The sequence below is a fragment of the Homalodisca vitripennis genome, chromosome 3 (assembly GCF_021130785.1).
Source record: "Homalodisca vitripennis isolate AUS2020 chromosome 3, UT_GWSS_2.1, whole genome shotgun sequence".
Classification (NCBI taxonomy): domain Eukaryota; kingdom Metazoa; phylum Arthropoda; class Insecta; order Hemiptera; family Cicadellidae; genus Homalodisca; species Homalodisca vitripennis.
The window spans coordinates 106,617,527-106,761,705 of record NC_060209.1 but is presented as its reverse complement, the minus strand read 5'-3'; the positions used below and the strand labels follow the sequence as shown (position 1 = coordinate 106,761,705).

The 144,179-nt window shown below is 32.6% G+C and overlaps 4 protein-coding genes across 7 annotated transcripts; 3 read left to right on the top strand and 1 right to left on the bottom strand.

Annotated features, from left to right (window-relative positions):
• Positions 1 to 17,320: 17,320 nt before the first annotated feature.
• LOC124357282 (pancreatic triacylglycerol lipase-like) lies at positions 17,321 to 31,185 on the top strand. Its single transcript, XM_046808927.1, has 7 exons — positions 17,321 to 17,452; positions 17,985 to 18,162; positions 22,685 to 22,830; positions 23,383 to 23,634; positions 24,694 to 24,885; positions 25,019 to 25,166; positions 30,920 to 31,185. Exons 1-7 carry the CDS (start codon positions 17,380 to 17,382, stop codon positions 30,975 to 30,977), a joined length of 1,047 nt encoding a protein of 348 aa, XP_046664883.1. The 5' UTR covers positions 17,321 to 17,379; the 3' UTR covers positions 30,978 to 31,185.
• Positions 31,186 to 40,656: 9,471 nt separating this feature from the next.
• LOC124357281 (transportin-3) lies at positions 40,657 to 70,232 on the top strand. The gene is made up of 17 exons (XM_046808926.1): positions 40,657 to 40,957; positions 49,293 to 49,496; positions 49,961 to 50,185; positions 51,083 to 51,238; positions 54,696 to 54,859; positions 56,366 to 56,510; positions 57,284 to 57,430; positions 58,186 to 58,385; positions 60,252 to 60,391; positions 60,944 to 61,236; positions 62,226 to 62,360; positions 63,119 to 63,259; positions 64,896 to 65,107; positions 65,802 to 65,958; positions 69,263 to 69,430; positions 69,548 to 69,660; positions 70,100 to 70,232. The coding sequence occupies exons 1-17, from the start codon at positions 40,841 to 40,843 to the stop codon at positions 70,158 to 70,160; spliced, it is 2,778 nt and encodes a 925-aa protein (XP_046664882.1). The 5' UTR covers positions 40,657 to 40,840; the 3' UTR covers positions 70,161 to 70,232.
• Positions 70,233 to 89,562: 19,330 nt separating this feature from the next.
• Positions 89,563 to 108,745, top strand: LOC124357280 (lipase 1-like). Its single transcript, XM_046808924.1, has 8 exons — positions 89,563 to 89,684; positions 94,112 to 94,301; positions 97,259 to 97,367; positions 99,880 to 100,123; positions 102,351 to 102,509; positions 102,609 to 102,693; positions 103,787 to 103,929; positions 108,546 to 108,745. Exons 1-8 carry the CDS (start codon positions 89,577 to 89,579, stop codon positions 108,690 to 108,692), a joined length of 1,185 nt encoding a protein of 394 aa, XP_046664880.1. The 5' UTR covers positions 89,563 to 89,576; the 3' UTR covers positions 108,693 to 108,745.
• Positions 108,746 to 113,352: 4,607 nt separating this feature from the next.
• LOC124357279 (protein-L-isoaspartate(D-aspartate) O-methyltransferase) lies at positions 113,353 to 141,834 on the bottom strand. Of its 4 annotated transcripts, none has more exons than XM_046808921.1 (7): positions 141,712 to 141,834; positions 135,663 to 135,808; positions 126,636 to 126,772; positions 125,415 to 125,640; positions 122,231 to 122,316; positions 118,170 to 118,342; positions 113,353 to 113,659 (listed from the first exon to the last, which is right to left on the bottom strand). In XM_046808921.1, exons 2-7 carry the CDS (start codon positions 135,796 to 135,798, stop codon positions 113,647 to 113,649), a joined length of 771 nt encoding a protein of 256 aa, XP_046664877.1. In that variant the 5' UTR covers positions 135,799 to 135,808; positions 141,712 to 141,834; the 3' UTR covers positions 113,353 to 113,646. The 4 variants fall into 4 exon arrangements, with proteins under 4 accessions (XP_046664877.1, XP_046664876.1, XP_046664879.1 ...); XM_046808920.1 differs by having other exon boundaries at positions 118,174 to 118,342; XM_046808923.1 differs by lacking the exon at positions 141,712 to 141,834 and adding an exon at positions 128,421 to 128,588 and having other exon boundaries at positions 118,174 to 118,342; positions 135,663 to 135,801.
• Positions 141,835 to 144,179: the final 2,345 nt, after the last annotated feature.

Genomic DNA, 144,179 nt, shown 5'->3' with positions numbered 1-144,179 from the left:
TTTAGAACTGTCTCGTATTTTTATTTTAGACAAACCAGATAATATTTAATAGTTAACCAATTCAGTGATAAATTATACTGAATATTCACTAGGAGCTTACTAATCAAAACATATTTTATATCGTCTTGGATGTCTCATTGATAATTTAAATATTTAAATATACTCTGGAATATTATACAATCCAAGTCGTTATACTTTCTAAAATTAAATATTTTTGCTTAATTTCATGTTTTTGATGGTTATAGCATTGTTCGGTATTTGTATGTAATAAAGAACTTTTACTATTGATTTAGATTTCTTATGTGATACATTTCTAAAAACTGAATAACAAACCCGTCAGAATATAATGACCATTTTTACTTCAACACCTTTGTTTTTACATTGTTATTTTCAAATTGTATTTTTTTAATTAGCTTTATTGGATTTCTTGGTCAAATAAATAAACTGATCTTTCAGAAGGTATTACATACACTTAATATTAATGAATCTGTATTTAAATTATTTTAAATTTTAATTTTAATTTTCTCTTTTATCCAATATACAAGTTTAAAAATTGAAATCATCTCAAGCAAAGCACACTAGATATTAATTAGACTTTAAGCTGCCTCAGAACTTCCTAGATTAGTTGAAGGAAGCGATTGTAATGAGATCTGAAGACGGTTGGGCCGACTTACTTCTGATTGATTTAAACAATTGTTACTTAGAAGACCAACCCTGTTCAGAGTTCCTCAGTCTACATTTTTCCTAAAACATTTTCCCTAAACTTTTTAATCTTCTGTCTCTGAAACCTAAGAGAGTGAGAAGTGTCATAATTCTTCTAACACAACAGTAACAGTGTAGCCTTCTTTTGAAATTACCTTAAGATAAGTTCGTTTGACAAGAGCTACCTGTAAATTTATCAAAACAACATTTAATGCGCTAAATATTTTCAATAACCAGTGCAACAACTATTTGAAACCGATTAACCTCCAGGAGATGGAGATGGTACAATCATTTTATAGTCTAAAATAGGATCTTGCAGGGATCCCGATGTGATACAGTGGATTCATAATCGCTTTTATAAGTCTAGTTACAAGTGGACAGATGGTTACATACACGTTTTACAACTGTTTCGTTTTTTAAGATGTTAAGTAAAGTTATGTTATTTTAGGTAAATTTAATAGTCTTAATAAGTTTTGTATTAATTTATTGTTCATTTATTGACTACTCTGTAATAACTTACACATAAAACTTGATGTTCAAATCTATATATATAAAAGAAAGTCGTGTTAGTTACACTATTTATAAGTCAAGAACGCCTGATCCGATTTGGCTGAAAATTGGTAGGGAGGTAGCTAAGAACTGGGATAAGAACATAGGATACTTTTTATCCCGTTCCCGATTCAGGATTCCGCCCCACTGGTCTCTAAAAGTTACAGAAATACCCGTAAGAAATGCATTGCAGCAAACATATGTTATTAAGTGAAAGAGCCTTTTCAAATTTAATCAGCTGTTCTTTGTAAACATGTATAATGCGACAAAAGAAACATATGTTTATATCATTTAATTACTATTTTACATTTCTTTACACTTATAGTTTGAAAGCATAGAGTAAGCTTAAGAGAAACAGCAAATTTTGTTTCAACTGTTTCTGCAATCACTGTTAAACATAGACTTTACTATCCAGATAATACAATTCAAATTTTAATTTTTTACAATTGAAAGCAATTATCTCTGCATCTCCAAGTCAGATTACATTATTTGCTATCATCATTTCGACATGCTTTCCATCGAACCCATCTAACCTATGGCACAAATACAAGGATAATATGGCAGAAGATATTTTACATCAAATTCGTGTCAATTCAAGAAATCCCAATCTTGAAATGAATTAGGAGATACATAATAGGGCCTTGATTTTGATTGAAGACATGTGCTATCTCATATGCGGTAGTTTATTAGTCAGGTTAGGAATGCCAGTGCCAAATTGTGAAATGAATGACGCATTTAATCGAGAATTGGAACGGAAACGTAAATATGATCACCAGGAATTAGATTTAGAAGTTCAAACGAATGTACCCCTGATGAATCCCCAACAAATGGAAGTTTATGATACATTAATGAAGGCAACTGATGATGGAAATGGTGGTTTCTATTTCCTGGATGCCCCTGGTGGAACTGGTAAGACATTCCTCATGTCAGTAATTTTAGCCACTGTTCGTGCAAGATCCAACACTGCGGTTGCAGTTGCTTCTTCTGGAATAGCAGCCACATTACTAAAAGGATGTCGTACGACACATTCTGCATTAAAATTACCGTTAAATCTGGAATATATTGAAAAACCAACATGCAATATGGCACTCCGCTATGGCCAAAGTTTTATCAGAATCGAAGATCATCATCTGGGACGAATGCACAATCGCGCATAAACGAGCATTGGAAGCACTCTACCGAACATTGCAAGATCTACGTAATGACTCGAGATGTTTTGGAGGCTCAATGATTTTACTGCCTGGCGATTTCCGCCAAACATTGCCAGTAATTCCCAGATCGACTGCTGCCGACGAGATAAACGCTTGCCTCAAATCATCGAATCTATGTTAAGAAACTTCAGCTGACAACAAACATGAGAGTTGCATTGTTGAACGATACATCTGCTGAAGATTTCTCTGAGCAATTGCTGACTATCGGTAATCGTCGAGTACCTGTCGACGAATCGAGCGGATTGATTTCATTTCCTCCGAATTTCTATAACTGTCTCATCGAAAGACGAACTCATTAACAAAGTATTCCCAAACATCATTACTAACCTCAAAAATAATGAATGGTTGAGTGAGCGAGCAATTTTGGTAGCTAAGAATAAAGATGTAGATGACTTAAACTACATAATTCAGAATGAGATCATTGGTACACTGCATTCTATCAAATCTATTGACTGTGTAGCAAATGAAGGTGATGCCATCCAATTGAATTTTTAAACTCCTTGGATGTACCTGGCTTACCACAGCACAATTTACAACTAAAGTTTGGTTGTTGTAATCATGCTTAAAAACTTAAACCAGCCAAAACTGTGCAACGGAACACATTTGGTGGTAAGTAAATTGATGAACAATTTTATTTACGCCACAATACTCAAAGGAAAATTCAAAGGTGAGGAAGTTGTCATTCCGAGTATCCCGATGATCCCAACCGACATGCCATTTCAATTTAAACGACTTCAATTTCTGATCCGTCTTGCATTCGCCATGACTGTAAATAAGTCACAAGGCCAATCGTTAAAAGTTTGTGGTCTTAATCTCGAACATCCATGTTTTTCCCATGGTCCATTATATGTGGCATGTTCACAGGTCGGAAGACCTTCCGCGTTATTTTTTTCGCGCCTAATAAAAAAAAAACAAAAAATGGTTTATCACAAGATGCTACAATAAATGGCAAATAAAGAATCATTGAATAATTATATTTTTTTATTTACAATTATCCTAATTTAAAAAGTACAAAATGTGATCATGTGATATTGCCTTTAAGGCGGAACAAAGTTCGCTGGGTCAGCTAGTGTGTAAATAAATTAAGATAACTTCAATTTAATTCAATGTATAATGTGTTTGAAGTATAGCATAAAACCCCATAGTAAAAGGGATTTGATATTTTTGCTGTCTCGAAAGTTTTGTTTTCCAGATATTATTATAATATTGTGTGTTTTATACTATTTTTATGTAATCCTTAAGAGAAATTAAATTTAAATTTTCATAGGCCATAATATGATTAAACTAAAAATATTCAAAATCGGCCAATAATTAAAGTAGACTAATAGCTTTGTTCATAATTTTATACAAATTTTAAACTATTCAAAATTCATGGATTTGAGAGTACTGATACAAAGAAATATCTTAAACATGGGACCGAAATAATCGGCCAATGAAATCAAATGAGATTAATAATTTAAAAAATAACTTCAACAGACAGATTTTAGCGAGTAAAATGAGACAATAGAAAGACTAGACATTAAATGGCAGCCGTGTCTCTTGAACCGGTAAACTAAAAGTGTTAAAAACTTTCAGCAAAAGAACACTGTTGAGTCTCACACAAATACCACGCCGCGCCGCCCTCCGCCCGCCTTGCCGCCCGACCCTCACAATCCCTGGCTTACAGGGTTCTAAAGTTACTGCCATGGCTCTGAATTCATTCCACAAACCTGGACTACTTTTCTGCAAAATATTTTCCTCTTTACAGTTACGTTCTCAAATCGTGATTTTGCTGGTTTGAATAACATTGTGAGTTTTTGTACTTGTTTACGTGTGTGTGTGAGAGAGAGAGAATTTCGAGTGAAATCTTCGACAACTTTATCATACATTTTGATACTTTGTTAACCTATAAAGTCCTTTGTTTAAAGTTTATTATTGACGATGGAAGGTTTGAAAGGATTTTGGACATTTGCCTTAATGACATCTATCCTCTTCGTCAGGTGAGTGCGGTATACATACAGAAATAATGAACAGAACGAAGTAAAGAAGGGAAAGAAAAGGGTTCAAACATACCAAAAGGCTGCTTGAAGTCGAGTCTAGGCGTCATTGCACAGCATGCAAGTCCCGAGCAGCAGTGGCAACGCCTGGACTGGACTTGCTCGCTTGTTATTGTAGAGGACGGATTTGTACTTCTACACTTGTATAAACAAGCTAAAGATGTAAATAAAACATGGAAAACAAATGGGACATACATACGCTTGAGACACGAGGTAGAGAATTACTACGAACTGCAAGGCACAGAACAGTGGTTTTTGAACACCTGCCCTCACAGGCAGGTGTTAATTTTATTAACAGACTGCCAAATTCAATAAAGAATTCCCTAACGCCCAAGGCGTTCAAAAGGCGCCTTAAACACCTCTTGGTGTCACAAGCATTTTATAATGCAGGGGAGTTTTTAGCATTTAACTGGGAGACCGCCCAATTACACGACTGATTCTGCTGTTTAAAGTAGGATATATTGGCGAAGGATGAAAGTGTAAAATTGTATGTGTGAATGAGAATTTTGTGGCACGAATGTAAGAAATTTTAGATTAAAATTTGTGACGTTTGCTATACATTGTAATATTGTCGCTGCAATGAAGCTGATTTGATTTGATTTGAAAATATAACATAGAAAAAAATTATTTTAAAACCTAAAATTGTATTCAAGGATCAAACCTTTACCAGCAACGGTAATTTTCTGCAGTCATTTTACTAACTATAAGAGTACAATTAATTATTAATTATCCCATGCGTAATTTCAGTTAATATCAATTAATGTTATAATAAGCCGAATAAGTTACAATTTGTTTTATGAAACTATAAATGTACTCCCCGAGAGCTGCATGATGCCAACCAACATAGAGAGACTCTCGATTCATTCAAAGTGTGAATGGCACATATTTTATTAAATTTTGTTCTTTATTTAATACATAGATTTTCTCGAGTTTAATTGTATTCTCTGGTTTTAAAATAAACTTAAACCTCATGACTATTGTGTAGGTTTGTTATCTATTTTATTTTTATTTGTTTTAACATTAATTATATAGCTACCAGCGGGCTCACACTCAATTTCGCACGTTTTGCATCTGTATCAGCCCTTCTGGTCGAGAAAATTATAATTTTCGACGACAATGTTGAGTTTGCTTTTCTTGCCAAGATCAAGAAAGTGTGTTAAAATTGTATATGTGTGACCACGGTAATTGCTCATTTACTTCTAAGTATTTTTTTGCTCCATATTTCTTTGTTGATTTTGCCTTTCTCCCGATCAAGGAAGAAAAAAACAATATATATATATATATATATATATATATATATATATATATATATACATAAACAACTCTGAGAATTCTACTTCTGTCAAAAGACAACTAAGATAGGTTTCATAACAGTCTTTAAATGTATAGTAAAAGTTAAATACTTTGTGTTTTTTATCCAATACATAATTTAATACATATTTGCTAAAAATGTACAGTTAAAATTATAATAACAATGACACTACGTTTCTCCTTCTTTATAAACTGAAAATATTTTTTTATTGTAGAATATTTAGAGCTGGAATTGGAACACTAGTTCAAAGGCATAGTCCAGCAAACTTTCATCTAGCATAAGTTCTTGGTAACTGCTTCAATTGGAGTCTTCGGAGTCAAATTCTGACCATCTTATGCTTTAGGATATTTTTAGGGAGATGAGTACTTACCTAATAGCAGAAATCAAAAATAGCCGGAAAACTAATGGTTACTCATAATAGAATTTTCACACTATGTAAACAAATTGTGTAAACAAAATAGTAGTTAAAGTACTGTGCTGCATTAAACAATGTTTACACCAAACAGTTGATTATATTTAACAAGCTCTTTCAGTTAATATTCACAACTTTAGATACGAAGATAGAATCTTTCGCTAATTTTCAGACCAGTGGGACGTAGCCCAGAGGAATTTCCGAAATAATAATAGGCCTATATTCATCCTAGGAACCATAAGAACGTCCATGCATAATTTCAGCTCAATCGGTTGAATAGTTTACGCTTGAAAGCAAAACAAACAAATAAAGGCACTTTGGCATTTATAATATTACCAGCAAATGTTCCCTGTTTCACCCGCAATTGCAACACTCCATATATTTGATTAATTAGCTCCCATGATTTCAGTAAATCCTTGAACTATTTTTTACCAGTCTAGAGGAATTCCAAATTCTAAGTTCGTAGCTTTCTTAGTGAAAACATTTGTGGTGTAATACGATAGGGTCCTATGATATTTAGAAAATGGAATTAGTCATATATCATGCATCAGGTAGTTATCTATTTTTCAGTTTTCGTCATTAAGTTAAGCAATAATGCGAGTATTTGTTATTTCAGGTTTTCACTGAATAGTTTACGCGTGAAAGCACAACAAACAAACAAAGGTACTTTCGCATATACAGTATAATATAATTAGGATTGGGATAAACGTTTGTATTTACGAAATGTGAAAACTCTTTTTCATAACGTGATGGTAGCCGTTCTGTAAAATATTTCACTTTGCTACATTTTTAACACAAATCCAGTGCTGGTAGAACTGAATAATTAGTAAACCTAATGGATGAGATTAACAAGTAAATTATTAGCAACTTCAAATGAGCCAAGTTGAAAACTGAGAATTAAGTGAATAGATAGTGACCACGTTTTGTATTCTAAAACCCTTATCTCTTCTTTTCACTTCATGATAACATTTGTAAGATTCAGAGTCCAATTTATAAAATATAAACTATTATTTCATACAAACAACTGCTTCTTAAGAACTATTCATTTTGTTATTTAAGAAGAGTACTCATGCAAATAAAATATTACAATTTGTTTTATGAATATATCAAGACTTTTTTATAAGAATTTTTATAGTTACTCTTTTGTTCATCTCCAAATAAGTGTTCAATAGCGAACCAAGAAGACCTAAAATATATACGAGATTTGGATCTTGTACGAAATTCGTAATGATTAAGCGAAGGCCTCAGTAAGTAAAACCATAGAAAATATTGATTAATTTATATATCTTTCTATATAAGCGTAGAATTTCAAACAAACTCGCATCAACACAGACAACGTTTAAAGCGTGTCTCTAATATACCGTATCATACTTACTGGTAATGTCACCAACTTAACGTTATCTGGTTTAGATTTGATTATTAACTTTAAATATTCATATTTATAACCAACTTTGTATTTCAAATTCGTTTTTTATAGTAATGTATAACGATAGAAAACTTCCATTATATCACATACGGTTGAAGTGATAAGATGGTCCAAATCACTTTAAATTTCAATCCGTAGTGTTAACTGTTCTATTCGTTTAATGTAACCTAATTGGAGATTAACGTATCTACTTAGTTATTGAGCCATGTGGCCTAAAAAGAAATGTATAAAAACAAATTGCATATGACTTATTGTTAGTAGCGGCAGTGTGCTTCACTCTACATCCATAATTCATTTGAAAATGGCGTATTCACAGCTAAAATCATTTTGCATCTTATGCTTTGCGAATTTAGAGTTTTTAATGGCTACCATTCATTGTGACTTTCATCAACGATATTTTGTTTAGCCTTCCTTCACTCAAACCAATAGATACAGATTACTAGAATTAAAAACTAAAAATAAAGTTTATTTGTATAAAAGAAAATCTCCCCCTGTATCAGTATCAACGGGAAACCCATCCAGTTGCGTATGCATCTGTTAATATCCCGTCTCTTGTTCCAGTGTGTCGGAGAATCTATGCCTAGAGTAGGTTCTACTGGGATTAGAATGGATAAATCAATGGCATTCTCTAATTTGTCTCAACCTAAACCTGATACTATTAATACAATGGCTTGTCTACAGTATGTGTTGGTGTATGGTTGGTGACAATGTGATTTCTTACGTTATTTAATGTATCAATTAATTTATGCAACTATCTTGAACATTTGTTCTTCGTTCTGCCTATTACGTGATTCATAGACTATATATGTAGTGTATTATGTTTGTCCTGGTGATTGGTACAGATCCAATTACTGGAGGCAGATGACAAATATTGAAGTGTGGAACAGTTTTATTTAGTCCTTGACTGATCGGTACAAGATGATTACAATAATAATTTCAAATGATGGCTTTAGCAATAAATGTAATACGTTTATTAGAGATATGCTTCAAAAATTCTCTTTTTCAATAATGAGAAGCTGAGAGGTATGAAGCTAGGGTAAAAAAATAATTGGAATTTTTTATTTGATTACGGTGTGTGTTTTATTGACAACATTGCTTTTTATTAATTGGTACGCAAAAACCTAAAGTGCATAAGGTGCGATGAATCAAATATTTCTAAAAGCTTAAGACAGATAGTTTACTAACTCTTACTCAATACTGTACCTAACTTCTCGATATAGATATGCGCTACTGGTTTCACAACACACTTTCGCATGCTCGAAAATAAGCGTTTATCTCAATTCTAGATATATTCAGATAACTGTATTTTCCAACTCGAAGGGGAACTACCAAACTGAAGAATGGAAACAGAGGGGATTATAATATTCATATTTACTAACGATAGATCAACCTCATATAACCATAATCTAGTTTTTGCATGTGTAGGCTCCAACGTCACAGAATCTCACAATGTGTGATTTCCTCATTTCGGTTTTTAGAAGATGTGTAGCCATGTTACAGTTTTCACAGATATGTAACCGCTAAGAATGTAACATGTTTAATCAACTCGGTCTTAAAAATAGACAAATGTCCAACAGTAGAATAATTAGCACTTTACAAAAAAGTTTAATGTCCAAGCTTATTGTATAAAAATAGTTGTAAGTACTTCTCAAATTATAAATGAACTTTATAACATAATAAGATTTTTTAAACCATATTTGAAGATTCGGAAGTATTAAAACGGATGGGTTATAATACGTAGTTGTTACAACGAGTGGTAAATATCAAAAAGTTTTAAAACCAAAATGAGTCGTATCTAATAAATTGAAAGATGATTTAATTTACGAGAGTGAAATATATTAATCTGAGGATGGAGCATCCAAAGAACGAAGTGAGAAAATTTATGTTATCTTACTTAGTTGCTGAAACTGTTGGAGTTACGTCTTCAATAAGATGAGAGGAATGATATTTCTGTTGGAAACGAAACAATATTATACTAATTAAGTCACTTAAATATTCATGAAGGAGGAACGAAGCCGGTTTAACATTGTTAATACTTTAACATTCAACAAACTGAATACAATGAGCCGTTTGCAAAAGCTGCATATTGGATTACGACTTTGTCATCTCATTATTCAAATTAAACTTGACTTTTATTCCCATTTGCATGACTTAAGTTTAATTTTATATTCTATCTTGTTTCAAAATTATTAAAAACTTCATCTAGAGTACAGTTTAAATTGTATTAAATTCTATTAATGTCCTTATACGTATGTAATGAGAGAGGAAATGGGGCAGTGACATAAATATAAAGATAGAAGTTATGTTTCAATTTAAACTACGCAATTATTTTGTATATATTTCAAATAATAAAAATTCTACACTATATATATATAAAACTGTTTCTTTTCCAATAAAATATAAATGAGGCGCATTACCTCTCAGTGTGTTACCGTTGACAATAAAATTAATTATTAGTAGTTTTTACAAATATTTAGTATTTTTCAATTTTCAAACAACTTCTGACAGAACACGCTATATTTTTTTGGTTCTTCGTTTATTGCAAATTTTAAGACTTTTCTTACAATTTAGACAATGAGATATTATTTTCAATGAGTTAAATTTTTTTATGAGTTAAATTCTTGTATTTCTAAAATACTTGTCGTGCCAGTTCAATAAGACAAGATAGGAGTATTCTACACCTCGTGTCGCGTTTCCTGAGGTTGCTTGAAAAAAATTCAAGTCTATAGTTCATTTTATTCTCGAGATGTCCTGCAGACAGATATCCTACAACAATGTTCACATCACCCCGGTAGACAAAAGAGAAACCGTGTTACACTGCTGAGTGATACGCTTAAATAATAGTCAGCCAATGTTGGACAAGCATCATCATCATATAACTCATTATTTTCTCTGCAGAAATGAAATTTCATTCATAATTTAAAGTTGAAATATCTTTCTAATCGACACATTCAAGTTCTTATTCATTTAATTAGGTATCATAGCAGTGTTTAAATAATACAAACTCTGGTGAGGTCGTGAGGGTACTGCATAGTACACTAAAATAAAATATCGTCACTGAATTTTAACATTAAATTTCTAATCTATTGGGTTTTCTTTCTTTTTGCTGTACGAATAGCTACATGTTTAAATATGCTTTTAAAATAATTAGCAAGTTACAATAGATTTGTATGATATCCATCTATGTCATTCACAATGAAATAAATTTATAAAAAACCAAGTAAGCACAGAACTGGCTTCGCTGAGGTTTCATAACAGTTTTCGAGTAATAACAGTTCCGGTATTGAAATCTCTTACGAGTGTAATGAGTTTGTTTGTAAATTTATTTATTTATTGTACAATTTACTCGTTCCTATCATGGTTACCGATAACAGTACTGATAGTACCAATGTAAAAATATTTGTTAACGCTGAGCCAAATCCAATGGAGTGCTATGCACAATAATCGAACTCGGTGTTGCCTAAATAAAAATATACCTTTATTTATTATTTAAAGTCTATGGCTCATTTCGTTTTTGAGATATCATGGGTACAATCAGACGATGGAAAGACAGACAGAAATGGCATTTTTCTAGCCCCTGGAAGTGATGGAGTGATGTTTCACTAGCACTCACACAACTACAAATCATATGCAACTAAACATTTGAATATAGCCGCAATTTTCCAATATGGCTGCCAACTTTAACATTTTTATGAGAACCTAATTTTTTAAGTAGTCTATTTATACTATTTTGAAGGTAGAAGGTAAATAAACTTAATTTCTTAAATAAATAAATGGACTTATAATACGGAAACTGGTAAATATATGTAGTTAATTGAGTCAGCTACAATTATGTGTCTGCTAGTAATTAATTAATAGTCATATTATAAAGCCATAAATTATTTAATGAGACTTTTCAAGTCATGATATCCATATAGGATCTTTTTATCTTTAAATTAATTATTAACTCTGATTCAATGAAAGTTTAAATCACAGCACGTTAAACAATTCATTAAATAGTAAAATTCAGTCCTATAATCCCATTTTATTATGTTTCAATTATTTAAACTACAATAATACTGACGACTGTCATAATAATTTAATAGTACGATTAGTATTTAACTAATTAATTATTTATTTCCAGTATTGTCGAATTGACTTAGATACAATTCATTTAATTAACGACTCTCTAATATAAAATAATCTCCTTTAACATTGAAGCTGCCTCACTTAGCCAAATTCATTTCATTTTTGTCAGAATTTTAAGTTTACGATCGATTTTGTGTCAGAATAATTTGTTGTATTTTACTGTCATTTACCTTTCAAAAGACGTTTCTGGAAGTAAACGATAGGACAAGTTTTTTATTGCTTCACTAAGTACTACTAGCATTTAATATAAGTAGTTTAGGTATTATTTTACCTGATCCAAAAAAACTGTTGTAGAAAACTGTTTATTTACAGTACAGTATATAATCTACATTAGAAATACCTTCAGAAAACGATATATTTGATTATGGTTTATGACTGAAGCGTATTAAAACTTTAAAGGAGCATAATTTAAGAAGATTATAATTTTTATAAAAAAATATATAAGTGCATAATTATATAATTTATAAATGAATAATTGTCATTTCCACCAGCAGTTTATAAACACACAGTAAAACATGATTATCCCTATTTGCAACCTTTTTTGTGAGTATAACTATAAAATCCTTATAAACTCAGCTTTCAATATCTACATCTCCTCGTACAATAGTCAAAAAAATTATTTATCTTTCCTGTCCTCAGAAAAAGATTTTTTTTTTACTGTGATAAAAAATGTTTTTGAAAATAAATATTCCATCCGGCTTAGTCGGAGAAAAGGTAGATTGCACACGTAGCCGTTATCTAGAAATGTGAAACTAAAATGCGTTATTACAGCTGGTTGATTCGTGTAACACTGATGGACAGTAACCCACAACATTAGCATGTTAATATAATTATAACACTTTCAAACATTTGTTTGTGTGTTATAATCTTGTTGTCCATAATCTTGAAACCTTAAAAGACAAAATCGTTCACAACCATATAAGTTTCTTTGTAAAAACGTGAACTTAATTTAGTTAAAATTAATCAAAGATTACGACTGTAAATATATTCACTTATAACGGTTGAATTGTATACTTCTATAAGTAAAACTCACCTATCTAATAACGTCGTAGAGACCAAATTCCTATCAATAAACATGTAGTTTGGCTGACCAAAAATTCTAGTAATTTAAATCATCTTATGAACTTAACCCAGTGGTAAAAAATTTTTAATGACACAATGGTAGATAAGAGTGAAGAATATTAATTTGCAAAAGTTCCTTCTTAACTATCTCATATCGAATAAAAATATTTATTAGTTACACTACTTGTTTTTAACGTTTATGACTCTTAATGACGTCCTGGCTTGTTAAGGTGGTATTCGAGATACTTTCCTTGTATAAGCAGTACCTTACAAAATTTGTAATCACTCAGATATTATTGTATACACGAGGGCACAAAAAGCATACAGACAATGATTTGTCGATCAATAACAACAACAACAAGTTTAACAAGTTCGTTGGAAAACATGCAGTATTTATGAATCAACTACTTTTTACCACGTAAATAGCCAAAATAATTAAAATATTAAAACGGGAGAAGAATACACAATGATTCTATCCTTAACGTTATTGTGTAACTAGTTTCGTCAAACTCCGCAACAAGCAGCATCTTCCAATGATCTGAGACACTACTAATAAAGTATGTAGACCACTAAAATCACTCACCAGAATTCTTTATAATCAGTCAGAACTATTTCAATTAATAATAAATGTAGTATTCTATGTCATTCTTTAGGTATCGTAACATTTTAATTTTTTTTTCATTTAATTTAATATTTTTCTTCTAGTAAGATGTTTTTAACACAGCTGTAGACAAGTACTAATGTCAGATATCGCTTAAATATTTATTTTGTGATCTGCGCCGCAGATTTCTATCTGTAACCAGTGATTTAAAAGGCTTGATTGCTTAACGTTAGCAACCGTTTTATTCTTATACAACATTTATACATGCTTCCATTTAAATATTTCACTCTGGTAAATACAAGTTAAATGAGCATCAATTAGGAAGCAAGTTTGAACAGATAAAATGTATAACTATGTTATTGCCATTAAATTGCCATTTTTATCACACAGGTTTCGTCGGCAAATTTATTTGTAAAAATAATGAGAGTATTGGAAATCTCCAGGCTTGGACGGATACTACACGTGGACGGCTCGTATTACTTTAATATCTAAATTTATTGCTTACTTGTGTATTTAAAATAATAAACAAACAAGACAGACTTTTTCACAAGGTTGATATTTTCTAACTCAGGGTATCACAATATGTGTTTTTTGGTACGAGCACGCAATACTATATAAATATGAAATTATTTAAAAGTCTCATACAAAAGATTAATGAAAACAGCGGAAAAATTAAAACAATTATGGCAGCGTAAAGGTCATATAAAACAACAATAACACACAAAACCTAAGTAAGTGTGTTATTTTATATATATATATATATATATATATATATATATATATATATATATACTACATATACGCTCATATATATACTAGCGAGCTATACTCGTAGTTGTTGAGAAAATTTCCAATGACGACTTAAGGCTGCCGACGAAGTCTATATTCCAAACACAACATAAGATTGTTGATATTGTACCGTATAACGATAACACATGGGGGTGGTGATTTCTGAGGTCGAAGTAATAAATACTCGAACTGCAAAGTTTACTTATAAGTACATTTTAATTTGTGAAACTTACAAGCACCACTTTTGGATGGTAAATTAAATATATGCCTTGCCACGTTGCTGCCATTTAGAATACAAGAACTAAAAAAGTATATTTTCTAGGTGGGCCTAAAATATCCAATGTTCTATGGAATTATGCCTACGATGTTTTACTTTATAAAACAATAAGACTTCACTTCCCTTCGCAATATGTAGACTCACAACCCGGGTGTCGGCGTCTTGGCACGAGACATTGAAGCTGTAGTCTAAGAACGGTTATTTCTAGAAGAGGAGTAGAGTTGGGAAAGTTGTAGCCATCTACTCAAACAACACGTGAGATACATCAGCTACGTGAACTCGCCTAAAACAAATTCGCGACGGTATTAGCCATTTAATAATATAAATTACTATTATAACAACGTGTTCGGCATAAGGATGACGCCACAACTTTTATCTATCTCAATCAAACAAATAAAAGATCTTCAAGGGTAAGTTACTTTACTATTTACAACTTTACTTTACGTTACATTCATTTTTATATGTTTGGGCATCAAAGGGCTAATTTAATAATACGAAAAGATAAATTTTACTTACGGACAAAGCGCGTGAGGTCTGATCGGTCACGTAGTTGGGCTGCTACAAAGGGTTAGAAGAAAATATTCATCCGCGTGCCAATTAGGTAGTTACTCCGCCGATAATGTAGTTCCGGAACATTGGATAAAAATAATATTAAATTATACTGGCTGACTAGGTTGCGAAATTTACATTATATGAAATTTTATTAACTAATTTACGGTACAATATAATCTCAATTTTTTGCTTGCCTGGTAATATGTGTATTTTTGATTTTGCCTTGATGATCGAATGAAACGGTTGGTGATGGAAAATGTTGTGTATCCTGTGCTTACTGTACGGGAAGATAGGGTGGGTTGCGAATAAATCGGGTACCACGTTGAAGCTTGTCCGTAGGGATGACGGATATACGAGTATCACCGATAGTGTTTTGAGACTCGTATCGTTTCCAATGGCTGCAACGAATCTCAGTGACTCTATGAAACTGAAGATGTAAGGTTGCAGGTGAAGCTGATTTAGTTCAATTTAGTATGAAACTGGTTTGAGAGTAGCTTCTTAAGCTGGTAATTCCTTCAATACTATCATGAAAAATCTGGACTTTTGTAGCATAAATGGTCAAAATGTGTTAAAGAATAATTTATGGTATTTCATAATATATGGGATAAAATATGTGACGTTATATAAGTACTACTTAGTCTCCACTATAATATTCAAAAGGGAATTGTGAATAAGTGAACACTTCAGTCGTAATCATAATGGAAAATTTTAAAATCTTTTAAAAAATTCCGAACAAAGATATTGGATATTTTATATCATTTCAAATGTATTTGGAAATATACACGATCCAAAATTGATCAGTTACCTGAACAGACATAAAATGAAACTTGAGAATGCTGACTTAACGGTAATATCAAAAGGCCTACTTCTATTAAATGTTTTCATAATCACACGTCAGTATAATTTTACATCTTTAGGTGTTGCTTGTTGCATTGTTAATTTAGATATCCACTTTAAAAAAAAAAGTGGACTTGTTTTGATTTGTTTTCTGCACTTTGGAATATTAATTTTAATAAAGCTCAATGTTGCCACTCAAAAAAGTTGACTTAAACATTTTATATTTGCAACTGGCTTGATATGGCACTGTCAGGATTGGCTTGCATATATTATAGGAACTGTGCGGATTCTACAATTAATTGTGTTCATATCACAGATTAAGTAGTAAACAATCATAAATGTATTCATAACTGATATAACATATATGTAATACAAACATTATATATTGGACGGAACAGAAAATTATAGTCTATTCCTTTATAGTTTTTAACGTCATTCCGCAGGAGCTCGAGACAAATGTGAACGGTACGTTATAAATATAGAATATTGTTTTAGACTTGTCCTTTTTTTGTTAATATAGTTGTTAGCTTGTGCAGCAAAATATCGTTACGCAACTTGGTACTGTAAATTTTTGTGAATTGTGCCTGATCCCTAAGCAAGTGGTGCAATGAAGAAGAAAATAAGTATTCCTAATTATGCGCCAAATATAAGCCACAGTTAATTTGACCACTGATGAATATTAAGACGCAGCCCACCCCATCTTAGTTGCCCGTAGAATTGGAAACTACGAGTACAAAAATATCGTGATCTGCACCCATTTCCCGGACAACATTTGCACCTGTGAATTGAGTCGGGTCACTTGACCAATACAATATGTGTAAATTTTCATAAATATTGTTGGTCGGTTACACTTACTTCATTATTCCGCCCGTAGAAAATGGCGTGCTAAACTTTCTTACCTGCTGTAATTTCTTACTAATAATAATTATTATTAATATTAGAACATTTAATTCGACCATAAAACGTAAATACAAACACGTAACAGAGCTTTATAGATAATACCCCACTCCACTTTAAGTCTTTTAAGACCCTACTATTCTATTAATGGCTACTCATAAAAACATCACCTATAACTTAGTGGTATCCGATTGTTGACATCGAAATCAGACGAACTTGCTAGTTCTCTCAAAACATTAAATGAAAACAAAACTTAAAACTCAGACGTTCTTGACGAGGCTCAACTGAAAGATAAGACTTTTACAAACTGACAAGTCATGTCAAGGGGTATTGTACTTTTATTCGTTCTCTTTGATAAACAAATCCTGTGTAATCACCTGCCAATGACATCGCTGTGCGGGAGATTGTCGCATTTTTAGCCCAGAGCTATAACAGATCCCAATGTCAAAACAAAGTATTAACTGCCTAAATCCCTCAGGAGGTTATTTGAAATAGCTCTGACACTTAATTGTCTGCGATAAGATTGCTTCCGTTTTATAATCGAGTGTATAAAGCCAGCGTAATTGACCGCTTTCCATTAGTCTCAAAATGATTTCCAAGGCGATCTTTATAGTTTACTGTTCATTTCCTGTTGTCTGGGGAGCGGTGCTACCTATTATAGGTATGATCGATAGCTATGTTAACTAATATTGGTGTTTTTTGTAATAAATTGCTGTATGTCTATATATACTCCTATATTAGAAGTATTTTTGTTCCGCGCAAGACGTTTTACAAGCAGTCACTCCATTATTTATAGTTCTGCAATGTTTAATAATATTTTCTTTTGCAGATGTGTATTTCTACAAGCATTTGTCATGTTAGAATGTATATTCTTTAGTTGATTTTCGCAACATATATTACAGTTTCTTCTACTAAATGTATACCTCCAAGATACTAAATAAAATTAGTATCTGAAGTATTAAATTTGTGCTTTGTGAGAAATTAGATATACAAATCAAATTGAAAAGCATTTGTATTACTATGCAAATAAAATGTATCAGTTATATTTTAATACTAATTGTTTATTAAATCAAAAGGTGCTTCTGCAAAGGTTATTAGTAGAATTGTACTGCTTCATATAAACACACCGTGGCAAAATATAACGATACCGAGCTGTGTTTTAGCTGACTCAATAATGTGAGCTGGGTTTACAGATGAGACCCAGGCACCTGCAGTACGAGGTCAGCTCCAATACCACCCTAACATGACATCCATGTGGATGGTTGACGATTATGGTAGAACAGTCCAGGTGTACCTGACTGGCAGACCTCCGCAGAATTTTAGAAATTTTGCAGATGTAAAAGATAATGTCTTCTATTTCCTGTACACTCGGTAAGTACATGCAATTCCATCCTTTTGTTTTTACAAGTAATGTGTCATTTAATTTTACTTGTGTGTTAGTAAATGTGTATACATTTTCATCTGTTCTGATTTGTTTGTTGAAGGACACAAGTTTGTGTGTTACTATTAATTTATGAACCGTTTATAATCTAATAGTTTTAACAGTTTCAAAAATAAAGTACTTTGGGAAATGTGTATCAAATTAATGGATTGTTGCAATAGAAATCACAATTTTCATTGATTTTAGAATTGTTTTATTGAATAACTCGGTACAAATTTATATTTAGTCAACTAAATGTACGGAGAAAATACTATGACACAGACAATGGAAATAAATAACAAATTATACAATCGTAACGCATTAAGGGCTGTAACATATAAACAATTAAGTTAGTTTATCTTTACGATAAGTAACTTAATTATTTTAAAAAACCTATGAAGAAAGCTTATGCTTTCTTAATATAAATCCCGAAATCCCGACTTCTTTTCTTTCTTCAGTCTAAATAAAAAAAACCAACTTATCAGATGTAAACAACAAATTTAACCGTTTGGCGAAAACCCCTTTATGAATTCATTACGAGGTAAAAATATGGTAGAACTATCAGAAAACGTATACGAATTGTTGTTAAGCTTAGTCAGTGTTGGAATTAGGGCAAGCCGCGGATAAATCTATTAAATGAATTATTGCATTAACTAGGACTAATATTGTGATTGATATGTATTCACTATTACAACTTACAATAGATTAATATATACATTTTATGCACAATAACATGATTTTTTTACATAAATGACCTCCCAATACCACAGCTCACTGTAGTGGACTGTTGTAACACTCCCAATGTTAGGTATCATCTAAAATGCTAAGAACGATCTAAGTTATTAGTTCTTAAAACCAGTTTTGACACTATAAAAATAGTATTTTTATTAGTATATATATATATATATATATATATATATACACACACACATATAATACATGAGATATGGATGGTTTTAAAAATACTACATTACTACAAAAGTAGATTTGCATTTAACAATCAATGTAATTTATTGTACAGAGTGAGACAGCCCACCCGTGCGGTATGTATAGCTCTCGCACAAACTAGCCTGGGCACTTTTCCTTTAATTATTCCCTTATTTTATTACGCAGAATACAATTTAATCATTTTAATTTTTAAATGCTCCAATGGCACGATTAGGGGTAGGAGTGCATTGTGGGGGAATTTTTTAATATAAGCATGTGTCGTGCGATACAGTTATTTAAAGGTATATTTATCGTACATTAGAAGCACCAAACTTTTCCCCAAGCTCATTCATTGAGCTATTCTTAAATAACATTGTGGAAAGGGAACTTTAATTGTGTTTTTCAAGAATACTAAAAAGCTTAAAAGTCAAAAGATTCTTCAATAGCAACGTGCAAATAAATTGTATATCAATTATTTAAAAATTAAAATTTGTTGTATTTAAACTTTTTTATCTTTTTCTGTTTCAAAATTACAGCCGAAAAACGTAAATACATATGCCGGTTACTGCATATATTAGAATATTAATATATTCTATTAATATATGTAGCAAAGTATATCAATACATTCAATCATCTGCGAGGAAATTTTGCGAGATGTAGATAACGGATTACAACTTGAGCACTTCTAAACTAGTAAAACCAGTAAAAGTTTAGGTTATTAGCTACACCTATTAAACTAAATAACCGTGTAACTAAATACTTTGATTTAATTCAATTCAAAATTAATTTGTACATTTTTGCGAATAGTCATGCGTAATTATGTTTTTCAGCTGCCATTTTTTTTAATTTTAATTTATACAAGAATAGATCCTGCATCCGTATGAAGATTGTGTGGCAGAAATTTTATGCGAAGTGCTCACCGATTTGTATATAACCAACTATGCTAAATCTTTTGCCTAGAGTTATAATCTTATTAAATCTTATAGTACGATTAAAAAAGTTATAGTACATTGTATGAATACTTAAAGGCCATTCTATCTTCATTCTGACATGTTTTATAATGTTCTGTAATAAATTTATAATCTTAGTTTCTGTCGTTACTGCTGTGCGTACATAGCGCGCATCCACAACATTCCAAGTGGCAACAGATTTTAGCATTGGATGACACAATATTATCTTCTCTCGTATACTGCTACTATATCAAAACCACTATGTAATGCCTGAACGTTAGCGAAGCTTATCACTCGTGGTACCGGGAAAATTTCATTTCGTCTGCCAAACTGTATGTCTGCCCGCACGAAATTTCGAAAACGAAGTAAATTTCAAAATAAATACATTTTTAAACAAACTCAGTAGATGAAATTTTAATATCGGTGCTGTTATTACTCGAAAACTGTTATGGAACCTCAGCGAAACCTGTAACACGTGGTGTGACTTACTTCTACCTTGTTATAAAAATGTAATTGCGTCCTGAATTTCAAGGAATTTCAATGTATAAACTTTATAATTGATTCTTTTGTAATTTGCTAATTATTTACAAAAATCTTGTTATTTGTATTAGCTGTGCGATAGCAAAGCCTATAACACCAGAAGCTGGAAACATCTCATTTCTGTCTTTCTGTTTGTCGGCACGATATAACGAAATAACGTATAGACTTATAATTTTACATGAAGCTTTATTTCTATAAAAGCAACACTGAGCTCGATTATGGTAAATGTCACTCCGTGATATTTAGTTGAGCGTTAGCGAATTTTCTACATTGGTCTTATGGGTAACTATTGTAGCATCGAGAATATATCAGAATAAATACATTTGTAAACAAACTCAATACTCGCATAAGAGATTCAAATATGTGACATATTAACATATGTAGCCTAACTACCCCAACATATACATTATTTATTATTTAAACACTGATATGAAACAAAATTTAATGGACCAAAATTTGAAAGTATTACATGGCAAGATATATCTAGATAGATTTCATACGTAAACTTTAAACTTATATTTTGGCTGAGTGTTAGCAAATATGTTTACATTGGTCTTTGGATATCATTGGAGTAACGAGAAAATAGCAGAAAAATAAACTTATAAACAAACTGCGTATAACCATACAACTTTAATAAGTGACATATTAACACGTGGATGTAGACTATTCATAGAGTAAAATAAAATATGGTGGAGTGGCAAGTCAGTGTTAAAATTCGGTAACAAGTTTTGATTTCAGTGCACTCTTGCTTTGTAATATCCTTCCTAACTCATCGGCACTTCCATTATTTAAACACTGCAATGGAACATAAACTAATGGATAAGCACTGTACTGTATTATGTGCCAAGATATCTAGAGTAAGGTTTTATTTATTGACTTTACATTTTGCATGAAAATTCATTTAGGCATACACAAGAAAACGTTCTACGATGGTGCATTTCCTACCAAGGAATTTCGCTATGCGTGACTGAAGTCTATCACTCACAAAACACACAGTTTCTCTTTGCTGATTCAAATGGATGTAAATATGTTTTCCTGTACAGTTGTCTGTCTGTCCGCATAACATCTTTAGAATAGAATTGGAAATAGACTTGAAATTTTGCATGCAATCTCAGCGAAGCCTGTTATGTGACACGTGGTGTGGCGTATTCCTATCTTTTTGAATGAAAAAATACTATAAATCAATCATATATTTACTTTATGCTGAAGTAACCAATAAATTATCACACGGAACGGCTAAATTGTATGCAAAGGAGGAATTTTGGCCGCAGATTTGTACGCATTTTATATTTGTATGTTCATCACTGTAAGAGGAAACGTTTCTGGAATCTATCAAATAAAACGAAAGAGTACAAATAAGAACGCGTTTGGATTTAAAACAGGCTAATTCATAAAGTGGTCGAATGAAAATTTTCGGAAAATTAATGGGAATATTATAGTGACTTCTAGTTGATTAAAATAAAATTTAGATTGTTAAAAATAAAACGTATATAGGCGAAGGCTATTACGTAGACTTTTCTACTTTAGCAGTCTATCCTAGTAATAATAATTCAGACTTATTGTGTTTAACAAACACAAATGTTTAGGAGCTTCCGTATTGAAAACATTGAACTTTGATGGGTGGGAAATTTGTTATTCACGTGATATGTTAATTTCTTTAGAGTATGCAAAACCTTTATCAATAGAACCAAACATAATACAAATATACCAAGTATTTTTATTTAGCTTAAATGGTTATATATTTGAGTTACAATATAGTTTAGCTAGTCTTAGATAATGTACGAGTATATGTTTACTTACAAGAACAGCTGGCATTTTAAAATATTAGGTTAAACACTACCTTTATTCAAATCGATTTTTTTACAGATATTACCTTTAACGTTATTAAACATTGTCAGACACATTTCAGTCATGTTTAGACTCTAATATTTATATAACATACAACTATAATATATAAGTAAAATTAAAGCTGTTGGCACATTTTTCTATATTAAATAATCTGTTTGTTTTGTTTTACGAGATAATTTTCAAGATAACTGTTGCTTAAATGTTTCAGGGAATATAACAGTGCATACCAGTTGACAATAAACGATATGAAGAAATTAAACTCATCAACCTTCAAACCAAATCGGCCCACCAAAATCTTAATTCATGGATTCTGGACCAACTTCCGGTCGGATTCAGTGCAAATTATGCGAGAAGGTGATTAAACATCTTAAATAAATAAAACAAATAAATATATTTAAACTGTTATCAGTTTTATTGGGCTTATACTGCCCAGGTACATATTAGTACATTAATTAGTTTATTTTGTATATTAAAAATAACTAGAACCATATTCTTAAACTATTTATAAACCTAAAACGTCGAGTAATACCGAATAATAGTGCACAAATTTTTTGTTCTGCAAAAGTTCTTTACGAAAAATGACATTACCGTAGGAAAATAACCCTAATTACAACCTATTAATTTCAAGAGATCACAATACTTAATTTTAATAAATTGTAAAGATACTCTAAGAAGTACGGTCAGATAAATTCAAAGCATACACCAACCTGTAAGTTTTCTTATAATTGTTTTACAAGAACTTAATTGACTATGGAAACAACATTCACCTTGCTTTCTCCAAATCACGTCAAACCTAGACAACAAAATATCCTGGACGTGTTTCATCACACAAGTTTGAATTGAGATATTCTTCTGAAAAATACATCAAATACTAGACTCTGTAGGACCTTATCTGACCTGTTTTAGCTTATCTGAACCACTACGATGTGAACGTATTGGCGGTGGACTGGGGTGCGCTGGCGGAGGGTCCCTGGTACGTGGAAGCGGTCCAACACACACAGCCGTGGGGCCAGCTGGTGGGTCAGCTGGTGGACTGGCTGGTGATATCTTCAGGTGCTGCACTAAAGGACTTCCACCTGGTCGGTCACAGCCTTGGAGCTCACGTCGCGGCATTCGCAAGCAACAGCGTCTCCTCCGGCGTCATCCAACGTATCACAGGTCAGCTGATTTTGGCACAAATGTCACCATTAATACATCTGATATCTGAGTCAGTGTTGGGCAAAACTCATTGAAACAGTTATAGCTATACTGTATGCATATACATATTATTATATCATAATCCAATGTGCGCGACCTGTATATTTAACAGTAGTATTAAGGTGGTATGATTGGGTTTTGAATATTTTCAAAGTATTAGTCTTTCTCTGAAGCCAGAAAATACTGTATTTCAGTACAGGAGGAGTTGTGATATTATAAACATTTAAAGCAGAAAATTTGAGTAATTTTTTAATCAAGGCCACCTAATAAAAATTACAACAAATAAAAATTTTGAATTTTTACAGAATTAACATAAATTTTGATTTCAGGGTGTGACATGTTTTGTAACGATTCATGACTAAAAAATTGACATGTTTTTAGTCAAATATTATTTAAGAAAATATCTTGATTTTCACTAAAATATAGCTTATAGCTATTAGGTTTTTAAAAATAAAAGTATAAGATCATTCCTTCTAACCATTTTTCGTATACGTACTCTAAATGTTCTTATCCTTATTTTCAGTGTTTATGCCTCTTATTATAATAATCCCTTAGTATTAATGTAAATACTTATAATAACTGGAATAGTATAATTGAATGGAGTGATAAAAATTATATATTTTCCAGATGTTGGCAAATGCATTTTGACAGGCTGTGACTATTTTTTTTTTTTAATTATCAGACTAACTCAACCAAATACGAAATACATCAATTAATACTTTAATATCGAAAATTATACAGTTATCACTATAATTGTTTGTCTACACAACCTAACAAATCATTATTAGTTTAATTTTCTGATATAATGGAGTTCTGTTGAAGGTAATATAATATAATACAATGGGATGTAGTTGAATATAACAAAACATAACTTATTCATGTTGAAACAAATTTAATTGTCCTCCGATGAAAAAAAAACTTAACAGAGAAATTAACAAGTTTTCAAATGGATTTTGCAATCATGTTTTACATTTTCATGGCTTTAAGGTTTTACGAGACCTCCCTTTCTCATTGCTCTAGGTTTGGATCCGGCCCTTCCATTGTTTTCGAACCGTGAGCCCTCAAGACGGCTTGACCCTTCGGACGCTGCCCTAGTAGACTGCATTCACACTTGCGGAGGCTATCTTGGCTTCTACCAGCCTCTCTGTTCTTTCGACTTCTACCCCAATGGTGGCACTGCTTCTCAACCTGGATGTCACTGGGACTTTACCGGTAAGCTCTAGTCAATTTTCTTACAAGACTATACTCACGCTTAAATTTGAGACAGTCTCACATAATTTAGAAATACAAGTATGCGATGATAATATTAATAATATGAAACCCGTTTCTATTCTCTGGTACCTAGGAGCTTGTAGTCATGGGCGGTCTTACCGTTACTTCTCCGCTTCGTTGACCAACAACTTCACGGCCCGCTCCTGTGCTTCCATCGATGACATGAGGCGCCGCCGATGCTCTGGCCAAACAGGACTCATGGGAGACCGTGCGAAATACTCGTAAGTTTGTTTTTTTAACAGTTTTATATTCAAATTCCGGATGTAAATCGCATGGGTACATTTGCTGAATTACCAATTATATTGTGTTCAAAAAGTTGAAACACCAACTTTTTCACCGTTTATTTATCTCGAATAAAACAAATCAGGCTGGGAGGTTTCACGTTTGCATCATAGATAACATGGTAAAAATGAATCTATCATATTGTTTAGTGGTTTTCACAAATTTTTGCATTGGATGTAAGTGGGTCGGTTCCTTTGTTTTATTTTAAATAATATGAACTATTCTTAGTTGTATTTTTTATAACATCTAACTTTCATTAGAGTTGTTTTATTTGTAAATTATTAGTGAAATAGATGTTAAGAAATGTAGATATTTCCTATACTGTATATGTGTCCTGGCTTGTCATATGCGTTGCAGTCCAGGTTTTCTTGTACATTACGACATATGCTAAATATATATATTCTACCAAATACAGATAATTATCTTTCCATAATAAAAACATATATTTATTAAAACAATAGACAATATTTTTGGTGATGGAAATTAATGTACAAGATACATGGAGGTTTTATAAATGCATAGAACGATAAAAAGATAAATCTTTGTGTAAGTTTTTATATCGTCGAGAGAGGGTCTTGCTCTTTTTGTCTTCGTTAGAATTACTACTTAGACTCTTTCATATTAAATTTTTCGCTCGAAAAACCATAAGTCATTCTGTGTAACATTGGAAGACACATTTTCTTCATGAAAAATATCAACACCCATAGACTAGATGTCCATTGCTACATGTGTTTCTTTCTCTACGGATTTGTAGAACGAAATACTAAGTTGTACCAGTTCACTTGTATTTTCTCATTCTAATTCAAAATTTAAGACTTCACTTTATGTTTTCAACGCTTTTGTTCCAAAAAAGATATGTTGTGATGCGTGATTTCTTTATTTTCCACTGTACGCATGGATATAGGCCTATCCTCATTACCATTAAACTGCAATGTATTTGAAAAATACGGACATTGTTTGTAAATAAAAATCAAACTCTATATTTAAAGTTTTAATATTATAGTTACCAAATTCTAGAAATAAACTAGACGTTGTTGCAACTACTTATTAGTCAATACCTAAGGTATATCATATATATCTACTAATTTCTATCTGTTTCCTAGTTAATATCGCACAGTGTAAAGTAAAGCAAGTTTGTGTGTGTGTGTGTGTGTGTGTGTGTGTGTGTGTGTGTGTGTGTGTGTGTGTGTGTGTGTGTGTGTGTGTGTGTGTGTGTGTGTGTGTGTGCGTGCGTGTGTGTGCGCGCATGTATATTCGTTAAATTGTATAAATGGCAATAGTCTTATTTAATTTCAATAAACGTTGAATCATAAAAAGTACTTGCTCCGCCGGGAGTCGAACCCGGATCTCTCACTTGCCGGGTGAATGTGCTACCATTACACCACAGAGCGCTTACTTTTTCCGATTCAATTATTTTGTATTTGGCCGTATCTGTCACATATGCGTTTGAAATAAGCAAACTAACATATGATCGGAAGACCAAATACCTGTCAAACGACTTTTATTTTACATTAAATTGTATAAATGGCCTTATTTAATTTGAATAAACATTGAATCACAAAAAGTACTTGCTCCGCCGGGAGTCGAACCCGGATCTCTCACTTGCCGGGTTATTATGAGGCATTATTAGAATTATTATTAGATATTTTAATTATTAAGATATATATATATTTATATAAGATATATTAGGTATTATAGATATATTTATTATTATAAAGATATGTATATAATATATATATATATATATATATATATATATATATATATATATTGAGTTTGATATGCATTAGTTTAAGGGCATTCTATAACAATGAAAATCAGTTAGTACTAGTATAGCCTATTTATTTATATATTTTAAAAAAGTAATTGTACACACGTTGAATAACTGCCACAAAGATGTATTTTATTTTGGGTATGCATTTAGGGTGCAATACGAGTTTTTAAGATATATATCCATATGTATCCTATGTATGTATGCTATGTATAGATATATATATATCTTAAAAACTCGTATTGCACCCTAAATGCGTACCCAAAATAAAATACATCTTTGTGACAGTTATTCAACGTGTGTACAATTACTTTTTTTAAAATATATAAATAAATAGGCTATACTAGTACTAACTGATTTTCATTGTTATAGAATGCCCTTAAACTAATGCATATCAAACTTTCCGTAGATATTTTACAATAAATAAAGTGTTTTTCTAAAACCTCAGTTTTTGCTTTACTTTACACTGTGCAATATTAACTACGAAATGGACAGAAATTAGTAGTATAATTACTCTCAAAACTTTACTTACAAACAAATTCTATAGCAAATCTCGATATTTAAATGATCTATGTCCATTTATTTATTTTTTTTTTTCAAAGAAAACCTCAGTCCACAAGAGCCTGCCATGAAGCTTAAGTTGCCAAACTCGAATGCTCATACAAATTTTCAATCTTGTAGCTGATCCAATCAATCGGTCCAACCATTATTGTGTGGGCACAAGAGCAAACAAACAAATCAAATTTTCCGCTCAATCACCGGGAGAGTATTGTCTTACGCTTATCAAAAAAAATAAGAAATAGTTCTATTAAAAAGTTTTGTTACATTTTTATATATTCTTTCAGCACGTCCAAAAGGTCTTCCATACTATTGTTAAAAAGATTTTGATACTATAGCTAATTTATATATGTTTTTCAGAGCTTTTTTAAAATATGTAAATCATCTCTCTCACAGAACATGGATAGGTAGATCTTAGAAATAATTAACTATATAATAATATCAAAATGTTTTGTTTGACATTATACTGTTAAATACTTTATTAAATGAAAATTTTCACGTAATTTTAATAAAAATAAAACACAATAAATACATAGAGACAAGTGCTTACACTACCATAATCTATTCTCGACAAAATCTCTTTGACTACCCTTCCTGTTGCGTGCTGAGGATTATCCCTTTTCAACATCAAGTAATCCACTATTATGATTACGGTCCACCTTTCTTGATATCTTCGTTCAATTTCCTTAATACCTTGATGCTCCTCACTGATAGCACCAAGATTTTATGAAAATTACTAAAATTGTGAGTGGAGAAAATGAGCTTTAAGCTCATGTACACAAAAATCTTTGAGGCTTTTCATTATCACTGTTACTATGGACTTTTATTTTTAATCATATTTGTTTCCAAAACAGGATACGACAAGCATAAATTGTGTCCAATGTTTTTTGGTTGGCAACTTTTTCATCGGTTGGCAATTAATTGATGTATTGATCTCCTTAGTGGATTGAGAATAATAACTGGCTGAGCAACATGTGTATATTAGTAATCAGCTGTTTTTAACTAAACAAATTGTCACACTGTCACAAGATAAACATTGGAATTCTGGTAGCTCTTAAGATATAGTCAGATTATTTTAAATACACAACATTTACACGTAGAGATTTCAAGATACTTCGATTGATACCTTATATGTGGATAAAATAATAGTTTTAGATACGTAAAATCACCGAACAAAAATTAAGAATTAATTATTTTAATAAGGTAGATGTCAACGCGTGAAGGTTTCTCAATTGGCAGTTCTGTTAGACTTTAAATATTTCATATTTTTACATTGGGCACATAACTTAAAATAACTTCGAATAATAATAATAACTTAATAATTTCGAAATTATTTTTTTCTAGACTTTAGTTCCACATTCATATTTCATGTTAACCTTACCTGTACTCTGTGTTGAAATAGCTCTACAATATATCTGGTTAAGACCGAAAATATCGTTGGCCGATGGAAACTTAGGTGTGAAGTACAAATTCAAATCATAATTTCATATCAAATTAAATTAAATTGTAATTAATACAATGGAACTTGCCATCACGTACATATATAACAATAAACACTTACTCAAACTTAGTGATAGGAACATGTTAAGTCTGAGTAATCTATTAGATCTTCAAGAGGTGATTATAAGACTTTTTCAATCAAGAGAAGAGAGAAATGAGCGCTTCAGAATCACATTAGCGCTGTCTCTAAGTAGATTTTATAATTTCATTTGTAAAACAGTCTCTCCCCATAATGTTTCATACGGAGATCTCAAAGACTACGAGAGAAATAAATCGTAACAAGTTAATCCATATTAAAGCAATCGGTAAATGTGAGCCGCCGAAATGGCAGAAGAATGATTTCGCGTTATTAACCTATTGCTATCGTCCTCCTGAAGAAAGCGATATAAGGTTTAAAGGTGTGCAAATACAAATAACAAAGTAATAAAGCAATCAAAGTGGAACCAATTTTTTCGTACTGAATAATATTATATTGTTCTATGGGCGTAATGTGGTCTTCTTACGCGATCGCAAGTCAACCTCGTATTGGCTGTTGCTGACGTAAGGCGTTACGCCAACTTTGAGTATGTAAAATAGCAATAATGCTTAAATCAGGAGAATTTGACCGAAATAAAAGGCGTTTTTTACAATTTATACCTCATAACAATAACAGTTCATATCAGAATGGCCTCCGGCCATCAGAGCGAGGCAGTACGGAAGGTGGCATACCAAAAACATCCCTTGAGGTAGTCCCTATCACTAAAAGATCAAATTCTAGATGATATGATCACGAATGTGTCCGGCCATTACTGCTAGCTTGGAAACGTAACTTGACAAAACAAACAAATATTATAAACTTACATAACCATAACTTCAACTATCTTGCACAAATCATTATTTGTTTTGTTTCACTTTTTTTATCATTATTTGTAATTTCATACCCTAAAACTTTGTTGCTTTGTTCAGAAGAAAGATTGCAATAAGTTAATAATGCGAATCTTGTTATCGGTGTGAGTAAAAATTAAATTTGAAAATAATGCAAACAATTCGATCCAAACTCTATACAAACGAACAAATAGTATAACAACATACATAAGTTTAATAAATAAGAAAAACTAACGAACCCACAACTCCCTAATTTTGTATGTATGCACTAGCTACTTAAATATCAAGCGGTAACTTCAGATCACATAGAAATATATTTTGTCGATTTAAAAACAGCACACGATTCCACGATGAACTCATACTCTCACCCTGAAAAAACACGATGACCAATTAAAAAGGAATATATTAATTTCTTAATATTTTAATTGCTTACGTAATCCACAATCAAACACTGAATAACTTTTAATACTAATTGACAGTATTAAAGTCAACGCTGTGCAATCGAGTAATGGACGCGATGGTTGTACACGAGGCAGTAAAAGCTAGTGCACGGGACGGTTTTGGTGCTTTACTAAGCTGTTCTGACCACAGAACTCTCAGATAAGCTATCGGGAGCAGATAACGCTGAAAATCATGGATAGCAAGAAGCACGGCACACAAATATAACCACAAATTTACACTTATATTTCAATTATTAACAAAAACTTATTTGTGATTTAAGCCCCTTAAAACCATGTATAATTTTGTTCAGGAGGACGAGCAGAATACATTAATAATGTTTAACAACTCCGGCCGCTAACCTCGCTGATACTAAGTAAACAAACAGTTAGCAACTAACTAATTAATACAACTTATACTTAAAATAACTCGAAAATACTGATTGTTTCTGTGGTTGTTAGATTGTGTATGTGTATAGACTTTCGATAATCCCAATCTCATCACTCTCAGCTGTGCCACTGCCAGAATCTGATATTAATGTAATATGTCTGATCTTTACAGACTGCCAGGACTGTACTACTTGGAGACAAACAGCAACTTCCCTTATGTCAAGACTTGAACAGTTCCGGTTCTTCTGAAAGAACTAAAAGAGCAGTTGGTCGGTGACTCATCACGTCAATTTGTTTCTTTTGACTTGTGGATCACAATCCTCCTTCACTTGAGCATTGAACACAGAGGGTATAACCGATATTATAATTATTTTCATATATTTTAATGCTTTGAATTGTAAAGTACATAATGAATGATTAATAAAGTTGTTATGTGTATTTATCTTCTATATCGTATTAACCATGTTAAGAGAACAGATACGTGGACTTGTAAGGGAATAATTGATTTTGTACAGTTTATAAAACAAGTCTTAACATTCTAACTCAAAAATAGCGTTATATAAGTTTTTTTTAATTAAATGTTACATCTCTACTTCAACGTGAATAGTCTTCCAAAAGTAACTTCCAAAACGGAGTTAATAACTTATCATAATTAATTTTTCCTCTTACATTTTGTATCTCTTATTTTAGATCCTTTTGGGAAATATTAGTATCGTGTAGGCTAATTTATCTGGTAAGTTAATGTTGAACCACATATTATTAATTTAAATGAAGTAATTACAATATTATTAAAACAAACTCAGACAAGAGTTTTCTCAGTTGAGTTTCCTTCATACTTTATATACTTTAACTAACATCGTAAGCTGATTACGTAGAGAATTTCAGTCATTACCTATGTTGACCAGAGCATGAATGGACTAACAAGTGTCAACATTGCAGTATAGTATGACCGGTTTGCTTGCGTTGATCAATATTGTTACCCTGGTGAATTGTGAGATAATGTTTTTTATGGTTTATACTCTTGTCACCTAAAGAAACTGACAGTAAAGTAGCCCTAATCCTTGTCCATTTACCTAATCCAATATCTCATAAAACCATTTTGGTGGGTATCTCGAGGGGTTCTAGTTGCAATTAGCTCAAGCAGCAACTACAATTAGTGATTGTTACCCATAAAAATCTAAAAATACAATATTTATCGTATTATAATTAGAACTAAATCTAATAAATCGTTAAGCAAAGGCAGTTGTATTTTTATTAATTTTATATTACAATTACCATGATACAAAAAGTGTTGATAGCTATATAACTTCAATTCTAACATATGCCATTTTTAAATAGTTACTATAAATGTCTCAAAGGAATCCTGCCATTTCATTTTTATTACTTTAAACAACAAACAAACTTTATTAATGTCACTATACCACTTGACCAAACTCTAAAAGTTAGCAAATTTGTAATTTTCAGGTTTTAACAATAAATAAATATTATGGCTTTGAATTATGTAAATTATGGCTAATACAATTAAAGTTATAACTAACATGCTCATGAAGTAAATATTTTACCATCTATATAAAATTAAATTAAAAATGTCATTAATCATTATGGAAAGTATAGATAATTAAGTGGTTTTGCAATTATTTCAGAATTTAGGAAAAGATCAATCATACACAATCTCTTCTAATATTTCATAAACTATTTCTTATGCTTAGGTTTTATTTTTTCACACTAAAAGTGATACCAGTAGGAAACAATCACTAATTTTAGCTGCTGCCTCAGTTAATTGCCACTAGAACTCCTCAAGGTAGCCTTTAAAGTGTTTTTTCGTGAACAGAGAGAAGTAACATTCTTTATGTCAAGATTTGAACCGTTTTCGTTCTTCTGAAAGAACTAATGAGCAGTTCGTTCAAGACTCATTCATAGTATCGTAATGTCAACCGGTCTTACGAGTAAGTGTTGTAGGTGTGAATAAACCGATACAACGGACTATCAAAGGACTCGACAGAAGGTAACAAAAGAGCTAATACACAGACGGACAGAACAGAAGGTCTGTGCTTTGACCTTCAGACCTCAAAATTAATAGTTCCTGTTTTGGCCCAAGGAGAACCCATGCACCAAGTTTCAAGACTCTAGGGCCTGTTTATCAATAGTTATAGTACAGACGGATGGACGTATGGACAACGACACTATTTCAAGAAGGCCCTGTCGAGTTCCTAATAATAAGTCCTTATTACAACCACGCACATGTTATGTGTATCTCTAGGAAAGTCTCAGTAACGTGTGTATACGATGTCGAACTATATATGCTCATATTTACCTAGTTTTTGAAACTGCAATAGCCTTACAAGACAATTTCTCTTATACTAAGTGATCTATGGCAAACTATTTTTTTAATACACGTTAATGAATCTGCGATATATCTTTTGCCTCAATTTAGAACACAGTGATAAACATCTGGTTAAGTTAACTCCTGCTGTGCAAATGACACTATATCTTAGTTTCTTGATTAAAAATTCTTTTGGTAAGTTCTTATCTCGGGAACTGATTGACCTGTGGAAATGAAATTGTTGCACGTTATTAATTATTCTTAAGATAACTATGACATAATCGTATCAAAAACAATTAAGGAAAAAAAGATTATTACTTCTTTTAAAAGCTCGCCCAGATTCCTCATCGAATGCTCGGACTTAACCTGTTCCCGAAATACGCTTATCCTCGAATTTGCTAACACCCCACTTAGGGGCCTGGGAGCGTAGCCCCCAGCGAGCCGAAGGCGAGTTGTTTTATACTTTTCCAACTGTTCCCATTTTTATTCCTCCTTTGTCCATTCCCTTTAATAACAATGAGTTCAGCCTTCAGTTATTGTTGATGTTTTAAAAATACAATAGATTGCACTTGATTGCCTTTATTGATCCAACAAACAGTATAGATTATGAACTCCTACGCAACTGTGGGTTTTCGCCCGGGACGGAGAGGCGGTTTGCCGTTGCCATGGCTATAACCTGCCACGAGGTTTATCTGTTGGGACTCCACAAATAGATCTGCCAGGGGCGGCATACTATTGATTTTCATAGGCATCGTATATTGAGTCATATAGTTTCTCTATACCCGTCGATACACGTAGTGTTCTTGCACCATCATACAAAAGGTTGAGCTGGGTGGTGTGAGGGTTAAGTGTAGTACTGTTTTCTTTCTTTATCGCGGTAATTATCATTAATGGCAATGATGGGCTTAACAGAAGAATATGCCGTACTTGACTTACAGGTTTGCATCTCAACAAGTGTTACAAAGCATGATGACTGAGATTCTGTTATTCTAGTCAATCAGCGCAATCAGCAAATGAACTTTCAATCATTCAGAGCCCGACTAAATGTTCCTTTGTAGGTCCCGTCGTACTCCGTAACAGTTAATAATGTCGTATTTAGATAATACAAAATATTATATGGAAACTCTAATTATATACAGTGGTGTTTGTGAAATTAATTAAATTCTTGACAAACTTAAATATTATAAAACTCGTCAGTTAAAATCTTTTTGAAATTCCTTTAACAGTTTAAGAAAACATATCGACGATAGCAATTGTGCAATAGTTTAGCACTATACATTTTACGTGATAAAATCATTGCATTTATGGATTTACATTATTATTGGTAAGTTTTGGTAACAAGTTTCTGAATAGGTTCAAGATACTTACAGTGAACAAGAGGAGCCGAGCTACTTCTCATTAGCCTCATAACGTCATGTAATATAATCCAAAGGCATGTAACCATTAGCTTTTCGTTAGTTGAGAGCGACTCGTTTCATTTGTTGTTTAGTAGTTTTTATGTTACTGAGATTGTAATGGGAATCGATTCCTCTTAGTGTTGCCTTCATGAAAATCATAGAGTGAAGTGAAAAAACATTAAGCTCAAGGACATCCATTTATTTCGTTTATGTGTTGTTTCCTTTACTTTTGAAGCTTACCAATATTCACAATACTGTATTATAAGTGTACATTATATTTTGGATCATGTATAATCCACAGCAGTCCCGTCTTCTTACAAAATTAATTATTACTAGGAAGTTGTCAACATATAGCCAGTTTAAAGTAATATAAACTTGGTTTCAATACATTTTTATTTCACAAGAAGTTTGTTATTACATTTGTTATTGTTTTATTGACAATACTTATTTAATTTTTTAAGTAGGTATATAATGTTTGCGCAGTTAATGTAATCTGCTTGTTCCATCTAGAAAAATTCCATACAGGGTAGCTGCCTCGAAGAATACTACTATTTCCCCACTACCGTAATTGTATCTTGTAATCTGGTATAACCAACCTACGCACCAAGTGGCCATACCAAGTTCACGACAAATAGGCGATATTGGTACCATCATCATAGTACTTTAGAGATAGCTCCTCAACAACCGTTTATCGCCATACTGTTGTAGATACACAAACGCAGGAAACCATCTCCCACCTATTGTAGAATGGAATGATGAGATTATGTATTATAATTGTTTATCAAATATATCTCTTTGTCTCATTTTAGTGATGCACAAGAACTGAAAAAGGAAATTGTTCGTGCATAGACAGACTGTATTTCCAATGTCGCATTCCTTCACCGGTCATGGAAGACCTAAAATTTTATTTAGATGATAATCACAAATATAAATTACGTGCAGTTTTGGTGTGAACTTAATATTGAACCAGAAATATCCGTATTCTGTGGAGTTGCATTAAACCACCACTAATACAAGTAAATACGTTTGATTGAATTTTCTCATTGCCACTGAATTTAAACAAAGAATGAGATATCCTAAGTATAATACTCAAGAACTGATTCGGTAATTCAAAACAAGAATTAATGTCTTAGATTTAAGTGTTTTTACACACAAAATTAACCTGGAAAAGGGTACTGATTGCTGTACGCTTCATTCTGGTGCAAGCTCCATTGATACATTGGTAATTCATTCTGAATTGTATATTCATTTAAAGCATTTTTTTTATAAACTGCAAGTTTAATATAAATATTGCAATTCACTCGCCATGTACACCACAGGATTTCTGGTCAAGAATAAAGGCAATGGATGCAATAGATACATATTCATATACCAAAATTAACTCGCCGCTACTTGGATTCTGACGTTTATGTAAGAAGCTGTGCACATGAAAGTCCTTTAAATCCACCACTTCATAGTGTAAGTGATGTTAGTAGTCGTTAACAACAAAAAAAAACATTGTGTGCAAATATTGAACTTGTTGCCAACCTTGAACAATTTTGTAATAACTGTGTAATGATTTAGTCTTATCTAGTCCTATTAGATATCGATAATGAAATTATGGTTCGTGAGTAATTTGGTGTTGAGTTAATCAACTTCGGACGGATTTTAAATGTATTGAATATTTTTGCTAAAAACTTACGATAATTAAATCTTCGGGATTCTGAGCTCATGAACCTCGTGATTTAATGACCAGATATAAATAATCACATGAAATAATCACATAAATAATCATAATGTTAAGAACTGGTACTTGAAGATTGTGAAATTATGTAGCTGAAATCAGAAGTCGCTGGGACGATTAAGTTTCCTCTACAGTAGGTCGGTTGCGCCACCCGCTCTCCCACTCTACACATCCTCCTCCCTCCTCACACACAGCTCCATACCGCCCTCAACAAGCTTTATCTCAGTATCCATCCTCTCTTCGGCAGCCTCGGCTCCATGGCACCTTCGGACCCCATCAACTACAAGATCCTCACCCAGGAAAAGTCGTGGGCCCAACTGGGTAGATCTCGCTCTTCGAGGACTCAAGTAATCCATTCAGTCTATTTTCGAGTCTCATTTCTTTCTGAAAACGTGTTAACTTAAATAAACAACATAAACTCTCTCTACTACAGTCATGGCATCTGGAAACAGATTGTTAGTTCAATGTTTTCCATGAACAAAACATCGTACCTTTTCATTGTGTTCTACTATTCTGTATTTTACGAATTTTAGTCGAACGAAATTACATTGAATGTTATTATATTTTTATGTAAACCATATGTAATTGATCTTCTTGGTTGGAATGTATCATACCGGTTTTCATCAACTTTATGCACATAAAATATAATAGTAATTGAACTAGACTTTCATCTCTATTACTACTATGTTTTAGTAGTCTATGTCTATATGTTTTAGTTAGAAATTAAATTTTACTTAATATTGTTAATCATTAATTTATAATAAATGTAGTCATCTTATAAAACTAGATTAAATATAGGTTATATTTTTAATACACTTTTAAATATGAAATTAAGTGATAAGATGGTTGAAGCTATGTATAAAATATTAATTTCCTCTAATAGTACATTAATTTAATGTAGCGTATTTTTGGCAGAAACCATATCTAAGTTCCAAGTTAGACAATGATTTGAAATAAATTAGTTAATAATTCGTATTTCCTCTAATGTACGCTGAATAGAAACCTATTTAAATACCACTTTCATACATTATGAAACATTTTCATTTTAGTTTTATGCTGTGAAGCTTCCTTAAAACTAACTAACCTATATTTATGTCATGCGCAGTAAACTAGGTATTCTTTAAATTGTGATATGAAATCGAGAATTTTTGAGTTCGAATAAGTTTTCATTGTTCGCAGACAATAATGAGATCTATTCTGGGCGCTGCGCGGGTGTTGGTCGCTAGGTGACTGGGGGAAACCTTTGCACTCTTTCCTCGCTCCTCTCTGTTATTTTAACATTAATTTGTCTATTTCGAAGCAATATATTAATATTGAATTAATGAGAATAAATCTAAAACAAAATATGATTTGTTTTTTATTTGATTTTATATTCGGTTAGTTAATTAATAGACAAAGTAATAAAATTCGTCAGTTAATTCGTCAGTGTAAACACTTCTTTTTTACTTGATCTTTACGTATGGAGTATTCCTTATACAAGTGTTTTACTTATTATTTGATGAACTCAAATATTGATGTGGTTATTTCAGCTTTATACGTCAATAGGTAAGAGAATAAAGTTAGCATTGAATAGGGACTTTGCTTGTTTAGATAAAGACTCTGATAAGGTTACAATTGATAACAGTTACCGTACAGGTACTTGCATTCAGTTTTCAGTTCCTAAGGGAAGGTTCTTTGAACTTAAGGTTAGTTGTGTACCTACCTAAAATGGTTAGAAATGGCCAAAAATCATAAATTTATTTTATTGCAGATTATTGTTCTCCATTTAATTCTGAACAAGAAAAACACAATATTTTACTTAACAAATCTTTTTTCACCTTAAAATATTTTTTTTTTTTTAATAAAGGCATGTTATGAGTTAGAGCCAAGATTTCCATGGTAGCAGTTACCCGCGGCTTGGCAGGCAACTTCGTAGGTTTTGCACGTGTATGAGCACTTCCGGTTCGAGTGAATTATATTTCAGACGTAATGTTGAGTTCAATTTAAAAAAAAACCACTCAAAAAGCGTACATTTATGACCCCTATAAGTCACCTCGGTTTAGTTTATTTTATTTTTGTCCCATAGTTGGTTTTGCCTTGTTACTCGAACGAGAAATACATACACAGATATGAGGAGTCTACTTCTGTCTAAAAAGAACAACTAAGAAGGGTTTTATAATAGTCCTTAAATTTGTATTAAATTGTATACTTTAATTTTGTTTTTTTATATCTAATACTTAAATTGCTATAAATGTACAGTTAAAAGTAAATTTTAAGTGTCTGCTCATTTCTTTATTAGTGTGTTACTCATAGTACAGTGATCATCAAGTCGCGCATACCAAGAGGAACATTTCTATAAATAGTAGTTCGTTAAATTAGTAATGTTGACTGCCTTAAGATAGTATCACATGTATTACCGACAAGAAATCTAGACACCATTCAAATGGACACTAGTCACACTAAATCTATCGTACTGTTGGGTTTACTGCTTTCTAAACATGACGTTTTCTCAAGAGCAGCGAGTTTTTATTGTTGAACGGTATTTATCAAGATCATATACGCATGTTGTTAACGAATTTCGTGACAAATTTTCAGTAGCTCAGAATTCAACAGTAACTTAGATCCGTCTCCGTGAAAGTGATCAGGAAGAGAACTGGAAGGCCGACCACCATTTTGACGAACACTAAACTGGATTAGGTTAGATATATGATCCTACGATCACCTTCAAAAAGTTTAAGGAAACTATAAACACACTCTAAGATTTCATACGTCCTAAGTATTAATAAATCAATGAAAAATTTCGTGCTTAACACGTGAGTAGTGTTCAGAAACAGAAAGAGGTGAATAGAGAAAAGCGCCTACTGTACTGTAGATCGTTTCGAACATTCGTCGAAACCAATGGAGTTGTACAGCTTGACCGGGTTTTCTTCACTGATGAGGCTTGGTTTCATCTCAGTGGTTATTTTAATATCCAAAACATAAAAATTTGGTCAACCGAAAATCTTCATGTCTTTCACAAATATTCCCTGCACTGTCAGAAAATTGGAGTGCATGTGGTGTGCCGTATCACGTCGTCGAATAGTAGGCCCTATTTTTACAAAGGTACTGTAGACAGTGATCTGTACCAAGACATCATTATACAGTTTATTTCGTTGCTTGAAAATGATGAACGCGATTATTGGTTTCAGCAGGATAGTGTCAAAAATCCCACATCTAGAGAGACAATATAATTCTTACGTCGGTTCTTCGGCGAGCGTATCATATCTAAAGGGTTATGGTCCCCAGGATCCCCTAATGTCTCTAGATTTTTTCCTGTGGGGTTATCTTAAATAAAATGTTTTATAAAATGTGGCCGCACTCACTAGATGAATTGAAGATAAACATAACAACGGAAATCAACATCACCGTAAACGTAGGTACTGAAAGAAGTATCACCAAACATAATAAAAAAGAGTTCATGCATGCATTACTGAATAAGGACGCCATTTTGAGCATTTGTGGTAAAAGTATTAGTAATTTTTGTACACTAATAATAATTAAACTTTGTAAAATGTATTTTGGTTCACTTAATTACTTTTTTCTTTTTAATACTCGATTAGCTTTTGATGTGTCACTTAAAGTATTCTTCTGAGGCTCGATACTTGACACAAAGAACAAAACGTATACACATATTGTCCTGTCTAGGTTATTATTATCAATAATTATGAATGATGGTAACCAGAAGTCGTTTCTGCTAAATCAACAACGTAAAACTAAGCTATGCCAAACACAGTTTGAACTAAAAGTCATTCATGACAACTAAAAAATAATATCGTTTATGTAAGTTGAATAGAGTCGGATTAATCTAACAAGTAACGAGAGCTAATGGTTGACTGTTTTCTGATAACATGTATTGATATTAAAGTTTTCGTGACAAAAGACAAACATACTCCTTCAGTTGTATCACGGAAGTAAAATACAGATCACCTTTAATATACTAAAATCTCTTGCTAAATTTCAAAAGAACTTAAAAGTGTTTTTATAAGACACTATTTTATAGGTTGCACGATTATCTAACCTTTTTCAACCAGAGCAACGCATAGACATTCATCCCCGTCAAGTCTTAATATTTCCCATAATATTGGGACATTGATACTTTCAATTTCAGGCATCGGGACATATCCAACGTTTTATAGCACCAATTGAATACAACACCAATTAAGTGAATAAATAAAATACTGTTATCGAACAGTAATTTGTACTTCGCCAGGGATTGAACATTTGTTTAATTATCCACTTAGTAACCTCGAGGCTGAAAACCCGAAACTCTTATTTAATTTATTCCCTACTTGATGTCGAAACATTAACCACTAAACCATGGAAATATTTTATAACTTATATAATTCACGTTGGCCTCTTTAATACGTCTTAAGTCCTGAGAATAGACGCTAACATAACTGACGAATCAGAGGCGAGTCATATGAAAATTACCAACGGGAAGAAGAAGAATGCGACAGATAATGAAAATGAACGTCTAATTCAATTTCAATATGGTGATCAAGCTGTCTAGAAACTTAGTTATTCCGAAAGAAAACTATTAATTTATCAGTAACGAATGTATCATGTTTAGCAACGATATGTACATGTGATAAAGTATTAGTTTATTAGTGCTTTTTATTATTTTTTAGCAAAATGGAATCGATGCCTCCGCTAGAAACCGTCTATCAAGCGGTTTTCGCACTCTATCGAAACCCCGACACGGCCGAAAAAGAAAAGGCTTCAATGTGGTTGAACGACCTACAAAGATCTGTAAGTACATATTATTCTATAAATTCATGTATTTATATAGCTCTGTGCTAATGTACAGCGAAATTTTTGTTTTAAACATTAAGAATCTTCACAAATGTAGCTGAATTATAGGTTAGGAATTGTATGCATAGGTTGTTGTAGCCTAATGCACTGTTTTTAGAACTACATTTTACATATATTTCTAGTCTATTATAAACAGAAACAGCAGTGTTTAAATTCAAATGTTTTCAAAATATAATTCTTTAAAGCCAAGAATTAACAATCTTTTAACTAATAGCAACATTTCTTGAAAGCCTAGGCCAAGCCTATGTGTCAAATATTCTAAATATTATAGACTCACTTGATGATAAAGCTCTCAATAAGGAATTAAAAATGTTTAATATGTTATTAGTTTTGTTGGTTGTGAGCACTATTGTGGAAATTAAAATAGGTAGACTACACAAGTTGCCTACACTCATTATTCAATTGTTATAACAAACTTCGATATTATACAATGATTGTACAAGGATTATAGTGCATTAACAAAAATAATAAAAGGGTAGAGTATGATAAGTGAACCTGGTGTTTTATATTGAAATTATCAAAAGATATTTTATTATTATACTCATTGATATAATCAAACAATAGTAATTAATTTGAACAATAACTAAATCATCTGCACCAATTGCACACACTTTTTCATATTCTAAACACAATTTATTATCCTATAAGTAACTTCTTTTAAATAAAAAAAAAGATAGTTAACTTTAGAAAACTATACAAAATAACATTAAAAGATGATTTACTAGGCCTTTGTCTTTCTTGATTTTAAGATGTTTGTTTTATTGTTACGTTTTCTTCATTATTCAAACATCATTTTGTTCCTATCATCTGTCTTAATTTTATGAGTTGATTAAGGATTATGGCTCCTTTATTATTTATGACCTTGGAAATTATAAGATTAAAGGCCAAACTGTCAAATCACGAATTTGACGTTATTAACGTATTCTGCTCATACTCCTAAACAAAAAATATACATGGTTTTAGGGGGTGCAAATGACAAATAACATGATTTTAGAGGGTATATAGCCTACATAAATAGTTAAGTTCTTAATGTTTTAATGTTCTGTTTGAGTGCTGTGTCTGGATATCTGTAAATATTATCTGCGGGTGGGACTGATAGCGTATCTGTTATCTGAACGCTCCGGGGCAGAAGTCAGTGCATCACTAGATACGGTATCGTGTATTGTAGTTTGGATCGAGTGAGTGCATGACGATCATGGATCAACCATCCACTAGTTCGACCAATCGTATTAAATTGGCGTGTCAGAGTGTTTTATCGGGCATGTTAAAAGTTTACGATTCAACCGAAAAGAGATTATTTAGTTTCTGTACATTCTGTGGAACACACTAATGGTAAGTGATCTCTATTAATGTCCATTTATATATGTATTCATATTAGGGGTATTCATGACTTATTAAGTTTTTTAGATGGTACATAATTGCCTTTCCATTACAATTCAATGTATTTTTCTGATCAGCCCCTCTAAAATTTGATATTTTACTGATAGGTACTATCTCAAGGGATGTTTTTCTTTCCTTTCGTTGACATCAGCGATGGCTTTGGCAGCACCTTCGGCCGGAGGCACTCGTCCCAACTCGATAACAACTAATTAATTTGTAGCTCAAAATTTAAGAAAAACATTGGGTACTTTGGGATTATACCGACCACACCAGTATGAAGAACACAAAAATATAAATTTTTAGAAACAAACATGATAGAACGAAAAATCAACTCTTTAATTACAAACTTACAAGCATTCCCAGATATTGTGATCGGTATTGTTGTCTCTGTTATCTTATCTTTCTCGAGAACCCCGATTACGGCAGGCCGCGCGGCATCACATGATTATTTAAGTTTTTTGCACGGTACATAATTGCCTTTCCATTACAATTCAATTTATATTTCTGATCAGCCCCTCTAGAATTTGATATATTTTACTGATAGGTACTATCTCGAGGGATGTTTTTCTTTCGTTAACATCGCTTCGGCAGCACCGGAGGTGCTGCCAAAGCCCGCGCTGATGGCCGGAGGCACTCGCATTTTGGGTGGCGGAGTGTGATCAAGAGTAAAAACAAGTTTTGAGTGTTTTTTTTTTCCAATAAAGAGTTTAGTTTTTGTTTGGTAATGTTTGTTTTTGTTGAATTTTTGTGTTTGGAGAAATGTAGGGGTAAAACACGGAAGTACAACAAAGCGACGCACCAGCTGAACGGGCGGCGAGACTCTGCAATCACGTTATCTACTAGACCACTCGACTTTGACCACTGTCTGAGGATGGGGAGGGGTTTGCGATAAGACAATTCGGTACTTTGGGATTATACCGACCACACCAGTATGAAGAACACAAAAATAGAAATTTATAGAAACAAACATGATAGAACGAAAAAACAACTCTTCAATTACAAAATTACAAACTTACAAGCATTTCCAGGTATTGTGATCGGTATTGTTGTCGCTGTTATCTTATCTTTCTCGAGAATCCTGATTACGGCAGGCCGCGCGGCATCACGTGATTTGCACGGTACATCATTGCCTTTCCATTACAATTCAATTTATATTTCTGATTAGCCCCTCTAGAATTTGATATTTTACTGATAGGTACTATCTCGAGGGATGTTTTTCTTTCGTCGACATCAGCGCGGGGCAGCACCAAAGGTGCTGCCGAAGCCCGCGCTGATGGCCGGAGGCACTCGCATTTTGGGTGGCGGAATGTGATCAAGAATAAAAACAAGTTTTGAGTGTTTTTTTAATAAAAAGTTTAGTTTGGTAAATGTTTGTTTTTGTTGAATTTTTGTGTTTGGAGAAATGTAGAGGTAAAACACGGAAGTACAACAAAGCGATGCACCAGCTGAACGGGCGGCGAGACTCTGCAATCACGTTATCTACTAGACGCTCGACTTTGACCTCTGTCTGAGGATGGGGAGGTGTTTGCGATAAGACAATTCCTGTTTTATATTGACGAAATATTGTTCTACACTAATCTAGTAATCAGTAGAAACGAAATGTGAAATAACGATTCATGTCTGGGTGTGGTCGGTATAATCCCAAAGTACCGACAATTCCTGTTTTATATTGACGAAATATTGTTCTACGATAATCTAGTAATCATTAGAAGCAAAATGTCAAATAACGATTCATGTCTGGGTGTGGTCGGTATAATCCCAAAGTACCTATCTCGAGGGATGTTTTTCTTTCCTTTCGTTGACATCAGCGCTGGCTTCGGCAGCACCTTCGGCCGGAGGCACTCGTCCCAACTCGATAACAACTAATTAATTTGTAGCTTGAAATTTAAGAAAAACGTTTATTTTGATAAAAATTCTGCTCATTTCAGTATTATTTTTCATTTACATTTGTAAAAATGGCGCCGCATCCGATGACGTCATCACAAGGTTGAATCATGGTCACGTGATGCCCGATGTAGATGTAGAACATGGAAATATTGTTCTGCACTGGAACAGTTGTTCCATTTTTTATATTCTAGAACTTCTTTATTTCTCATTTCCACCCTGTCAAACCTTATATTGTTTTGTTCTGTAGGACGATTCCAATAAGTTAATAATGCGAAACTCGTGTTTTGTCGCTCCGGCCATTAATGTGTAGTTACCATGACCTTACGTAATTTTTTTAATTATTTCAATTATTTTGGAACTTGTGACTTAAGTTTAGTATTTTAGATATGTTGATATCGATTGATAGTTCTGTTGTTCGATATATGAAGTATCAGTAATTGTGAAGTTAAAGGCCAACCCTGCAGAAATATTCTTTTTCATTACTATTGTCCTGAACAAAATGATATAAGGATTCATGGGATGGAAATGAGGAATAACAAAGTTGTGGAACATTAAAAACGAAACTACTTTTCACGCACGGAGCAATATTTCCTTGTACATCCGTGTCGGGTGTAATGTGATCTTTTCTGACTGTAATTCAACCTCGTGGTGACATTATCGGATGCACCACCATCTTTGGATATGTAAATGAAAAATAATACTGAAATGTGGAGAAGTTTGAACCAAATGATCAATGTTTTTCTTATTTCGAGTATTATATTTTTTTTTTTTTTTTTTTTTATTGCTACATTTACAAACCTTTTTATTACAACGAAACATCAAAGTCTCCTTGTTTAAAAACAATACACGCCCACACAATGAACAAACACATTTATTGTTAAAAATTCCATGTTTAATTAAAAACGCAATTATCTTATTTCGGTTAAAACAAGGTACTTATCATTATTTCCTACATCTATACTTATTCACATGTAAGAGCAATATTTTAAATTATTTCGTTATAGGCTAAAGTTTCTCATTCAGATTCATGATTTTGATAATCATATATTCATTGAATGTAACATTCAATATGTTAATTGGCAACCAAACCACTGTTTTGAAATGTCCATTCTCTTTTACCAAAATATATTGTTGTGGGATGCGTTAGTGCTGCATTGTCAAGAATAAAAACTCTACTACCCTATTTCACTATAGCCTATAATAATTAAATGTTTACTTCAGGCTTCTCATTATCATCATTTTTTGTAAAACAGTAGCAGGCGTCCAGATAACTTATTGGTTCTTGTAAACTGGTGCATCCCCTACCAAAATAGTTCGATGAGATTTGAGACAGTTTTGTCATACCAGCTGCTGACCACCAGCTGTTCTCTGATGTTGAAACAGATTAATAATTTTCCATGGAAATGAAATTGTTAACTGTGTTGGGTGCAGGCAGGGTTTAGTGGGGAGATTAAAATACAATAGCCACCATAGGACTGTTTTGATGTGGGCTGCTCTATAATATTAGAGTTATTACTTAACCAGTAAATTAATATCAGACTTTAAGTTTATATCTCATGGCTATTTGACTGGTAAACCACCAACCCAGATAATTAGTAACTCATACTAATGTTACTGGACTGTTATTCTTTCCATGACTATTCCACAGCTTGAATATAATAGTTGTATATAATACAGCTTTTTTATGATTGTCTCCTATGATCATCTCAAAAATAGCATAAACAGGTTGATGACCTGCATAGTGCAAATATTGAAAAAGACTTGGCCATAAGGTCTTCACATGTATTTGTATAAAACTATTAATCAATAAACAGTTATGGAGTTTCTAAGGGAACCTGAATCTGTGCTATTCAGTGTTAAACTTAGCTTATGATTTCTTTAACATTACATGTTAACATCTTAAACCTTACTGTGTTGTATTTTCACCTTGTTTCGATACTTTGCAATTCAGCAAATGCTTAGACTGTGTTTATAATATATAGGCTATTAAAATAACAGTAAGCTGACGTATGTTCTAAAACTAAGTTTCACTTTATTCATTTTCAGGATAAAGATTATTATTTTCACAGTTGTATAGATAAAAATTATGATTTGGGAAAGGTCTGCCAGGAGATCTGTGGTATGGAATATCCTCCAGTAAAAAGGAAGGTCCAGGGACACTCCTCCAGGAAAATTAGTTTAAATAGTACTTTAAAATAACCATTCTAGCAATTTAAAAAGCTGAGTAAATTCTGTAGAAAGAGTTATTATTACAATTAAATTTTTAATGACAGTTAATATATATTTTTTTTAGTACTGTTACCCTGTGGTAGGTTTTGCAGTTCAGTAAGCCAACTTATTCATTAAATGTAATTAAGTCTAATTTATGAAAACATTCAACACCTTTTCAGTATCATTTTCATACATAGATCATCTTTTATCTATAAATCTGATGCAATCTAATAAGATGAAGACTATACATTTGTATTATACAAAAGGCATATAAAATGTCAAACGTGTCTCAAAACAAAATCCCCCAAAGTACAGAACCTAATTTATTTGGAATTTTGTATTGATGTTGATTCTCTCTTAGGTGCTCACTAAGAAACAACAAATTTGTAGTCTAATTAGGGAAATTAGCAAAAAAACTACATTTTAAATGAAAATTTGTGTCATCCAGGAATGTTAAAACATTAAAATTACTATTTGGTTCCTACATGAAATATATAGATCAAGACGAGGTTTTTACATGTTAACATAACCAATTGCAAAAACTTGTTAAAACCCTGGTAATAATTACGTATCAATTTATCACGAAGTCCCCGTAAGTATTGGGTGGTGAGGTTTGAAATATGAAGAGTAATTATTATTTAGAAGGTTTATTATTTCATTGGGTTTTATTAGGTAAATAATACTTTCCCACTAAGAAACTTTTTATCACATTGAGACAATTAAAAATATAAAAGAGAATAAGAATTCCAACTGAATCCTATTTTTTCTTTTTTTAAATAACTTGTGAAAAACCCACAATGCCCCTTCTTTACATTACAAAATTACCCTCCCCTATTGGTAACGAACATTTCAAAATACAAATGTAATTTAGGCCTACAGAAAAAACTCTTAACTTTTATCCTGCACATTTCGGTGAATTTTAAAACAATGAAAACATTATTTTAAATAGATAATAGTTACAGATATTTTATTTTATTTCACTGCTTCATAACCATAAAACGCTTTGTTAATAACACGTAATCAAAATAAAATACAATCATTGTAACTTTTGGGAACAAAAATATTTAAGCTTCATACATAAAACTTAGTTTACCTGTTTGTAATTGTTCACTCAGAAAAATCTTAACAAGAACAATTTATCAACCTAATTTAAAATTAAGTATTTGTGTTTGCCAAATAAAAAAAATAGAAACTAAGTTTAATTTGGCTCTAAGTATTTCAAATGAAACATTTTAAGTATGTTTTTGTCCAAAAAGATAATATATTAGTTTTATGTTGATTTCTCCAGGACAAAGTTCCCCCGATAAGCTGGTCATCCTCCAGCCAGAGAGGCAAACCAGTAATGTTGTTTACAAGGATGAAGTAAGCACTTCATAAAAGCTCAAATAAATAAAAAAAATCAATAAATGATTATGTAACGTTCGATAATCATCATCCGATTGTGTTGGTGGTCGCTTATTATACTGCAACCACTGAATCATTAAGTAATAAACCAATCAACTAAGACTACGCCTATTAAGTAATAACATCTCTCAATGTTTACCATTATCTACAGAAAATAACAGTAGCTACAAATGTTTTGTAACAACCGCATATAACTCTGACCGTTTAAATAAAATGTTGAAAGTTAGTTTATCAAATTTTTGTTAAGAAGAATTAGTTTATCAAAATTTTGTTAAGAAGAATTTAGTTGTGGAGAAAAAGTAACAAAAATTGAATTCAGTAACAATAATTTATTTTGAAAGTACACAATTTTAGTTTCGGGTGCAGTCTATTCCATTACATTTTAGACATAAAGCCCTGGAATTGTATATTTTGTAATCATGACCTATATTTTATGTTTCACATACTAATACGGATCAAAAAATTGTGTCCACTTGAACTTGAGGTGCATATATTAACCAAATGTTCTTTAAAAATCTAGTTAGGCCTACTCTATTATTTTTGGCTATGTTAATTTTTATTATAAGTTTGATTTAACCTTCTGTACTTCAGTGACAATTGTACCATACAAAATATGATTCATCTTCTCCGGATCGTTTCCTGGGATTAAAAAATATATATATATATTTATTAAATTAAAAAAGAAATTGTACATTAATGTCCTATAGAAAGAGCATAATTAATTTGTCATTCTTCTTAATTTTTTCCATATTTGAGCTTTGAAATCTAATACCAGCTTGATATGAAAATTGTCTGTCATTTTCTTTTTTTTAATTAATGTGGAATAAATGAAGAAACCTTTGTGTACATTTTCAATTTATGTACACTTCAAATTTTAGTGCATATAATTATTTTTTTGCTATCAAGGAGTATTTTTTCCCTTTTGAATAAAAAAGATGCCTCAAAACGCTTAGTTTTATTTCTAATTATCTTTTTAGTTTTCTCATGTTATGTATACTTAATTTAAGATATTTATTCATACAATATATACATTTTATCATATGCAAGTTGTAATTAACCAAAAGCTTATAAATCAAAACTTTTGGTATAAAACTAATATAGTTTAATTGATTCTGTGTACAAACGTAATGAACTGCTTATCTAAAAGCAGCTTCATGGTTTTATCAATAAAGTGTATTTTACTAATTCAAAATATTAATTTTATAAACAGTGGAAAAACCACTCTTTTGAATATTGGCTAAACCTCCTAGGGCTAATACGGGTGATGAAGTGTACTGAAATGTGTTCTATGCTTGTACTAGCATCCTTCATAACAAGTAGATTCTATTAAACCTAAACTCCCATTACAGAGTGTTTATTTGACAAATGTTGATGTTATCTGTTGGACCAGGTGTTTGCATGGAAAGTAGCAGATGAGATGTTGCACCAACAACATGACACAGAGAGCTGCTATTTCGCCGCTCAGACGATGAGAACAAAGATCCAACTAGCGTTCCATGAATTACCACCTGAGGCTCATAACTCACTGCGAGACTCGCTGCTTGAGCACATTGCCAAAGTAAATGAGTCCACCAAGTCCATCATCGTCACTCAGGTAAAGAGCTTTTGACAGTCAGACAGATACAATTTGTGCCTATCAGAAAAATGGTGACCACCTCATTTATTGTCTGCTTCAGAGCCAACAACATGCATGCTCAGTGTGTCATTTGTCTCATCTAATAATTGTTGGTTCTACTCTTGTTCTAAAAATACAGTTGTATTGTCTTTTTTCCATTTTAAATTCCATCAGTTTATATTTAGCATTTTAATTAATTTTCTTTAAAAAATACATTTTAAATATTAGTTTAAAAGTGAATGAATAAAAAGCATAATTAAATTTATAGTTTTATGTTTTAAAAAATCCTTGTGTGTGAAAAATAATTTATACTATATTTATTCTTATTTCAAATATTGGTGATTTTATATTCCAGATTAGTCAAGACACTTGTTGACTGTACCTAGATTTAGTGCTTGCAAGCTTTTTTTACCAATATCACTTATTCAGTCTTATTCTTGCAGCTTTGTCTGGCACTAGCAGATCTGGCCCTCCAGATGCCTACATGGCAGAAGCCTGTGCTGGACCTCATTAACCAATTTAATTCTACAGCCGTCTCTCCACTGCTAGAAGTAATGACTGTTCTTCCGGAAGAAGTAAACTCTCGTACTCTCCGACTGGGTGCAAACAGGAGACAGCAAGTCCTGCAGGAACTAACAGCCTGCGTGCCAGTTGTATCATCCTTCCTGGTCAGTCAGCATACACAGACCGTGCAATGAACTAAATTTGAAATTACTTATTAAGTTTAGCTTTCATAAACTTAATAAAAATTTTGATTTATAATAACTTTAATATGTACAAACTATTGAAACCTGTAACACTGGGATTAGCCTGATCTCTTCACTGCAGCTCTATACTGTTTCTTGACTAATCATAAAAAGCATGATGCACTAATGAATCTACCAAATTCAATGTGTTAAATCACTAATGACTATTCACTTTGAGATCAAGATTTTATGATATGGGATTGGTTTATTAAAATTTATTTGGTCTTAATTTATACATAAGCAATACCGTTCCTTCAGATCACATAAACTTGTCCAGACGAATATTTTCTTTGCTGCAGTAGTGGTATATTTTTGTAGAGCTCCTAATATTGTACATTAACTTACAATCCATCAATTATTTTCTCTAATCCGCATTTTTTAATCTAGTTTCTAAACATTTTATTCTTTATTTTGTGTTTGAAGTAACTCTTCGTAGGTTTTATGCTGTGGGATATTCACACCAATGAATATAATATTGTTTCTCAGCGCTTATAATAAAAGCTGTGCAGCACTTCTTCAGTCATAACTCTGTCACTAATAGTTCACTGAAAATATTCGGTAATCAAGAAAGCTGGTTCACATTTCTGGTCATTAGCTATTGCAATATCAACTTGGCCAATATTTTTTTATTTCCATTGATTTTATACCTCTCTTCACCACTCTATCACAACCCTGTTTATTAAAGTATAATCTACACTATAATATGAAATAAAAATGTATGATATGGCACCAGCGTATAGGTTTACTATTGATTGTGTCCAGAATAAAATAAGTTTAGGTTTGCATATTTTGCATCTGAATATTTGTTGTTATTTCTAGAATGCATGCCTGGCGAGTGGAGGAGACAATGTCCAAGTGCAAGTGAAGGTTCTGAGATGCTTCACCTCTTGGGTTCAAATACAGGCCTTCACACTACCAGAAGTCGCAGAGAACGCAGTTGTAGGCTATGCCTTCCAGATTCTCTGCAATCGACAGGTACAACACCAACACTATTAACTAAAATTAATTACCTTTTACATTGACAGTAACGTTAATGGAAATTTGGGATGTGATAGTAAAAGAAAGGAATGGTAATTTGCACTGGTAATTTACCCAGCTAATTAGAGCCAAACTCAACAAGACCTTCGCACTTTGAGACAGTCAAATCCTGGACAAAGTAATGGTAAATGCAGAATGTATAAAATTTTCTTGTTGATTAGACAATAATAATATCCTGATACTAATAATTTATATAATATTATTATTAACACTTAGAGTGCTAATCCCGTAATTTTACGGAACGGCGAAACTTCGGAAGAATGCTAATCCCGTAGTTTTACGTGGTTGTCATTTCAATTGGTATTATATTACATTGTCCGTATTTAAACGGGTTTTGCCTACTCCACAATGTTATTTGGGTTTTTAGTAACACAATTCACCGCTAGAAAGCGTCAGATGTATTGTATGAGCTTAATGACAACGCAACTTCGGTCGCGTTGTTTACGTGCCGCTGACGTGACGTTCGTTGCAGCCGGCAGTCGATGTCGCAATCATGGCTTCTCGCAGCTTGAACGACGTTGCGATCAGTGATGTATTAGATGAAGATAGTTTTATTGGTGTAGATAGTATTTTTGACGATTCTGACATTGATCCTGATTTAATGGAAGAAGATTAGAGACATACTTCAGGTAAGAATAAGTAAGTCTATTTATCATATAAACATCAGTCTAAAATATTGGTTATGTTATTGTTTTCGTGAATCAAACTATAATTTGTATTATAATAAATTAACTTTATTCAACTAATATTCTATTCTTATGAATAAAATGAAAATATATTCATATTTTACATAGTATATTATTATGTTACAGATGCTGAAAACAGTGCTGACAGCGAAAGTGATGCCGACGCATCAATATGACGGCATAGTTTTTTGTCAAAAAACTCGAAAACATAAAAACATGATTTGTATTATTCAAAGGACAGTTTATATTTGTAAATGGGTCATTGTAAATAATTGTATATATGCTTAGTTTAGTAGGTTAGATAAAAAAACTGTCTCAAAAAATAATTTTTTTTTCAAAAATATATGTTTTAAAAAAACATTTTTTATGTGTAGTTTTTTAAAAAACCACTAACAATCTCATGTTAAAAGAAAGACGAAAGTAAGCTGAATTAAGGCATGTAAGTATTTTTCTCATACCTTAAATACTTTTTTTTAAATACATTTTTGAAAACCACCAAAAACGCCCAGCATTCTACAGAGTTACATGTCATTTAGGGCCAGCACTCAAAGTGTTAAGTATATAAATAAGAATGTATAATATTGTGCTGGGCTCAGTCGGCTGGAGATAATTAGTAAATTGGAGTTCTCAGAGTTGTTCATCCCATGTACATTGTCTGATTTAAAAAAATACTTAGATTTACTTGCATTCCGAGTTGATAGCAAAATGTTTTGCAAGTAGGATAATATAGTAATTATATATTATATATATATATATATATATATATATATAATTTTGTATGTAAAAAAGTCATAAAGTTCTAATTTCAATATGGTGTATTCACTCTGTTGTTACTTACCTTTTTTACATTTATTTTAATCATCGTTCAAGTTCTCTTATACATTGAAACTGCATTTTAAAAATAAAAGGGCTAAATTTATTTCCAAACATAGACCAGACTAGTTTATTAAGATATTACCTATTGCCTATGGTTTTACTCTTATTGCCTCCCTGTATGTGATGAGATATCATTGATTAAATTACGAGCTACAATAAGTGCATCGTTGGGAGTCCGTTCCAAGACAGCAGATTTCTTCCAAACATCCCAGAGATCTGTGTTGAATAATAATAGAAATGCACAACTGTATCATACCCTAATCTTATTACAGAAAAAAATTTAAGTATAAAAGATATAGGTGATTCAAATAACTTTCAGCATGAACAAAACTGGAAACTTACTTCATTGCACCTCTAGACATGACAGATTTACTATTGGTACTTGCATCTGCATTTAATGCAGTTTTCACCAACAATTCAGTTTTACATCAGACCTCAGATTCCTTGACCTATAACTAAGGTGTCCTTAGGAATGACACACACCAATGTATGAGACCATAATCAGTAAAATATTGTCAGGTTTTTTTGTATTTGAATACAGTAAGCAAGGTCCCATTTTTTATAATTTGGTTTTTTATATAGATTTTGTTAAATTTTATATTACAATTTAATCCAGTTAATGTTTGGTAGGTACTTGGGTATTATCTGGAGGCTATCTCTTTAACAGTTTTTCTTACCGAGGACCTAAAAAACTAGCCCACTCATATATACGCATTATAAGTATAAAAAGTCAACATTTACACTCACGTGATCTGAGCTTGTATTTCAGTATTATTTCAAGGTACGTTTGTCTTTTTTTGTCAGAAGTGTGGGTGCCACCAAAGCTCTCACTGATAATCAGGGACATTTCCGATTGGTTCTTTCCTGACATCATATCATGTTTTTAGATACTTCCACATTAAATTTAATAAACAATGTCAAACTGATGATGCCTTAACCGGTGAAAGCGCTATTTTTATTAAATTTAATGTGGAAGTATCTAAAAAATGTCTTTTCCATTAAAACCCACCTACTTCCACCAAGGATACAAAGCAGAAAAATCATATCATGTGCCACATCATCCCTTTCCTGACATCATATCATGTGCCACATCGTCCAACGTTGGAAAATTTGGTCAGGAAAGTACTGATCAGAAATGCCCCTGGCTATAAGTGCGGGCTTTAGTGGTGCCTGCGGCGCCACCCACACAATATGAAAGAAAATTTCAGTAATATGAAAGAAAAACTTCCCTCAAGATACAAACATTCAAGTTCAGGTCACATGAGCATTCGTAAAGGGTATTTTTAACTTTGGTACTACTAGTAACATATTTATGATAACCTAATCTAAAGCTACTTATATCCTATAATAACTAGAAGTAGATAGAGACTGAGTGGCCTACTTCTCACCAATATCGCTTCCTTTTGGGAAGCAGAAAACAAGAAACGATCGTCATAATGACATAAAGTCCATTCTTTCTAATGATGTAGTTTTTTAGGTTCCTGGTAAGAAAAACTGTCCCAAAAATAGAGGCCTCTGGATAATACCAAAGTACTAATAGTTCTTGTCATTTCAAGCAATAGTTTAGGTTTAATAAATGTCGAAAGTTACAATCTTCTGATTTTAGTTATAATGTTTAGTAGTATTATAAATATCTTAATCCACAGCTGATTGCTGATAAAACACATCGTTACATAGTGGCGGGATAAGATATTTTAAATTACATGTGGCAGATTGCATGAACACATAAATTTTTGAATGTACCAATGTCAATGAGTTTTTAATTATTCACTGTTAAGTTAACTGTTTCTGTGATGTAATAAGCAAACTGAGAGTATTGCGTGCGTTTGCAGGAGAGTTGTCAACTGCATGATGCAGCTGCTGACTGCGTCTGTGCTCTACTCCAATGTCTGGAGGATAACAACAATCAGCAGGTCCTGGAGCTTCAGCTCTTCACAGGAGTTATGGCCCTGGAGGAAGGGTTTCACCTTTCTGTTGCCCATGAGGACCAGGAGAAGTAAGACAACAACACAATATCAAACTTTGAGCTATAATTTTTGGACTGTCAGTAAACAGGATGTCTACTGTCCTAAAGCCTAAAATATTTTGAGTTTTGTTTTCAATACAAAAATTATAACCTTTCAAGGTCCCATTAAAAATCACTTTAACTGTGTCCATGTTATATTTATTTTCTACTATTTTACAGCTTTTTCCAAAATACAAATACAATTCTTAGTCATTTGTTTCTGTAATAATGTAACTATTTACCTTCACAAAACATAGTAAATCGCTTTTTTCCCAAATATATAAACAATTTTTAGTATTTTTGTTGTAATAATTTGACTTTTCTCTTTATAAAGTAAAGTAAATAATGTCTAAAGAGCCTATACATCCCTTTATAACATTTTGTTAATGTTTATAGGTATTAATTTGTAAAATAGAAAATTATAACATCAGGATTAATAAAACTATTTTTAATTTACACACAAAAGCAATTGACAAAAGTTGCATTAGTACAGGTAAAAAAACTCAATATCATGTTTTTAGTCTCTTGACGGGTAATTTGAAGTTTTTAGGGTTTATTTTGTCTGAGTCCAGGCCTAGACCTACTTTGGGTAACATATCTGTCTTATCACACAATTGCTAGGCTTAGTCTAGGCTGTTAGCCTACTAGCTCATAGCCTAGACTTACATTAAATTGTTTACATCGCCTTGTCCTTTCTTCCACTCTCCCAGCAAAGTTTTCAATTTCTTTTTCATTAATAGATCTAAAGTTTATAAACGAAACACTTTCCTCTTGTTTTGGTTACTGCTATTACTCCTTGGTTTCAGAAGAAATTTCACTTTCATTCAATTCAACATTTTGTTCTTCATTTTAAATAGTAATAAATGTGTATACTATCAGAGTCATTCAATTCGTGTAATAATTCCTAATCAACAATAAAACTTCCACTAGGACCGGCTGTATTTACAAACACACTGAAGTGCAGATATCAGCTGATTTAGTATTGGTTTAACACAATAAATTAGAAGTTCAAAGTATCCAATAACACGAGTACCAAACAGCAATAGTTACGAAAAGGTAACAGTATCTGGTTGACTTGGTCAACGCAGAGTTGTGTGGAACTATCTATAGTCAACAGCTAACTTCAAGGGGTTAATCCAATTTTACCATCTATTTAGAAAGCCAAAATAAAGCTTACTGTCTGTAAATCTGTTGTAATATCAGTCTTCTCCAGCAAACTTCTTATTAAAGTCAGCTTGCCAACCAAATGCTATTAACATTAACTCCTTAAGAGATTGTAGCAGTATATTGCAATCCGTACAAAATTAGGTAATGACTGTTACTGGCTCCAGTTTACTATTCACCTGATTTTAGTCTTGCTGATTGCCTATCAGTTCTTGTAACTTTTGAAACTAATTGCTTCTCAAACTTAACTAATTTAAATTTTGCCCTGATACTATGTCAATTATCGCAGTAAATATGTGGATTTGTAATTATTGAAAATTATTTGTTTGACAGATCAGTAAACTACTGTAGAATATTTACGGAATTAGCTGAGGCATTTCTGGAGAAGATTGTCAATGGCAGCACAGACACCAAGCCTCACTATGCTCTCAAAATTCTGGATCTAGTGTTGACCTGCGTGGGCCATCATGACTACGAAGTGAGTTACTGTTTTTATTTTATTCTTTTAGCTTTGAAATTTATTTATAGTAGCTTTGAATCTATTACACATATATATATATGTATATATATATATGCTGTATATTGAGATTGGTAGGCGCAGAGGGATAAAGAAGAGTAGGTCGTATCATAGTCATAGTAATTAATAGTCTTTTTAAAAGTTTTATTGGCGTTTGCCATACCTGATTTTTACAATAGTTTGCTGTTTCGAGAAGCAAACTGTTTGAGCTTATTCGTGACAATAGAGATTCACCAAGTACCTGAGGGAAAAGTGGTGGATCAGAGCTCGTTAAAGTTTGACAAATGGTTTTGAATTAAATTGAGGGAGAGTCTCAGTGTCCATGCCTCAATAATTTGAAACTTTCTTATAATCAGACTAGATCCAATCAGTTCATCAATATTCAAACTAAGAGCTTTTAGAAAAAATAGAAAAGGAAGGAAAATATCAATTAGATATAATTCCTTGCTTTTGAATGTTGATATTGTAGATAGAATAAAATTCAAAATAGTCTTATCTTTATAATGTTTTTAAAATTTTCATTTTGATGACAAAATTGAAATTTTGCATGAAACTAATTTATTTTGTATAGTTTTATGTTTAGAAAATCCAACAATATGCATAACTTATCCTTTGTATGATAAAAAATTTTGAGTACCTGAGATACCTTGAGGTAGATTTTATAGTTCCAAGTGTTTAGACTATTGATTACATATAATCTTATTTTTTACTTAAAACTCCTGTTTCTTGTATAGGTGGCAGCAATAACGTTTAACTTGTGGTACCGGTTGTCAGAAGACTTATATCAAAAGAACAATGACATGTTGCTGACTGTTTTCAAACCCTACGTGGCTCGGCTGATAGAGGCACTGTGTAGGCACTGCCAGATGGAACCTGACCATGTAAGTATAAGTACTCTTTTCTGTATTTAGCTGAGAGGGTTTTTTCGGATAATATGAAGACTTTTTCTAAAATGTAAAAAAAACATTGTTTCTAAAATATATACCTATACCTATACCTTTGCATTATATTGTATACAAGGAATTAGTTAATACTATGTCGTACAATACTATCCATAATATAAATATGTCAAATATTTTTAGTAAGTTAATCCTTTTGTCACAAGGGCAAAAATTACACCACTATTTTGGGGCTATGCTCCAAAGTCCCAAAACTTGCAATAAAGTTAACAAGTTTTTAAAATTCCAAATAAATTTATTTTTTAAGGCATTTTAGGTACTTTTATGGATTAAATTGCTTTTATTTTGTTGTGTACATAGTTTTGTATAAGTGTACATTTCAAAAATTTCCCTGTGTTTTATCAAGGAACATATCTGAATAATCAAATTTTGATCAAATCAAAATAATAACGCAATCAATTTGTAGACATAACTCTTTTGACAATGTTCTTAAACACTTACTGCAGTAGATTGTGCACTAGTACTGAACCATTAGAATTTATTTAACCAAAATTAACTCAGTTTTCCACAAACTTAAAACTATATGTGATGAAGCAATAGACACTCTGTAGTTTGACTACTGAATGATGTTTTGAGAAATCTGCTTTTACCAGATGTTGCGTAGTTTTCAGATCTCCAGGTTGGCATGGGTCTTTTCTTCTGATACTTTTGGGTTGATTATAAGTTTTATATTGCAGGAAGGTCTTCTGGAGGATGGTGATGATTTCATGGACTTCAGAACTAAAGTGTCAGAGCTGATCAGGGATGTCGTGTTCATCGTAGGCTCCTCCAACTGTTTCCGCCAAATGTTTATGAGTCTTCAGTCTCCTGGAGTGACATGGGACTCTTCAGAAGCTGCATTATTCATCATGCAGGCGGTTGCCAAGAACATCATTCCGTAAGTTGCAGTTTTTTCTGTTACAGAAGTAATTATATACTGGGTGAACCCTCAGTTATCAAATGGGGGTTGGATTGACAGTATTAGTTATAAAAGCTAGTTAGCTTCGATATAGAAAATCTAGTGACGATCCGTGCTAAACATGAAATAATTAGTCATCTTGAAAGGTTCCTCTCTTCTAGTTGTGATCCCTTGAGGCTGCAGAATTCCTGAGAGGACAAACCTTGATTTTAGTTTTAAGGCTTACAGGGCCTATTCCTAAACCCTAAACCTATCTTTTTTTTTAATTTACACTGAGGCAAAACATTTCTTGCACAATTAAATATTTGAAATATTTTAGGTATGCTCTGGAGAACCATTACCAGTCAACAAATGTTAAATGGAAACTACCAATAATACACATCTGTTTGTACAGTTTATTTGAAATGGGCTGTGCTTTATTGTGATTGGCTCAACCAACATAACAAACTGTGATCAATAATACAGGCTGCCAGGTTTTCAACCATTTGATGCTACCTTCTTTGTAAAGTTATTTACTTTTTTAATTCTTTCTAAGATTTCTTTCATTGTACTTGGATAAAACTAGGGAATTTTTACAAGTATTTTAGTTTGTTGAAGCCTATTGCATGTTGATTAAATTGTTAACTTACGAGATCCTTCTGTTTGCCTGGTACAAGCATATTTCTAGACAAATGTCACCATCCCTGTTTTGAAACAAAATGTTTCTATCTAAGGTTTTATATTACTTCCTTAAAAGTTTAATTGCTAGATCGCAGTGCTAAATTTCTTTTTTATATTGAATTGATATGAAAGTTGGCAAAATGTGGTAATTATTAGCCTTTTTTATCAAGGATTTACACTAATGAGCTCCATACAGTAGGATTATAATTCTTTTGAACCAGAAATGCTCCTAAATGCGCAAAACCTAAAATAAGCACCAGTCACATATTACTCAACTTAGCAAAGTTATTACAGAATTAATTAGCGTGATCTTAATGATAAATAGTGCTCAATAAGTGTGTTTTTTCATACAAAAAATATATTAGTTGTTTTATGTGCAAAAAAATGTTTGTAAGTGTTAACAAATTACAATTTTCTTAGGTAAATACAGGTTTGAACTTAAATTAATTCAAATTATTTTCTACTTATTGCAACATTACAGTGTATTATATATATATATATATATATATATATATATATATATATATATATTCATTCAATTTCAAAATAATATATAATATATTATTTTGAAAACTATTTTGGTATCAAACTTTAGTAACTTATATTTGCAATGATTTCAGTTGTTTTAAACAATAAAAATTTCTGTTTTATTTTCCCTGTTGTAACATGTTAAATTACAGGGACTCAACATGTACTTTTTAAAATTATGTTGTTGTCCACCTATCTGTCTGTTATCATTCTTTATAGAAAGGTCTTAAAGTTGAAACTTAGTACATAGGTTCCTCTTGGTCCAAGTAAGAACTCTATTGATTTTGTGGTCAAATGGTCAAAGAGCAGTAATGTATTGTATAAAATTCCAATATTTTTACATTGGTCTTTTATAGTTAGCTATAATTGCAACAAGAAAAACACAAAATAAACAAATTAGTAAACAAACCTATTATACTGTAAAGTTAATACTCATATGACATGTGCCATTTAATTTACCATCACATAATAAATTTACTTTGTTGATTAGTTGGAACATTTTAAATTAAACTGCAGTGTTTTTAAGTTGAGTCGAGTTAATTGATACTCTGTTGTTTTAGTTTATTTTTTATGAGAACATTATTGTTTCTTTGCCTTTGTTTTCTTTGACTCAGAAATATTTTTTGAGAAATGTTTTAAAAAATTTAATTTTTTCAGCGAAGAAAATGATGTGGTACCAAAAGTGGTAGAAGCCATTCTGAACCTCCCTCCCAACACACATGTAGCTGTCAGGTACACGTCCATTCTGCTGCTTGGTGAATTGTGTGAGTGGATCGAGAAACACCCCGAGTCTTTAGGTATTTTAACCAAACCTTCTCTTTGGCTTTTGAATATATAGAAGTAGTTGTCTTGTTTGATTTATAAGTTTGCTATGTTATTGAACAACTAGTGTAAACATTAATTAATAGTTTACTACAGTGAAACTTGGATTATTGAAACATCTCATATTTGAAATCTTATGTACTAGGAACTTTTTTCTGGTTCCTTAAAATTTGTATTATAATGTTAAAATAGGATGTTTAATTCTAAATTTGAATCCATTGTATAAAATTTCTAAGCTATAATTTCTAAATGTAAATGAGACTACATTACAATGGCAAATATCAGAAATCATATTATCCTTTCAAATCATCCATTGTCAATTACTAACTTTAATAAAAGAACATCTCCACTACTAATTACACCCATGTATATTCCATGCCCTTGTAAAGTTTTAGTAATTTAAGTTGTCTTGAGAATATTTTCATGGATAAGGTATCACGTAGCACTAGGTATTATCAACTAACAATCATTATAGTGTCTTATTCATAAAAAAATATTCGCTCACATCTGATGTGGTGTTTGGACAGAGCCTGTGTTGAACTGTCTGCTCTGTGGACTGCAGCAACCGCAGCTAGCCTGCGCCGCAGCCACGGCACTGCAAAGTGTTTGCGCTGCATGCCGCAGCCATATGAGCCAACACTTCAACGGCCTCGTGCAACTGGTGCAGGCGCTGGACAGCTTCTGTATCAGTCAGGATGCAGCTATTGGGCTTCTCAAGGGGGTGGCTATCATCCTGGGTCGTCTACCACCCCAACAAATAGACCAGGCCATGAAGGAGATTTGTCTTGTCCAGGCGAAACCGCTCTGCGATCTCGTTCAGGTGTGACAATCAGTTCACTGTTGAACTTTTGTCCATAAAGAATAGTGATTTTTATATGAACTACGTGGCTTTCCTTATATCATCATTCTGGTGTTTACATTTTGATGCTTTCAAAGAACCTATAAACTGTCTGACAAAATTTTCAACTTTCACAAGTTTGTCAGTTTTGTCTTATGGACTTAATCATAAAATCATAATCCCACTTCAATTTCTTGTAGACTCTCCATTGCAGAATAGGTTGATCTTTATTGCTAGCAACCTAATTATCTGTCAATAAGAGATACCGAGACTCCATTATCTTTCATATAATATTGATAAATATTACAAAAAGTATAGGACCTATGTAAGAACCTTTTGACACACCAGATGGCACATAGAATAGATTAGATAGTAGTCTAAATAGATGCACTTGACAAGCAATAGCCCCAAACAAAGTAGCCTTATAGTTCTGCCAGCAGTAGCTTGTGATTGTTCTCATTGAAGGACTGGGGGTAGTCTAAATAGATGCAGTCTACTTGACAACCAAGAGCCCTGAACATTCTTGTAGCTGTCAGAGATCTACGAATGTGGATCTCCATTTGATAAATCCATGCTGTTCAGGTATTATAATTGGCCTAAAGTAAAAATGAGATTGCCAAAGAAACTTTTTTTGTAGATCTTAGCAAGGTCTGGGTTTATTATCACTCTTGTAACCAGATTTGATGACTATAATATTGGAATACTTTGTAAACTGCTTAAAAATTAAAACCTCCTATTTCCTCCTTTGGTGTATATTTTGTAGTTTACTTAAACTTAATTCAGTTTTTTTTTTATTCCCACTTTCTTAAAGGTGTATAAATTATATCTGGAGATCAAGAATTAAGAATATTTTATTTTCATCCTACTTTAATAATGCATTGACATTGTCCTCAAAGCTGTATTGAGATAGCATAAATAGTATAACATAAACCTACAGTAGATATTTTAAAATCTCCAATAATGTGTTGCAGGCGAATGTGAAGCCAGAGCGAGGTAAGAAGACTGATCCGATGTTGTGGTTGGACAGACTGGCTGTGATATTCAGGAACACAAACCCAACAGTGGAGAATGGAGCTGTACATCCTTGCCTAGGCGTTATAACAGAAGTATGTGTATTACCAAATATTTCATATATCTCACTAGATTTTATATTAGTTTTCAATGTGACTAGATTAAGAACCGTCAGTAGTGAAATTACCTTGACTTGTAACAACACATCATATTCATTTTAGTTATCCAAAATTCTGTCAGAATGCATTTTTTTTATCTTTCATCGTGATGCTGATAGAGAGTGACATATTAGAACAGTTATCAACAGTCACAAAATATGTTTTTGTTGGCTTTGACCGTGTGCACGCGCATTAACTCATTCATTCATTCAGGAAGCGGATAAACTCACTCATGAAAGACAACAGTTGAGTGCATATTGATGGTTTATTAACTTTTTTTAACATAAAATGTGTTTGATATATTCTTTGTCCAATATATTCATTAAAAAATAAACTTTAAAAAATTAAAATTAAATGCAATTATTTACTAGCATTTTATTATTTTGCGTACTAAGGATTAAATATTAAAACTATGAAGTGCAAAAGAGTTGGAGGCTTTTGTTCATAGTATATAATAAAACGTACAAAACACTGAAAAGTTTTTAGTTAATGTAGATTAATTGTATCATTAAAATGAGATATATCCTATAATTCTGTGATTAAAAATAAGGTTGTAAAAGTATTTGAGATGTAACATTCTTCTTAAGGGTTAAAAATCAAGATGTCCACCAGTGCTGGTGGATTTTAAAGTAGAAAGATGAAAATTACTTAAGTCTGGAGTATTGGAACATAACCGAGACCTGTTACGGTTGTAGATGTGGCCTGTGCTGTCCACTACCATGGACAAGTATCAGACAGAAGGAGCCATTATGGAGAGGTGCTGTCGGTGCCTCAGGTTCGCCATACGCTGCGTATCTCAGCAAGCCACTCACCTGCTGGAACCTCTCGTAAAACAGGTAAGTGTTAAGCGTGTCCTACTATCCATTTGGATTCAAAAACTTCAAATCTGGTTTTAGTTCACTTAATAACTGTCATTAAGGTATCATATTCCTTATTGTACATGAGGATTGATCCTCAGTGAGCACTTCAGAAACAATAAGAGTTACTGTACAAAATAAAATAAAATATTAAAAAAAATGTTTTTGATGTTGAGAAGAGCTTTTCTAAAGAAAAATCATTATTTTAGAATTTTGGTAGTTTAGGCAAAAATTTAAAATATTGCACATTTGTAGAAAAAATCAAAATTAGTTTAATATTGCTAGTAAATAATCGAGATTTATTTGGGTTTTTTACTCTGAGTAAAATAAGAAATAAAACAGGGTAGCCACCCTACCGGGGAAACCAGGAATAAGCCAGGAATTTTTCTGAGAACCGGGAAAATTTCAAAAATAAGACAAGTCTCTAAGAACTTATAAAATCAAGACAAATTTAACAGCTTCTTGAATCAAGAACTGATTAATCATGAAACATCATATTTTACGCACTTGGTTCTTTCTAATCCTGTGCCATGGTAAGCCTCCGCCTCCTCCCCCCATAAATACGTAACAATCCATTGGGCAATTAAAATCGGTCGACCAATCGTTTCTGACTTCGGCACTAAACGAGTGGTACGCTTTAAGCGGTAACGCGGCAGAGCAGTAGTTACCTCAATACAAACGGGTTTTTTGTACTTAAGTAATATTCAGTCACCGAAGTGGGGTCTCCGGACGAAGTTGTCCAACTCTTATTCTTTAGAGAAAATAGTGTTTTGGAAAGACGTGTGTTATATAGATAGCACATGCCTAAAATGTACAGTGTTATAAACAGGCTTTAGAATTTGTTATAAACAGTTCATTGAATAATATAATGTTTGATAAGAGGTGCAGCCCGGGTTTTTGAGTACACCAGAATGTCAGTGGGATTTATACAAAGCTTAATAAGATACCTTTTGGAGAGGAAAGTAGTGGGTTAGTTACAACAAGTTAGGTTGAGAAGGGGGCGTTTGTGTCTTGTTGCACAGCAATTACAGACTGAGCTGAGGGTGAGCGGCAGGAGAAACATTTAATGCCTAGAATTGGCGGCGGGTAAGCGCTATCGTGTGGTACTGCCCTGCTGCTTACGTCTGCCATGGCTAGTGTCGAGTGTTCCCCATATGTACAACACAAATATTAAATTTTAAGTCCCCAATGCCTCGGTTGGTCGATATGAACGATTGCCAACAACACACATTCGATTGTCATCAAATTACATAGATTAAAAAAAAGGAAGTGATTTTATGTTTTGATATCATGGTCAGATCCAAATCTTAACTAAACTGTGTTTAATATAGCAAAAAATGGTGCAAGTTTTGTGTCCAACTAAACATCGCTAGTCTAAACGGGCACAAAAGCTCTCACAAGCGCTGCCGCAACCAGTGCCGAAATTCATCGTAGAGTTTTTTGCAACCTGTAAAAAGATATTTTTATACAATACAGTTTGTAATCGTAGTTTTCGCTAATTAAAATCATTTCAGGCACAAGAAATTCAAGAAACTGCACACTTTTAAGTACTGTTCAACTCTAACTTGTATATTTGTGTTGAACCTTCTTATCACTTTTGATTAAATTTTGACAGATGGTGAGGATATACTCAAGTCATCCCCACAGTTGCCTGCTATACCTAGGCAGTATATTGGTGGATGAGTATGGCAGTGACAGCCATTGTGTACAAGGACTACTAGAAATGCTGCAGACCTTCATCACACCCACCTTCACACTACTACAGGGTGAACTAGGCCTCAAACATCACCCGGACACTGTAGACGACTTCTTTCGTCTCTGTGACAGGTCAGATACTAGAACTTATTATATAATACTGTATATTAGTTGTAATAATTAGGAATTTTGGAACATCTTCCATCATTTTTAACCTATTGGCATAGACTGAAGAAACCGTTTCGCTCAGTTGGTTCACGGCTACTCCAGTCTTGAAACATGAGTTCTTTAACATTTAAGTTTATCTGCTAGATCACAAAGGGATTAGCTTTTCATTGTTGATGTTGTATTCCAGTATAAAATTGAGAAAAACCTTTCACCTTTTTATATACTTTGATATCATTTACTTTTTTTTAATATGTAACATATAAAATACTTAATATCATAGTTGAGAAATAAAGTATGTAAAAAAACCACTTCTGACTAAGTTGGAAAAAATTTAAATAGAATGCTTTAACACCTTCGCTGCAACACGAATCATGTACGGACTTCAGCACAGCCCCGAGATAAGTATCAGTGTGTATTTGCTTTTGACTTAATACAAAAGTGAACAAGAGATATCAGTCAGGAAGCTATTAGAAAGTTCTTCTTTGTGTATGTACAGTACATATCTATATATATATATATATATATATATATATATATATATATATATATATATAAACTGTAAACTATTCAATTATGTGTTACTAATTATATAATTCAATTGTTTTTTAACAGTTTTAGTAAGCATTTTCCTATATCTCAGAGCATTGTTTTCCTCCAGGTTTCTTCAGAGGGCACCCGTGGCACTTCTAACATCTGTGTCATTCCCATCCATCCTGCAGTGTGGATTGATGGCTGTACAGCTGGACCATCGAGATGCCAACGCCTCTGTCATGAGGTTCTTCTCCGACCTGGTTCACGCTGGCATCTCTCATCGGGTGTGTTCCATGATATAAGAAACTTAAAAATAAATATTAACCCTTTAAACGTCATTGAGTTGTATAAAATTGCAGTACGATATACATTTTTTCAGAGTATCTAAATAAGCCTATTTATTTCACTTATCTAAAACTTGGCCCATTTAATTTTATTGTATTTCCTTTATTAACAGTAATAGTAACAGTAACAGTTTTTGAAAAATATTAAAGACTAGCAGCTACCCACGGCTTCGCTTGCAATTTTCAGAATTGAAGGGTCTTATTGAAGGGGTTATTTAATTATTTATATTGTAATATGATGAAGACCTATGACGTTTTCAAACAAAAGTAGGCACAGATCTCACCAGCGGAGCTTGAATGATTTACAGACGGCTCTAAAACAAAGAGTGTCACAGGCGCTGGAATTGTGGGGGTGAGACCATGTAGGGTGCTGGTGGTCCTTATGGGCAGTCTTTCAAGCTGAAGTAGCAGCCATTATGGATTATGCTCATTAGAATCTTCGTCTACGGTATAGAATAAGATGATTAGCATTTTCACAAATAGTCAGGCAGCACTGGTGGTACTTGACTCTTGTGTGTTCAATTCCAAACTTGTCTGGGATTGCTATCAAGTCACTTATTCCCTTGTCATAATCAACAACGTGACTGTTTGTTGGGTTCCTGGTGATGAGGGGATCCCGGGGAATGAAAGAGCTGATAACCTGGGCTCAGCATCCAATATGATGGGACCTCAACTGTTCTTTGGCGTTCTAGTTCTAGGTGTGAAACCTTTGGGGCTGCCATGAAATGGGTTCGCACTGAACATGAGAAAAGGTGTTGGCATCTGGCTCTAAGAATAAGCAGAATGGTTCTACAGTCGCCTTCTCCTAGGGTGGCATCTGACCTTCTCTCACTAAGTAGATCAGTGTCTTCTCGGGTTATGGGTCTTATTACGGGACATGGTCACCTGAGGAAGCCTTCACAGAGTCGGTATCCTTTGGGAGGATCCGCTCTCTAGAATCAGGAGGAAACTGCTGAACACCTGTTCTTTGATGTCCTGCAATAGCAAGGGAGTGGTATGCCATCTTTGGTAGTTTGGACAAGGGCGGTGGATTTCTCTATGAGAAACTGATAGGTTGTTTTCGGCGGATCGTGGAACTGCTGAAACCGTAGACTATTAGGCTTTATGGTGTGCTTCCAGGGTGCACAAAAGGCTTAAGTGCATGGCAATAGACCACCCCATAGAAGAAAAAGAGGAAGACATACTAGATCTAATACTTTTAATTCAGTGTCCATCGTTAAGAGATTCTATTGTTAATTTAATGTTTATTGGTTCTTATTTCAGAAGTTATGTATTTTAAACCACCTTTGCTAGTTTGAAAATAACATTTATAATCAATTAAAGTTTTTCTTTCAATTAATATTTCACAATTTTAGAGATTAGTGGGCCGTAACTCGGAAGGATTTCTGAAATAAGAATATGCTTATATTCATATCAGGGACACTAACAATGTCCATGTAAAATTTCAATACCAAGTGTTTATGTTTGAAAACAAAAAAACAAAGACACTTTCGCATTTATAATATTACTATTAGGAGAAGCAATTTGAAAGTTTTTTTCTTAACCCTTTGAACCCCAGACCAAAATATTGATGGTGGAAAAAACGTACCAAAATCATTTGACCTAAGAACTACCGAAATCCCCGGAGCAAAAACAGCTGTTTTGCATACTGTTTGTAAAAAATTAATACTTTTGCTATTTTTTATGCTATTGTCTTGTATTACACACCAAAATGTCCAGAATGAAATTGTATACACAGAAAAAGATTAGTCTGAAGTATAAAAAAATGTTTAACAGCATTAAAATAATTGTTAAAATATATGTATATAGATTTTTAGGCAAAAAAATTGATTTTAAGATTTTTAGAAGTTAAAAAATAAGAAATATTTTTACTATGGGCACCCACCTTTTATTTTTCTAAATTTAGTTTTGTGTATGTACAAAAAAACATTATATTGATATCTCTAAAAATTAAACTTTTTTTGAATTTTTATATAAAAGTATGTGACTTGTAAAAACCTCTAGGCCGTACAACACAAAAATCACTGATATTACCTGAAATAAATAAATTAGTAAATAATAAATAAAAAAAATTAGTATTTTAATAAAATACATATAAAATGTATTAATACTCATAGTATTTTACGATTTCAAATAAAAATTAAACGCATATACCATGGCGACGATATTACGTCGCATTTATCGCAACTTCATTGGCGACGATACATCGTCGCCGCGGGGATCTTCGCATATCTTCTCGGCGACGATATTTCGTCGCCTGGGGTTCAAAGGGTTAAATAATGAAGTTTTTCAATGTAAATAAAAGTACTAATTAACGTGACTGTACAATAAAAAAATTCTAATGTCGGAAAAAATTCTAGTTCTAATAAAGTAACAAAATAAACTGAATCGGTTAAAAACTTATATAAACATCAAAAGCATACACACAGATAATTTATGAAAACAATACAAATAGTGGATCTAAAATGGACTATCACAACCAACTGGAGCAGTGAGGAAAGTGTGTAATTGATGATGAACTGCACAGGAAGTCCTGTTAACAACATAGTCAGCAATCTTTGTGCAGTGCTATATTTGTCCCCGAAAGAAGGATAAAGCATTCTTTACCACTCATAATCGTGAAAAAAAGGATTTTAATGTTTGTGCAACAGTTACTGTCATTAAAAATAGTTACATACACTATTGCATTTAACTTACTTAAAATATTTTTGCGGTAAATCACGTCAATAATGTGAAGTCCAAGTTTGGAGTTTGCCGAGATTCATGTCAATGACATTCTTAAGGTTAAATTAATCAAAATTACTGGGTCACCTTATCCATGTATAATATGTTGTCAATTAGAAAATTTTTTCTAACTCAAACTTATTGTGTCTGTAATATTGTTTGGAATTTAAAGAGTTTAAAATTTGTATTCTTTGTGTAATTAGATTTAAATAACAACTCTAATTTTCGGTCATTCCTAATTTTTCTGATTAAATGAATTGTTGTATCACCTGGTTTCATTATGTTTTCTACTCCAGTTATTTTCACATCATCTGCACAGTATGATTATGACTGATGTTTCAAAAAGTGAAGTTACGTCAATGCTGATTATTGTGGGTAAAACTCATTTGTGATTATTGAGATAAATGCACTTATTTCTGAGTGAATGCACTTTTAGCCCATTGCAATGAATTCTCATGAGGAAATGTACTTATAATCGTGCTCTTGTGTGAAACATGCTATAACTGGTTACCTATTGCAGGAGAGAGAGGACTTTGAGACGAGACATCGCCTGATACGAGAGGTGTTGTTAGAACACGGCCGCACACTGGTAACTAACCTAATACAGGCGTCAGTGTTCTGCCTGCACTCTTATATGCTGTGTGATGTTGCCACAGTCCTCTTAGAGCTGGTCAGCTGGGATCGAGAGGTAAGTGTCTTATAGAACATTGTGGGCGCAATGTTAGACTTGTGTTGAGATGTAGTTTTGTTGAAGATGTTTAGTTGGGAATTCGTAGAAATTAAAAATTGGTCTGTTGTGTTCCAGCTGTTCAGTTCATGGTTGTATGAAACTTTGTCATTGTTACCAAAGCAGAGTTCCGGAGGAAGCGTTACAGCAACGGAAAACCAACTATTAGAGTTCCAGGAATCACTTACTAAGTATGTTCTTTGTGTTTCTATTTTTCTATATGATATGTATTAATATTTCAGACAACAGTGAAATGAAAAAAATTACAGAGACAGTGGCTTCTTTTAACGATTGTTTTTCTTTTTACCGCTTATTTGGTGTTTTGATTATTTAATTTATATCAAAATAAAAACATATAAATGAGATTTTGTGCTTTTCAAATTTATTTTAAGCTCTTTTGTTGATTTATTTGTTATATTATTTTGTAATAAAATACTTTTTTAATATTTCTGAATATATCAGAATTGATTGAAAGGATACCTAGTGTTTATATTTAAAATTAATACTTTAATGTTAAGTCTACTGCTCTTTCCATAGACATGCCATTTCTAAGTATTGTTGAATACAGGTAATTCTATTACTATTGTAGAATGTAAAGGTGATAATAATGTTGGGTTTGTTTGTTCACAGGGCTCACAGTGCCAAAGTAATCACGCACAGTCTAAGGGATTTCGCCCGACTCTATAGATAGGTGTAACATTACATTTTATTTATTTTTATATTCAGATTATTTGTAAAAAATAAACTATGTGTTTTATTTCAATATGTACAATGGACACTGCAATATTAAATATTGTAATGTTTATATCCTTTTTTTCTTCCTTACATATTCTTAATAAAAATTCATTTTAAACACTTAAAAATTTTAAAGTTTTCACAGAAGCTGATATCAATTCTAATAATGAAGCTCTCTTAATTACCCTTCACATTCAATCATGTTTTCACTATAACTAACATTTTAACATACAGCAATCTTTGAGAAGCTAAAGTTATGAGTACATTACATGAACTTAGGCCTCACAAGCATGGGAACTTTTATCCTTAGTGGAATTGTCTTAATATTTGTGACGAATATCACTAGGAGTGTGGTGATGGTTAGGGCACGTGAGCTCAAGGTCATGAGAAGTAACGTAACATGATCTACTGTATACTTGGGTCTCTGCACTCTCTCTTTTATTTACACATAATAACCACTATTAAATCAAATATACTATATATTATATGTCACCTATTATTTTCTGTGACAAAAACAGTAATATAAAGTAACTGGTTTTTAGTTGTCCTCTTACAATTTTTATATTCATATTTATGAAGTAATAGATTAAATCGAACGAAATTTAATCAGTAGAACTCAATTGAAAGTAAATAAGTAGATGTTAGAACAAAGTTAATACACTTTATACAAAATTTCAAAACTAATGTTTGTTAACGCTTAGAACGCTGAATATACATTTCTGTACAATACAGTAGAAAAAATCACTAGTTTGCTAATACAACAACAAAAATTGTTTTTAATTTGTTTTAAGTTCTAGTTGAATTTAAGTTTTTTAAATTATTGTAGAACAAAAGATATAAAACCTGAATTTTTAAAATGGTTTTTATATTTTTGTATATGTTTTAGAATGTTGGTGACGAATTGATCAAGGTTTTCATCATCTTTGTTAGCCATTTTTATAATCATTTTAATATAAAATTAAAAAGAATTCACTCCACACACAGATATAATCTCTATTTCAAAGAAGTAAATTCCTATTAATCGCAACATTACACTGGAACAAATCTTACACACCGGTCTCAATAGTTGTACTGGCACTCTCCCCATGCGGGAAAACCTCTCAAACGCACCAGAGTATAGTCCAAACTGGTGATTGGTAGCTACAAAAACCTCTTTCAGATCAATGACAGGAAGACAAGAACAATGAATGGAGCACAGCTGTTGGAGCAACCCTCTATGTGCATTCTATCAGCGGTTTTACAAACTACAATTCACAACAAAAAACTTAATTTACTATATTTCCTGTCATACGTGTTTTAAACCAATTTAACCTTGCGAGATTTCCCATAATACGCATGGGAAGGATTAAGATTGTTCTACATTGAATCTTTGATTTTAAAAATGTGCCAATATTGACTTGTATTGACACATTTTATTTTAACAATTGGGATTACAAAACCATTGCATTTTGAACTGGTAGAAACATCCATATCAAACACTGGTATACTAGTTTCTATGTTTTGTATTCAGATATTTTACTTTTTATTTAGGTACTATTTGTAATCAGTTTACATAACCTAATTTTAGCTTACGTTTTATGTCCTATAGCACGTAAAAATCACCAAAGCATCATTGCAAACACTACTACACTGGTTTATATTCTTGGTACTAATGGTACATTTCCTTATACTTAGGTACACTAATAGAATCGGGTGGGTCAATGTTTCTAGATATTAAATGAGATAACTAAATCAGGGATCCCTTCCCTTTAGAGACCTATTCCAAAATATAATCTATTTATATAAAATTCATTGATATCTGATGTTATATAATTATTTTTATATGACTAACGTTGCAATGTCATTTTTAGTCAAATTTTTAACTATTCAATCTTTTATTCTTTGCACAATATGAATTTTGCAATTTTTATGCACATTAAAAACATGAAGTGTATAAAAACTTTAACTTAAAAGGAACATTGATAATAGTAAACCTTGGATGTACAATTCAAATATTATGTACTAGCTAAAGAGATATACTGACCCTAATGAATTCCACAAGGGCCTCATTTTAACATTCTTCCAGCCAAGCTATCTCTTACCTGTTAAACATATAATTGCAAGTACTTAAAAATAATATATCTCTTATAATCTGGAAGAACATTTAACTAGTTTGTAGACTAAAAATATATTTTTTTATATATTAACAATTAATATTCAAACCAATATGGCACTTAATATTAATATTTTTGTTACTTAAAATTCTATAAATGAAACCTAATGAAAAGTAAGTTATGAACTTTTAATGGCAAGTTATGGTAGTAACTTTAACCCTTTTAACCCCAGCCATTTTTCCATGGACTTGCCAGAAAGCCCATGGCGATAAGGGTCCGTAGTGCAGAATTGAGGAAAAATACATCTAGTTTTCTTATTTTTGAAGATAACTTTTAGGTTTTTGTTTTAAATTGTTCACAAATAAGTGTACTCTTAGATGTAATAGTTAAAAAGTACTTTTACAAAATGATTTGTTTTTTTTTAGCGTATTTTTTATAAAAAAAATTTTAATTTTTTATAGTTTGGACATACTTAAAAGGGTAGAAAAAAAATTGTAGCCCCTGAAAAATGAAGCAATTTTGTTGTACACATATTTCTTACTACACAAACAAAATTTGAAGAACTTTCCTTGATAAATGCAGGAGATATATCCAATTAATTGTATTGCTGCATAAGCACTTCTTCATATATTTCCACATACACGTCAGTAGAAGTATACATATACAGTAATTCATTCATTTATACTCTGACAATTAAACCACAATTGGAAAGCCTATATTAAATTACACAATTTTTCATTTACTTTTCTGGGAAAATGCCTCCAAAATACCCGTGTGGCACCTGTTGACATTGGTGTTAGGTTTTCAGGAATAAAATGCACTGGTCAATGTCAAAAATGGTATCATGCAGGATGTCAAACATACTTGAGAAGAAACTTGAAAAAATGGGGTGCTGACGAAATTGACTTATGGAAATGCACTCTGTGTAGAGGTAACCAACAACTGTGTCCTACAGTAGAAATTAATGACTCAACTTCATCAAATTGTGACATCCTTAGTAGTCCGATTCAAGGACTTGGAAGTAGTAATATTCAAAATAGCTCTCCAGATATCTTGAACTCCTCTCTTGTAGATTTTAAGTTAGAAAAAATGAAGACAAAACTGCAGGACCATGGAAAATTGGAAGAACAGGATTTAGAAACATCCCTGACACTAGCTGCTGAAGCCGGATCTTTTTTTATTACAAGAAAAATATTGATCTCAAGAGAAATAACAATAATTTGAATTGCCAAGTAACTGTACTCAAACTAACTTACTCTGTATGGAAGCAAAAATTGAAGAACTCACTACAAGGGAGAATAAATATGAACAAAAAATTGAAACTCTACTAAGTCAAATGGAAAGAAATTGGAACAGCAACTTAGTAAGTCTAAACAAGATAAAATTGATGTCCAAAACAATTTTTGAGGAACATGACATTAAACAATCTGAAATTCTCACTAACTACTCACTTAAAATCAATGAGCAAGAAAAATTAATTGCCAAACTTAAAACATTCAGTCAGAAAAAAGTCACACGTCACTAATGTTATAAAAACCTCTGTAGATGTTGGAACCCAAACTATTCATATAAACTCACCTCCAACAAATGTTACCCTCCTCCTAGATCTGGGATCTCATTAAAGAGAAACAGGACCAGATGGTGCAATCCATTACAGAACTTAATAGAAATTTAAAAAACATAGCCATCACGATACCTCTAATGACAGAGGACCCAGGGTCCAAAACATCATTGACAGGAGACTCCCAGCCTCTCGACAACTCCAAAGCCTACTGAATTAACTGGGGGAATCAGTCAAACCACCGACAAAAAAACTGTCTACAACAGCTCAGACTAGAATTTTCAACCTCTTGACAACTCCACAGGCAACAGAATCAACAGGGGGAATCAGCCAAACCCCCAACAAAAAAACTGTCTATAACAGCTTTGACAAGGAGCTCTAGCCTCTTGACAACTCCACAGGCAACAGAATTGACTGGGGGAATCAGTCAAACCCCGACAAAAAAACTGTCTATAATAGCAAGTGATGATGAATTTGATAAACATGACACTGGGAGAGACAGACAAACTCCGACCAACAAACTGGATGAAGTTGAGGACTGGGAAAGACAGACAATCTCTGACTTTAAGTCTAAATCATCAACCTAAAAATCCTATTCCATCAGACAATAAGGCCTATAAAATCCCTGAAAGAGGCTCTGTGCTCAGCAAAACCCCACCAATGAATACTTTTAAAAGATTACAAAATGAAAGTCATGAGGAGTTTTTTATAAAGCACATAGACTTCTACAAGGACTTAATAACAAACTGGAGGGAATCCTGCACCACACTTAAGCCTACCTTACTGCAGGGCGATCTTGCCAATAGCTTCTGAATTCAACGAACAACCCCTTTAGTGGAAAAAAAAGTAGTTTTTTAGACAAAACTCACCCCATATTGAAACGATTCAAAACAAAATTTTACAAAAGAAAAACAATAGGCTTTCAAGTAGCAAAACTCTCACCGTGCTACATCAGAACGTAGATCGAATTTCTAACAAAATTTGACAAGATGAATGCCCTTCTAGACACAACAAACCCTGACTTAGTCATCATAAACAGAACATGGACTAAAAAGAGAGGTCCTGCTAAACACAAGACTGATCGGCTACAAATTAGTAGCAGAATTCAGCAGGACAAACTTTCTTAAAAGGAGGTGTTGCCATCTATGCAAAAGAGTTGCTTCAGGAGAAAAATTGAAGCAATAAATGTTCATGACCAGTGCATTGAGCTATTGTGTGAAGTGGCAGTCATTAAAATCAAAATAGGAAAAATTACCACCTTCATTATAGGTGTGTACAGAACAAACAGAAACTTGATTCAAGGCCTGGAAATCATAGCTCAGATCCTTCAAAAAATACAGTCCGAAAAGCATTGTGTCATCTTCATGGGCGACATTAACATAGATTCACTAGATAAAAAGCATGACTACATCCTAATGCAAGACATCCTAAAAAGCCATGATATGGAGAGACTCGATTTACCACCCACAAGGATTACACCAACTTCAAGAACCTCCATTGACTGTGTTTGCACAAACCTCCCACAAGAGGAGCTTGATGTTTCATGTCATTAACACAGGAATTTCCGATCACACAGGCCAACTATGCACACTAAAGCTGAACAGCACAAAACTCCAGGCACCTTCTACCATGGAGCGTAGGCACATAAACAACAGAAATCTTTATAAGCTCAAAACATGTCTCGGCCAACAAGACTGGACAGAAGTCTACAGTTCTCTGGAGGTTAACGATGCCTACAACAGATTTCTTCAGATACTGACTGATGTAATGAATGAGGCTTGTCCGATGGTTAAATCAAGAACAATGCCAAAGCGAAGTAAATTAATGTTAAATGACCCTACAACAATTCACCTAAAAGGAAATGCTGGTTAAGGCCCAAGACCAATACAATGCAACAGGTAGTGAAGAGCATAAGAGAAAATGCATCAGCGATAAAAAAGGAATATGACTTGAGATTAAGACTACTTAGACAACAGGCCACAAAAAACGCTGTGGCCGAAGCTGATAATAAGACAAAAGCTTTATGGAGGGTAATCAACTCGGAAAGAAAACCTAAAGAAAAAATAAACCTCCCGACTGAACTTGACATACAAGGTACACTCTCATCTGACCCAATAAAGATGGCAGACTATATGAACAACTTTTTTTGTCAACATAGCTGATGACACAATCCATAATAATGGACAAACTACTGGCCAAGCAATGTTACTACCAAGTTGAAAATCCAGATATTCCTGTATTAGACCTCTAACCAAACAACCAGACAGGAGGTGTCTCGAGTTATGGATAGTCTGAAACCAAAAACTTCATCAGGCTATGATGGAATCTCAGCAAAGCTTTTAAAAACTTGTAAAGAAGAGCTAATTGACCCCATAGTAGACATAGTAAACAAATCTTTTTTTGTCTGGAAACTTCCCATCTGCTCTAAAAATGGCCAAAGTCTACCCATTGTTCAAACAGGGATCCCCAACCCAAGCCTCAAATTATCGACCGATTTCTCTAGTTCCAACATTCTCTAAAATAATTGAAAAACTGACACTAACCAGACTCATAGACCATGAAACGACAAATGAACTCCTTACAACCCAGCAACATGGATTTCTGAAAGGCAAGTCAACAACCACCCGCCCTAATCTGTCTGGGTAGAATTCCTTATTGATGAACTTGAAGATGGCAACACCACCACTGCTATTCTACTAGATTATAGCAAGGCTTTTCGATTGCCTCAGCCACGAACACCTCATGTCTAAGCTTAGTGCGATAGGTGTAACAGGGACTGCCTATAACTGGTTTCACAGTTACCTGACAGGGCGGTGCCAAATGGTTGAACTTATGCATAATAGCAAGGGGATTATGCAACAAATCAAATCTGAACCAAAAAGCATCACACGGGGAGTTCCTCAAGGGTCTGTACTGGGTCCAGTACTTTTCATTTTATTTACCAATGACTTTCCAAGATATCTAAAAGACTATTGCAGATCACTAATGTATGCAGATGACACTGTATTGCTTTGGGCAACAATAATCCAAAACATCTTGAAGTGACCTCTTATTATTGCTCTTAACATGGCAATTCAGTATTGCCATAGGAACGACCTCGTTGTAAATGAGACAAAAACTAAGCAACTTATTTTAGGCAAGCACAGAGAGGCTGTAGGCAAGTTACCTGACCTTGAAGAAGTTACTGTTGCCAAATACTTGGGAGTAACAATTGATGAAAGCCTCTCCTGGACCCCCCACATCGATCTCCTGTGCAACAAGCTAAGTGTAAGCCTGTTTGTAATTCGCAGGATTAAGAACATCTGTGACGTGATACAGCCAAGATCGCCTATTATAGCCTGTTCGAGACCCATTTACGCTATGGTATTTGAAGTATGGGGAGCAACTACAAGGGGTAATCTAGAACGAGTGCTCTTGCTCCAAAACGTGCTATAAGAATACTTGGAGATCTCCAGTCAAGAGAAACTTGCAGAAGCAAATACAAAGACCTAAAAATCCTGACTGTAGTAAATCTGTATATCTTGGAAGTTGTAACATACGCACATCTAAAATCATTAAGCCCCATAAGAACCGCAGCTCAGATTCATGACTACAGCACAAGACAGTCAGCCAATTACAGTCCTTCCTACACACCATCGCACAATGACTGAGAAGAAACCCAGCTATGCAGGTGCCAGAATGTGGAATGTCCTTCCTTCCAGAGCTGAAGACTGCAAGCATTCAACAGTTTCGTCACTTGCTGAAGAACTGGCTTCTTGACCACCCATTTTACTCCATGACTGAGTTTTTACGGATGGCGACAATCACAGGAATTTTGATCCTCTAGAAGAAACATTTTTCACCATTTCTATTTACTATTGTTATTGATAGTATATGTTGTTTTTTATTAATTTATGACGCAAATTCTGTACTTAAAGTTCATGAATAAAGCATGCTGACTTCTGACTACAGATATGTCTTGTTACTTGTACACAAAATTCCCTTCTGGCAGGAACATCTTCAAAAAAATTGTAGAGAGCCCTAAGAAATTTAACTAGATTCCACTTAGCCCCTGATTTGAACACATTTTTGAGGATGTGCAAACCACAGGTGCCTATAAATAAAAAGTATAGGATCATCATCATTATTCTCAGTCTGAAGTTCCTACTCCAGATCTTTCACAGACTTTAAATTTACATTAAGTCTATCGATAGACAATGAGAAATGTTTTTTTTTTACATTTATGTGCTTTGATTGACTTCTGAATTTTAAAATCAAATTGCTCCCAGTGCTTTTAGTCAAAGAAGTAGAGGTAAAATATCTTGTGGTCACTTCATGACTTACAGGATCCCAATACCTTAGTGCAATACCCATTTACTATTCTGGCTAACTTTATTCATGCTTTCGTCCAATATAGAAACAAAGGCAGATGATTCCTGGACTTCCTTGTCCAGTAGGTCTCGAAAATACTCAACAATACCAAAGTTCACCAAATAACCAATTTTAATACGCTCAAGTGAAATTTTTCCTGCGATTTGACTATCCATAAATTGACTCAAACACTTTGGATGCAACTCCTGATAGCAGGAAAACCAGCCTAAAACAGCTACCACAAAATTTTCCAGGACCAACTTTTGAATTTCAATGACTTTCCATGACCTACTTTATTTCCATGACTTTCCAGGAATTCCAGAAGCGTGGCCACACCTATGTATATTGCGATAGAGTTAAATAATTACAGAGTTTTGGAGTTAGACTTGCATCATAACTGAAGTAATGTTAAATCCAATTTACTTCACACTGATCTCCCCACAAATCACTTCAATTTCAAAATCGATAATTAATTATGAGAGTTTACAGCCTTATATATGGCATTTATCTTAGTCAGTTGAAATATTTAAGAAACTTATTCTAGAAATCAAAATAAAACATTGTCTTCTTCAAAGCCTTTGTCCACCAAATCACCGGAATCATGTTCATGACCAAATTCAGCCACAGAGATCATTGTAAAATATTCATATTTAATATGTTTATTATGTAATTGTTGAAATTAGTAACTATGGTTATTACACATTCAGCAAAATATCATTCTAAATTCCAAGTTAGTGTGACCTATACATAAAATCTGAAGTATTAGTAAAACATTCACTGGAGGAAAAAACTACAGTCCACAAATAATATACTACACCTATAAATGTTCCATCCGGGTCTGAGATATTTGTTCAATATTTTGAATATTCTGAAATCGGCTAAGCTGAAACGAACACTTTAAATGTCAGTGAGCGGCTGGGACATCAACCCATGCAGCAAAAATTCTCCGTTGATTAAGAAGATTTTAACTGACACCAACACTAAATGTCAGTGAGCAGCCGGGACATAAACCCATGCAGCTGAAATTGTCCATTGATAATGAAGATTTTAACTGACACCAACACTCTAAATGTCTGTGAGCGGCTGGGACGTCAACCCATGCAGCTGAAATTGTCCTTTGATAAAGAAGATTTTAAACTCACCCTCTAAATCTGTCATCAGGCCCGGACTTCAATGAAAGCACCAGAACTCATATCAATAACATATTACTTGCACGACAAACTATGTTTTCCCCAGTGTAAACTTTTCACTAACCCCCTAAAATTTTGGTAATTTACTGTTTATAACTAATTCTTAAATTCTGTAATAGCTTAGTGGACTCAAGTATTGCCTGTACTTGGGGGGTGGCGGAGGGTAGCTCGCAAATAAAAATGTTGATAATATTTCTTGTTTTTATTTACAACACTAGTATGAAACTAAAAATGAAATATCTGAGTTTAATGAACCAAAAATTTAAAAAAATTAAATATTACTATAATTAGTGTATTCAAAAGTACGTGAAACTAATATTTTTTTACATTCTTGCTGTCTGAATATTGCCAATGGATACGTGACAGTTTGTTGAATCGTGTAAATATAACATATATATACCTTCAAAACCCTTTAATACTTTCTGGAGTATATATATATATATATATATATCGTCAGTAGAAGTATACAGATATGTATACTTGTTTTTGCACTTTTGAAATAATAACAATTGTAAAATAACACAAACTAATTGTAATGGTTTGTAAGACTAAAACTTGTTTAATTTTTCAAAAAAGTAAATAAAATAATATTTACAATATATACATTTTATATAAACAACTCAATTCATTGTCTTCAAAAATAGCACAATCACCACTAATAATAGGGTACTTTGGGATTATACCGACCACACCAGTATGAAGAACACAAAAATATAAATTTATAGAAACAAACATGATAGAACGAAAAAACAACTCTTTAATTACAAAATTACAAGCATTTCCAGGCATTGTGATTGGTATTGTTGTCGCTGTTATCTTATCTTTCTCGAGAATCCCGATTACGACAGGCCACGCGGCATCACGTGATTTTCACGGTACATAATTGCCTTTCCATTACAATTCAATTTATATTTCTGATCAGATCCTCTAGAATTTGATATTTTACTGATATGTACTATCTCGAGGGATGTTTTTCTTTCGTTGAGATCAGCGCGAAGGCATGGCACTCGCATTTGGGTGGCGGAGTGTGATCAATAATAAAAACAAGTTTTGAGTGTTTTTTCAATAAAGAGTTTAGTTTTAGTTTGATCATGTTTGTTTTTATTGAATTTTTGTGTTTGGAGAAATGTAGAGGTAAAACACGGAAGTACAACAAAGCGACGCACCAGCTGAACGGGCGGCGAGACTCTGCAATCACGTTATCTACTACACCGCTCGACTTTGACCTCTGTCTAAGGATGGGGAGGGGTTTGCGATAAGACAATTCCTGTTTTATATTGACGAAATTTTGTTCTACGCTAATCTAGTAATCAGTAGAAGCAAAATGTCAAATAACGATTCATGTCTGGGTTTGGTCGGTATAATCCCAAAGTACCAATAATAGTGTTTATCAAAGTGTTTTCACTCACTGGTAACTTTTCTCTACGACGTTTACTCATGTTTTTTTTTACTAATAATACAATAAATCACACGAAAAACAACCGCTTTCAATCACGCAAACTAATTGAGGTTATAAGTCAGCATACAACAACAATGCAACTGAAGTCGTCTGACAGCTGACATCGACAAATAAACTACGCTCAATGACGACGACATACAATGCCAATTGGAAGGTTTATTGTTTTTGCATGTAGCCCGTTTCTTCACCGACTACTATACCGAAACTGATGGCATTTGGACATATTATTAGCCAGCTACATTAAATTATCGAGACGTCCGGTATATCGGACGTTGGGCATTTTAGCTAGACCACCTCTGTCCGATATATCGGACGCCGGGGCTAAAAGGGTTAATACTGGTGATATTGGTACTGCTGCTTCATAGCCTCATTTTTTCTCTTAGGGCAAGATGCTGAAAAATTTCACTTAGTCCTACAAGGATCTTTCAGCTGCTTCCAGAGTGACAGGATATTCTGGATGGGTAAGGTTTGGGGGTTGGGGCCACCTCCTGACGAGAGCGAGGAGGAAGAATTTAGGGCATAAATCTAAGCCATGTTACCCTAGAAGAAGGCCAGCTCTGTACTAGCCTCTCTAGTTAAAACTGCCAGGGAGTCATAATATGTCCTTATGTCTAGACTAACAACTAACTGCCTTTATTTAACATGTAGGAGCCCAATCAGCTCCAGCAGTCATCCCCTATAATTGACTAGACAATCAATCTACCCTTGCACATCAGTATCTCGACATTTGGGGTTAGTAATGTGCCACTCCTGGACATCCATAGGGTTGCCCAGATTTAATGCATACATCGGTTTTCGCTGTACGCAGTGTAGGTTCAATTCGAAAGATTCGTAGCCTTGTAGTAAAATATACAAAATTGTTATAAAAATCTAAGTTCTTTTCTAAAGGACTAATAAGTTCAGAATGCTTTGTATATCCTATATCTGAAACAAGTTTTACTATTTTTGGCTGGCATCTACTTTTGAATTTTTGAAAACTTGACTTTCTGCAGTCCAACTGACAACTGTTATAGATAAGCTTTATGTAACCACATTACATCATCGGTGGTAATGTGAGGGTTAAAAACAAGAAATGGGTGTAAACCATCACAATACTTTTTTGTTTATGTATAAAAGTCATTTCTTTTTTTATAATCATTCACACCAACTAACCCTGATTTCAACAATATATTACTCGATATAGGATTTAGATTTAATATGTGTATTCTATAAGAAAATTGATGAACCTCTCCAAGAAGACCAAAATCAGCCTGCGATTTGAAAAGTTTTTGACTGCAGCCTATAGGGTTTTTCATGTTATTATTGTATGTATTCTTCAATAAAACACTATAATGTTATAGATATATAAAATATAGCACATACAATTAGTACGTATACAATTAGAAAAGTCCACTTTAAAACTTTTAAGTATTGCTTTTGTACAATATAAATTACAACGATAACTTTTAGTTAAATATCAGAACCTTATCCTGATTATTGACATTGTTTTACTATAATGGACTACATATGGAACAAAGTGTTGATACATATTGCGTTAATAAAAGAGACTCCAGTAAACCTCATCAGTATGCGAGGTCATATTACTACATATCATCCACAGAATTTATTTTGTTTTGCAATGGTAATATTGTTGTAAACAGTAAATTGAATATCTTAATTTCATTTCAAACTGTGCACTTTTGGGGAAACAGCATAGAATTGCCTGTATAGATATTTGCAAAAAGGACTTAGTTGGGAATTTATTTCCAGTTTAAAAAGATCGTGGAGCTAACCTGCCATATACTTGATCATAGTCTAATCATTTATTAAGTTTCAGTATGTATATAAATAATGCCTCCATTACAATGTAATTTTTAATATATCTTGCTTTTAAGCCGATAGAGGTTTTTTAAGGACTCTTATATTTCTTTGTCTATGACCAGATACTGTACTTCACATATGTTTCACATGTAGTGATTGACCAAATGTGATAATATTTGTGTTTATATTATTCAATCTTTAATATATTGTGAGAATTCCTTTAGCAGAAGAGGAATTGTAGTATTGTGATATTAAATTGTCCATGGAATTCTAAAAACAACCATTCCACATCAGAAATAAATCAAATTATGTTCTTTATAGTAAAATAGGCAATAAAATCAATGTCCTAGACTCAAAGGGTTATGGCTCTATTTACATTGGTAAAATTGATAGAAAACTGGTTATATACTACTTAAAATTGATCACAAACACCACAACTGGTTTCATATTAGTTGCTGTATTCTTGTTATTAAATTTTTTTTTTTTTTTAATGTCACCTGGTTCTTGAAATCATGTTCTTGACTGTCCATCTGTGTGATAACTCTTGATAGAAAGAACTATAGATAAATCGCTAGCAAAGAAATCTGCGCAGAGCAAATATCTGCAGCCGCGCATAGGAGGGGCCCCTCTCCATTGGTGGGGAGTGGGACAAGCATCTCCTCGTCTCTTTATCAGCTGTGTGGATTGTGTCTCGCTCACACTGTTTATACTTGTGTCTAGGCATATACATGTGTCACAGTTCAAGCGTAAAATATTAATTGAACAGACTAATGCAGCCATAGAAGTATCGAGGGAACTTGTGTTTTGGTGTGAGGTTAGTTGCGCAGTGGCAGTGACCAGGTCGGGAATAGGCGAGTGCCGAGCAATAGGACACTGGGAGAGGGTGGCATCACAGCGGAGGAGGGGTATTTACCACAGCCTGTGTGAACTAAAATTGCCCAGTCTCTTTTTGTAAGCGGTTTACCTATAGACTTTTGGGGTCAAAATTAAGTTAGTCTTAAAATAACTACGATGGCCACAAGAAAAAACAATAAAACAGTACAATCACATTACATTTTTCAGTAAATTACCAACACGTGTTAAAGTTACTTTCTGAATTATTTAGTAAGACTTCTTATATCAGGTGCTGCAGTACCCTGTTGCATTGATATATTTAATTAGTACAATTTTCATGTCCTAATCAATTAAACTCCATATAAAATAATCAAATCACTTAGCTTTCTTTTTTTGTATAAATGAGAGCGAAGTGGAAATACATTTGTTTAGTAATAATTTGTTAATCTTTTGTGAAATAAGCAAATCACCTATACCAGTTGTTATTTATTTCACTTGTGTGTATTGTTGTTATTGACTGTGAATCTAACATGAAGGCAGAGCTGGTGCAAGTAACTAGCATCGTTCACAAAACTACTTAAGGTTGTCCCCTACTCAATTCGTTACTCCCTCCAAAGCCATCTTTCAAAATTATTTTATATAATATTTTATTTTATAACAAAACTTTTAGCACTTGTGCAACATTTCATGGTTGTATCTCAAAAGGAATATGACAGATACAAAAAACTTATTGGTATTTATTTATCATTTGGGCTAAATTTCATATAACTATATAAAAAAATTTAGTTTGAGAAACTGAATAATAATTCTTGACTTTAACCCATATCCCACAAATTAGGCATGTGCAACAAATGACAGTGATTTTAAGATTTGTAAAAGCTACGGGCACAAATAAAACTTGAATATGAAATTTTAGAACACATTCAGGCTTTATATTTTTAACTGAGGGTACTGTTATTAATGTTAACTGAAAGAATGCTTGAAAAGTTAAAAGAGGTGGTGTAACAGCAGTAACATGAAATGCAAACACTTTGGAATTCAAAGTAGAATTCTTTAGACAAGTCTAAGACCTTTTTATGTTCCTTGTCATTCAAACTCACTGAACCTTGCTGTATATTATAATAATGTGTATTGCTGTTTGTAAGTATTATTGTTCTTCAGTTTGGTGCAAAATATACATGTGTTTTTCTACTTTAACCCAATGTTGGAATGCTTTGAAACAACACCTAAATGGCTTGACACAGTTAGGCAAGTCAAATTGACACAATGTTACCTCTCCATTACCAACACAATTTTTGGAACAAATACAGTTCAGATTCATTTTTGCAGGGGCAGTGTATCCACTAGGAGAGTGGAGCTTTTATCATTTTGAAGCCTGACTTCTTACCAAAATGCAAATTATTTTACCAAAATTAAAGGGATGGCTACATGAAAACATCATGTCCAAATTTTGATTATACAAGTTGATCCGAAGTTCAAGAATTGATTACAAGTAAAGACCAAACCAAAATAAAAAAAGCCCAAGGATAGAGACAATTAGTAAATGACTGATCGGGTTTTTTTTTTCATCATTGGATGGGTTTTACGTAGATTTCACTATGTTACACTGTGGAAAATTTTTTAATGAGGGTTGATAGTAAATACTTCTGTAGCCAAAAGAGCATAACCCTCTTTTGCTGGTGAAAGCAATTAACAACACTGTTCTGAGATTTTGGCCCTTACCCTGTAGGATTGTACAGCCCTATTGACCTCACCTTGCACTGCAATCAAGAAGAGATCATGCAACTTGCTTTCAGGTAAATAAGTACTTACCATTAGTTTCAAGCATTTCAACACCTCCTGAGGATTTAAAATGTCTTTCTTTACTTACCTAACAATCTCTTTAAGCGAAGAAGTTTTATCTTTTGCTTATAAGATTCCTGCATACCTCTCAAAATTTTCACAGAAGTTCCTCCAAAATGGCGTCTTTAGTCTTTTTATCTGATTATTGTTCTGAGGATCCTGTGATAATCATTTCAGTTACCATCGACCTCTGCTTTCCTGAAATGAATTATTACTATTAATTTTGTATTAACACCAATTCCAATATCAATATCTTCTCACAGAATTAGGACACATAGCCTCATAAAAGAGACCATTAATGCATCCAAATGTCTTTGATGTTATGTGGTTGTGACAACCTTAAATTTAATATATGTATCCCAATATGCTCTTCTGAGATTGCTAAGGTGGGTGCCTCAGGAGAGAACCTTTGAAAATCTTTAAATAGATGCCATGATCCAAGAGAAGTGGTCTGGAGGAAACTTATTCAGTTTTGTTATATGCTCATAGTTATTCAACATTGGTTTCTGTAATGTCTTTAATAGTGGCTGAAGGAATAACACAAGAGGCAGATTTTCTACGGCCAAAGACCACTGACATCACTGTACGTGGCAAACTAGTCTAAGGAAGACGGTGTCCATTGTAAAAGATACAAACTGATGCATAATACACATAATGTAATTTTTTATGGTCATAGAAATCATTGAGTGCAGTTATGAGGGATTCCACATTGATCAAATACAAATTAACATAATTCCTAAGTTGAAATCTTAAGAAACATCACAATATAGCCAGCGTACAAAAATATGAAAGCATAAACATACACTGTAATGCATCTGATATATAGAGAGCTTATGCATACTTTTCAAAAACTGAAGCTGAGGATATAGATGGGCACAACATATTTTAGTGTTCCCATAAAGCATACAGGGATCTCAAGGTAATTAACCTAATCATAAACTGGAAGTTTGGATGTTTGTGTTCCATTACAGTAGTATAACTATGAGGGGAATATAAATCTCGCAAAAGCTGTAAATAATTTGAAAATTATCTGTATAACATCAATCCAACTTGTTTTAAATACACCAGTAAAATGTTTTACTTTGAATTAGGTGTATCTAATTTATTTATATTCAGATGTATTCCATACCACCAGGTGTGGTGCGCTCTTAAATCAGATGCATCCCTCCAAAGCCCAGTCCTAGTACCTGCTTCTGTTCCATGACAATGTTGATTGAAATTTTGTATGAACTTAATTTGAGCTTTAAAATTATATATAAGTTAAATGTTTAAAAACTAATATATGGTTCCATTATAGTAGTTGTTTTTTTAAGAAAACACTATCAACTCTTGAGGGTTCTTTCTTACTGGCCAATTATTAAATAGCAACTATTAATATCTTGGAGGCTATTAAACTGAATACTTTGGAATCTTTCAAATATATTTGAGTTATTTTGTTGATGGTCATAGATTTCACTTTTCAACTTCATGACTCTGACACTACTATTTTTACAGATAGGTAGATTGATAGAGAGGAAAATCTTCCAGGGACCATTACTTATCAAACTATATCATTTTAAAATGAGACACCTATTACACTGCAGAGAATTATGTGCAAACCTGATTTAATACGATAGTTCAATTCAAAGATAATATTACTCTCCAGTGTTTTCTTATAGTATAAATCCATACAGTTTATTTATTAAATTTGAAAAATATTGTTTGCATTCTGATTTCTACATTTTTATTACTTATGACTATTTATAGATTAATGCTGAATACATATATTCGAGAGTCAACTTCCATACTAGAAAGCAGGTCCATTACTTGACAATCCTTTTACACCGACAGCTAACAACCATGCTCATACCAAAATCAGGAGCAATGCTGTCAAGAGACCTGCTTGTTAGCCTTGGTTAAACACTACCTGTCAACTATTTCAGAGGTATCCTGGTAAATGGCTCTCTACTTCTCTTTTATTAACAATTAAAAAGTAAATTCATTGGATTATTTTACACATTTTTTCTAGTGGAAACTGCACTACTCAACCCAAAGTAGAAGATAAGTGGTCACACAGTGAACGATTCATATTCTTCACTATAAAATCAAGTAATTACTCAATTTTTTCTATAGTGAATATTATTTTAGTTTCACTAATAACAAGGGGTTGTTGCTATTAAGTTTAGAGAAAAAAAATGCAGAGAGTAGCCTAAGACCAAGTGAAATAAAGACAAAATTTATTAAATATCCCCACTAAATTTACCTATGGTCTGTATACTGTACAAATTATGTTATATGTCTAATTAAAGAATATAATCTATTTTATACATATACAAAACTATATCGTATATTAAAACAAATGAAGATTCTTTTGTACTTCAACACGCAAAATTTCATAATAATAAAAGAACAAAAATGTAAATGATGCACGAAATGCATACAATATAATGTGGACTCTTGACAGACCAGGTGGTTACCAAAGGCTTTTTGTATTTTTTTAAATTTAACTGTATAATTCAAAAAAGTTGTTTTATGATGTTCGTTTAAAAAATTATTTCATTTTAATACAAAACACAACATGATTCAGCTATTACATGTTGTATGTAAGACTCATTGTATGATATTTACAATTCTGTTTCCCTAGTATAAAATATAATTTCATTATTTAGATTAATTTCCTTTATACTTGTATTCCTATGTAATACTCAAGGAGCTGGCTGCTTTGCACTGTACAGGTGATGATTTAAAATTGTGTGATTGCTCCTCATTGGCCAAGACAATTTAATATCATGGTCTGATTGGTCGGCAAGCTGCCAATGTTCGCTGCCCGGGCTGGCAGTCTGTTCCGAAATGTAAGTCAGTATCAAACTATTCACTCATACATCGGACTATTGAGCATATCAGACTATCAAGATTTAACGGTTAATCAAATTTGTAAATAATTGCTAGATAACATTAATGACAAAAGATCTTTTAATACTTTTTTAACTAAGCAATTGTTATACACTATATATTGAATTCTTGGATAAATTCTTTATTGTCGTAATTTATAATGATAAATTAAATTAACAATTGTGTAGTTTTAAATTTTAAATATGTAACAATTTTAAATATCAATTAAATAGAAGACTGATTTATTATATAGTGTAATTATATAGTGTCTTAAAGTAAATTATTTTTCCAATATGAAAAGTGCATGAGATTGTCTTGTAAATCTTAAAAATACTGATTCATTTCTTAATTTTTAAGATGTAAAATCTATTACCAAGTTATATAATAATATCTACTAAAATCAGCATTTTTAATTAGTGTGGACAAATTAAAACACTAATTTTGAGTATTTAAATTAAACATTATTTTATTTGTTCTATATTAACATCTTCACCGGTGCTTTATACTGTATTCTGGACTCTCCTGCGTATTCTGGTATGTCATCTGCCACAGTCAACATGTTAAACTACTGTACAATAACTGTCTAGCTATGTAGTTCAAACTTTCACTGTGGCTCTATACTGAGTGAGGCCAACTACTCTCCCTCGTATTCAGCGCAGTAAAGTGTTTGCTGCAGTCAACGTGTTAAAAGAAATAAAATTAATAAATATAAAACTATATTTGTGTTTTATACCTAAGTATACATCATAGGAATTAGTACAGAGTATAAATTTGTCCACTGACCTGTGATGTATTAAACCACCATTTTCAACCTTGTACTGGAAGAGGGAGTTCTAAACATTATATAGAATAGAGGGTAGTATAGATTTACAACCCATAACAATCTAACATAAACATTTCCTAGCTCATAGAATCAGAAATCGTGTGAGAATAATTAGAATTAAGAATGATAATTTAGACTTGCAGTATGCTTATACATACATGAAATATTGTATTACATCTTTTATTTGTTATTGATGCAATTCATATACTGTACTATTTACTTAAATTAAGAAAATATGATTTTTTTTTTAATTTAGTGTCCTTGAATTGAATATGGTACACAAAGAAGTTTTAGTAATCTTTATATTGTTATGCAGTTTCAAGTTAACATTCATAAACTATTGTTTTCAAAAATCTTGTTTAAAGAATTATTTGTAACTACTGATTAATAACGTATCTTGTATAAGTGAGCGATATTTTTTTTTAAATTCCGTATCTAGATAATGAATGAAAATTGTTAAGAGATTAGCAGAAGTAGTGGGAGGGAGTAATTACAGACAGACAGTGGCAATGAGGTCCAGACTGGCTAGGTCAGTGAACAGTTGTGCACATGGTGTGCATGTGCTTGGAACTTTTAGGCATGAAGTTGTTGATTATCTTCTCTTGCTGCCTTACATTTTACAGATCTTCAGCATGTGCCACCAAAATACATCCTACGGTAATATGGTAGTATAACTTTTAAGACATGTAGAAATACAAGTAGTTTATTTCTGCTAATATTCATCAGTACATATGTATTCCTGTTAGTTGACAGATTGATTTGTTTGTAACCACATTACATTTTAGAACTAATATTCAATTGTGAACATAATAATATATATTTAAATTAAATACCTTAATCTAATTTGATTGATTGACATACATTGTCACAGATTATGTTCTCTGATATGTCAGGTTTAATTATTTATATACACCTTAAAACTACTATTCCTTAAAACATAACATTGTTTGATATGAGTGTACTAATAATTAGTAAATTATAAATCTTGCTATAAAGTAATAGTAGAGATTTGTTGAATTATGCAGTAAAAGTTATAAAATTATAAGTTATTAAAATTATGCTATAAAATAATATGTAGTATATAACAAATAAATAGGTAAATAAACACTTCTTAGAAAAACATGGTATTTTAATGCCTATATTTGACTACTTAATATAATGACACAATTATTTAACTATTAATTTAAAATGAAATGAGTGTGAAAGAAAACTTATCACCATAAATACAGGATGCTATTGTTTGTAAAATATTAAAAGACTAATTTAATATGAAAATTATAAAAACAAATTTAAAGTAGTTAAAATAAAGAAATTCAAATAATTCAAAGCTTCAGAGACCAATGGACAAATTTTAACTATCTAAGATTTCAATGTATACAGACTTTATTATTATTGTATACAGATGTCAAGGAAACAGGGGAAAAGTTCTAATTATACAAAAATATCAAATTAAAATATTCTCAAATCATCCAAGTTTGACTGTAAATATAAAACATACCTGTAACCTAAATGTTCAAAAAATTGCAAACAATATTCCTAGTAATTTGAGTATTCTTAGTAGAATATTAAATACTCTAATACATCATTACTCTTTTACCTAATGTAGCAAATACAGTTTATGTTTCAAATAATTTGGGTTATATTTATACAACCGGGCAACTGTGGATTTTTGTTGTCCAGCCACAATAGTAAAAAAATAAATATATCAAACTTTAACTTCTCATCTCGTTTGTGTAAAAATTATCTTAAAAGTAAAAATAAGAAACTTCCTTTGTAATGTCAAAAACTGGGAAATACATGAGCTGAGGTTGGTCCATGAAGTAGGCCAGAGTATCCCAAGTATTTAGTTGAACTTCCAATTTCCAATATACAGTACGCTAACTTTAGATGGCCTGAATATGGTAAAAATTTAATAAGCCAAAAATGTAGGTGCTGAATATGCTAAATTCAAGAAACATTATGATTTAGGTTTTGTCATATAAGGAATAATGCAGTTATCAGTTCTTGAAACATTACGTACTATAAGTTATTTTTGTAACATTTAACAAAGCAAATCTCATTAACAGAAAATACAGAAGTTAATTGTACTAAACAATTTGTTATGCATTACACAGAAATCTTTTTATTTTCACCTGTACTTCATATCATTTCTCTCCACCAAATTTAAAATTTATGTTTAAATTAAGCTTTTTTTAAATTTTATCATATAAGAATAATACCAATCCGTTTTCAATTTCATACTAATCCCTTTAAAAAGTTTTAAACATTTGAAGTTGTATGGAAATACTGGAAATATTTTTGAATTATTTACTAAGGTAAATTTTTGAAAAATAAATAATAACAATATATTATTAAGTTAGGAAAGGTATAAAATGTGTATATCCTTTCAATCCACTGTAAATAATCTTGTTTTCATGTTTGTGAAGAAATTAAAACTGTTAAAATGTTAATTCAAAATGTATAAGAATACCAATAAATGTATAAAATATAAAATATTACACCATTTCAATGTTTGAAATTGTTGTGAAGCTGCTAGTAAACATTACATTTTTCTTGTTGTTTTGACAAACACAACAATGTTTATGTATTGAAAAAGCCCTCTTCAAAATAAAACTAAAATTCTGAGCAGAAATGTAAAAAAACTGTTTGTTTTATTTTATTGTTCACATTACTATTACATTCTTTGCCATGCCTTATAGGTATGCACTATAATCTAAGAGGGGATGTTCAAGTCCAAATTCTATTTCTTCATTAATGGTTTATCATACAAAATAAAAGTACAAAAGTTCTTACAAAGCATTACAATAAAAAGTACACTCTCACATTTTAGTGTTGCTTTTTTCCTTTTAAATTGACAAAAATAATATCCAAACCCATATCAAATTGGAGTGATTTTTTTATGACCCAAATCTATTTTGCTCATAAAAATGCCCCAGACACCTAGTTTATAAAGTTTCACTTTATTAATAGGGTATGTATTAGTAATGAACGCTATTTTTGTTGTTTAATTTTGGAGCCCAGAACATACTGGGAAGCATTTTTGGATCTATAAATAGAAGCAATTATGACTAGCATAATATGTCATATTTTGAACTATAAAACACATTTCTAAGAGGTTTTAGACAGGTTCAGAACCACTCTGTAGTAAAATAAATGCTTTGTATTGGGGCTTTCAGAGTTAACGATTCACTGTTAAAGATCTAAGTTTCTGATACCATGGATAAGGAATACCTTTCAAACCTTCAATTGTCAATAAAAGTATGTTTTTAAAGAACCATGGATAAGATAATAGTTTTTTTTTTCAATTTCAAATAATCGTTAGAATTAATCTTTCACCATAGAATGTTTTTGATCTAGATGGCAAAATATAAGATAGATATTTTGACTACTGCTTTTAATTAAGTATTAAACCATTTATTTGATTATTATTTAGAAATTAGAAGATGACTTTTTACAAAAATGATATGCATTCTTGACTGACTAGAATTTTTTTCCTATGCTGCATAGAAAACTATAAAAATGTAATTTAAACTATCAACGTGTTTATTTATTAAATTTTAAATTACTGCAAAATAACATTATTAACTAAAATTGTATTACATTTTATTTAAAAGTTACAATATAATTTTGTTTTCAAATTTTCAATGAGTTTGTGCAGAACTCATAAATTGTTAATAAAGCCCGTCAAGTATGACTCAGATTAATTTCACCAAACTGTAACACAAAACATCTTGGGCAAGTTCATCAGAGGACAGGTTTTTGGGTTGTAAAACGTTTAAAAAATTCCAATGCAGACAGGTTGAGGTTCCTTGACCCCACAAGGACATCTGGTGTTTCTGCCTGCCCCCTTCCCTGGGCCAGTCCAGGCCCTGAGATAGCAGGAAGTCTGAATGTGATAGGATTGTATATCAGGTACCAGCAGTTGACCTGTGCATGCTTGAGTAGCTCATCTATCCTTGAGCTCATCAATCAGGAAACAACCACTGTTAGATGAATGGGTAATGAATGATTGGTAATAGGTTCCAGCTGTTACGACTATAACAGATTATTTAATACGTTCAAGTTGCCTCAAAACAATATAGAACTTTTAAGATTTTGAAAATTGTTTTTATTTATATTTTTGCTTATCATATGTTTTTCACCTCAGTGATGACACCTAATATAATTGTCTTGTTAAAGAGAAAATAACAAATATACAATAATAAACCTTTTTAATACTTTTTTATATATTTTATTTTGTACCTTGTTCAGACTGTACTTTTGATGCTCAAGGCTTTGTTAACTAGAACCATTTGTATCTAAAGAGAAATCTTATTTTAGAAATGAGGTAATTTCAGTACTCAACAGATTGGCCTTCTGTAGGTTCTCTGGGTACAGCTTGAATTGGGTAGGAGAGATTTTGTGTCTTTTAGACCCTAAATGTACAACTCTTGGCCACCTGCTGTAGAGTTTACAAGCTTTACTGCCTTTATTAATAGAGAGTTAATGATTTTTCATCTCATAGGTCTTAGTTCTCAATTAATATTTGTTCCAAAGCTCTGCCATAAGTGTTTATATTTTATTATTTGTTTGTCTTGACTACAGACAATAGACAGACTTATTTATTTACATATTCTTTGGGAACAGTAAATGTATCAACAGTTTTACATAAATGGTTAAAAAAGTTCAATTATAATTTGTCTTGATTAAAATGTATATAAATTTAAAACCAAGTGAAGTTAGTCTAGTCTGGTTGTCCCTCCAGTTGACAAATTCTTACATGGTGTAGGAGGTGTGCTCCGTGCTCCAGCAACCACTCAATGAGATGCTTCTTGAAGGTTTTTTTCTTCATGAATTCTTTTTAACTCTTCAGGTAGGAAGTTGAACTGCCTGGCTCCTGTGTAGCACGGTTTCTTCTCATAGAAGGGAATGTGGTGAATCGACAAAGTTTGTGTTGTTTCTAGTGCTTGTGTATTATATTTTTTAGTTATGTAAGATTTAATATGAGTTTTCTTGTAAAATCGAGTTATACTTTGAAGAATGCTTTAAATACAATATTTATTTACCTATCAAGTAAAAGATTTATACTAACAAAATGTTTACAGATAGAGTTGGCAAAGTCAGCTGGATTCCCAGTAGAAGAGCATCGCACTGTTACAGAGGATGGATACTTGATAGTCCTCCATCGTATACCTCCACTAGCCTCCATACGGGAACAGAGAGTTGTCATCTATATCCATGGTCTCTTTGCAAGCTCCCTTGACATGGTCATCAGAGGCCGAAAAATGGGATTCGGTAATCATTCATTTGATTAACATTGAGATTGAAGAGATAGTCATAAAATATAATGAAGTACTTTAAATCAAATATCATAAATCTTCTGAATTCAACATATTTTGGGATGGTGATAGCTCAGTTAATGTGTAAACAACTTGCTTTGGTTAAAATGTTACTTTAAAATACCTTTGAACATATTTTGTTTATTATTAATTATAATTAACTATTAATTAGAGTTTTAACGTTTAATTTTACTTAGAGTAAATCTTTTAAGTATTTACTAGGTAGTATATAGTGTTTATTTCACACAGTCAATCCTTGAAACAATCAGGATTATGTATCTAAATATATACATGATATGTAAATGGTTAAAATGAATCCTACAACTTCAACAACAAAACAAAACTTTACTTGTTTAGTAATGTAATTTCTAATGTAGTAATTGCACGTTTTCAACTTCTTTTAATTAAAGTGTAATACAATATTCTGTATAGTAATCAAACTACTTAATAAAGCGCTTTGGACTTTATGAATGATGGCAGACATCATATCAGGTGAATGTGTTTGTGCTGTTTGCTTCAAAAGAGTACTGAATAAGGGTGTGGAATGTGTTGATAATTATATGAGATGGTTTCATCCTGTATGTGTTGTTGTGACTTCAAAGTTGAAGTCTAAATACCAAAGTATAATAATATCACTGCTAATACACAAAAATTGTGAAACTGTGATTAACTGACTGCACCACATTACCAACATAGTTTCCTATTTTCTCTTCAAAACTGACCTCACGGCTTAACAAGATTGCCAGCAAATTCCATCTCTTACTCCAAAAACTAGACAAGGTTGACAAGATTGATAATTTATCTTCTGGAATAGAAGAGGGTAACAATAAAACAAAACCACCAATTGTTGGAATCAAGAGTTTCAACATACAAGATTGAGATCTTAACATTTAAGACTTGCAAAAGTTTAGAAAGAATCTATCTCTGGGAGGCACTACTATCAATGTAAAAACTTTGTACATGATCTGGAAGAAAGTGTGGAAGGTATATATATATATATATAATAACAAATTAGACTTCTTAGTTTAAATTTCCTTTAATATTTCGGCTTTGCCGTTTTCAAAAAGGTATAATAAAAGGTATAATAAAAAGTATAAAACAAAAATAACACAGCAACAAAATTTACACAAGTAAATTATTTACTTGTGTAAATTTTGTTGCTGTGTTATTTTTGTTTTATACTTTTTATTATACCTTTTATTATACCTTTTTGAAAACGGCAAAGCCGAAATATTAAAGGAAATTTAAACTAAGAAGTCTAATTTGTTATAATAGAGCAATTCTGCATTATACAACCGAAGTGAATATATATATATATATATCCTTGAAACATTCCGGCACAATGACGAGCAGGAAAAACACTTTAGAAAAATAATATCACCATTTTTTTCTTTATGTTTACATAGTTTCCTCAGCAAATCCTTCTTTGGCAGTAACTGAATCAGTTGACCCCCCAATCCCCCAATCAACGATTTGATCTTCACCATCCACAAAGAAAACCAAATTGGTTCGGACAAAAGAGATTATTTACAATGAAACAGCTTTACAACTGTTCTTTGATTCAAAACTAACTTATTTTACTAAAAATTGATTTTTCTTCAACCTTCTTTTCTGAGTTAATTATTTTCCAGGCAGCTTTTCATTTATTTTTTGAATTCATAATATATTTCTCATTGAATAATGTTTTCTCTAATTTAATTTTAGATCCATACAGATTTTTTGTTCTTGTGTACACATTTTTATATTGTAGTTCATGAATTATTGTACCTTTACTGTTCTTAAGCTTACCCATATTTTCCAATTCTTTTGTATACCATTTACTAATTAACCTATTAGTATTGTCACTATTTTAAACTTAATATCTTTAATAGGGCAGAACACATTAAAAGTGCTTGTCAAAACAAAGTTAAAATAATCAAATACCGTATCTACTTGAGCAAAACTTAGTAGCTATGACCAGTCTACTTGGTCAAGTGTTCCTTGAAATTTTCAGTAGCATGCGGTGTTACCGTCCTAATTGTTATGGTTAAAATTCATTTTTTTATGACTGAGTTTGGAGCACCAATTGTGTGAAAATTTGCGTTAACTGCTGTATGGTCTGATAAATAACAGGTTCCTTAACATTACAAGTTACAGTAACTTTTTTACATTAGTATCTATATTATTAAGGCATGCCTCATCCCTCGTGTTTTCTAGATTCAAACAATACATGATATGGAAGCGCAGTAAATTGAAAAAAGAATCTACCTCAACAGCATTTTTTCCAATTGATATTAAAATCATCATAATATGACAAACTTCACATTACAATACAAATTAGTGGCCAACAGAGAAATAACTAATTTGGGTACAAAACTGATTTTTTAATTATTTAAAAAATAAAGAAAATAATGACATAAATTTGATTATAAAATTAACTTTTTGAAATGGCTGTTCTTTCTCTGTAAGAATTGTATAGAGAAAGAAAGTTAGTCTTTAGTCTTTCTTTCAATTGCCATTTTACCTCCACAATCATTAGAGAATCACAATTTTCACAGGACATCAATGGTACTCTCCTTAAAAAGGAAATACAATTTTAAAATTATCTATAGAGGAGCTATCTATAAAAATCAGATCCATAATATACACCTCTCTGTGGAAACAATTGGTAAGTAAAGGTTAAAATAAATTTTACTTTACAAGATTTAAAAACTAACTTTCCACTAGATTAACATTCCAGTTTATTTCTTTTAAAAACCAAAATTAATTCTTTAAAACAAATCTATATTTAAAAATTAAGAAATCATGTTTTTTTTACCTCCAATATACATACAAGTATTGTAAGTAATTGTATATACAAGCACAATAGTATGATGAAACTATCAGTTTTATATATAGATCAGTACCACATTAACACACTTGTCTTGGTTGTAGGCTATCAGCTGTCTGAGGCAGGATTTGACGTTTGGCTGCCTAATCTGCGAGGCAGTACTGATAACCCAATCACAGTAAATGTTACCAAGAACAACCCTTGGGACTTCAGGTAATTAATAAAATAAGGAGTTCAGGAGTATTTTACATATTTAAAACCATGATCTTTCCTTATCAAAGTAAATAAAAGGTAAGAATAAAAAGGAGAACTGATTCTTCATTGAATATAATAATGATGGATAAAGTAATAATTAAAGATAAGAGATAGGTAATTTTAAAGTTTCAGGAAAAACAGAAATAGAAATATTGTTTTCAATAAAACTAGCTTATATTCAACAATATTTATTTAATATAAATGCTCAATATTTTTTTTTAACAGATCTTGATCTATAAAGGTTACAGCAGGCAGTTGAATCCGGCAGTTTGGCTTTGGATGTCTCTGCCTGTTCATCATGCTCAACTACCATTGACTAAGAGTTCCAGACCTTTGGGGCCCTCAGGTACATTCCTCTGTCCTGGAAAGTATACAAAGTGACGTTTATACCAAAGCAGGAGAGGTCTAGCCTAGATTGGCCTGTTCTGTAGGCCGATATATCTGTTCTCCTTTCTTCTCAAAACCATGGAGAAGATGATAGCAAGGTTTGTTTGGAAGGGATCTCTCCTGGGCCTCTACATCCAAAGCAGCACTCTATGAAGATCATGTGACTTAGCCCTGCATCAATTGGTAGGATTGAGAAGGCGCTAGCAGTAAAATATATAGCCATAGGTTTTTTTCTGGATATCGAAGGAGCTTTTGACAAAACAGGCACTCAGGTGATTGTCAATGTGGTCTTGAGATGTAGTATTGATGGTCAAATATGTGACTGGATAAGGGCCCTACTCACGAATCAGGGTGGTTACTATGACTCTTATGGGAGCGAGCATTAGTGCAAGGACTATGAGGGGCTGTTCCCAGAGTTTCATCCTTTCTCCGCTTATAGACGACCAGCTAGTGTCTTTGAACAACAGTGGTGTGTCTTCGCACAAGGGTATGGAGATGACATTTTTATTCTTGTGAGTGGCAAATTCAACACAACAGTTATGGAATTGACCAATGGTGCTGTGAAAATGGTGAGAAACTGGTGTGATGGGATGTGTCTTAGTCTCAACCCCACCAAGGCTGCCGTGGATGCCTTTACAAGAAGGTGTCAGTTGGAACCTATTAATCCATTTTTATTGAAAGGCTCTTCCATTGAGATAAAGTCTAAAGTATAGTACCTGGGTGTCATCCTTGACAGAGTCCTGAACTGAAGACCATCTGGTTAGGATTGTTGTCAAAGGGAAGTGGTATTTGATGCTATGCAGACATGTGCTTAGGGTCTTAAGCTGAGTCTTTGGTATTGACTTTATGTCTCCATTATCAGACCTGCATTAATGTTTGGGGCTGTCGTCTGTTGGCCAGAAATGGAGGCCAGGAGCTGGTGGTCCCTATGGGTTCTAAAACCACACTTTTTCAGGCAGAAGTCATAGCCATTATGGAATGTGCTTGTGAAAGAATCTTAGTCTGCGGTATTAATAGGAGTAAGACGATTCGAATTTTCACAGATAGCCAGGCAACATTAAAGGCATTGGACTCTTGTGTGTACAACTCCAAACTTGTCTATGATTGCTATCAAGTCGTCTCTTCCCTTGGTATAATCAACAATGTGACTCAATGTGACTGTTGGGTTCCTGGTCATGAGGGGTTCTCTGAGAATGAAATAGCTGATGCCCTAGCCAACTTAGGTTCAGCGTCCAACATGACAGGGGCTTCAACCTTTCTGTGGTATGTCTAGGTGTGAATCCTTTGATCTCGTAGTGGGTTCACGCTGAACATGAGAGAAGGTGGAGGTTGCATCCAGGTCTGAGAATGAGCAGATTGGTCCAACAGTCGCCTTCCCCCAGGGTGGCATCTAAGTAGACCAATGTCTTCCCGAGTTGTGGATGTAATTACAGAGACATGGTCACCTGAGGAAGCATCTTCACAGAGTCGGCATTTTCAAGAGGATCTGCTCTGTAGAATGTGTGATAAGCAGGGGGAAACTGCTGAACACCTGCTTTTTGACTGTCTTGGAATAGCAAGGGAGTGCTATGCCAGTTTTGGTAGTCTGGACACAGGTGATGATTTCCCCAGGAGGACCTGATCGGTTGTTCTCTGTGGTTTGTAAAGCTGCTGAAACCGTAAAAATCCCTTGAGCCTTAAGTGTATGGCAATAGGCCACTCCTTAAAGGAGAAGAAGAACAATATTTATAACATCACAAATTGATTTTAAATTGTAATAAAACTAAAGTTATACATTTTTACAATTTTTTGTATTTTACACAAAAATAGTTTTGTCCAATAAATTATGAACATCCTATATATGGGGCACAAAAATGGAATATCTTTAACATATTTAATTAGCATACAAAAATGATTATTTTTTAAATTGTGTTAAGAGTATCTCAAACATTTTAATGGAGCACAGTTTGGTAATCTAAATAATATTCATGTATTTGAACATAACTGTATGTCTAATATTAACAGAGTTTACATTATCAAACCCTTAAGAATTTACCTTGTTTTCAAACTATTCAAAACCTAACAAATTCTTTTTGTTGTCCAGTTGGGATGAAAATGCACGGTATGACTTCCCAGCTATCATGGATTATGTGCTAGCCACCACAGGGACCCGTAAAGTGTCTACAATAGGAATGTCTATGGCAGCCAATGTTGTGCTGGGAGGAGTGGCCCTGCGGCCCCAATATAACCAAAGACTAGGTTGTATGGTGTTCTTCGCTCCGACTGCTCGTATGAAGTACACAACAAGTTTTGTCAGATTTGCAGCTCCTCACTGGCAATGGTTTCAGGTGAGTTATACCTAGAAGTGTGGTAGCAGCGTATGATATAGCGTATGATATGATAAGCCCTTTCATACACCTACCTACTGGTACCTAAATATTTTCTGGATTCTTTATTTAGCTGGGTTTGTAAGAATCCTTGGGATAAATCCAGTGTTGTCAAGTATTTAATTCCTATGATTCTTTTTAATACGTCATCTATATTTATTGGTGATTTTCGGTCTAGTATTATATGTTTGATTCAAATTTCTACTATCCAGGCATATTATCAATGACAAATCCTATTTTACCACACATTTACTAATGGGTTGGAGTATGAGCTATCCGATTCTTCAATTATATATCCCTTTAACATATTATCTATTTCTTTCGTTACTCCTTCCCTCTTTGAATAAGATACCAGATACGATTTTTCCACAAATGGTTTCTCATCGACTATATTTAATTATCCCCCATAATTTTTTATGCAGCCTTGTTCATCTGAAAATATATCTTTATTTTTTATTAACATATTTTTACATTTATTTAAGTCCTCATTTTCCTTAACCTCACAATTTTTAATATTTCAAAAATCTGTTCATTTTTTATTTCTTCTCTTATCTTCTCAGTTTGTCTTTTACACAAACAATCCTATATTTGCTAGGATTGTCAAGCCTTCTTTATTTAAGTGTATCAAATCCTCACACCATTTTCCTTTATAATAATTTTCTTTCTCATATAACTTTATATTACATCTGTATGGTCATAATGATTATAATATTTCTCTGCTATTTCTAAAACTGTAATCATTCCATTGTTTTCTTTACTTTTTATATATGATCATTAATTCTTTCGAGTTTATTTAAGTGACATGTATCCTTGTCTCCCAATTTAGGTATAAGTGGAATCGTCACTAAAATTATGTTTTCACTCTTCTCAAGTAACAGTTTTGTAGTTCAAGTTAAGTAGTAGTCTGTCATAACCATCATAGATATTTTTTACATGATTGTCTCATAATAGGTCATTAGTATGTATCATTACTATAACTAATTTTTCTATATCATTTGTGTTCTTCAACTCCCTAGTCAACTGCTAAACCGTTTGACACCTAAATACAAGTTGATTTTTTTGCCTTTTGTCACTGTTCTTTGCCTTTAAATTCATTATATTTTCACCAAATTTACTAAGTTGAGAGTCTTTGAACATTTGATACCCTACAAAAATAAGGCTCCTTTTTTCCAATTGGTTCTTTAACCCTTGTTTGTCCTTTTACCTGTTATCTTTTACCTCTAATATCTCCTCTTCCCCTCGTGTATTCAAATTGATCTCTAAACATGATTTGTTACATTATTTCATTCTTGTATGTGTATGTTAGTACCAATAGTGGCCAGCAAATTTGTTTTGGTAGAATTTGGGTTTTGTGCAATTAATAAATAGTTGTACACTAGTTTTTAACATTTTAGTTTTTTATTAAAGACCATATTTTTATCAAACAACAAAAATGTTCTCCAAAATTGCTTTGACAATAATAATTGTGATTGAATTTTCACCATTTACAGCCCAAAGTAATGAAAACTAAATGTCACAAGCCACATCTCTAGAAAAATATAGTTCAAGAGCCAATTTGCTTAGTATAAGCACAAAACCTGGTTTTTCTTGAAATTGATAGAGAAATTTACCCTAAGAAAGGAATGAATTATCAGCTATGCTACTTTTAGTGGGTGCCAAAGTGGTCTCAAAAGAGTTAAAACATGAAATAATAGTTTGAATCACATAAAACCAACCATCAAACGTGTAAATAAATGTTGCACCAGCTTCAGCTAACCATATACAGACCCTTAAAGTGTACTTTCAGTTCCTTTATCTAAGTGGCTGACAGTGATATAACTATTATTTATGTGTCTGACAGTCTGTTGGTTGTGTATCAAGCTGGGAAAAATAAAATGTGAGAAAAAATGTTCCTTTATATTCTTAACCCTTTTGATACCCTTCCTTTTTATATCCACCAAATCTAACATAACTAACGATCAGTTTCTTTCATAGGAAAAATTTATTTATCGATTTCAATATAAATCAATTTATGTGCTTATACAATCCAAATTAACAATTGGCTTCTGGACCGTTATATGGTATGGACAAACTGGTCTAACCTATTGGTACATTTAACGTGAATTATTTGTATGCTTTTTCTTTTGAATGTTTTACTGCTAAGATTAATATTATTGCATTATTTTAAACAACGTAAGTTTGGTTTCAGAAAATAGCAGAGATTTATAGAATCTACAAAATACCAAACATGAACAATGAATTATTCCATCGTCTGATGTCTTGGTTGTGTTCTCTTCGCAATGTTGGGTTGTTTTTCTGTACTTCCATCATCTTCTCAGCTGAAAGTAACATCTTTCAAATTGAAAAGGTATCTTTAACCATTACTTTAGTACAGTAGTGAAAATTTATTTTTATATTTATCATTTTTTACTTTATAACTGTGTTACTAATAATAAAATTCTTTCAGGAGCTTGTACCAACTTTATTCAAATATTATCCACATCCAGGGTCAACAAAGACTGTCATCCATTATTTCCAGATGGCAAATTCAGGTAATGTACTGGTGTGCTATAAGTAAAAATTTATTCACATTTGTGACATCAATTTACATATTTAAATGATATATTTAGTAAATAATGTATATATTGTGTTAGATTTTTATATTATCTTGCAAGTATCCTTTTGCGTAATTTATAACAAAATATTTGATTAACACTGTAGTGTTTTACTTAAATGTTTCAGGTAAGAATAAGCATTTACAAAATGTATTATATATCAATGCAAAGTGTAGATTCTCCTCGATGTGATAAAATTATCGATTTTGTAAAAATTTTCCAAAATACATAAACTATAAAATATAAATCTATATGAAACTGATTGTAATTTTGCAGATCAACATTTTTTATTTATCCTTTTTTATTAAAACTTATAAATTGTCATTTAGCTAAGAGAACATAAATTTGGGATTACTACAATATAGCAATTGTTGAGCTTGTATGTAAGGCATTATTTTTTTATTTATGTGCATGTTATGTATTTTTACACAGTGTTTCCAATTTTCTTATTGAGTTATGTATTTCTACATCTTTGTTGGTCTACAAAGAGGAAATTCAATGTTTGTGGTTTTGTGCTAAAATTTAGGTGCACCATTAGTTCTTTCGGGGTAATGTTTTATGTGAGTGCTAATATGTGTTTCAAGTTCATTATTCAAATTCAGGATACTTTGGTGCAAAATATATAATAAGTGTTCCTTTCCATAAGGTATGTAAATTTTATAAGAACCTTTTCAAATTGGCCAACATGGGCTTGCTAACACAGAATTGACTGGGTAGCCAATTAGAGGGTTGAAAGTTTATGCGAAAAATGCTAATTTTATCTATCACAAAAGTTTGCGTAATCATTTCAAAGTAAAAACTGATCCAAACACACATGGATATCAGAATAAAGAATTTTTCAGCATTTTTTATTCAGTTAAAGTTGTTTTGCTCTAGCATTATTCATTTTTATGGGTTGATTGTAATGGAATACCATAGAGCAAGGTGATCAAATGAAAATATGATGCTCCCAATCACTCATAGGTGTAATATCAAGGAATTAAAATGTCACATAACATGTTTTTGTTTGATAAATTATGTTTTACTGCAGGAAGATTCTGTGCTTTCGATTACGGCCCAGAGCAGAACGTGGTAAAGTATAACCAAACAGTTCCTATGGGCTATGATCTTTCCAAAGTAACCGCTCCTGCAGCAATATTCTACAGCAAGTGGGATTCAATGGTCAATTATCAGGTAAGCTATAGATAATGTCTTCTGAGGTACACCAAGGTGATGTCTATAGAGTACATTCTCTCTCCACTTTTGTTGTCATACGAACAGTGGAGAGTGGGTATTTGAAGTTGTAACTTTGTTCTCTTGCTCACACACTTACAGGTAAAAGTCATGCTTTTAGACCTTACACACAGTGCTGAGACAGTTTTATATTCATTATATTTTCCACTTGAGCATTTAAATAGTTATTGTAGACCAAGTGATCATTCCTTTGATGAGATATATTTTTCTGGTTCATCTAACAGACAAAAAAGGATGTCATATCTACTTTTTAAAACATTTCAACTAAAATTGAATTACAACCATATTGCAGCAAGGCTACACTATCTCTCAGTACAGCACTCACTGTACTGTTACATCAGGTGTAATACACAGGCATAACATATGATTGTAGTAGAGGCTAGTAAGGCTGAAAGGACTCTTCATACAAGGCATGGGATGCATTTTAATCTTAGAGGGAAAAAATGGTTGTCTAATCAAATAATTAAGGCGGTAGAAGATTTTGAACTTAAGTTTATTCCGATGGACAATTCTAGTCCTGCTCTTAAGTCACAAAAAGACGTTGGATGTATGTCTCTGGGAAACTCTTCTTGTCCTCTAAGATCCCCTCTTCGGTAGAACCTAAGACTACATTAAGAACTGAGCCCAATGTTATAAGAAATCTACAGCTTAACACAGGCCCTGGGTCAGGAGGCTTGGGAACAACTAGTTCTGAGTCTAGTTTTTTGAACAGTTTTCCTTTGTCCTTTTTATTTTTAAACATTCAGGGCGGATTGCTTGGCAAGCTAAACGCTCTTGAGTCTGTGATTATGAATAATAACTGTGACATTATTTGTTTATCCGAGCATTGGCTGAGCAGTTCTGAAATTAATGCCTGTAGCATAAAACACTTTAATTTAGTTTCAATATATCAGAGAAAAGTTAATAATTATGGTGGTACACTTATTTATGCTTCTAATAGGCTAAAATGTTGTAATATTGATATTGTGTCTTTTTATGTTGACAATCATTTTGAGGCATGTGCTTTATTGCTTGACGAACTCAAGATTATTGTTATAAGTTTGTATCGTACTCCTGCAAGTGATGAGTGTTTGTTTTTGGAAAAACTTGAAAGTCTCTTGACATTTTTGACTGATAAGTGGGCTAATTATAGACTGGTGTGTGGTGGTGACATTAATGCTCAGTTTGATGTAACCAAAGATGTAAGGTCTGTCAAAGAATTTCTAAATCTTTTGAGACAATTCAATATGTATTGTCATAACTCTGAACCTACTCGTTCTAATGCGTGTTTGGATAATGTTTTTTCAAATATCCCACTTCATAACTATTTTTCTTTTGTGGAACATTTCCCATATTCAGACCACAACGCGCTATGGTTCAGGGTCTATGTCACCAGTAATTCCTCAACTGTCCACCCAGCACCTGTAAGGAGTCAACCGGTGAAGAAGCGAGTTTACTCACGGGACAAAACCTTTCAACTAAGGAATGAACTCTCAAGGATCAACTGGAATCATACATTATGTTTTAGTGTTTTGTGTTTTAATGATGCTGATGCCTTTTTTAATAGGTTCTTTAGGGTATTTATGTATATCTTTGATAATATTTTTCCTCTTAAGGAATTAAGTTGTATGCCCAATAATAAAACTAAAAAACAGGGGTAACTGGTTTAATGACGATTTAAAATATCTTAGATCTTTGTTAATGGTTGCTTATGACAAGTACAAAGTTTCTATGTCTATATGTGATAAAAACTGTTATACCAGACTTAAACGGTCTTATCGAGCAGCCATTGATGAAGCAAAAATAAATTACAATGCTAATCTTATAGAAAACTCAAATAACAAGTGTAAAGCTGCCTGGTCCATTGTTAATGATATTAACAATACAGTTAAATATAAGTCGAACTGGGACTTAAACCCTGATAGTTTTAATAATTATTTTATTGATTCCATAACTGAAATAAGGTCTAATATAAAAAAGCCTAGCTCAGTTTTGGCTACTGAAATGTGCCCAATGTTTGCAAACCCAGATAGTTTTAAGTGGAATCAAGTGTCAGTTTCTGAAATAAGGTCTGTTATAAGTCAAATGAAAAAACAGATAGTAAGGATTTCTATGGCCTATCTAGCAATATGTTGAAGGAAATAGTGGATCATGTTGCAGAACCACTTACCATTAGTATTAATTTATGCCTTGAGCAGGGTGTATTTCCTGATAGTCTGAAAATTTCTAAAGTAATACCGGTATTTAAAAAAGGGCCTACAACAAGTCCAGCAAGTTTCCGTCCCATCTCGCTTATTCCAGTCTTTGGTAAAGTAATTGAGCACATTGTCTATAAGCAGGTAAGCCTGTACTTGGAATCGCATGGATTTTTGTCTGATCAACAGTTTGGCTTTAGGCAAGGTAGATCAACAATATCTGCCATTGATACTGTAGTAAGGGAGATTCTCAACGCTTTTGAGTCCAAGGAGTATGCCTGGGCCACTTTTATTGACCTAAGCCGTGCTTTTGACTGTGTTGATCATAGCTTGTTGCTTGAAAAGATGGAACAGTATGGCATCAGTGGATCTGCAAAACAATTTTTTAGATCTTATCTGTCTAGGAGGAGTCAAGCTGTTTATCTTGATGGCCGGTGGTCTTCAGCTAGGGAGCTTAGATGTGGTGTTCCACAGGGGTCTATATTGGGCCCTCTTTTGTTCTTAATAGCAATAAATGATTTACCTATTAATATTCAACAGTCTAAAACTTGTATGTATGCTGATGACACCAATTTTCTTTCTATTGATAAAAACTTCATTGATTTACAATTACAAGTCAATAAATAATACCTTAGAACTAGCTTCAAATTGGTTTTCAGCTAATAACTTACTTTTAAATAATGACAAAACTAAATCAGTTCTGTTTAGTCTTAGGCCTGTTAAAGATGATATTGAGTTTGATAATTGTGTCAAGTTTTTAGGTGTGTACATTGATTGTAAGCTGTCATGGGCAAAACACATTGAACAAATATCAACTAGGCTATCTCGTGTGATTTATCTATTAAGACGTCTTATGAGTTGTGTTCCTAAACATTATATTGTTACTGTTTACTATGGTCTATTTCAGTCCATAATAAGCTATGGTTTGATTTTCTGGGGCAATTCCAGCAACCTTAAAGATATCCTTGTGATACAGAAGAAGGCTGTTCGAATAATTACCAAGTCTCACTACCTGACTAATTGTAAATCACTTTTTATTAATTTAGGTATTTTAACTGTTTTTAATCTCTATATATTTTATTTGTTGTTATATATTCATAAAGATATTTTATCATATAATGTAAGGAATGAAATCCATGAAAGATTTACAAGGCATGGTAATCGTCTTGATGTACCCTTCACAAGATTGGAAAAAATTAGATCTAGCCATACTATAATGTGTATTAGACTATATAATAAGTTACCACTCTCAACCAAAGATTTATCTTTTAGTCTCTTTAAATGTAATTACATAGATGGCTGGCTGCTCATCCCTTCTATAGTATCGATGAATTTTTAAACATGCCAAATTCTGAAATTAATGTTTTGTAAGTTTGTTATATATGTAAGATTTATTTATTTTATTTATTGACTATTTATTTTAGTTTATTATTTAGTTTAAGATTTTATTTGATATTTATCAATGTTATTTTAATTCAAGAATTAGGTATAGCAAAAATGATGTTTTATATTATCAATTTACACTAGTTAGTCCTACCTAAGTAGTATAAACATTAACTATGACAAGTTATGATTTGTAACATAAAATGATGACCATGTCGATTGCTATATGCCTAAAGACAATAAAGATTTTGATTTGATTTGATTGGTCGTCTACTTGCTTGTCGCACCAGTCGCTCCTAACATGACAGACGACTGAGTCATTCATTTTTTACCAACTTGCATTTTTTAATTTATGATGCAGACAATATTTACCCCTAATTTTTTAAAGTTTTACCTTCAAAGGATTTAGATTTCTTCGTATGCTTTAATGGGGGTAGGAGAATATAATACAAAATTTCAAATATTTGGGAGAACTACGCAAATTTTGTAAACATATTCAAGTAATTAATTGTTGAGTTTTAATTATTATGTAACACTGCGTTGATAACAACCCTCCCCCCTTTTTATTCGTGTTCCTGGAGTCATGTGGTGTCAGTGAAGAAAAATGGCTAAATTTTCATAAATTGAAAAAATCGTATAGCATCTAGAATTATAGCATCTGGTTATTTTATGGATAATAAAATTTCCACTTAAATTTATCTAAAACTTGAACTATTACAAGTTCTAATGAAAATCTGGGAGTAATGATCAACAACCAATTACTATAAAAGTTTGAATCTTAATCTTGCATACAATGTGAAACTATCTAACTTTTATTCAAAACTTTTATTTTGATCTTAGGAAGCAATTAAGTACTCATTTAATATTTTAATTGTGGTTTATGTCAATGTTACAATAAATATTTATGTGGTTAATTTCAGTAGCATTTAAATTTCTTAATTTGTAATGAATCAGTAAGTGATTTCAAATATATAACAGTTTTATGTTATCTTTGTGCAGGATGCAGAGTGGTTGGCTAGTCAACTTAACACCATACTTGCCTATTCTGTGCCAAAGCCCAACTTTGCCCACCTCAGCTTCCAGTACGACCCTAACCTTAAGAATTTAGTACACAACAGAGTAGTCAATTTGTTACTGTCCTTGTGACATTTATTTGTTTATTTAATACAAATATATTTACTATCACAACAAAAATGTAACAATTGTAGATATAAACCCACATTTCATAGCAAATTTTAAATTTCAAGTACAATGAATTGTGCAACATTATCACTGCGTTTGTTTTCAAAGTAAAAGAAAACAAGTATGAGAGTACTCTAAAATTAGAGAACTTTTCAAGCAGTCATAATTCTTGAATCTCTAGTCGAATAGAATCAATAACTTGAAATTTCAATTTGAGTAATCAGTATTGGAAATCAATTGCCAACACTAAATGCTGATCGATTTGTAAGGATACAATGCATGATACAACGTAATTTAAAGATGTAGCTCTACTTAATCCTAAAATCGATGATTGCTGGATATTCGTTGAGAAATATTGTTCAATCGCTATTGCTGGATATCCTGTTTGAAAGCAAATTCCTACTTTTGTAAATATTATTAAAACTAATATGGTTGCTAAGAGGAAGAATCAATTTACTCATACATTCTGGTTTTTTTGAGTATATTATCCTGTTGACAGAAAGAGGAAGGTGTCCTTGAGTGACTTGGAATAGAGCAGCTCCTTTTCTCTTGCATATACATTGCATTTTATAAATACAGATATGTTTTTATAAAATGTTTATTACTTTGTTCTTTACTTGATTTCTAGGTATATTATTACATAAAATATTGTTATATCTTTATATAAAGGTATTGCTATTGATTTTGTGGTTGCTCATCCAGAAAATAAAAAGGTACATTTGGATATTGCATAACCTCTATAAATAAAAGGTCACAGATTCTTCAACTTTCTGATATCGCAGAAAGATGGAATTTGGCATATGTGTGTCTTAACCCTTTCAGGGCCAGGACCAAATATGAGATGTTGCAAAATTTTTTCACATATCATATCCCCTTGTGACTAGTCAAAAGTGCCAGGCTAAAATTGACGATTTTGCAGTCTCTTAGATTAAAATTTATAACTTTTCATAAACATTAGAGAATGACCTAAAAGTTGCACCAAATTACTCGTATAGATATATACTATCAACAAAAAAATATATAGATGTAGTTTTAAGTAATTTAAAATTTTAAAAAAATAATGTTTTAATGGATTACATACAAAATTTTTATTTTTTTTGTAAATAACTAAAAAAGGAAAAATAATTTTACTGTAGGAAGCTATGTTATTATATTGTACATTTATAAAGGAACAACCATACAAAATTTTGTGTTATTTCTCTCATAAATAAATTTTTTATGACACATTTTGTATAAATACTCATAATTGTACTTCGCAACAACTGATAAAGCAACTGACTCTTACACTGCAAGAAACTTAAAATAAATATTCACATTATGGATGTACCGCTAAACAGATGATTGTAGGATCCATAAGCAGTTTCAATACAGTTAAAAACACTATTTACCAAGAAATATTTACACAATTTTATTTGAAATTTATTTACACTTTTTCTATTTACAAATATGCTACTTACAATTTCACTCCCGTGAGATCGCAAATTGTCAGTCATTGTAACTACTACACACAATAGCTAAGCAGGTAACACTACTAATATTTACAACCACTAAATAAAATAATGAAGAAGAATCCAGCATACAATAGTACGATTACACTAAAGCATAAAGAATTAACAATAATAGATCGAGTCACCTGATAATGTCACGTGACAATTACGAAATAAAAATGCATAGACCTCCAAAATAAAAATTATATTCATATTAACTATCTACAAATATAGCAGGGAATAAAAAAACATAAAACTTTAATCATTTGACGTCGTATGTATTTAAGAAAACGACGAATATCAATACGGCAATATATTGCCGCCTGGCACTTTTCAGACACGATCTATGGCAGCAATATATTGCCGCCTGGCCCGGAAAGGGTTAAAAACTAAAGCATTTTCATGAAAGTCAACCAACAATAGGGGTTTAAATGGGGTTGCAACCCCTATAACAACTGAATTTTCCTTAACTTTTCGATGTCCTACAAATATATTTGACATAAACAAACTTTTCAGCCCTATATATGTACATATTTTTCTGGTGGGGGCAAAAATGCAAACGCTACTACAACAATGGAAACACGTTAGACTGGTCTTTAACCAAAGAAGACTTTTCAGATCTATGTACCATATGTGTGCATTTTATTGATCAAGGCAAAGCCACTAGGGCACTGGGAATTACATGGACTGAAAGAAGATTATAAGAACTATAAATATGGTCTTACAGAGAGATAATGTAAAGTAAAATAAAGATTTCTTATTTTACCAGGCGAAGAGATAGATAAATGGAAATAAAATTTCTTCAACCTCTCAAGTTACAGGCTTCGCTAAAGCTCTGCCAATTATAGAAGTAATTATTGATCATGTTATGGTAACAGATGTGTAAGTTTGTTTACAATGCTATTTCATGAAATGCTAAGACACTTTTTGACCAAAGTATACTTCTCAGGCCAAGAAACTATTTTTATTGTGACAACAAAACTCTACTATGATGTATGAAATATAACTGATTCTAACCAGAAATACTTCTTTACATGCTAAACCGAAATAATACAATTTTGTTTACCTCTTAAGCCTCTTAGCAATGAACACTTAAATAATATGTACTATAACCTAACACGTCTACTTCCTATTCTAAATTCTCGTAGGACATCGTATTACATCAACGGTGCTTCCACCAAGATTACTATGGACTTAGTATTCCTCCACTCTGGCCTAAAATAGTTTGTGTTACCGAAATGTTTGGCGCTATTCATTCAAATATTGTGAAATATTGCAGAGAAATTTGCATATTTTTTATGTACTCATAAGAACTGTTTACTTTCCAACTTAAGAGTCCCAAAATATTACTCTTTAAACTTTAAGTCCAGTTATTCTGAAATGGATCAGGTGATTGGAATATCTTCCAGTAACCATTACTTATTTTCATTAGCCATTAAAAAAGGATACACCTATGACGTAACTGTTATTCCATATAGAATCGCGTGCAAAGACATGGGTAACTGCTAGCCTAATATGAAAAAAAGATTTTAAAAACTATACATTTATGAGACCTGCATTTAGAACCTCAAAGGAATTCGAGGTAGCAAAAGCCCCAATCCTTTTAACTGCATTATGCTCTCCCTTTTCTGCTTCAATGGTCCTTCACCACTCTCCAATTCCCATCACCTCCCTCTGGTTTTTCTGCAGCTACATCCACTTTAAACTGGTTCAGGCTTAACAGTTTATCTTCATTTTACTGCCACTCTTCTCTAATCACTTGTTTTTATTTAAATTAGGTTACCTTTGTTGAATTGGTACATTTAATCATTGAAAAATATTTAACTGTAAACGGCAACAAAACATAACCTCATTTCAGGTTATAGCACATGTAATCACATTTACGTGAGTTTTATCAAAAAGTTTTACTTCTGATTTGAGAAAAAGACTGTTATTACATGATCTGGAAACTTAGATTATGAATTTTTATGATAAAGCTCGGATTAGATCCAGCCAGCAATCATCATGTCCTAACAAGTAGTCTTGTCCAGTTTGGCATCCTCCTCTGATTCAGATTTGAATGAAGTGTAAATCTCATAAAAAATAATGCTGTTCATAAATATAGAACAAAACTTTGCAGTTAAGACAGAATTAAATGTGGCATGAATCACAGCATTAGATAAGCACAGAAGTTGATGAACCACAGATTTTTGCTTACTGTTATACCGAAGTGCAGGGGAATAAATCTTCATAGCTGACAAAATTTATTGTAACACTTTATAATATTATGAACTGATACAACAACTCCAAATTAATTAGCTTTAACTGGCGACCGTCAAACACCACTAGTGGCGGTCAATGGCAACCGCATTAAGCTAATTAATAAAATAAAACCTCTTTAACAGAAGGGTTAGGCATATGAGGCTGCGCTAGAGGCTTTATTTATCAAAAAACTTTTATCATTCACTGTACAATACATCAATATTAATATTTACAAGAAGTTCTCCGCTTAAAAACTTTTATTATACACAAAATTAATACTTACGGTTTCATGGCTGAGACAAGCCAATTCATTTAACAGATACCACCACATACCAGAAGTGGGTGTTTAACTCGGCCATGTAAGGTTCATGACAATTACTTACCATTATATTACTCCATTTGGTACAGTGTTAACTAGATTATTAGTAGATGTCGAACAAAATAATACAAAGAAATATTTGACACAGTGTCAGATATTATATTTGTATTGGATATATGTTCAAACCCAGTTTTATTGGAATCAGTGAGTCCTATGGTCCGAGGATCCACTATAAATGCCAATCTAAAGTTACAAAACAAAAATGTGTAATTTGTACAGCATTATATCTATCTATATACAAAAAAGGTATTATTAGATCAACAATTGTTTGTGCAAAGCTTTAAATTAGTAGGGGGTTTCTAAGCCAACTGAGAGTATATAACTGCTGTAGCATCTTATCTGTTGGTAAAGTAACCTTGTTCAAGATCAACAAATTCAAAATTAATTCCATGTTTTGAACAAATTCAGATATTGAATCAAACTGAATGTTATATTCCTTTCAAAAACTACAAATACATTATTTTATTTTTCTCATAGATGAAATGTAGATTTGAAAGGTATATCAAGTAAACAACACTACAAAATAACAATCCTTTATTTGCAAGTGTACAAATCAAGCAAAAAACTTGTCTAAAATCTATGTTTCACAAGAAATCAATATAAAGTTCAACAAGAAATAAGTTAAGTTACACAATAAATAAAAATCAACATGTATGTTTATTTACAATATCAACATGGCAGTCATAGTCTTTACTTCAAGTGCACTCACTTAACGTTAAAATCAAAGTCAAATTATAAATTCGTGTAGAAAGTATGAAGCTTTGTGTTTAGAACTTTGTAGTTAACGAGAATCAATCTCACTCAGCAAATCTCACAACTCGGACCTGAAACACCATCAATACATTATATTGCACTAGCTCAACCACTTTGCCATTTATTTCTTATATTACAAAGTATGTTTGATGTTAGGGTGAGTGACTAAGCATAAATGATGAGCACATTTCAAAATACATTACTGCCAATGGAGTGATGGACAAAATGCTTCTTTATTACACCTAGATACCAAAATAGTGTAATAAAATCAATTCAATGAAAAATGGCAAACACTAATGCGAATTTCTTTTTTCAAAATAAGTTTAAATAAAACGACTGCATTACGACAGCACAAAGCAGACAATAAAGCAGATCAATGGGAGGAAATTGGCTAAGATATGGTTAAACCATATTTAACGAAAAAAGGGGTTAGTCTATGTCAGAAAATCAGATGATAAGCTCAATGAACAAAAAGAAGACTTGCACCAATTTTCAGGTATGGAATTAATAACTATCACTAAATGTGAATAGATTTTAAATAGTACCCTATCTTATTGAATGATATATTTATTTTGATAAAAGTATTAGATTAAATTCAGTATTAAAGTAATTAAAAAATAATTAATTAAAATGTTTACTAAAGTGGAATTGTATATTAAATAAACTGAAGTACTGGTTTACAATGATAGTATGGAAAACAATACTTCAAAACCATGAAAATGGTTCATCTGCTTGCATAAGTTATAGCAGTTGCGGCAACAGTTAGATCCTACAATGTTGGTCCTCATCGTTGATATTCGTTATTGTTTATGTTAGTTTCAATGTTAATAATAGTGTTGCCTCAAAGTGAAGTGATCAAAAACTTAATTGATGCCGCTTCTAGGGATTCAAGTCAGGACATTGGAATAAGGAGAATTATTTTGTGCTGTTGAGAATATGATGTCCAATCCCCTACTCATTGGTCATCAGAAAGCAACTAAGATGTAACTATTGTTAAATAAATTTAAAATTTATAGGGAAAAGAAGAAAGAACCATAAATCGTTTTTACTTTTAAAATATATTTCTACCATTTGTTTAAAAGACAACAAAATTTCAAAATAATATTAAAATAATTATTTCTATGAATTTATAATTGAAAATTGATCATCAAAATTTAAAATAGTTAAATTTGAATAATGTAGAAAGAATTAAAATTTCCGTACTTTGGCGTTTTGCGTAGTAATGCTCCCACTTTACCTATTAAAAGACCCAAATTGCAGTAAAATACTCATAAATTAACCTAAAGAATTTAAGCCTAAAATTAAATAAATTAATATTTGATTGAAGCTTTTTAATTAATTTTCAAAATTAAAATTAAAATGTAAAATTACAACAAAGGACTCGCTAAAAAAGCTAGTATGAAATACATGAGGTTAAGTAAAGCCTCAATATCTTAACCAGTGTTGGTCATATCTTCATTAAATTTTTCACTCAAATACTCATAATAAAACTCAAAATAAGTGTATAATTAATTTATCTCTTATTTTTTATACTTAAATTTATTTATTATCATCAAGCAACAAAGAAAATAATATTTTTGATCCAGCTGTTGACTCACTCCTCAACCTGTCATTTTTACAATTTATCACTGTTTTGAGATAACATATAATTTCAAAACACTTCTCTAAAGAAAAATCAATCCACATAAGCTGACAGATGCATTGGATAGTGCTGATATTCAACAAAATAAAATCATTATAATAAACTATACAAACGTATGTTTCTTGTAATGACTAAAATTTCCTATTTTATAGTTACTTAGTCAGAATAATTCTAGAATTGGCTGCAAGATAGAACCTAAATGATGGGATGTCACTGCGCATTATATAAACTTAAACAATATAATCGAGTCATAAGTCAGTGCTTCGATGTACAGTAAAAGCCCGCTAATTCGGCACTTTCGGGGATCGAAGTGTTCCGGATTATTGAAAATTCCGGATTACCGAGCGTCATATGAAAATGCTGGAAAATTCGGTTTTTAACCGCTAAAATCGTATCACACTAAAGTAAAAGGAGTGAAATCAAGTGATATTAACTCAGAAAAGCTGAAAACCCAGCCAAAATACAATCACTCTTTAAAAATAGTGGCTGGTTTTTCAGTCCCAAAGAAATAATGTACAGTAGCTTGATTTTACTTTTTCTACATTAGCGATGATAGCGGGCTAAAAATCGTCGTCTAAGTTTCAGAGTGTGGCTTAAAAAAAAATCACTCTTTACGTGTAAACAATTAAAGAATTACTAAGGAGATAAATAAAATTAAACAAACATTAGTTTGAACACAAAATGAACATTTAATACCTAGAAAAACATTTCTAAATTTAGGTTAACTTAGATGTAGGCTAACTAGTGCGTACATTATGTAATAAATATTATGGTAAACATAATTTTTGTGTATAGTATTTTATTTGAAAAAATACCTAATGTCTATTTGATTTTTTTTTATCATGTTTCTTCTTTAAAAAGTCATTTCTCAGAACATATAAATTTACAAGCTCTGAAGCATTGTAGGAGCTGCTGCGTTCGGCAAATCGTATAAACGTGTCGATAGTGGCACTTGCTTCACTCCACGTAGGCACGGGTGTTGGATCATCTGCTCCCTCTTCATCATCTGATTCGGACTCCACAGGATGAGGCTCTGAGTGAGGTCCAAGTACACTTTTGATGAGCAGTTCATCCGTAATTTCTTCTTCAACTGGCTCGTCGCAATCAATGTGTATCCACTCCAAGATTTCTTCTTGTGGCACTTTCCTTATTTCGTCTTGGGAACTGTGGGCCACCAAGTCCAGTATTGCTTCATTGTCGACTGAAACAGCAATGTCCTCTTCTTGGTAGGCAGCTGGACATAGTTTTCGCCAAGATTTCTGTAGAGTGGTGGGCTTGACCTTTTTCCATGCCAAGGCGATTCCGAAAATTGCATCTTTTATGTTGAATTTTTTCTGAAGATCAACCACCATACACTCTGAGTTTATCAGGCCTTGAAGAAAGGACGCTCTGTAAAAACATTTAAAGTTCTGAATCACTCCTTGATCCATTGGCTGAATCAAGGACGTAACATTTGCCGGGAGGTTTGCAGTAAAAATATTTCCCGATATCAACTCAGACGCTGCAGGGTGAGCTCTGCAATTGTCTAGGATGAGCACAACCTTGCTGTCTTCAGGTAAGCCACGGTTTTTCAGATTGCTTTTAACAGATGGGACAAAGTGGTGGAAAAACCAATTTCTAAATAAATCGGAGTTCATCCACGCATTGGATTGAGCATCGTATATTACGGGTAGGTGGGTAATGCCTTTCAGAGGTCTTGGCTTTTTTGCTTTTCCGATGACGAAAGGCGTCAACATGTGGTCCCCTGAGGCAGCGTTGTAAATCCGGCATGCTGACAAATCGTAGTCTTCAACTAGATTTTCAAATTCAGCTTTATATTCTTCAGCCGCATTTTGGTCGGCTGATCGGAGCTCCCCAGCTACATCAAGCTTCCGTATTCCGTGTCGATTTTTAAATCGGTGAAGCCAACCATCAGAAAAGGCATTCTTTATTCTTCTTGATGTCATACATTGTTGATGAACCAATGTTGAATTCTTCCATTAGCTTCGTTCTATTCTCACCTTTTTCTACACGTCTTATAATTTCTAGCTTTTGTTGAATGGTAAGTGTGACATGCTTACGTTTATTTCCAACTTTGCTGGTGGATGAGCCGGGCTTGGAAAACATAGGGCACAACTTTGAGAAAGTTAAAACACAATATAAACGAGCACAACACTCACGACTGCACTCGAGTACGAACTGACAGTGACTGAGACTGAGGCAGACGCTAGACGCTAGACAAACACGTAACGGCGGACACTCAGCAAGTGGCCCTGAACCCCCTCACACACAGCTGCTGCGTCACATACGATCCCTTCTGACTGAGCACGAACCTTTCCGAGCGCTCTTGCGAACTGTACGTTTCACAGTGCGGTTAAAATATCTCATTTACGCGATTTTTTTTTTAAGACGGTGCCGGATGAATGAAAGTGCCGAACCATTGGATGCCGGATTAGCGGGCTTTTACTGTAATGTCAAAGTTGAGGAGCTAATTAATGTTGTTGTATCATTGGACAAAATAACTATTAAAGTTACATACATAAAGCACTTATGAAACAACTGGAAATTAACATGGTACAACTAAAGCCCTGCTACATTTACTGTATTTTCAAAGTTACCCATCCTCAGCCTGCAACTCAATCTAACCTAACCCAACCCAACTACCACAAGCTTATCCACAACCTTTTCAGCTGCTTTATATACTTTCTCATTAGTTTCAAATATGGGCATGTATGTTCAAATGTGAGAAAAATTGGAGCTGAATCAGTGAATTGTCCAGAATTATCACAAATATTTTTAGTATAGTGGTTTGTTAATTTTTATGTTCTGTAATCCATTTTTCTTTAAAACCTTTATTTGTTGAATAATCTTCAAAAATCAGTGTTTTAATCTTACATTCTGTCCGTTATCTACAACTACTGAGAGACAAAAGCGAGTGAGAGTGTTTGTACTAATATCACCTGCCGGGCCACTGCCGCTCCTTGTCGGTAAGTGGTACATAGACAACACCCATAAGTGCGGTACGAGTCACGCTCCCGTCAGCGTTCTTGTCTATCTGTTCCAGCTTCTGGTCCCCACTGGCCGGTCCGACGGGCACAATCAGACGACCACCAGGCTTCAACTGGTCTACCAACTGAAGAAAACAAACAATAAATTAATTAAATATCAAGGTTTGAATTAATAGGGCTGAAAGCCAAGGGTTATTGGTAGTTGATAGGAAAATCAGCAGGCTTCCTTCTGGGGTCCACGAAATATCAAGGATACCAACCATTTCTTAGAAAACCTAAGCACCATACCATCCACATTACCCCCCAAAACGATCCCTGGATGTCACATATCTTCATACAAATATGTCACACACTAATGGTCTTGCAGTACTGTAATATTTTATAGACAACAACTCAAAAAGAACAATCAACAGCTTTCCTTATAAACCTACCAGGGTTCATCATACCTCAGAAAAACAACCTCCAGTTTAAAGAGGAAAGAATTTTCTGCAGGTGAGGAAGAACTGCAATAGGCACTAAAATGGCAATATCTTATACCAATATATGGGAAAGCTTGAACAGGCTTTTCCAAACAAACAACAACCTCCCAACGTATTGGTTCCATTTCATTGACAATATTTTCATGATATTGACCACTGGGGAAGATTCCTTATACAACTTTCTGGAAAACCAGAATTTATATAAGGTTTAGCTAGCCCCCTGCAGTGTACCCATGCAGCCTCCACCATGACTTGCATAACTAAGAAATATAAGTACAACATAGAAGCATTGATGAATTCAAATAATGACCAAAAATTATTAGTCTGGTGAATTATTTACATCATTTCAAAATATAAACTAAAATTCAAAATAGCCATATCTCTTGGTATTTTAAAATATGTTATATTCTAAAATAATTTTATATTAATTGTTGTGTACTTTTTTGGACAAACTAGTTGCTTTCTATTTACTGTGAAGTCCAAAAATACAGCGTTATAAATCTTACTGTAAGTCTATACTGACAAGGAACATTGTGTTTAGATCCAGACAGAGTGGAAGAGCTTCTACAAATGTCACTTGATTCAGGCGAGTGACAATTATTGATGATTGCATCAACCAGGAAATGAAATAATTTCATAGCATACAATTGTTGAGACTGTGCATGCCATACATGTATCTCTCTCTCTCTCTCTCTCTCTATGCTGGAAGTTATGTTTGTAAAATATTGTAGAATGGCATCGGTACTAAAGAACTTCCGATATAAGTGCAACTTTTTTATTTTTTTTTATTTGCGAATAAACTAAAAGTATTTTTGAAAATTTGTACTGGAGTTGATTTATCCTAAAAGTATATATTATTTTCAATAAATCCTGAAAATGTTTGGCGTATAAAATAAACAATGCTCTACTTATTGGCAAAATAATAAAAATTTACTTACATGAATAAGAGGCAATTTTTTGGAGATCCGGGAATTCACACACATAAAATGTTTTTTTTGTATGACCACTTTCTTAAAAAAACTGACTAATGTTAAAATGCAATACTGATAAAAAAATTTTAATATTTACATTATTTACAGATTTTTATGTTTTTGAAACTTCAATAGCAAACATGCTTGACGACGAGGCATTCAGCATTTACATCAAAACCACACCTTTCTTAAAAAAACTGACTAATGTTAAAATGCAATACTGATAAAAAAATTGTAATATTTACATTATTTACAGATTTTTATGTTTTTGAAACTTCAATAGCAAACATGCTTGACGACGAGGCATTCAGCATTTACATCAAGACCACACCTTATACACAGTGTATGAGACCTCCACTTCTTTCCATCAGGAGGATTATTCCCTGAAAAGGTTCGGTGGAGTTTTTCCTTTTTCTCAGGTAATTTCCTGAGTCCGAAACCAACTGATTGACCATCACCACCACCCTGAAGATTTTGTGGAATTTGCTTAATAGCAAGCCATTCCGAAAGAAAGATCTCCTATGACTTCTTTCATGAAATCAGTCCTTGTCAGCCCCCCTTGTGTTGTATTTAAGTTATTTAACTATTTAACAGACGGACCAAGCTCAGATGGCACAGCCTTCCAAATCGCGAATTTGTTAACCCTTTTAACCCCGGCCATTAAATCAAGTGATGTGCCAGAAATCCCAAGCCATTTTCAGACAAAATGTAAGGGTTTTGTAAAAAATTCATAACTCAATTATTTTTTAAGATATTTAGGTAATTCTTTTTTTGTTTTACTTCTTTATACATGTAGCTTACAGAAATATACAAATAAAATTATTATTTTGAAATTAATTTTTTTTTAATGCATATACATATTATATAAAAAATAAATAAAAATGAAAAAATTTCAAGTTTGATCATGGAAACCATATAGATAAAAAAATATTTGACACAAAAATACCCATTTAATTTATGATATATCTAATCCTTAATAAAAGGAAACAAAAATTATAGGCCTACCTTATTTACAAATTGAGTAACATCAATTTTTGTAAAGCCGTGTAAATTTTTCTTTTTGCCATTTCTGGGCAAGGCAATGTAACAAGACCTTTGAAATTCACAGTACTTAAAATAAACATAAAACCAAAGTTATTTCTGACAAAATAACTAAAACTGTTCATAATCTAAATTTTAAAAAAGTTTTAAAACAATATTTATATCACTACAAAATGTACATTTTCAAGATATCCATCACTCAAATCGTCGTCACTAATCACATCCACACCATTTGCAACTAGGTTACTAATTATTGTATTTTCACTTACGGGAGACTTTGAACGATGTCTTTTACTCATTTTGAAATAAAACAAATAATAAACTAAACTTTAACTGCCGTACTTTATACTGCTTTAACCTAAAACTGTGAAGAAAACGGAATATTCACAACCACGTGATATACAGCTGTCTACAACAAGCGTGAGCAGTCAGTCGAGACGAACTGCAATTGCTCAGTCACAGACTGACAAAATACGAAGTCAAACCATTACAAACTAATATATTTCGATGCAAAATATCTTTGTGCACAAGTCTGTGAAATTTCAAAGCATTTGGTGAAATAGGTGGCCAGTAAAGTAATAAAAAATGCACGTCCGCACTATACGGACATCGGGAGTTGACGCCATTTTTACGACGTCCGTATAGTACGGACGTCGGGGTTAAAAGGGTTAAAGTTCGATGACAAAACATAGTATATAACAGAATGATCTGATCTTTTTATTTTGATGCAGATATATTTCTCTATCAATTGACATATAGTAAGATTTATTTTGCAAAAAAATAACGCTGCAGTAAATTTATCATGCAACAAAATATATCATTGCATATCAGTGAAAGGATTAACTCAATGATTTTTAGAAGCAAATTGTTACTTCAAGGTGTCAGAAGAGTTTTGTTTGAGCTATGTGTAGTGCTGCTGGGAGCAGGCAGCTAGGATTAGTGTGCCACCTTCACTGCTGTCAGTTCGGCTGTTACACGGTTATCAGCAACACGTTTCTTGATTAGTGTTATATCTTTGTGAATAATATGTTAGGACAAGGCTTACAAAATGTATCAAACAAAGCATTTAGGAAGGATTGATTACTACAACTGTTTAATGTTTGTTGTGAATTAAAAAGAAGTGATATGACATTTTCCGCACAAAATGTCATCATTTATGAACTAACACAATATGAAGTATTAACATAATTGTAAAAAAGTTACTGACAAATTAAACAAAAGACAAAAGAAACTCACTGTATGGAGCCTGTTGGATGTTTAGAAAGTTATTACTCAAAGGGTTAATACCACAGGTGAATGTAAAGATATATTAACAAAATTCTACGACAAAGACATGAGTTGTAATAAAAATCATGTAGTAATATTGGTATCACTGATATTTATTTCCATGGCTTGATTATGACAAATAACTACTCTATTCCAAAACACCACACTAATGACTAATATATGGAACTGAGAGAAACAATCATAGATAACGGAAAGTTAGAGAAGAAAAATCTTGTATAAAACATTACATACTCACCGCTTGTGGTAGAATGGGGGCAGCAGCACCCACGTGGATTGCATTGTATGGAGCTTCTTCTGGATGTCCTAGCCTTCCATCGCCCACTGGGTCAAATAAAATTTAAATTAGAACATCTAACAAAACTAGCAATTTTTCGTTGAACTAAAAGGAACAACAATGATTCTAATGTTATTTTATCTTTAATACATAGTAATTATGACTTAAAAATTAAAACATTTATAATGCATACTAGCACTTACGAGGGGGTACCCAAAAAAAAACCGGAATTATTTTATAAAAATTATATATTATCAAATTTTTTACAATACGACCTTATCTCCTTCAAAGTAATCTCCATTACAACTAATACACTTGTCCCAACGGTATTTCCATTGATCAAAACATTTTTTGTAGTCATCTTTAGAAATGGCTGCAAGCTCGAGCTTCGTTTTTTTCTTAAACTCTTCAACGCTGTCAAATCGTTGACCTTTCAAGCCTCTTTTCATGTGTGGAAATAAAAAAAAGTCGCATGGAGCGAGGTCAGGCGAGTAAGGTGCGTGGGGCAGCGGAACCATGCCGTTTTTGGCTAAAAACTGCCTAACTGAGATGGCTGTGTGTGCCGGTGCGTTGTCGTGGTGGAAGAACCAGTCTCCAGTCTGCCACAAATCGGGTCTTTTCTGGCGAACTTTTCGCTGAACCGAGCTCCAAGTTAACCCACTACTCTCTGATAGTTCCTCAATTGTCTGTCGACGGTCGGTGAGCACAAGTTCACGAATTTTCTCAACATTTTCGTCCGTTCGAGAGGTTGATGGACGTCCAGAACGAGGTTTGTCTTCAATCGACATGTCGCCATTTTTAAATCGAGCGAACCACTTGTAGACCTGAGTTTTCCCCATAGCATCATCTTTGTAAGCTGTATTCAACATTAAAATAGTTTCTGCAGCATTTTTACCAATTAAAATCAAAATTTCACAGCTGCACGTTGTTCACTTAAACTTGCCATGACAAAAAACGAAACAAGAACAAAACAGGGTTAGCGAAAACAGTCACTACGAACGAACAGAATGCACTAGGACAACGGAACTGGGGTCACTGAGCTCGCAATGGGTTGCGCGGCACACGCCTAGCTGCAGGAATGTGTACTACACGCTGCCGGCTGCCAGCAATACAATTCCGGTTTTTTTTTTTGGTACCCCCTCGTACATATGGCTTCACATGCAATTCTCAAAATCAAACTGTGTAGCCTTCTTAGGAGAAGCATTTATTATGTAATATGATGGAGCCCTACGATATTTTCAAACAGAAGTAGGTATATCAGATACAAATTATTTCAGTATTCATGGTTGAGAGATTCAAAAGTTAAATAAAATTTGGACTAGTACTATTTTGGGTTTTGTTGTATGAAAAAATATATACATGTAAGCCTCAAAAATCTAATTTAGTCAAAGAATGTCATTTTCCATCTGTTTAAATTCAACTTTTTATTAAAGGTATTTCCAGTGCCATAGTTCAGTTGCCTTTCAGATCAAGAAAATATATAACAACGAAAACCAACTCCAGTAAAAAAAAAAACATCTCCTTTCAGTTCTTTCAATTTATTTTCTATCTATGATATTTTAAGTGCAATAGCTGTAGTATGTCTTTATGTTCCGATGAAGAAAATATATAAATTACGTGCAATAGAAAAGTTACTGTGGTTAAAAAGTCAGTAACAGCACTTCCGCTCTAATTTAATTATGGACCAGTTGATACTGCCAAGATCAAGAAAATATATACACATGTTGATTATCAAGACCTACTTGGGTCAAAAAGCGTCTATTACTAGCCTCTGTAATCTACTTCCGGTCTAAGATAATTTAAAGTTCCATAGTTAGAGTTTGCTTTTATGTCTTGATAAAAAATATATATATATATATATATATATATATATATATATATATATATATATATATAATATACTTGCATATGTCTGAAAAGTTACTGCAGTCAAAAAGTATCAATTCAGTCTATTTACTCCTGGTCTAATTTATTTATGGTACCATAGTTGAGTTTATTTTGTTGGATTTGCCAAGAAAATAAATACATATGTGGGTTATGGAGTCCAACTTGATTCAAAAGAATATATTTCTGGTCTACAACATTTCTAGTGCTATATTTTACCCAACCAAAGAAAAATAACATAAAAATAAAACTTAAACATATGTAAGCTTAAAAGCATCTACTTCCGTCACTTGTGTTCTGCTTCCAATGTAAGGGGAGGATGTGCCATCCCTTTGTTTTTACTTAATCTACAGTAAAAATATCATATACAAAATCAAGGGGGCCAACCAGTCACGATTACCTTATGTGCAAAAATTTACAGCTTTGTTTATTGAGGTGGGTTTTATAACAGCGTTTTAAATAGTATTTCCAATCCATGAGGTGTATATTGATCACTGGTGCAATAGGAAGTGAAAATTAGACAATAACTTCATCTTTGCAATCTGCGTTACATTACTTATCAAGCACTGTCTATTATTTTCTCAAACATAAATGTTAACAAATGTTTCTACTTCTTTGGTGACCTTCAACTGAAAGTGTCAACAGCTGTTTAGTGTCAGTTAACTGTTTTCTTAAATAGTGCAAAAAACTTTTCCTATTTTTCTCTTCATGAAAATCTTCCTCTGACTTCAAAAGATGTAGTAATAAAAGAATTAGCCAAATTAGTCCAGCCATTCTCAAGATTAGCACTTAGCAACTTTAGTGATTCATTTTTATTTATAAAATACATACCTTAATATAAATGTTTATATTTTACATTTCTTAAAATCGTTAACTCATAACAATATATTTATTATATTATTTTATATCTGAACTTTGTTCAGAAAGTCAAAAAGAACCAGAATATGTACACTTAACACAATAAATATTTATGTAAAACTTTATGTACAAAATAATGTAACATTCACGTAAAAGAAACCTGAGTCAAGGTTAGCTAGCACTGAAAAACCTAGGATTCGAAGGGATCTATGAGGTCTCTCGTCCATATGTCAGTGATTGAAAATTAAAAGTCCCCAAAAAACAAGTCTTAAAGTCTTTGACATATGAGCTGTAAGGCCAGCATGTTTTGCTGACAACATTGATGTTTGTAGAACATGTAATATCAGACAGTAAACAAGAACTTGGTGTAAAGTTTGTTGGCTTGTAATATGACCACGCTAACCTACAAGTTTGACACGCCCAGATGCCAGCAACTCGGGTTTGTCCTTCATGACATTGTCGTATGAATAGTTAACCAACTCTGGGATGTGGTCGATCCCGACAGCCCGTCCCGTTTCTCCCACCATCAGCGCCATGCAGACTGTCAGGTAGCCGGAACCTGAACCCACATCCAGGGCACGCTCTCCCTCTGTTAGACGGTCCCTCAGCAGCTCCAGTGCATAAGCATGCTGCAACAATGAGTTTTTCATTTGGTATCATTAACATCAAGTTATAAACATGATAGCTGCAAGAATTTTAGTTGGGTACAAGCTTGACAAATCAAAGTAAATAGAAACAATCTCTGAAACAAGACAAGTACATTATGATGTTACAGTAGCAGCCAATAAGCAATCTAAGACCACCAAGAGTGTATAATGTGTTTACTCATTGTTCTAACTTCTGTATATAAACAAACAAGAAGTTTTAACCCTTTCGACATTTAAATCCAGTTTACTGGACAGTGAACGTCTGGTTAAAAAGCTTGATGCCCATTTATATTGGATATCTCCACATTTAAATGAGATTTCCAAATGACACCAGTATAGCAATGGATGAACAAACCAGTTACACGCAAAAACCACAAACCTTACTATTATCATTGTACTTCATCGTTTGTGAGATCGGTGAAATAAAAATTGAAGTTACGTTCTTGTAACATTACATCAAATTCATTGTATTTCATCTCAGTTAAGTAGGACACCTCAGCTGTGAGACGTCAGCTTGTCTCATTTTTGACTGTTGCTAATTGTTTGCTTTTTATTCACTAAATATGACAAAACGTTTTGCAGAAAAATCTCCAATAAGTAAAAATAAAAATGCAAGAAAGTTAAGAAATTACATGTATTCTTTCTCAACTACAGACTATGAACCATTTTTCTCTCTAGGCTTTTTGACAAGTCCAAGGAAAAACAAGGCTAGGTTACAAGAGTAAATTTCAAATTTTATTAAATCGTAGAAAATAATCTATATAAAACTAGCACTTATAAATTATTTTAATTAAAAAAGCCAGTACATAGACTGAAGTACAGTGTGATAACCTCCATTTGTTGTATTATATACAAAAGTATTCAAGTAAAGATGTGAAACTAAATTTATTCTTGCATTTTTTTTTAAATACAATTAATAGAATATGGATAAAGAATGTCTGTTCCAAGTGAGTAACAGCTTATACTAATTCACTCACCATATGAGGAGCACTGATAGTAACACCATAGCCAATGCCCTGGGGAGCATCCATGTAAGGGTTGTGTGTGACATATCTACCTCTGTCCACTCTGGACATGACACTCTCAACTTCATCACTTCGTATCACTTTGTTTGCTGTAACAAATACAATAACCAATGTATAACAACACAAAATAGATACTGCATATCAGTAACAAATATATATTAGAAGAACCAGTGACCGCACAGTCGAAGACATCAGACTATGGATCTGAATTTGAGATAACAGTAAACCTCTTTGGTGTGATTATAGCACTTTCTATTAGTACTATCGGCCTTGTACTATATGACATCTCTTTATTCCCTTTGATATTTTCCATCCACAGGTATGTAGTCAATGAGGGTGGAGAGAATAAAGCTAAAAAAAGAAATTGGCATATTCTTTAACAACAAAAATTTTACATTTTTAACATATACAAAATTACTTCCATACAGATATTCAACATCAAATCTTCAGTTACTAGGTTAGGTCGACTGCTACGACTATCATTATGAAAACTGGTGTGGCCATATTTAAAGTGAATTCACCACTGCCCTACTCTGCTTTCACTCATTATTACATTTCCATGAACTTCACACAGTTGGCGATAGATTTCAATTGGTATATGGTTTTTTGCCAACAAAAACTTTTATCACTGAACGCACTTCACAAGTGGTAGGATTTTCGATTACAACGCACATTTTAATTAATCACAGTGAGAAAATTAAAAGGATACAGACAGTATGCGACTACAGCTCGATGCATACTGAACGCCACAGTATTTTGACACCAATATGGCGGCTGTAGCCCCATCCACTGCCGTACCATTCGAAAAAAGTCTATTAATTTCTGGATAGCTCTTGTATTTTGCATGAATCCTGCTAATCACACCAGAAAAATAATAAGTTTTGATAAGTGAATTTCCGAAGGACATTTTTAGGGCCAATAAGTGACCCATTTAAATCATACACTATTGCTTAAAATAGAGACTGACTTAGACTAGTCAACAAGGAGACCTGACATGAATAGTAAACAATGGTTCACACTTACTGTGTTAAAAGTAATAACACAGAATCATTAGTTTCTTTTTTATTAATTAATTGATATTTTACACAAAGGTAATTAAACTAACTAACGAGATCCAACAATAAAGTAATGAGAATGATTTTCTTCGCAAGATGCGGAAACCCTGCAGGCTTGCATAGGTACAATATCTTTAACCTTGATCTATAAGCTGCTTCTAGTCCAATCGGAACATCGATGTAACTGCTCAGTTTGAGTTGTGCTGTAATAAATTAACACATGTTTGTGTCTCTCGTCACGGAAATGGAACCGCATAATATTCCGCAATGGAATGTCATTTCTGTTTGCGTTACATTGGGTGAAAACGCAACTAAAACTTATAGTAAGCTTCAGAAAGGCTTTTGGAGACGAATTTATGTCAAGTTTTTCGTTGGCATAAAATGTTTAGTAAGGCAGAATTATGAAGATGAAGACCGCAGTTGACCATCAACCTCACGGAGAGATGTCAACTTGACTAGAGTGCGTGAACTCGTACGATCTAATCGAAGAGTGTCCATGAAAATGAATGAAGAAGAACTGAACATCAATCAATAAACGGTTCGCCTAGTAATAACTTTGTAAAAGAGTTCTTCCGTGTCCGTGCCAACATTGCTGATAATTGGACTCTGCACCACGATAATGCCCCATCCCATACTGTGCAATTTTTATCCTCAAAACAAATTTCGATACTACCACACCCACCTTATTCACCAGATATCGCTCCGTGCGACTTTGTTCTATTTCAAGAGTCATTATGGCGGTGAAGGGACACCATTTTCAAACACAAGATGTCCAAAAAGCTGTGACGAGGGTCTTGGAGGATATTACAGAAGATGAGTTCCAGAAATGTTACCATCAATGGCAGAAGCACTGGAAAAAGTGTGTGCAATCAGAAGGGAACTACTTTGAAGGAGACAACACTAAACTTGACTATAACGATAAGCACAATTCTTTTTCACATCAGTCTCATCACTTTATTGTCGCACCTTGTATACCTAAGACATAGCATGTAAAACAAAACACATAACATTTTCAATGTAAAATCTTGTTAAAAAGGAGATATATACAACAAAATGTTCTATGCAAAATTAAGAAACTGCAAATAAAATATAATTGTGGAGAAGTAATAATATAATGGAATATATTTATTGTGTTGGCAATATATATTACATTGTACTGCAATATTCAATAATAATACAAATTTTTCACGGTGTATGTCATAAAACTAAATCAATTCTTTTGACTTTCCATTCAGTGGTATGCAGGCACACATTCACACACATACAAATAATCACAATTTGTGTGCTCAACCCCTTGGTTGACACTGCCGTGAAAATCAATCCTGAGTGTGCTTTATGAACTCGCCAACTGAGTAAAAAGCACAAGACACTATAGGTAATGTTTTAATTGATTTAAATTTGTTTAGAATGTTTTCTAAATTTAGTGTTTTAAGGAGACTGATATTGAGTTTGATTCCAGCTTGAGAAGGGAGGTGTTCAAATGCTGATGTTCTATGCAGTTGGGTTTGAAAGCACTCTCAAGCTCTTGTCTCATATCTGTGTATATCACTGCCCTGTGTCAACACATACTTAAATCAACAGTAATATGAAGTCTCTAAAATATAAAAGCTGGATAGATTTAGCAAGTTGAGCTCTCTGAAGGTACTTCAAATACGACTCACTGTTGCTCAATTTTGCTATGATTTGAACAGCTTCTTTTTGCAGAATAATTTCTTCTGAATACTCTTTCCAACTTACATACGGCACATCTGCCCCACAGAGAAATTCTTTAGCACAGATATGGAAATATTAATCTGTAGTAAGCCATCATTAAAAGACCAGACGTACAAAACTTTGATAAATTTCGAAGGACAAAAATTCCAGATGCCAATATAGCACATACACTTTTAATGTGAACTTTCCAGGTTAACCCTTTAACTAGGTGTATTCCTAGAAATTTAGCAGAATCAGTTTCCTCTAGAACAATGTTATTCATCATTAATGTTGGAGCTTCATAAGTATTCAATCCACGTATACAAACGTTGATGTCTTTCTATGATTATTTACGTGGAACTTTTGAAAGCAGGAATTGAGATCAATGAGGGTTTGAATCTCCAAAGAAGTCAGAGATTCAGCCTGAAAACAGAGAGTCATGTCACCTGCGTATTGAATGATTTTTCCCATATGAGGCTGACACATGGATGTGATTCACATAAATCAAGAAAAGGACGGAACCCAAGACAGATCTCTGTGGGACTCCTTAGTATATTCTAATACTACTTGGTACTAATATACACTTAGATATACCGGGTGTCCCACGAAGAGGTTTCAACGTTTGATTTTATATTACTTGCCCATTTATGCACCGAACATTTTCAAACTCTACACAATTTATTAAATAGGTTTTAAAAATATTCTGTAAAAATTTCAGCTCTCTAGCAATTGTTGAAACAAAATAATGGCATTTTCAAAAACTGTACTTAAAAAACAGTAAAAAACAGTATTTTTGGTTTTGTAAAATTATTTATTGTTATATTCTAGAGAAATAAAGAATTTCAATATGAAAATTAGAACATAGCCTATTAAAAAACCTACAATTACAGTCCAAAATTATTCAAACTGTAACCCATCCACAGCGACACACTGATAACAGCGCTTAACAAATGAATCGTAAGTTCTTGCAAAGAAATTCTGCGGTATCTGGAGAAGTTCCTCTTCAATTTATTGTTTTAATTCCTCATCATTATTGAATCTACGAGTATAAACTTGTTCCTTTAAGTAACCCCATAGAAAGAAATCACACACAGTTAAATCTGGGGGTTTACCTGGAGAGCGGAGCATTGATGTGCATACTAGTACTTCTCTTTCCTCATTTGATTTTCTAGAGTACTTTTTTACGAAAATTCAAGTTTCTAACTAAAGATTTTTCCACTTAGTTATTGTTGGATTGCTAGGTAGTTCAACTCCTGGGGTAAGCAACCTGAAATTATCTAATTGCTTCTGTAATGTTGCCAAAAGCCAAAGCCCAAGCACAAAACTTCACTTTTTGTTCAACATTAAGCCATTTCTCGAACTTCACTATCAGTAAAACTATAATGGAGGAGGTTAGATTATGTTTTTATAGCACAAGCAATATTCTTCAATCAAACAGTTGTTTTCAACAATGAGCGTTATTAAACAGCTGTTCTTTAAAACTGCAACGCAGTTGATTACTGCGTTATTGAATCAGGTAATTTAAGAAATGGGAAGCAAAAATCGTAAAATTTTCAATATGTCACCATTTTGTTTCACAATTGTTGGGGAACTTTTATTTTCAAAGAATATTTTTAAAACCTACTTTATTAATTGTGTAGAGTTTTAAAATACAAACAGTGAACAATCTTGTGTTGTTCTGCTGCTGTAAAAACCCACAGTAAGAGAATTTGGCTCATGAAATAATAAGCATACAAATATACTGTTGAAATAGAAGCTTACATTTGTAACATCAGTGGTGAATTTAAGAAGTTATATGCCTGTTAAAACAAATAAAAACTTAAATTGCTTAGTGTAATGATTGTTTTATCGTATTATCCTATACTAAAATCATTATAACTTATATTTGGGCAACCCTATGAATTGGCACAATACTAACCGCAAATGTCGAGATATTATGGTGGAAGGGTGCTCTAGTCTACTGCAGAGGATGACTGATGGAGTGGATGGAGCTCCCTTAGTGATAAAGGCTGTTGCTAGCCTAAACACGAGGGAATGTCATCCCCTATCCACTTTGACTAGAGCTGGTCTCCCCTTCTTCAAAGATGACACGAATGAGATAAAGTGCCCACTATCCTTCCTCATAGGATCTCAACAGGAGGCAGTCCCTACCACTAAAGTTACCCATCCTGAATATCCTAGTACTTGGGAAGCAAGCACAAAGATCCTTTTAGAACTATGTGCAATGAGAGGTTTCTCAGCTTCATGTCCTAAGTAAACAAAAATAAAATAAATAAAAAAGTAACACAAAAAATAAAATGTTTCTAAAAAATTTGAAATGTGACTTTTGGATTTTTGCCTCTGACGAACTAAAAACAGATATATATTGCCTCCACTAGGACTGACTTGACTTTCAGTGTTACTACACAATCCATATGGTTCTATGCTAGAACTGAATTTTGTTTCTGGTTATCTGCTCTATGACTGGTAATCAAAACACCACCTCCACATCTTGACAACGATCTCCACTAGTGAAATCAACATTATTGTAGCTTGATTTACTTTACACATTGGGTGAATCAATAATACTCAGAACATCAGAGGCTAATCCCTATGTTACATAGTTGTGGCAGCATTTCAGTAATACAAGCACTGAAGAACATGATTTAGCACTAGCTAAGTTTTCAACACCAAAAAAACTTGTAATGACTACAAATATATATTCCCACTAATACAACTAGGAACATAGTTATGGACAGAACATCACACACCAAAAAGATTTTCATTTACTTTGGCGTATTGACAGAGAGAAAGATCAAGTGACCATAGAAACTTAACCCTTTCCGCTCGGATGGGCAGCAGTGCTGACCAAATATGGCTTCTCGTGGGCTCGTATTATTTTAGCGCGTACTGTCCACTCTGATCGGATGGGCGGCGGTGCTGTCCATTAAGGCGCCTGCGTGCACACAGCAGCCATGTCATTGTTGCATCCCCACCAGCTCGGATTTATTTTCGCCGCGTCATTGATACTGTGCCTTTTAAAAAGTTAAATGGATTTAAAGGTCCAAAGGTAAATAATAATGTAGTCGAAAAGTATTACAATGGAAATGTTATATTTCTATAAACTAACATGAGTTGCAATGAGTATTAATAATGTGACAGTAAATAATTATAACATGATAAAAAATAAAATTTAACTGCTTATTATTGTTCCGAATACAAATTTAACTGCAGGCTAGTTCTCATCTTGTTGTTGAAATATCTGAGATGAATGGTACTTTTCAAAACAAACACCGATGTGAAGACCGGGCTCATTTTCACAAGTTTTGCAATAAAACTTCACTCTTTTCCTGGTGCCGCCTTGTGCTCTGCTGCTACACACGACACAATTCTTCACTTTTCTACCATCAAGAGGATATGGTAGATGAAGTTTCCCATTTAGTCGGGAAATGTCTTGCAATTGGGATGGTCTTCCTTTTTTATTTGTGTTCCTTACATCGCCAACAAGCTCTAATACCAGTAATTAATAATAATACCAGTAAAACCAGGTATTGATACTGATATATTTACACTTTTATTTACAGTTATATTTACACTGATATCTACAAAACTTCATTTACACTAATATTTAATAAAATTGCACAATACTAAGAATAATAAACAATCCGTTCTAATAATGCGTGTAGGTTAACTCACTAGTGACAATGTGGTTAAAAGCGCGCTAAAACGAAAGCCTAGAATGCAATATTGACCAGATGATCAATTTCCAAGCTTTGTAATGAAACAGCTGATTGATCTTAATGCGTTGTGTTATAAAAAAATACGTCAGAATAAAAAAAAGTTTATAACTTGTGGTCAACGCTGCTGTCCATCCGAGCGCTAGTAGGATTATTCAACGGACAGCACAGCTGACCATCCAATCTCTGAGGACGGTAACTCTAAAAATATATGCACGCGCTAGAGGAAATGGCGGTGGCCAACACTGCTGCCCATCCGATCTCTGTGGACATTCTAACATTACCGCTCCGAGCAGAAAGGGTTAATGGATAACTAATTTGGGAGTCTTGAACTAAATGAGTAATTGGTTACAATACCTGTTTCACATATAAATAAAAGTCTCATGATCCAGTGTGATACAAGCATCCCGAAAAATAAAATTTGTTAGTCCATTTCAATCGAACAGTTTGTCAGTAAATACTCCAAAAGGACTGAAGTATAAATATTTATTCCTAGTTCATACATTAAGGCTCATCAATAGAAACTATTTACTTGTAGCAAGTTGAAGGTATTAAAAATAATATTCAGTGACATATTGTATTGTTTGTAATTATATAAACTCTATACAGACTAATAACGCTACTTCCTTGTAATACTGGAAAAAGATAAATAAATAAAAATAATAACACATTGTGCTAGTAGCAAACTTGACTGTTGTAGGACAAGTTCTCGTAACATAGTCTTGGTAGCATTAAGTTTATTATTGTGAAGAGACACATGAAGATGGTAATGTTATTCATCAATTATTTTCCTAGTCTGACTGTATCAAGTTTATGAGCAGTAAAATATAAAAATCATAAATTATTAAATAAAAGACTTTACTATTTCATCATAGTGATACTTGATGAAAACACCAACAACATTGGTTTCAAAACAGTTTTTGGCACTCATGTTTGGCATTGGAAATGGTATTGGCAAGAGAAGAATGGTCATTTAACTATTTGTTTCACATATACATCACTTCTAAAGCAAAATCATGACAATAATTAATGATGAATAAGATTATGGTCTATTAGAAATGAATGTATCAGAACAAAATTGGATATCCACATGCAACGATAGTAGACTTGAATTATGTAAAAAATAAAATAATTGCTTACTTAAGTATCTAGTATATCTGTTTTTAGAATTCATCCATCAATGATATAAAAGGGTACTCCTGTTTCTAGAAAGTCATCTACAATTCTTCATTGTATCTCTAACAATTTACTTCTACAACATCTAAATACTCTCCCACTTAAATTTTAAGAAATTGCCATTTTTGTTGGAAAAAACTATTATATCAACGTTATCTTACTCTTTTTGAACACCTACATGAATACCTACCGCAAGTAAACCGTGGTCTTTATCAGTAAAAGTTTTGTGTGGGAGTTATACAGCACTCACTTTCAAACATGTACTGTTTGTACTAAATATATATATATATATATATATATCTTTTTTGCGATTCAATGTTTATTGAAATAAATTAAATTCGGCTATTGCCATTTATAAAGATTTAATGAATGTATATAGAAGTCATTTGACAGGTATTTGGTCTTCCGATCATATCTTAGTTTGGTTATTTAAACACATATGTGAAAGAAACGGCCAAATACAAAATAATTGAATCGTAAAAAGTGAGGGCTCTGTGGTGTAATGGTAGCACATTCACCCGGCAAGTGAGAGATCCGGGTTCGAGTCCCAGCGGAGTAAGTACTTCTTGTGATTCAATGTTTATTGAAAAGACTGGTATATAATGAGTTAAATGCTTAACTCTAAATTTGATTATATTAGTTACACAAGAGTTAACTGATCCAATGCAATAAATTGAGACAAGTAGAAAGTGACTCGGACTGCCCTCTGTGTAGTCAAAGGCTTGGGTAGCAAATATTTGAACAACAATCAAAGTTATATGGCACAGACCTAGCATCAGATCTCAGAACAAACAAATAATCCCCTCAGCACACCTCGTTTGTATGAATGACTGATCTCCTGTGTAGCTTAAATAAAAGTTTGAAGTTACTTATCTTAAGATTTCAGTAAGCAATGATAATGCAGAGACATTTATGTAGGCTACTCATACCTACAAACCATTTTCATTACAGTACTTGTAAAACAACACTACCAATTTGACAATACTATTTTACTTGAAGATAGGAGGTATGATATGGATTCAAATTGCACTACAAAAATGTATTTGTATTCACACAGTACAATTTAATTACAAAGAAGATTTTGTTTTGGTTGACATGTCATGAACAAATTAACTGTAGAGATCTATAAGAATGCATGGACTTTAAGTCTGAGTTAAAGACAGACTTGGTTTAAATGGTGTTTTGATCAATGCACTTATTATTAGTACTATCCACCTCGAATTGTACCAAATCTCCACTTTACCATGTTTTATGTTCTAACTTTATAAAGTAAAGCTTCACAATCTACTTTTCATGTTAACAATTCTATTAAAACGTTTTACAAAGAATGAATTACTTACCTCTAAGATTTTTAACGAGATCCAAGTTGGAACGGCCGTGGGAACGCCACGCCATAGCAGAGTAGCTCAAGTAGCAAAGTGTAATTAAAGTGATGACAAGCACTAATCCAAACACAATTTTGATGCAACTAACCATACAGCTCTGACTGTAACATTTAACAATTCCACAGTTATATTTTTATAATTTAATTTTTTTCTATAAAATTATTTATTATAATTATTAAGTTAATGAAATAGTTTGAAGTACTCCTTACAGCTAAATAAGAAGAATTAGGTAAATATTGTGGCAAATTAAATATTAATTTTATTTATTTATTAATACCCATGAATTGAAAGTTTCTGAGTACAGTGATATTACTATTCAAAATTAACAACAAATCATTGACAAAGACTGGGATAGTGATGTTGAATTGAATCAGAGTGAAACCATAATAACAAAAATTAAACGTTTGGATTGAAAACTTTAGATAGTAATAAAGACGAAATTGAAAACATTATAGTAAATATGGTTAAAATAGAATAGATAGGGTCTTTAGAAATTATTTGTTGTGCTTTGTTTAAAAAATCCAACACTACAGAAAAAATTATTCACAATTTTATTTTTATTTTGAAAAGGCTGTATTTATAAATCGTGTTGTAATAAATAAATCATCTGGGCACAGTTGAAGCCATTTTTAAAGAGACCTAAAGGGGTTAAATAAGGTATACCTCTATTTTAATGACCACTGGTTTGATTGCTTATCTTCCAACTAAATATACATTCTTAAACCGGGTTACATTGATTATTTGAATTGAGGCTCCGTTATGGCATTAGATTCTGGGGCTAGTGTAATAGCACACAATTTAAAAAGATTTTCTACCAACAGAAGAGGACTTTGAGAATTGTCTGAAATCTTTGATCAGCAGGAAAACTGTTGGAAGCATGTTTGATCGGGTGGAATCCTCACATTGGCTAACTTCCTGTTATAGCATACAGTGACTTTATTTAATGAAAGTTTCTGTTCTTGTTCATGATTACCACATTAGATACAAAAATAATTTGTGGAAAAAATTCAAACTGACTTTATTTAAAAACTCCATTTATTTACTTTAGACCTAAATTTTACTATTCACTCCCACAATGTATTTAAAAAGTATAAACAGTATTAAAATCATAAGGAAGAATATTTTTTCTCTTTTCAATTTGTATGCGTTTTCTTTTTTGAATAACAACATAATGCGAAGTATGTAGAATAAATATTTACCCGTTTCTGTTATATTTTCTATGTGCTTATATTTTACATATTAAGTTCACTCTTCTTTTTATATTTTGATTTTTATTAATTTGATTTTTTAGATACATTATAGTTTGTTGATAAATATCAATAGGTCTGTTACTCAACTGTCAAATGAAAAACATCTCTCGAGGTAGTACTTATTATTAAAAGATAAAATTCTTGAGCGTCTGATATGAATTCCTCCAGCCTTTACTGCTAGCTAGGAAACGCAACTTTACAAAGCAAACAAATATTGCAAATTCAAATACTATCTTGCAAGAAAAGTACGCCACTTTTAATGACCTAAATTTTGTTATTTGTAATTTTTATCCCCTAAAAGACCTTATATTGTTTTGTTCAGAGGGATGATTGTAATTAAAAGGTTAATACCAATCTCACTACCATTATGGGCTACAGGATAATAAGCAGCCACCAACACAATCATATTATGATTATCGATTAAATATCGATACTATCAAATACCACATTTGCCCTATAGATATTCATAATTAATCATTGCCAGCTTTCTTTATTTAGACTAGTGACGTCATTACCAACTGTTGTTAGTGACGTCATTATCAGCTGTTGCTAGTGACGTTATTACCAGCAGTTTACTATTTCGTTTATAAAGAAGAAGGCTAGTGACAATGACAAGATGGCTATGAATATGCAAGTATTGATTCAAAATGTCTTTATACACACTGAGGAGTGTTTTAAATAGCTGCAAGAAAAGGCCACTAAGAAATCTTTGAAAACCGGTCTCAGAAGTGAGTTTACTGCCAATCATCTTGCAGAAATTAGGTATCAACAGAAAATTATGATCATTGGAGGTGATCCATTCGAGCATTTCTTAAATGCCATAAAACATCGATAATTATAACATTGATAATTAGTGTACTGATAATACTTGTACCCTATTAAGTAATAGTTAGTACTATGCGATTCAAGAGTACTTTTAATACACTTAAGTTATTACATACAATTTCAAAACCAAATTCATTTCTTTTACATAAAAAATATAGCTTCTTTCTTCTATTAACATTTTTAAAGCCTAAAAACTTCATTCAATTTTACATCATCATTCAAAATTTTATACAAGGTAAAAACTTGTTTAAAATAATTTTAAAATTAAAATCATGTTTTTAATAATTGATTAATGGCAGCAAGTGAGATATGCGTCTTCTTTATTTCACATGCAGTCAAGCAGTGACGTTTATCCTTAAAAATATATACTTACTTACTTACTGCCGTGGCTCTTAGTACCCAAGGTGGTACTTTGCCTCGCCAACACACTGCCTCCAGATCTCTCTATCCATTGCCTCTTCTTCCCTTCTTCCCAGTTTTCTTATGTCTCTTCTGATCTGGTCTCGCCATCTCAACTTGGGCCTTCCTGGTGGTCTTCTGCCCTCCGGATTGTTTACAAGGACGTTCTTGACTAAGGAGTTGTCCTCCTTCCTTAGTAAATGGCCAGCCCATCTCATTCTCCTACTTCTCACCTCGGCCACTATGTCTGGGTCCATATATAGTTGCCTCAACTCTACATTATGTTTTATCCTCCACTCTACATCTTCAAGGGTTGGCCCATAGATTTTTCTCAATAATTTGTTCTCAAATACTATCAAACGTTTTTCTGTTTTTTTACTTAACACCCAGTTTTCTGAGCCATATAACAGAACTGGTCTTATAATGGTTTTATATATACGGAGTTTGGTTTTGTGTGATAGTAGTCGAGAGCTTAATAGCTTGTGGCATGCTGATAAACTTCTGTGTGCTGCATTTATCCTTTGTTGTATTTCCATGTCTTCTTCAATTATTATTCGTCAGCATTACTCCCAAATAAGTGAAGTTGTTTACTTTTTCAAATTTGTGCCCTTCTATTTCTATATTATTTTCATTGTTTATTTGGGTTGTTCTCCCACACTCCATTATTTTGGTTTTCTCTTCATTTATGCTTAAACCAACTTTTTGTGTATGGTTTAGGAGTTTTGCGACCAACACTTTCAGCTCTTCTTTACTCTTCGCTATAATTGCAACATCATCCGCAAATGCAAGAACATTTATTTTGGTCCCTATTGTAATTCCAGCTTCTGTTTGTCTTACTTCTTGTAATGCTTCCTCTAAAGCTAAATTAAATAGCAATGGGGACAATCCATCCCCCTGTCTTACGCCTGTGCTTACATCAAACTTTTCCGAGATTTCCCCATTTATCTTAACCTTGCATCTAGATCCTGATATGCATTATTTTGACAAGTTTATTAATTTGTTGGGTATTCCATACTTTTCCATAATCTTCCAGAGTCTTCTTCTACTAATCGAGTCATATGCTTTGGAGAAATCAATAAAAAGGCATAGAAAGGATTTATTGAATTCATGGTATTTGGCAATTGCCTCCTTCAGTATGAATATTTGATCGGTAGTTGATCTACCTCTAGTAAAGCCTGCTTGGTGGTCACCTATTATATTGGATGTATACTCCTCTAATCTTTTTTGTAAAATCTTTGATAGCACTTTGTAGGTACAGTTTAGGAGAGAAATTCCTTGAAAATATATAACGTAAGTAAATGTTATTGTTTACTTGTAATTATATCAATTGTATACTGTACTTTAATTTGAAATTATATATATTTTAAATTGCAGATTATATTAATATTTAGCCTATACATTAATTTGTGAGATTGAAAACTAGAAAACCCATATTGTTTTTGGAAACATCTATTACATCATTTGGTCAGACATTTTGCTTTGTCCTTAGGATGGTCATGAATATCGATGATTCGAATCATTCAATAGTCATCATTTGATTGTGTTGGTGGCCACTTACTATACTGCAGCCCCATTTTGAAAAATAAATGTTAACATAATGCAAAATACATTTTTTAAATTCTACAAATGAGTAAATGGTGTAAAAAAAACATAATTTTAGTAAATAAACAAAACTAATATAACCATAACTTCCTAAATAACTTCCTAATTTCCTATGTTCATGCAATCTACTTACAAATAACCTGGTAACTTGATTGTACAAAAATATCTTTTTTCCATTAAAAATAACATATGATTACATGAAAACTCACTCTGAAAAATACAATGATCAATTATAAAGAAAAAGATTAAATTCCTAATATTTTAACTGCTTACATAATTCACAATCAAACACAGATAACTTTGAAAACTAATTGATGGTATTAAGTTAATGCACTGCAGTAGAGTAATGGCACAAGGAAGGCCACTGCACAGGAAGATGTTTGGTGCTGTACTGAGCTGTTCTAACCATAGAACACTTGAATAAACTATCAGGTGGAGATATGATTCACAATCTTAGATAACAAGAAATATAATAGTTACACAAAATGACATTTCCGGGTAGGGTATGATAAGCGGACCCGGTTTTTTATATCGAAGAATGCAGTCATCGATACCTAATATTAGCATCTTAAATCCTAGACTATCAATCGATATAAAAGTATCTATAGTCCTCAATAACAATCATATTGTTTTAAATTAAAATATGAATTTAATATTTACAGTGATCAAACAAATTATTATAACCAAAATTAGGAAAACTGAAGACAATCATATTTGCTCAGTCCTCTCACAGTTACAGTTGTTTCTTTCCCACAAATTTCACATACGTTTTTCAGTACCAAGTCCAACATGTAGAAGAACATGTCTTATCATCTTTCAAAGCATTGTCATGTAGTTTTCTAAAATGTAATGCCATTTAATAATCAAATGTTTTAAGGCTATTTATATAAAATTTAAATATTACATTACGAGTATTATTTTAAAGTGTTTACAGCTATTGATATAGATTATTTAAGTTAATTGTTCAAAATAATTAATCAGTATCGATTGATTATATCGATGGTTATGATTAACAGCCATTCTTTTTTTAAAGTGAATAAAGAGTAAAAAATAAAATTAACTTAATAATTATTTAATTCCAACTTGCTTAACTTAAAAGTAATATCGTCTGCCAATTTTTATATAAAAAAACCGGGTCCGCTTATCGTACCCTACCCGACATTTCCATTTCAATTATTGCAAAATATAAGTTATTTGTGATTTCTACCCTCTAAAACTATATATATATATATATATATATATATATATATATATATATATATATATATATATATATATATATAGTTTTGTTCAGGAGGAAGAGCAGAATATGTTAATATATTCAAATTCTGAATGGCAACTCCTGCCATTAACTTCACTAATACCCAAATTTGTATGCTCAATAGGGCCTATTGCACAATGTCTAAAACAGTTGTCAATATGAAGACTTTCTTGTCAAAGACTTAGAAGTACTGTACACAAGAGAAAAGGCTGTGAGCAACCTGGCAGCAAAACCAATCACATTTGAAATTTATGAAATTTTATCTGCCAAATTAGCCTATATATATATATATATATTGGGATAATTTGCATGAAATACTGTAAAATTACCCAGCTAACAAAACCAGAAAGATATGCCTAGCTCGCTGTGTACTTAAATTCTCAAATAAAAACAAATTGAATTTTATCAACACTATACCTATAATTTACAATTGAAACATAGTATTTACATTTACATTAGGCCTGTAATTTTTGTTCAACACATTTTTCTGTCTCTCTAGCTTTAAATTTAATTGACTCAAAGAAAATATTATTGCAAATGTGTGGATATAATTTACTGAGAGTTAGATGATTTATTAATAAATAATCATTAAGCAATCCTACTATTATTAAGTATTCCATCATATTTTATTATTTTAACCTGAATTCCATACAAATTGAACACTTACCTAAAACTTAAAAAAGTTTGACATTCCCTTATCTCAACTACAATAAGAAACTGAATTAAAATCAGATGGAATGGAATATGGAACACAGCCGATTGTATTGTATTGTTCTTCTTCTTTGTTCATAGACGAACTTTTTATTTATATAAAACAAATCAAACCTTATGAATATTAGCACAGGCTAACGGTTGCTTACCTGTGTTTTACTTTTACATTGATTTGCACTTTACTAATTTAGTGTACACCATTATGTGTATAACACTACCCGAGTAATGTTTTGTAATTAAAACTCTTGTAATTTTTATGGAAGGGGCTTATCAATCAATCAAGAACTGTATTGCAAAGATATAATACATGTTTAGCAACGTCAAATAATCAAGACAAGCTTTTATAATTTGCTTTTGTTATACAGAGTTAAAGAATTCATCTGATACAAGACTGATACAAACATTATAGAATCAGGAACTATTTTTGTTTGGATTGATATACCCCCACCTGTCATAAGGAGTGGTCTTGGGAGGGAGGTTGTACAAATACATTTTTCTCTAGAGTGTTTACACTCCAGAAAAAAGCCGTTGGAACAATTGCAGAACTACAATGGAGAGAGTCGTGCAGACCAGCATTCAGAAATCTGAAATTGTTGAAATTACCCTGCCCCTACATTCTAGAGACGTCTCTGTTTTCAGATAAAAATGCAATCACATTAGAGGTAGTGATATACACTCATATGAAACTATAAGCAGGGACAACTACCGAACTGGGAGACACAGGACGGTAGTACATTAGCGTTTGCCTTCTCAGGCAGGAGCTCAGTTTGTCAACAAATTGCCAAATTTGATAAAACGTGCCGCAACGCCTAAGGCATTTAAAACTCGTCTTAAACAAACATTGCTCTCAGAAGCTTTTTACAGTACAGACAAGTTCATGGCACATGTTTGGGTGACCAAGTGATTGGCTGACTGACGCTGGTACTAGAGTGGGAAGGTGTTGTCTCTGGTGTTTCATCATACCGTCCGGTCTCTGTAATAAACACAATAGCAAAGGTATTTGAACTAGTAATAAAAACCAAGTTACTAGATTACTTTTTTCAGAGGTCCCTGTTCTCCAGAAATCAGGCTTTTTGGAGGAAAGGGGTACAGATATAGCCACAGATAAACATATAAGTTGCATTAATAACTCTATAAATAAAAATAAGAACACACTTGCAATTTACTTGGATATGCAGAAGGCATTTGATGCTTTGGATATTAATATATTAATAAATAAATTAAGATTGTATGATATAGGAGGTAACACACTAAAGTGGTTGGAATCCTTTTGCTATCATAGAAGACAGGATGTCAAGGTGAACAATGTTTTGAGTGATACAATGTGCTTGCGCTGCGGCACATCATATGGGGGGGGGGCTTTAGGGCCTATAATGTTTTTAGTATACATAAATTATATGTTGTCTGAATTTTAATTCATCAATATTTGCTTATGCCGATTACACAGCTTTAGTGTGCTCAGCTTACAACAGAGACTCATTAAAATACAAAATTCATAAAGATTTGGAACAAATCTCTGCTTGGCTAGTACAAAATAAATTACTCATTAACTCATCAAAATCGAAGTGCATAATGTTTTTGACTGTGATATTTCTAAGGAAATCCTAAAAAAATACCTTTGAATTGGTTTGCCATAAACACCAATGTTTGTACTCTTGTACATATGAAAATATTGAAATAGTCGCATCTGTTAAGTATCTAGGGCTTTATGTTGACCAATACTTAAAATGGGATCAGCACGCTAATTACCTGTCAAAAAACTTAATAAGATTAACTACGTGATGTACCATATGAAAAGTTTTGTTGGTGATGACCATTTAAGAATTCTCTATTTGTCGTTGTTTGAGAGTATCCTGAGGTATGGTTTAATTCATTATGGAGGAACCTACCCAACCATAATCAGGAATATTACAATGTGTCAGAGACATGCACTGCGCACTGTTTATGGGTTAAGGCGGATGGAGAGCATGAGTTATTTGTTTTCTGAACATAATATTTTGAAGTTTGAGCAGTTATATGTTTATAGTGCTGTAATGCATATTTATAAATATTTACAACAATATCAGTTTAGAAAAATGAATAGATTTACTCGCAGTACACAATACATGTTTCTTGAAACACCATTCTTTGTAAAGGAAGTTTGTAGAAAACAACTATCCTATCAGGGACCTAGATTGTTTAATTCAAAAGTGCAGTATAATGGAAACAGCGTAATATTTGAAGCTAAGCCTAAAGTGAAAATGAAGGTAATATCTTTTGTAGTAAACACAATTTAATGATATAAATATGGGTTTTTTGAGAGCAAACTTGTTTTTGGTTTCAAACTTACTATACTTGATACAAAATTAAATGTGACTTATTTTTTGCATGTTTGCGGTTCTAGTCAAAGTTGTTGCGTTGTTTGAGTTGTTCACTTTGGCCTTG

Excerpts from the sequence above, each read along its gene's own strand:
- LOC124357282 (XM_046808927.1), top strand. The coding sequence starts at position 17,380 with ATGATTTCCAAGGCGATCTTTATAGTTTACTGTTCATTTCCTGTTGTC. Across the intron at positions 18,163-22,684 it reads TTCTATTTCCTGTACACTCG|GGAATATAACAGTGCATACC; the intron begins GTAAGTACATGC and ends TAAATGTTTCAG. Across the intron at positions 24,886-25,018 it reads ATGTCACTGGGACTTTACCG|GAGCTTGTAGTCATGGGCGG; the intron begins GTAAGCTCTAGT and ends TCTGGTACCTAG.
- LOC124357281 (XM_046808926.1), top strand. The coding sequence starts at position 40,841 with ATGGAATCGATGCCTCCGCTAGAAACCGTCTATCAAGCGGTTTTCGCA. Across the intron at positions 60,392-60,943 it reads GAAACACCCCGAGTCTTTAG|AGCCTGTGTTGAACTGTCTG; the intron begins GTATTTTAACCA and ends GTGTTTGGACAG. Across the intron at positions 69,431-69,547 it reads TGGTCAGCTGGGATCGAGAG|CTGTTCAGTTCATGGTTGTA; the intron begins GTAAGTGTCTTA and ends GTTGTGTTCCAG.
- LOC124357280 (XM_046808924.1), top strand. The coding sequence starts at position 89,577 with ATGGTGTGCATGTGCTTGGAACTTTTAGGCATGAAGTTGTTGATTATC. Across the intron at positions 97,368-99,879 it reads AACAACCCTTGGGACTTCAG|TTGGGATGAAAATGCACGGT; the intron begins GTAATTAATAAA and ends TTTGTTGTCCAG. Across the intron at positions 100,124-102,350 it reads CTCACTGGCAATGGTTTCAG|AAAATAGCAGAGATTTATAG; the intron begins GTGAGTTATACC and ends GTTTGGTTTCAG.
- LOC124357279 (XM_046808920.1), bottom strand. The coding sequence starts at position 135,798 with ATGGTTAGTTGCATCAAAATTGTGTTTGGATTAGTGCTTGTCATCACT. Across the intron at positions 118,343-122,230 it reads CCCCCATTCTACCACAAGCG|TTGGTAGACCAGTTGAAGCC; the intron begins GTGAGTATGTAA and ends TGTTTTCTTCAG. Across the intron at positions 113,660-118,173 it reads CAAGGAGCGGCAGTGGCCCG|GTCCGAGTTGTGAGATTTGC; the intron begins GCAGGTGATATT and ends ATGGTGTTTCAG.